Source organism: Podarcis liolepis (assembly GCF_965112155.1).
Source record: "Podarcis liolepis genome assembly, chromosome: 5".
Lineage (NCBI taxonomy): Eukaryota > Metazoa > Chordata > Lepidosauria > Squamata > Lacertidae > Podarcis > Podarcis liolepis.
The window spans coordinates 14,147,505-14,291,683 of NC_139556.1; the positions used below are offsets into that span (position 1 = coordinate 14,147,505).

The 144,179-nt window shown below is 45.9% G+C and overlaps 1 protein-coding gene and 1 long non-coding RNA gene across 4 annotated transcripts; one reads left to right on the forward strand and one right to left on the reverse strand.

Moving 5' to 3' along the window:
* Positions 1–1,379: 1,379 nt before the first annotated feature.
* Positions 1,380–61,371, reverse strand: FGFR3 (fibroblast growth factor receptor 3). Of its 3 annotated transcripts, none has more exons than XM_083502181.1 (18): positions 61,252–61,371; positions 60,628–60,892; positions 36,552–36,815; positions 30,361–30,423; positions 27,851–28,020; positions 26,369–26,492; positions 23,816–24,006; positions 18,768–18,912; positions 15,801–15,988; positions 14,171–14,319; positions 13,934–14,055; positions 12,158–12,268; positions 10,962–11,152; positions 9,195–9,317; positions 7,456–7,526; positions 6,915–7,052; positions 5,112–5,217; positions 1,380–4,168 (listed from the first exon to the last, which is right to left on the reverse strand). In XM_083502181.1, the coding sequence occupies exons 2-18, from the start codon at positions 60,815–60,817 to the stop codon at positions 4,007–4,009; spliced, it is 2,508 nt and encodes an 835-aa protein (XP_083358307.1). In that variant the 5' UTR covers positions 60,818–60,892; positions 61,252–61,371; the 3' UTR covers positions 1,380–4,006. The 3 variants fall into 3 exon arrangements, with proteins under 3 accessions (XP_083358307.1, XP_083358306.1, XP_083358305.1); XM_083502180.1 differs by lacking the exon at positions 18,768–18,912 and adding an exon at positions 19,972–20,122 and having other exon boundaries at positions 14,171–14,316; XM_083502179.1 differs by lacking the exon at positions 18,768–18,912 and adding an exon at positions 19,972–20,122.
* Positions 61,372–141,530: 80,159 nt separating this feature from the next.
* Positions 141,531–142,573, forward strand: LOC310707765. Its single transcript, XR_014526727.1, has 3 exons — positions 141,531–141,687; positions 141,828–142,117; positions 142,359–142,573. It is a non-coding gene; the product is annotated as an uncharacterized lncRNA (long non-coding RNA).
* Positions 142,574–144,179: the final 1,606 nt, after the last annotated feature.

The following is a 144,179-nucleotide window of genomic DNA, read 5'->3' on the forward strand; positions in this document are numbered from 1 at the left end:
CAAAGTAATACTGATCTTGAAAGAAAATGACAACCAAGCTTTCTTAGTTCAATTTTATTCCAGCGTACGCACAAGGCCTGCCCCCCACCCAGATTTTGACCGCCAAGGGGCCTCCACAGGGTTTAATCCACCACTGCCCCTTGAACGGCCCAGTATACCTGAAGGAGCATCTCCACCCCCATCGTTCTGCCAGGACACTGAGATCCAGCTCCAAGGGCCTTCTGGCAGTTCCCTCACAGAGAGATGTGAGGTTACAGGGAACCAGGCAGAGGGCCTTCTCGGTGGTGGCACCCATCAGGTGTCAAGGAAATAAACAACTATCTGACTTTTATAAGACACCTGAAGGCAGAGGCGTAGGAAGGGGGGTGCGGGCTGCCCTGGGTGTCATCACTGAGGGGGTGACAAAATGGCAAAAATATGTGTTTTTAAAATAAATATATAAAAAATTTCCAAGGTAAGGGACACTGCGCCGCGCCACTCCTGCCTGGGCAGCTGCCTCAGAGCGACTGAAGGAGACGCTGGCAGCGGTGCTGCTGCTATTGCAGGAGGAGGAGGGAAAAGAAGAGGAGGAGGGGGCGAAAGGAGGCGGGGCTGTGGCGCACTGCATGCCTGCCTTTCCTCGCGCTCCTGCTCTGGGCTTGGCTGGCGTGAGGGGAGAGCCCATAAAGGGGGCTGCCGGCGGGGAGTGCCGCCTATGCAAAGAGCGCCAGTGACACGCAGGGGGCGGGGAGGCCAAGCCGCTGAGAGGCTCTGGGTGGTGTAGCGGGTGCAAGGGGGGGGCGTGTGGGGAAGCTGGAAGGAAGCACCCCCAGCTGGAAGCACCCATAGACATTTCAGTTGCCGCACCACTGGGGTGGGGATAGGGCAAGATGAAATAATATTGTGCCTTTCAGAAGTTTGTACATAGCACCAGCAAAGGTGCAAGATCTTGCTGGTGCATAAAGATGTATTGGAACAGGGGTCAGCAAACTTTCAGCAGGGGGCCGGTCCATTATCCCTCAGACCTTGTGGGGGGCCGGACTCTATTTTGAAAAAATATATATGAATGAATTCCTATGCCCCACAAATAACCCAGAGATGCATTTTAAATAAAAGGGCACATTCTACTCATGTAAAAACACACTGATTCCTGGACCGTCCGCGGGCCGGATTTAGAAGGCGATTGGGTCGGATCCAAAACCAGAAAATAACACTTGCAATTGTAAGTATCTTATTTTTCCTTCTTTTAACAATTTCAATGTGGGCGGTGACAAGAAATTTTCCGCACCGGGTACCACCTGACCTTTCTACGCCACTGGATACATGAAATACTATGCGAAAGCGAAGGTTTGCTCTTGAAAAGACTCCTTAGAGACTGAGAAATGAATTGAGAGGCGAAATTACATTCAACTTTCCTTTTTTATTTTGAGGCCAGGCAAACAAAGGCAAAGCGGTGTCGGTTTGTTTCACATCTTTTAACAGCCGCAGCTGCCAAGCAAACATAATAATACAGAAACTAGGAGATAAAGAAGCTTTTCCTCAAAATATCAAATCATGTAAACGTATAGCTTGTGAAATCAGCAGGAATAATAGCAATCATAAAAAAAGATTTAAAGAAAAGTTTAAGCTTTTAAAATCCTGGCTATAAAATTGCATAAGAGCTGAATGTTAAAAGACTGGGCAAGTTTACAACAATACATCTTTGTAAAAACTCAATAAATTATATATATTTATATATAACGCTTATATATTTATAATATCTAAATGAACTCAGGCACACATTTGTACATTGTTCTGGATTGAACAGCAATTTTTCAGATTCTTGGAATGTACAAAACTAGCATACACTGTAGGAAAATACAATAATTCTTTATTGCAAAAAGTAGTTATCTATATATATATATATATTTTAAAAAACTCTTTGAAACTTCACTATAAATTAACTATTTTGATAAAATCCTTATTATAGAATGAGTACCAAACTGGAATGGGGACTATCTTGTTACTTCAGTGAAATTTACTGGAGATGGAAGAGAGAAACATCTCAGGATCACTACAGACATCTTTCTCTGTGGTGGGAAGAGTTAAAAGGTCCTAGCATTTACAATTCTATTGGTCTTATTCTATTTTGTATGTCTCCTGGTTATCGAAAGTGCTTTGACAGAATTGTCTAGCACACACAGTTTTTCAATGTACAAAACTGGGCACTATTGCCATCCCCCCCCTTCCAAACGAAATGTTAGGCTCAAAGACTACAATCAAACTTTCCCTACTCATAATTTAAATATTATTTTATCCCCATTTCTCCAGCAGGAAAATATAAATGGGACTGGCTGGTAAGTGGGGGGGGGGGGAACCCTCAAACACACACATCATTTGCAGTCAACTTTCAGCTTCGCTGTCATCAAGTCCACCACAAAGAACACCTTCATTCAAAAAATATAAAAAATGCACTCATTCCTACTCCCTCCCTTAATGCACAGTGGTAAAAGCGATGAAAGATTTCTTGGTTCTTACACAGAAGTAAAAAAAATCTCTGCTGCCATCTGTTTGGATTTAACACTAATGTATTACAGAATGCATATATACTTACTGCAACCTAGGGAAAACTTGTTTGTTTTATTTGAAAAGAAAAATCTAGTATTAACAGTGATTTGTTATACGACTGTACAACTATACATTCTTTTAATATTTCCCACAAACTCAGAAGAAAAATATTGATTAATTTATCTTCCCATACTTTCAATAAGTTAAAACCTCGGATTTTGTGAAAAAATTAATGTATACATTAACACTAAACAATTTAAACCGAGGAACAGAATATGTTAATATCTATAAATAATTTTACAAATATACATGATGTTAAAATATATTTTTTTTTAAACACAAGAAAGCAGGCGAGATAAAAAAACAACAACCACCCTCTTAAATCAGTATGTTCTAGATAGAAAGGTTTGAGACTTGGAGAAGTTCTTTTTCCGTCTGGCTAGCGGCTGCATTAATGGTTTCCACACACAAACATAAAAACAACGCGAGCGAATAGGAACTTTTTGTGATACGTTAAAAGGAGCTTTGTTTACAGGTACCCGTAATTACATTCTCCAAGTATCTGCTGGTAGAGGAAAAGAACCTTTGGGGGAAAAGGTTGTGGGAATTCATTGCGAGAAATTTTACGCCCCATTGTAGAATTTCTAAACACACTGGAAAGTCGGAAAATAAATAGAGCACGTAGCAAGATTTGGGTCCAACGCTGCTTACAATATATAAGCAACCCGCTGGAAAAATATAGAACAAGTTCACCACAATGCAATCATACACAAAAAGTGACACCCCCCGTGTGTTTTTTAAATTACACCTTGCAACACCTCCAGTCAAGTTCTTTCCTGTCTCCATATATTATTTTAATCTGTTCCTGAATCTAGTGCAAGAGACAGCTAATTCTTCACTGTGGCCAATCCAAGGCAACTTTTTAAGTGGACTAATACTTTTTAAGAGTGACAAACTCTTCAGAATGGCTTTCAAATTCCTCCAAAGCGGATGGTGAATATATATCTATATATTCCAAAAGATATTTACATAAATGTATGAATCCCTGCAGGCAATGGGGCTTTCGAGCTCCATCCAAAAGATTAATGTGATGATTGCATTCTGAAAAGGAATTCCTACATTCTTTACATGCTTTTCTCTTTAAAAGATGAAAAAAAAAAAACCCACTTCCCACCCTGGTACTGCAGGCACAGAAAAATCACAGTGGAAATCTGATTGGAGGCTGTGGGTTCGGCACCCTCTAGATAAGGCATTGTCTACCTGGATGCTGCTAACCTGCACAAAATTCGTTCCTTCAGACCAAACAGTGCTGGCGCTGGTTCCTTTTTTCAAATAACAAAACGGGGGGAATTTGTACGGCTTCGCGGCAAGACAAATCTTCTGTGCCACGGAGCAGAGTAATGAAATCCTCCCTCAGGTTTTTCTCCCGGACTTCCCCAAGACGTACATTCACGAGTCTCTTCCTTGCGGGTGTCTGCCATCATGTCCTGACGGTGCCGTTTCCTTGCTGTTTGGGAAGACAGGGTTCATCGGAGAGAAGATCGTGTGCAAATACAGAGTCGTCTCCTGAAGAGCAGGCACTCTGGGTATCCTGGTCCGCAGGCGAATATTGCTCAAAAGGCACTGACAGGTCAATGTACTCCTGCAAGAAGAACAATGGCACGGATAATAAGAGAGGGAGAAATCGGTGACTCTTTCGTAGCGATACCTCATGCCTTAGGTTAGAACTGGGAGTTCCACGTCTTGGTTGCAAAATACCCTGGTCTCTGCCCATGAAGATCTGTGGTGAGGGCTGCTATGATTCCAGGCACCGGTAGTGGTTGCATTGCTGACCTCATTTCCCACAATGCCACATGCCAGCAAGACTAAGCCGCTTCTGGCGAACCAGAGCAGCGCACGGAAACGCCGTTTACCTTCCCGCCGGAGCGGTACCTGTTTATCTACTTGCACTTTGACGTGCTTTTGAACTGCTAGGTTGGCAGGAGCAGGGACCGAGCAACGGGAGCTCACCCCGTCACAGGGATTCAAACCGCCGACCTTCTGAGTAGCAAGTCCTAGGCTCTGTGTTTTAACCCACAGCACCACCCGCGTCCCTTCTATGTTTGTATTGACTTATGGGAACCATTGGAAATGAATATGAGAAGCATTAGACGTATGAGATGATCAGGTCCCCTCCGACCTCAGAGCATGGTGAAGTCTCCCTGAAAAATTTATAATTTGGCATAATATTTGGATTGTTTAATTACTGAATAATTTGTATAATTCGGAATGTATGATGTGTTTTGATTGGAATGTTAAAATGGAAAAATTGATAAATATTATTAAAACACACACAACTGTATTTAATTTGTGACGTTTCAATGTTGTGTAATGGCAATGCAAACATATCCTCTCCGAGTTATAATGAAACTTAAAAGTGAAAGAAAGAAAAATGTATTATCTCGTGGGGCTGACTGCTAACATATTTACTCCCTTCACACGGTCTAGAGCACTGTAAGACTCACGCATGTTTGAATAAAGCATCTAAACTTTGAGAGGCAGGTGCAAATTAGCCCCAGCGTGCCAGAAAGTAAGGCAGTACTCACATCAGTTGAGGTCACTATCAGGACTCTATCCAGGTCTTCAACTAGTTGCTTAAAGGTTGGCCTCTGGGAAGGTACCGCATGCCAGCACTCCCTCATAATCATGTACCTGGGGAAAGGGAGAATATAGGGCAAATGTTTAGGAAGGACATGGGCATTCGCCAGTGGCTGGGGTTGCGCTTGCTGCAGATGGGAGTCCAAAATCTTACACTCAAAAAGAAATGGAAGGCCGTGAAACCGAAGCTTGAGCCAAACGCTATCCTACGAAACAGCAGCGAGAGATATAAAACGGACAAAAGGACTGGAACGGTTCCTTGTTTTTATGCATGCATGTGCACACACACGGCCAGACTTTCTAATGATTCACCAAAGAGCGGTCGGCTTAAAATGAAAGGAAATAAAAGAGTTTCAATCCCTCATTGCTACTCATCACTGTGAAGCTGAAGGGAGGCACACCGTGGCCAGAGTCCAAGAGCCCTTGAGAGGTTGCCTGCCTTTGCCCCGGGAATATCGTCCTGTCAAGGAAGAGACCAGCCTGGTCCCTTCCACTGATTGGAGAAGGAGTAGCTGCACCAATGTTTTCTTTCCTCCTCCCTCCCCACTTTTTTCATTTCTATTGTGTGCTTTGGTTTGTTCTCACGGCTCACAATCATTCCATGTGCAAAGCAGCATTCAAAATCCAACCAAGCCTGGTGAAAAATAGGTTTGTGTTGCTCACTATGCCATGACTGAGAGTTGGGCTGGACTCAAAGTGGAGTCAAGACAATCAGCCAACTATAGAAACGGCAGTTGCGAGTAAGTCTGCCTTATAGTATTTTATTGAAGGCATCAGCTGCAGTTTCTATGGTTGGTTGGTTGGTTGACTTCACCCTACTTTTGAGTGTAGCCCAACTCTCAATCATGGCATAGCAATAGCTTTACGTGGCTATCAAAACATCAAGAAACCTTTACTGTGTAAAGGTTTACACATGAAAGCAGGAGGAAGGCCCTTCACTGCAGGGATTGATGAATAATAATAATAATAATATCTTTATTGTCATTGCCCCCTTCGGGGACAACGAAATTACTTGACTGCTCCATAAAAACACTAATTAAACAATACAGTATAATACAGCAAGGGAGATTAGATGACTTTCAAAGTCCGGGCTTCCCATTCAGGGCCGAGATCGCTCTGTTCTTAAGACGGCTCGTTCTTGTCTTCATCGTCCTGTATCTCTGTCCCGACGGCAAGAGCTCGAAGAGACAGTGACCAGGATGCGATGGATCTTTTACTATGTCCAGTGCCTTCCTATGGCACCTTGTGGCATAAATCTGCTCTAAGGTGGAGAGTGGGCAGCCAACAATGCTCTCTGCTGCCTTAACAACCCTGCACAACCCCATCCTGTCCTGGGTAGTACAGCTTCCGTACCACACACATAAGCCATAAGTGAGCACGCTCTCAATGGCACAGTGATAGAAGGCAAGCAGCAGTTTCTGCGGAAGATGGTTTTTCCTTAGTATTCTCAAAAAGTACAGTCTCTGCTGCGCCTTCTTCCCAAGCCCCCTTGTTTTGACACTCCAGGACAGATCCTCTTGTAATTCAATGCCCAGAAATCTGAACGTTGTTACCCTCTCCACACAGACCCCATCAATCAAAAGTGGCTGGACGTTGCTCTTCTGTCTCCGTTTGGTAGAGGTGGCACCAAGAAATACACACACAAAGAGAGAATGTGGGACTGAAGCAGTTGAATTAAAGACACCCCCTTCTCCTCAGACTCAGAAACATGTCTTACAAAAATGGAAGTTGTTTCCAGACTGACAACTTACAAATCATGGGTGCAGTTTGCTGGCTTATCCATGCGATGGCCTTCCTTTAGGAGTTTGAAGAGTTCCTCAACTGGAATTCCTGGGTAGGGGGACCCTCCCAAAGTGAAGATCTCCCATAGCAGCACTCCGAAGGACCATCTGGGAACCAAAGGTTTTAGAATTCAATGAGACTTTTGGGAAAGGAGATGGAGGTGGGGGCTTCTGTTTTGTTTCTGGGCAGCCATGCACAGCTAACAAGTCATCAATAGAATGACTAATTGCCTGAGCCATTTTATTTTTTTACTAGGCACTTGCAGATCTCTGCTGAGGCAGCTCAATAGAAATCCCAGACACCTAGTCTGAAATTAAGATGAGCATTTAATCAGGTAGCTGACAGCCTGTCTATTACTCTTTGTTAAGTTTTCCACTACATCGGTGAATTCAAAATTATTCATGCACATATTGACAAGATCCCGTCTCAGCTTGGCATTACAATTGTTCCCATGACTTTTGTGTTTCGCTTTTTTTGCTTTCGCTGTTTAAAACCGCGGGCAGTGCTTACACATCACTCTGGTGCGTATACACACGGTCAAACAATGCTTCTGGAGCCATCCATTTCACAGGCAGTCGACCCTGTAATTTAGGGAGATGAAAAGGAAAGACCCATCAGCAATTTCACCCAGCCATTCTGGCACCAACTGAACATTCAACTATAATCCAGCCTGAAACATTTTCCTTAGTGACCAGGCCAAACAAATAATGAACATGGGTAAACTGATCAAGCTATTTGACCCCCACAGCCCACAATTACTTTCTCTTCATACTAATTGCATCCTTCAGTGCAAGGTGTTTAGTGCTCTGAAGTCATACGACATCCCTCACCTCAAGGGGTCATGGGAGAAGGCTTTGCCCACTATGCTGTCTCTGCTGTCCTTCTCTCCTAACCCTCTGACCACACTCTTTCCCACCTCCCTGACACAGGCAGTGTAGAGGAAAAGGCTTCACAGCCACAAACACAACACAGTATGAGATGGTACAGAGGTACCTTGGTTTTCAAACAGAATGCGTTCCGGGAATCCGTTTGACTCCCAGAATCCTTTGAAAACCAAAACGCGGCTTCTGATTGGCTGCAGGAACGTCCTGCAGCCAATCGGAAGCTGCACTGGACATTCAGCTTCCGAAAATCATTCAAAAACTGGAACACTCTTCCGGGTTTCGATCGTTTGGGAGCCGATTTGTTCAGGAACCAAGGCGTTCGGCTTCTAAGATACAACTGTATTTGAGTACAGTGCAGTGTTAGGAACGCAGATATATAAGCTAGATGCTAAATGGGTCCTTAGACCAAGGTTACAGTCTCCAGAACAGAATGCCTAGTTGCCATTTTGGGGTAAGTCTTATTTTTCAAATGATGGTCTGACTGTGATTAATTCTCAGTTAAACGTCCGGCTATTTCAGATGACTATCTTGAGCTAGGTTAAGAACTTCGAGAACTTGAAGAAAAGTCACTTGGTCCAGGGACAGTCCACATATATATTGGCCTGTTCCTACCTCTTTTTCTTAATGGTGACACGGACCATTCATAGTGTAGGAATATTCTTCACAACTGTGAGCAGGGTGGGGTAAGTGAAGACAAGCTACAACAATTAACTATAATCTCATTCACTGAAAAAAGCATTTTGGTTCCTGAAATTCATTCCAATTGTGCCACACTTTTAACATTTGAAAAAAAGGTACCAGTCTGCGCAACCTTGAGTACGCCCAGAAAAAAAAGCACTGAGTATTTGCCGGGTACAGCTATACCTATTGCCAGATGCAGCCGAGACTGCGACTACTTCTCTGTTAAAATGAATAAATCACATGGCTGAAGAAGTTTGACTTTTGAATAATTCCTTTGTTAGATCCCTTTTCTGCTTGTAGTATATATATATTAATTCTCAGCTTTTGTCAAAAATGTTTTTCTGAAAGTTGGGATAGTTTTTAATGTTAGTTTAAGAATAAATGTGTTATTTCTAGCCTATCCTGTTGAAAATACTGAACAAAATTAGATTGGGTTTTGTTTGTGGACTTGAAATTGAAAGGTGTCCAGAATGTGTGTAACAAGTTGTATTAATCTCTCTCTCAGAAGCCAACTGAGTTACTGACTTACAAAACAGAAAACAGTGAACATTCAAGTAAAACCCAGGGCCTCACTTTCACTTGAATTGCTAAAAAAGAATGCAAGGCAAAGCTATTTAATGCCCAGAAGATGTCCAGCTCTTTAAGTAGCCAGAATAGCTTCATGTTTGAGAGCTTTTCACTCACATTGGTTGTCTTCTTGTAATAATCAATGTTGTGAACATCTCTGGCAAGGCCAAAGTCAGCTATCTTCATCACATTGTCTTCTGTCACCAAAACATTTCTAGCTGCCAAGTCCCTATGGATACACTGAAAAAGAATGGGGGGGGGACCCAAGAAACGTGCATTAATTAAGATGTTTACAAAATGAAATAACAAGCATATATTGTTTATGAGCCGCTGCAACATCTAAATTCTAAGTTCAAGGCAGCGGGGTGCCATTTAATCCTTTGTGCAGAATGAACTGCTTTGTAGCAACCTATTTGTTGACGGAAGGTTGGTAGCTGAGGTTGGTGATCTTTTCTTTTGCACCTTCAACCTTGAGAGTGTGAAGGAGACGTTGAGGGGAATTGCAAAAGGTGGCAAGTATCAGCGAGGGGTGGGCTTTGCAAAGTCTTCCTGCCCTCCCCCTTTCAACCTCTGATGCTGGGATTTTGACAGGTGGGCAGGGCAACCCACCAATCGTGTGAGGTCACAATAACACCACATTATTGACATGTGGATTTCCCCACCCATCTGTTAATGTTGACCTATGAAGAGAGAGCCAAAAAGGTTCCTGGGGCGTGTTCAGAAAGTGGTGTTGGGGGATGAGTGTTCAGACCCCTGGGCTCTCACTTGTGGGGTGCCTCAGGGTTCTGCCCTCTCCCCCATGCTTTTCAACATCTACATGCTGGGAGAGATCATCAGGGGGTTTGGGCTGAGTGTCCATCGGTATGCGCATGATACCCAGCTCTACCTCTCTTTCAAATCAGAACCAGTGAAGGTGGTGAAGGTCCTGTGTGAGTGTCTGGAGGCGGTTGGAGGATGGATGGTGGCTAACAGATTAAGGTTGAATCCTGACAAGACAGAAGTACTGTTTTGGGGGGACAGGAGGTGGGCAGGTGTAGAGGACGCTGTGGTCCTGAATGGGGTAACTGTACCCCTCCCAGCTGTCCATGGAGGCGCAGGTCAATACTGTGTTCAGGGCAGCTGTTTACCAGCTCCATCTGGTACACAGGCTGAGACCCTACTTGCCCGCAGACTGTCTTGCCAGCGTGGTGCATGCTCTAGTTATCTCTTGATTGGACTACTGCAATGCGCTCTATGTGGGGCTACCTTTGAAGGTGACCCGGAAACTACAACTAATCCAGAATGGGGCAGCTAGACTGGTGACTGGGAGCGGCCGCAGAGACCACACAACACCGGTCTTGAAAGACCTACATTGGCTCCCAGTACGTTTCCAAGCACAATTACAAGTGTTGGTGCTGACCTTTAAAGCTCTAAACGGCCTTGGCCCAGTATACCTGAAGGAGGATCTCCACCCCCATCGTTCTGCCCGGACACTGAGGTCCAGTGCCAAGGGCCTTCTGGCGGTTCCGTCACTGCGAAAAGCAGGTTACAGGGAACCAGGCAGAAGGCCTTCTCGGTAGTGGCACCCGCCCTGTGGAATGCCCTCCCAGCAGATGTCAAAGAGAAAAACAACTACCAGACTTCTAGAAGATATCTGAAGGCAGCCCTGCTTAGGGAAGCTTTTAACGTTTGACGGGCTATTGTATTTTAGTATTTTGTTGGAAGCCGCCCAGAGTGGCTGGGGAATAAATAATAAATTATTATTATTATTATTCCTTGCACCTGGTCTAAGGGATTTGTGTTGGGGGTTTTTCCTCCCGCAAGGTCTAGGGAGATGGAGGGCTGGGTGAAGTTGGCAAACAGGGGGACAACCCCTAGTTTTTTATAAAGCTGCATGCTACTTACTTTCTGAGATGCCAGGTACTCCATCCCTCGTGCCACCTGGTAGGCGCAGGAGACTAAGTCTTTAAATGTTAACTGTTCCTCAGGCAGCTTGCAGGTGTCGAAAGAGTAGTCCATGCCAGGTGGCCGACGGGCTCTAAGGTATTCTCGCAAGTTCCCCTTTGATGCATATTCCACCAGGACATAGAGAGGACCTGGAGTAAAAACAATATATTTTTGTCCAAAATGAACTCTTTCCTACTGACAAGCTACCATTCTGATGAGTGGCAAGAAGATATTTCTGCATGTCTCCTGGCTTGTTCCTCCCCCTCTGAGTCCAGAAGGTAGGCACTTCTTCAGAAGAAGAGTGCTCCTCCACCATCAGATGAAAGAAACACACACAAAACCCAGCAACAACTGTGCCAAAGTAGAGGGTGACAGTGTCGAGGTGGTTGGAAACTCTGGGGGCCTTTCAAATATACCAGGAGCTCTGTATAGTTTGATAGGTCCTGCCCACCTACCAAATTTAGTCCACCAAGGGATGGGGAGGTAACAATCTGGCCTGCCAGCCAGAAAAAGCCCCCTGCTCCTGGTCTATAGCAGAGGACTCAAAGCATCCATGAAACTCATTTAAGCCACTAAACAGAAGCCCATTTAGACTGTGGTAATTTGGTACGTCTCTTCCAGAACGGAATACTTTTGGCTTCTCACAGAGATTGCAGCAAAGAGGCCTGAGGGAGAGCTATAAGGTAAAGGTAAAGGGACCCCTGACCATTAGGTCCAGTTGTGGCTGACTCTGGGGTTGCGGTGCTCATCTCGCTTTATTGGCCAAGGGAGCCAGCGTACAGCTTCCGGGTCATGTGGCCAGCATGACTAAGCCACTTCTGGTGAATCAGAGCAGTGCATGGAAATGCCGTTTACCTTCCCGCTGGAGCAGTACCTATTTATCTACTTGCACTTTGACGTGCTTTCGAACTGCTAGGTTGGCAGGAGCAGGGACCGAGCAACGGGAGCTCCCTCCGTCGCGGGGATTCGAACCACCAACCTTCTGATCGGCAAGTCCTAGGCTCTGTGGTTTAACCCACAGCACCACCCGCGTCCCATAGGAGAGCTATAGATGCATGCAAATTGTAAACACTGAAAACGGACCAGGCAGTAGTATCAATAATATTCAATTATATGACCACCTTCATCAACCGCCACAGTGCTCTGGAACATACCATCCTGTGTGCAGGCCCCCAAGAGATTAATGATGTTCTTGTGCTTCCCAATCATCTTCATCATTTCCATTTCTGAGACTAAGTCAGAAAGATCTTTGTCCGTGGCGTCATCTATACAGGAAAGGGAAAAGAAGCAATCAGGAAAAGCAGAGTTTTATTATGTGCCATGGATGGAATTCACTCAGTGCCATACAGCCCATGTCTACTCATACTTTGGCGCATATACTTCAAGAACACCCCAAGTCCTTCGTTTGCTGATTTGCAATGGAACTGGCTGCACATATGATCAGTAACCTCTGTCCCCATGAGGTGCCTCTCATCCAAGCCAGGTACACCAACTTGGTGCAATAAAGGATGCTTCCAGATGTGGTCCTGCCAGCTAGGGATGATGGGGATTGTAGTTCAAAAACAGATGGAGTCCCAAGTTTGGGGAACTCTGGATTACACCATACAGTGGGCTCAGGTGCCCGGTAAGGCCTTCCAATAATTACCGTATTTTTTGCTCTATAAGACTCACTTTTTCCCTCCTAAAAAGTAAGGGGAAATGTGTGTGCGTCTTATGGAGCGAATGCAGGCTGCGCAGCTATCCCAGAAGCCAGAACAGCAAGAGGGATTGCTGCTTTCACTTCACTCTTGCTGTTCTGGCTTCTGAGATTCAGAATATTTTTTTTCTTGTTTTCCTCCTCCAAAAACTAGGTGCGTCTTGTGGTCTGGTGCGCCTTATAGAGCGAAAAATACGGTAAATAAAATTATTATTATTATGCCAAATTTAACCTGACTTTTCAGTGACATGCTTAAGCAGGAGAAGGAGCTGGATGAACACAGTCAAGTAGAGCTGCTCTTCTGCTTAAACACTGACAATGATTCAAAACTGTCACAACAGAAATAATATAAGACTTCCGGTTGAAGGATGAGGAGAGCCACCAATTTGAATTAAATTATTCCTGCACCGCATACACCGCTTACTATTTCCTCTCTATCTTATTTCCTCCCTTTCAGCAGCTTGAAAATAAATGCAGACATAAACAAACGGGGCAAGAAGCAGCCATTGGGGCTTCTTTTCTTTTAAGACCATTTGTGAGGTGAAACTAGAGGAAGCGTCGCCGAAGAACTAGAGGGTGTAGCCTGACATAAGGTTATAAAGAGCTAGGACAGCTTGGCGAGGGGGTGGACAAGCTAAGCAGGGCCCCGGAAGTCTGAGAGGTGGCACAGAAGGCGGGAAACATAGCTGATTTTCCAAGCACAGGTATGCTCAACTTCTGAGCCCCTCCAAGCCAAAGGCAGAAAGCCCAGCCAGCAGCCAAACAAAGCCTCAAGCTGTGGTTCCCACAGCGCAGCAACCCGGCAAAGGGGATGCAGCAAGGAAAACCACCGTCACCTCTCCGCTGGGAAGCGCTGGCAATGCGGCAGATTTGAGCGGCACAAGGCATGCAAGCTCCATCCCCCAGTCATTCTTAGACTCCTTATTGGGTGAGCAACGCAGCCAAGCAACACAGTTGGAGCCTCCCTCCTCCCTGGCTGGCAGGGAGGGAGGGAGAGGAGCTGCTTCCTTTGAAACCCGGGAAATTTAAGGGACATCATCAATAAGGGACAGCAGCGGGACACGGCGCTGGGATAAGGGAGTTTCCCGCCAAAGAAGGGACGGTTGACAGCTATGGGCAGGAAACCTGGGAGCAACCAATGCAGAGGAACCCAGGGGAGGGCTGAAAATCAGGAAAAATATGGAGAGCAGAGGCACGTGGGAGACTAGTTCTTGCCATTCTCTGTTCTCAGTACCTTTCAGCATCTTGACAGCGACAGTGATAGGCTTGTTCGGTTTCTCTTTATCGATCCCCATTGCTTCTGCCATTACCACTTGACCAAAGCAGCCTTCACCCAATGGCTTTCCTAGAGTCAGGCTGAAGCAAAACACACAAGCAAAGACGTCAGCATGTAACTCGGGATGCTGTATGAAAGGTGGTATATTAAAGACCTAAAAAAGAGTCAACCAGCTCAAAACTACATTTTCCTCACCGAGATCTTGCCAGTTCCCACTTAGGGTCAGCAGGCAGCTCTAGCTCTGAGACGTTTGCCAGCATTGGTCCATCACTGGAGGAAAGGCGGGTGATCCTGACTAGAGGAGTATTAGAATTCATGGAGGAGTTGGACTCCAAAGATACCTGCTTGAATACAGCAAACGAGGTGTTATTGCCAACAGCTTCTATTAGCAAGCATATAAGGTCATAGAAAGAGAATAGCAAAAGGGGATTAGCTGAAGAGTCTTTGCTTCATTCAATAATCTGCAATATGGACACACGGTTCTTCCTTTCTTAATATGCAAATGTCAAGCTCATAAAAAGGTAAAGGTAAAGGGACCCCTGACCATTAGGTCCAGTCGTGACCGATTCTGGGGTTGCGGCACTCATCTCGCTTTACTGGCCGAGGGAGCCAGCGTACAGCTTCCGGGTCATGTGGCCAGCATGACTAAGCCGCTTCTGGCGAACCAGAGCAGCACACGGAAATGCCGTTTACCTTCCCGCCGGAACGGTACCTATTTATCTACTTGCACTTTGACGTGCTTTCGAACTGCTAGGTGGGCAGGAGCTGGGACCGAGCAACGGGAGCTCACTCCGTTGCGGGGATTCGAACCGCCGACCTTCTGATCGGCAAGTCCTAGGCTCTGTGGTTTAACCCACAGCGCCACCCGCGTCCTCATACTTTGTTTTAAATCAGCACAGCTCCCAAATTCCGCAACAGTGTTTAGCTGACAGGGGAAATAGCTGCAACATGCAGACATGCAATATAATCTGTCTCATCTAACTGGAGTGAATCTGCTAACTCTTGGACATTATCAGCCTGCCAGAACCTAGGTCTGCTCCTCAAGCCATCTACCTCTGCTAGATGCTTCCCATCAAAGATCTCCCCACCTGAGAAAACATTTCCAGTGTATAGGAAAAACACAGCCCAAGAGTGAGACTCCACACTTCCGCTTTCCCAAGACTTCATTGTTAGAGAAGTCACCACTTTTGACTCAGCTAATGCAGCAATGATTGAAGCTCAAACAAAGGAGAAACAAACGTCTAGAAAATGGAAAATTGCCCCCTTCAAGATCTCCCACACGAGGTGAACCCTGCACTACTGGTACTTGACCTTCCCTGTGCCTCCAGTTCTGCTACTACACAATGTGGAGGTCAAGACTTCATATGCACAACAGCACCCACCAGAAAGAGGCCTAATACTGTATTCAAATTACATCATTGGGGCAGAATCATGTTCAGCTGTGTCTTCTCTTGCTAGCACAGAACTATGCCAACATGAAAGGTCTACGCCTTTTTCTCAGCCAGCAGGTCTGTTTAACACACTATATAAATGTCAGACCTTAGCAGAACCAGATAAAGAAAACCAGGATCTATAAACCAGAACATTTTAAATCACCACCAGATTTTCAGGCCATATTTTACACATTTGTTTTGTTTTTAAATAATGAAAACAAAGATAAAATAGGTGGATGAAACCATTTCCTGCTAACAGCGTTCAAAGATCTCACTTAGAGCTTCCAGAGACATAAATCACCAGGGCAAGTTTCTGATCTGGACAGAAGATTGTGAAGGGGAAGGAAAGATAATAAGGAAGGAATAGGAACCTTGTATCTACTTTCTGTTACCTGTCTCTTGAGTGGGAACTTGGAGACTTTCTGAACAGTAGTGGTGTTAATCGGTTTTTTGGAGGGCCTTTTAATTCTATAGATAACCACCACCACGGCCACCAAGATGAAAAGAACAAAGCCAGTCCCATAGCTGAGGATGCCTGCATAAAGGGAACTGGAATCGTCCACGGCAACTCGCTTTTCCGCTGCAGAGTAATAGAGATATGTTAGGAATCTGAATGGGAGACAGGTAATTCAATTCAGACAATACCTAGCAAAGCTAGACTACACACCCCAAACGCCCAGCAAAGTGTATGTTCTCCAGCACAATGCCTTGTGTGGTACAGTCGGTATCTTAGAGGCCACCTGCAAACACCTAATATTCTACAGAATATCTGTGACATCCCAAAAGATAAAGAGTTGTCCTTCAAAGCCTATACAGCCTAGGACCCTCCTACCTACGAGACCACCTCTCCTGGTATGTCCCACAGAGGAACTTACGGTCTTCAAACAAAAACATCTTGAAGGTCCCAGGCCACAGAGAGGTTAGGCTGGCCTCAACCAGAGCCAGGGCTTTTTCGGCTGTAGCTCCGATCTGGTGGAACGCTCTGTCACAAGAGACTAGGGCCCTGCAGGACTTGACATCTTTCTGCAGAGCCTGCAAGACAGAGATGTTCCACCAGGCCTTTGGCCAAGGCACAGTCTGAGCCCCTCCTTTGGTAATCCTCACAGAACTGTAGCCCAATGATTGCCATTAATTTGATTGGAATTAATTTTATAATGAAATGATTTTAGAATGTTTTATCATTTTACTGTTGTTAGCCGCTCTGAGCCCGGCTTCAGCTGGGGAGGGTGGGATATAAATAAAATTTATTACTATTATTATTGTTATTGTTGTTGTTGTTGTTGTTGTTATTATTATTATTATTATTATTATTATTATTATTATTATTATTATTCCAATCAGTTGCCACAAAACAATTGAGCGGAACTAGGTAAGTGTGGCCAAATAAAATATGTTTTTGCGCTTAAAGTAATGTTCTGAATCTAAGTGCCACAAAGGTTTGTCATTTTGTTAACAGGGGTGAACAGATCAACCAATTTAATTTCTGTGTCAGTTTTGCAGCCATTTGTTCTGTCCCCCCCCCCCAAGATTAAAAATAATAATAATCATGGGGGGAAATGTGTTTTACATGCATTATTTCCCTAAAATATGTAATTTTAGTTAGTCATATTGTATGCCTGAAGAATCTTGAATAGATAGTTTGGGTTTCCTAAAGGAACTGCAAGTCGTGCATTAGTATTTGGTTCAGTTGCAATAATACATAAGTAAAACCGAAGGGCTTAAAGTTGGCTGGTTGGCTGTTTTTTCAAACAAACTCCGGTTTCTTCAGTCTTGCTTGGAAATCTATAGAGTTTCTAGGACTTAAACACCAAGCATAGGCTGATCATATAAGACAATTTTCATTTAGCCTTGTTGTTTGTTTAACATCGTTTGTTAATGAAAGTATACCCCATGGAATACCTGGTTTTTGTACGTGGCCCGTAAGATATGTAACTCAGCCTGTTATATGCAGAGTGCACACTGAAACGCATCTACCTTCTCCACAACTCCCACTCTATTAACACACAAACAAAACTTCTATTACTGATACACTTAAAACTCTCATATGCTCCGGATCATTGGACTATCCAAGTCTGTTTAAGCAAAAATAAAGGATTGTGGGACATTGAAAAGCACCCTACTGCTCTGCCACATGTGGGACTGAGTCAATGTGTGGCTGTGCTGCCAGGGGCTGATGGAAACTGTAGTCCCAAACACCTGGAGGAAAGCAGGTTGGGGGAATGCTGTCGTGGATCCGGTTTCATTACTCAGTAATAAAATGGGTAGAATACTGAGCCCGATTCTGAGGTAATCATCACCACTATCTACAGAATTTAATAAAATTGTCTATAAAAAGTTTCTGATAGGTTTTTATAGAAAATGCTTTTCAAGGTAAGAGACATGAAGCATTATTTAATAATAAAAGTATTCATACAACGCCAATTCATACAATACAATACGGCGGTGTACAGCAATATGACTTAAAACACCATTAAAATAGTAAAAAAAAAATTTTTTTGAAATGACTGGTTGATTAAAAATAATAAATTAGAGTTACACAGGCCTATCTACATAGAAAGGTCTTCAAAAGATCTGTTTGTGCCTGCCGAATCTCTACTGGAGAAATCATATACAGCTCCTGGGGTGAAATGGTACCCAATAAACTCTATGGGGAGCTAGCACAGATAAAGGTATTTAATGAAAATGAATTTGCAGAGCACATGTTCTCAATTGTTGTCATGATGTGGCATTCATTCGTAACAGAGCTTCAACATTCCCACCCAACAGAAGCCTACAGGTATTAGAAAGACTGGTGATTGTGGAGTGGAAGCATGAGAGATTTTGTTCAGCAACAGTTAGCCTCCACCAAGAACATTATGGGAAATTAGCTGTCAGTGCTATAGTCCGTACTGTGTAGGATTTATGACATAGAAGGCCTTGGTGTTCTCCAAAACTAAATACGGACCCAATATAGCCAAAGAAGCACTTTTAATCAGATTCAACGATATTAAAAGCCACCCAATTCATAAAGTCAAGATACAGAAATGTCAAATGCTTGAGCGGCACATAGTCTGAAACAAACTGGTGGTACTATGGAGGTAAAATTGTGCATCACATCTCAACAGATGATGGCCATTTTGAGACGGAGCCATGAGCATTGCACCTGCCCACTGAGATGCAACTTCATTCTGGAGTGAGAATTTGAAGCATTTACTGCCAACTTGGTTAACAAGTTACATATCGCCGAAAAGGTGAAGTGTGCTTCAACGCAAGCTGGCTATAAGAGTAACACTCATCTACTGCTCAAGAATTTGGCATTTCGGAAGTGGGCGCCGAGGCCCTTAGGGAAGGAAAGGAAAAAAGTGACAGAGCCGAAGTACCTGGTAATACCGTCAGCCAAGCAGTATGGTGTGTAAACCCAATAGAATTCCCAGCAAGACAAGTATATGCCCCAGCGTCCTCAAAAGTAACATTGCGTAAGTACAGAATTTCTAGCTCCTTATCTGTTTTGTTAACACCTGCTGTCTACGGAGGGAAAAAAAAATACACAAGATAAAGAAGGAAGGGGGGAGGGGGAAACCCACAGGATTCCAAAGCCAAATCCCAGAGAAGGCAATACAGATGCTCAGGCAAATTTGAAAAGCAGATTTACAATATTTGAGAGGCCAGTAGCTTGTCCTCATGCCCTACCACAACCAGTTGTTTAAAAAGCAAGGGGTTCCCTTCACCAGGCTCTTACTCTGTCCCACTAATAATGCATGCAAGCAAAAGCGTAAGAATGAAAAAATTTCCTCCACATATATATGACTGTCTTTTGGTTAGTACGGCTGGGGAGGGAGACAGGGAAAGAGAGAGAGAGAAAGAGAAAGAGAGAGAAGAAAGAAAAGAGAGTAAGATGGTAAGTAAGGGCAATGAGCAAGGATTAAAATGCAGTTAATGTGAGTAATGAGTTAAACATGGGGAAAAGAGAGCTTAACTTTTAAAAATGTAAAATTGATCAGGATTTCCCCCCAACCCACCCAAACATCAAATCTGAAACCAGCGACTTGTTAACTCGTTCCCCACTTCTGGTGATTTTCATCACACTTACATGCCAAATTACTGAAAGATTCCTGATGCAAGCTGGAGAAGGAACGCTCTGTCTCTTTCTCAGTTTCCGTCAGAGATCTTTCAGTGACTGGCCTGTACATTGTTTTAACTGCAGGTAAGTTTTCTCTTCCTCCCCAATACCTGAATTTGATGTGCAGGAGATTTTTAGAGTTCAACAAACAATGAAATCAGTAAAGCCTATCTATAAATTATAATAAGGTTATGAGAGTTCAGGTTGTTAACATGCAACTCGAAGCGATAAGGATGTAGTGAGCAAAGTCAGACAGTCATCAATGTGGGAATTTTTCCTTTGCAACTGATTCGTTTTTTAAAAAGCATTTTATTACCTTAATATATAAGTAGTGACATCATGACATACAGTATCAGTCAACAGGAAAGACTACAAAATATTAATTTTTAAAACGACTAGCACCTTCAAGCGTTACAGCTCATTCTTGCAGTTGTTAAGCCTTTGGGACAGAGTCGAGGGTTTACCTGGTTTTGATTTGTCAATGTGGAGCCAAAATGATTTTTCGGCTCTGCCTACGAAATTGTTGGCTCTACATAGATATTCGCCTTCATCTTGTTCTGTCACTTTAGACAAATTTAGGTAAGCATCGGCTTCAGCGTTTGCACTGATCAGAGACTGCAGAATAGACAGAAACCTCAACTTCAGTAAACCAAACAATATCTCTGCATCACACATTAGACAGACAGGACTGAATTTCTGCTTCTTGTTTCTTAAAAATGTACACATTACTTGACCAAAAGGGACTCTCTGATTTTGCTAGGGAGCCAAATTCTGCGTCCTGTCCCCCCCCCCAAACCGGAGTTCCTTTCTTTCATTTTTTAAGCAGCCTGTGGAGCTGCTCATTTGAAAATTTTCTTTGGCTGAAGGTTCACGTTTTTAAAAATGAGCTCCCTTCAATTTGCCGCAGTTCTCAGAGTTTATTTGCACCTGACAAGCCAGTAAGTGTTGCAGCTACTAATGGAGATTTCCTTTCACGTTCACCTGGGGGACCAGGGTTATAGTGGTTAAAACAGGGATAGCCAATACAGTGGTACCTCGGGTTAAGTACTTAATTCCTTCCGGAGGTCTGTTCTTAACCTGAAACTGTTCTTAACCTGAAGCACCACTTTAGCTAATGGGGCCTCCTGCTGCTGCTGCGCCGCCTGAGCACGATTTCTGTTCTCATCCTGAAGCAAAGTTCTTAACCTGAAGCACTATTTCTGGGTTAGCGGAGTCTGTAACCTGAAGCGTATGTAACCTGAAGCGTATGTAACCTGAGGTACCACTGTACTGATGAGTCTCCAGCTCCCATTACTGCATGTCAGCAAGAGCAATGTTGGCTACCCCTCCCTGAAGGATCATCTTCATGCTGATTGGCTCGTTATTTGCAAATATTCTTGGCTGGCCAAATCTAGCCAAGACACAGTTTGTGTCACACAGACTAAAGCGAAGAATGAAAAGGAATCATCTTTGGCCAGACGTCACGAACCTGGAGGCCCTCAAGATGGACTCCCAACAGACTTAATTCAGCTCTGTGGTGGCTGGGGCTTATGGGAGTTGTAGTTCAAAATATTTAGAGAGGTTGCCAGGTTGGTTAAGGCTGTGCTAGAAGACTGTGGCCATGATCGTGGTTTAGGCAGGGGTGAAAACTCAGCAAGTGCCTGGGATTCACTGTGGGCCTGGGGAATAGTTCGATTTGCCTGCTTCACTTGCACCCTGACCGCTGAGTGATCTGCCAAGGTCCTGATGTTCGGCTTGCGTAAAGATCATGAGATCTTCATGATCTTCCAAGAGAACAGTACTTGCTTGGATGCCTCAAAGGTATGTCAGAAATGTAGTTTTGCTGGAGCTGGACACGAAGAGCTGAGAAAGCCAAATGCAAGCTCACAGACACAAGCAGATGGAGCTATGGCCAGCTATAAAAGCTGCATCCGGTCCTCATGCATAGTTTGGGGAGCACAGTTTCCCCATCATTTTTAAAGAGGGATCTCAGGATCAGTTGGAAGACTGCTGCCCCACCCCGTGGATCCTTCCCTATGGGATGTTTTAAGGATCCATAGTATCTTGCCTTTTATCATTTATCTGCTGAAGTATTACCGTATTTTTCGCTCCATAAGACGCACCTGACCATAAGACGCACCTAGTTTTTGGAGGAGGAAAACAAGAAAAAAAATATTCTGAATCTCAATAGCCAGAACAGCAAGAGGGATAGCTGTGCAGTGAAAGCAGCAATCCCTCTTGCTGTTCTGGCTTCTAGGATAGCTGCGCAGCCTGCATTCGCTCCATAAGACGCACACACATTTCCCCTTACTTTTTAGGAGGGAAAAAGTGCGTCTTACAGAGCGAAAAATACGGTAATAGTTTGCACTTTCATAGAACTATATCAAGGCCATATATAAGATCATGGTTAAGTCTGCCTCAATAAAAACATCAGTAAATGCTGGTTGGTTAAGGAAGGAGGGGGAATCGTGTTGTAAAGGCCTGCGTAAACAGCACAGTTTTCGGAAGATTATTTGAAAGATGGCAGTAATGATTCCTCCCGAGCCTCTGCTAGCAGAGCAGGCCCTGCCTCACTGAAGGCTAGTAACGGCCAACGGTTGTGGGGAGCCACCAAAAGTGCCCCATCAGTGATTCTTGTTAGATGAAGAAGTTTAGTTTAGAGCACTTTCCTAGCTCCCAGTTACATAGGGACTGGTGTTCCTCTCTGTAGGTCCACAAGTCTATGCTCAGTCCACATAATTCTGGAATCCTGGACTGGATAAAGGAATGGATCTGCCATAGATATCAAAGCTGGGGATTCCAATCCGGAACCAGGTTTTGGATGGATTTGCACTCCCCCTTAAAAAGTAAATTTCCAACTTGGGGGGTTCCACTTGACATTAGAAGGGAGGTGGTTGTTCTGGCTGGTACGGCAGCTGCACTCTGTCCTACAGACCTGGCTTCCATCATCCATGCCCTAGTCACAGCTAGATTGGATTACCACGATGTGCACTGCGAGGGGCTGTTTCTGAAGAACAGCTTGCAAACTTCAACTGGACCAAAGTATATACAATTTTAACAGCCGGTTATGAATTCTGTTATTTCTCCCTATCTTTTATGTTGAAATAGAGTGGTGCTTTTACATTCCATCACTCTCCATACAAACATAAAGGTAAAGGTACAGGGACCCCTGACCATTAGGTCCAGTCGTGACTGACTCTGGGGTTGCGGCGCTCATCTCGCTTTACTGGCCGAGGGAGCCGGCGTACAGCTTCCGGGTCATGTGGCCAGCATGACTAAGCCGCTTCTGGCGAACCAGAGCAGCGCACGGAAACGCCGTTTACCTTCCCGCCAGAGTGGTACCTATTTATCTACTTGCACTTCGAACTGCTAGGTTGGCAGGAGCAGGGACCGAGCAACGCGGGGATTCGAACCGCTGACCTTCTGATCGGCAAGTCCTAGGCTCTGTGGTTTAACCCACAGCGCCACCCGCGTCCCTCCATACAAACATACCACGTCCCTAAAATGACAAGCACCGTAATGCACTTTTCCTGTATATTATTTGGCAAAGGAGTTAATCATGTAGGAGAGGAAATAGGGTGTGCCTCTTGTTTGCTGGATCAGATGCTAAATGTGAAATCCTGTTACCTAATAATGGTCCTTTAAAGTAAGAATAATTATCCCTCTTTTTCATTTGGACCGTGTTTTCAAGTGATTCCTACCATTGTAGGGGTTTGGACTAGATGACTGCTGGTGTCCCTCACAAACATACAATTCTATGGGTCTATGATTCAAGCTTTCAACGTGTGCTATCCAGCTGCAATACTTACAATGACCCTGTAAGGCAAGTTAGTATAAACTTCTCTGTTGCACGACAGTCAATGCTGGGAGTTGAGGCTAAGAAGGAATGGCTTGCCTAAAAGACCACCTAACGAGATCATGGCAGGAGCGAGACTCAACTAGAAATTTCCTGACTGATGCAATCCTAACCATATCTCCTCAGAAAGTTCTATTAAATTCATTGCAGCCTACTTCTAGGTAAATGGGATTAGGATTGCAGCTGCAGTCTCTTAACCATTATGCTATACCAGCTTGTCACAAGTCTGGTAGTAGCCCTACCATATTTTGGATTTTGCAGAAGATTTCACCCCGAATGTACCTGCAAACTTGGGTGGAAATGAGAGTGATACATGGCTTTCTGCCTGCTTTTAAGGTATGTGCCTTTAGCGTCAATGATGCCCAAATTAAGGGGTTCCAGAAGTATTCACTGCTGTGAGGCGGTGCCTCAAGAGTATAGGTCAAACTCTAGCATGCAATGGTCATAGAGGGGATGTGTAGCTGTGTACCAACCTTTAGGACAGTGACATACGGAGTCCCATCTGGTCCATATTTGCTTCCATTGACCTCCACGTGTTTCAGCCACTGGATGTGAGGCTGGGCATCGCTGTACACTTTGCACAGGAATTTAACATCACTCCCAATCACCACAGTCTGGTTAGCAGGCAATCCTGCCTGGAGAATAGGACGGTGGGGTGATCTTTCTGCAGAAGAAAAGAAAGGAGGAATGAGCTGGCTCTTTTCCAGTCGTTCAACCGGGAACCTGATATATAGAGAGCGCTCTTTTGGAAAACGTTTCTTTTTTGGAAAGCCTTTGAATGCTGCTGTGTGAATTCAGTCAGAGGAATGATTCGCTGTAAACAACTGCAGGGCAACCGATTTATGGCAAAATGATGTTGGTGCTTTGACTTGTTATTCTATACAGTGCAGAATCTCAGATTAAGCATCAGCGGTGGTGCTGTGGGTTAAACCACAGAGCCTAGGGCTTGCCGATCAGAAGGTCGGTGGTTCGAATCCCCGCGATGATGAGCTCCCGTTGCTCAGTCCCTGCTCCTGCCAACTTAGCAGTTCAAAAGGACGTCAAAGTGCAAGTAGATAAATAGGTACCGCTCCGGCGGGAAGGTAAACGGCGTTTCTGTGCACTGCTCTGGTTCGCTAGAAGCGGCTTAGTCATGCTGGCCACATGACCTGGAAGCTGTACGCCGGCTCCCTCGGCCAATAAAGCGAGATGAGCGCCGCAATCCCAGAGTCAGTCATGTGGGGTCCCTTTACCTTTACATAAATTGCTAAATATTTATTAATAAATATAAATAAATATAAATAAATAAATAAATAAATAATATTATTGTTTATTAATAAATAAATAGCTAAATATTTATTAATAGATAAATAGATACCGCTCTGGTGGGAGGGTAAATGGCATTTCTGTGCGCTGCTCTGGTTTTGCCAGAAGTGGCTTAGTCATGCTGGTCACATGACCTGAAAAAAATGTCTGCGGACAAACACTGGCTTACTCATCCTGTAAAGCGAGATGAACGCCGCAACCCCAGAGTCATTCATGACTGGACTTAACTGTCAGGGGTCCTTTACCTTTACCTTTTTACATCAGCATGGCAGCAATACAGCCTCGGTCTAAGCTCAGACCATAAGAAAGACAGGTATATGCTCAGCGGAATCACACAAGGAAGGTAAATTAAAATAATACTGGGCAGTTGGAGGCTTTTCTCAAGGCAAAATAATTATCTTCAGAGCCAGCATCCTTGGGAGCCAGAGACTGGTGATGGCACTGAGCCCAACATTTGGCAGAGAAGCACTGAGAGAAGGGACTGGAGTCACTTCGTTTTACACTTCTCTGATGAATTCTGGGCTAAAAGAAAAAAGTTAAGAAGGGGGTGGTGGCTTAACCCCCAATGCTTCCTCTGAGCACCATGGGCCCTGACATTTGCTGCATGTTGACTCCAGGCCCAGTTCTCCTGGCCACATATAGCTATAACCTAACAGCCAGAAAGAGAGAAGCAACAAAAGACAGGTCTCTGCGGGGGCAGCATCAACAAAGTCAGTCCCAAGGGAATCCAAATTCTGCAGTCAGAGTACGTTGCATAAGCCGTATGCAAGCACCAGTCCATTTGGACGTCTGTAATGCACTGTGTGGAATTGAAGAACCTCTTAAGGAATTAAAGAACTTGTTAATGAGGGTGAAAGAGGAGAGCGCAAAATATGTTCTGAAGCTCAACATCAAAAAAACGAAGATCATGGCCACTGGGCCCATTACCTCCTGGCAAATAGAAGGGGAAGAAATGGAGACAGTGAGAGATTTTACTTTCTTGGGCTCCATGATCACTGCAGATGGTGACAGCAGTCACGAAATTAAAAGATGCCTGCAAGGACAAACCTAGACAGCATCTTAAAAAGCAGAGACATCACCTTGCTGAACAAAGGTCCGTACAGTCAAAGCTATGGTTTTCCCAGTTGTGATGTCTGGAAGTGAGAGCTGGACCATAAAGAAGGCTGATTGCTGAAGAATTGATGCTTTTGAATTATGGTGCTGGAGGAGACTCTTGAGAGTCCCATGGACTGCAAGAAGATCAAACCTCTCCATTCTGAAGGAAATCAGCCCTGAGTGCTCACTGGAAGGACAGATCCTGAAGTTGAGGCTCCAATACTTTGGCCACCTCATGAGAAGAGAAGACTCCCTGGAAAAGACCCTGATGTTGGGAAAGATGGAGGGCACAAGGAGAAGGGGACGACAGAGGACGAGATGGTTGGACAGTGTTCTTGAAGCTACCAGCATGAGTTTGACCAAACTGTGGGAGGCAGTGGAGGACAGGAGTGCCTGGCGTGCTCTGGTCCATGGGGTCAAGAAGAGTCGGACACGACTAAACAACAACAATTCACTGTATGTGAGGCTGCCCTTGAATTCTGGAGGCTGCAGTTGTGCAGACTCGTGACTACTAGGCCAGTAAGTGGAAAGCCCAGCAGGAAGGAACTAAATAACGTCCACCCCCAGCCCCAAGCCACCGGAGTAACACTGTCCACCTGGTTCAAACAGGCAGAAAGAACACTTACCAAGAACATCAAGCTGGTAGGTATGCCAAATGATGCCATATTTATTCCTCACCACACAGGTGTAGTTGCCTCGATCTGATGGAACCACACTTTCCATGACAAGGCTCCACTGCTGATGTCGCAACTGCAGAGGGGGAAATGAAGAATAACCACAAATCAGCCTCCTTTGCAGGATCTCAGAAGAGAGTGAAGTGAAATATGGCAAAAGGAAATCAGATTTAGAACCTGGTTGTTAAAAGTACTAAAGCAACAAGGAAGCCAAGTCAATCTCAGCTCTGATCCCATTTTAAAGACTTTCTATCAAAAGTTTAATATCCCGACGGAAACCTATTCCTATGTTGTTAAATATGTAGTCTGAGCCGGTTAATGTGAGAATTAATCTCAAACAAAACTTCAGCAATTTCCTATATCAGAATGGTCAGGAAGAAGTATTTGATCATAGCCAAAACAACTCTTGAACCCCCCCCCCCAAAAAAAAACCCCACTCTCCTTTTATAGGGCCCGATAAATGAGATTGGGGATTATTCACATGAACCAAAAAAACTTTTGAGGAATGAGTATTCATTTAATTCCTCAGGATGTTAATCACGGCAAATGTGCTAGTTTAAAGCTAACAGTATTACTTTGTATTACTTTGTTTTATTGAAGGGGCAGACATGCTTCCTGGTATTTTTTGTACATACACTAGATTCAGCAACATAGGAAAATTCTCACGAAATTTGTAAACGGGCTGCAGCTAGGGGTTGGGGAACATAATAATAATAATAATAATAATAATAATAATAATAATAATAATTTTTATTTATACCCCACCCATCTGACTGGGTTTTCCCAACCACTCTGGGCGGCTCCAACAGAATATTAAAAGCACAATAAAACATCAAACATTAAAAACTCCCCTAAACAGGGCTGCCTTCAGATGTCTTCTAAAAGTCAGATAGTTGTTTATTTCCTTGACATCTGATGGGAGGGCGTTCCACAGGGTGGGTGCTGCTACCGAGAAGGCCCTCTGTCTGGTTCCCTGTAACCTCACTTCTCGCAGTGAGGGAACCGCCAGAAGGCCCTCGGAGCTGGACCTCAGTGTCCGGGCTGAATGATTCAAGAACAACCTGAATCTAGTAATTCATCCAAATACATTGGTGTGTGTGTGTGTGTGTGTGTGTGTGTGTGTGTGGAATACCTACAACGTTGTTCATATGCTTCAACTGTCTCACCAACATATTCAGTTTATGACAGTATCCACGTCACATTTTGCATTCTAAAGATTATACCCAAGGAGAGAATCTGCAAAGCAGTTTGGCTATAAAGAAGTACAGACTGGAAAGGAAATTATCTATGATGTGAAAGTGGTGGATCCCATATCCAACTGCCCTTTCAAAACTGTTCAGTGAGCAAAACTTCAGGTGCGACAATTCCAAGAGCTTTTCAAAGCTGGAGGTTAAGGAATGGACCAAACTGATATTTAGACCGCTGACGTCTTACTTTGATGCCCCCAATACGGTGCTCTCCTTTGAATTCTTTGCCATTTTTCAGCCAGTGTATAGAAGGAGAGGGATTCCCAGCAGCCGGGCAGCGAAAGCGAACAGTGTTTGCAGCAGGAACAGCCAGAAGCTTCCGATCCATTATCTCGAGACGGGTCCAGTAAGGAGCAACTGTAGACACAGAGCAGACAACTGAAGAAACACACCATGTCCGTTGGCGAGCCTGTGATGCGATCTATTATGTGGAACAGCAGCCAGATGGCTACAGCTAGATTTAGTTTCAGCAAAATCATTGTTGTTTTCTCATATATATATATATATATATATATATATATATATATATATATATGTTTTAAAATATAAAATTATAAAACATACCACACAATTCATCACAAATACCCTCTTATTAGACTTCCATCAGCACCTTTGACAATCATCCGTCTTAATCACTTCTTACGCACTTCCTAACTTAATATTGCCTTTACATTTTTAACACAACTCATCTCCTTCTTCATTTTTGCAATATTTCTAATATTAGTCCTCACAGAGCCTCTTGCAAACCTACAAACGTCGTCTGGTCATCGCAAATACTTTTCAAATAATCCGTAAATTTAAAACCATTGTTGTTTTCATAGGTTTGGAAAGAGCAAGGTAGTTGTTATTTGAGCCTTGGAGAAGCTTGCTGATGAGACCCAATTCTTGAAAGAACTGAAGCAGCTCCAGAGTAACCTCAGTGAAATGAAACACAAACGCAATGCCAAGTTAGCATCGGATTAAGGTCCGCAGGCTATATGAATGAGAAAGCTCTCTCCTCAGTAAAATGCTGAGCTCAGCAAGTCAAAAAAGGTGGGCAAATCCACTCCACTTCCCAGTGGGGAGGAGTTGCGGTGGACCACGTGGCCAATCACTCCCCTCCAGGGGCATTCCCAGCCACGTCATTTCTAGCCAGCCAATCCGCTGGCTGGGGGCGTGGCCGGGCCCCATTTAAATGGAGGCGTGAGCTGGAGAGCTTCCTCTTGGCTCGCCTCCTCGATCTCCCACCTGACCTCCCTATTTTCAGGTTTCAACATTGGCCTTGCTTTGGACCTCGGTTGGTCACCGTTGAGGGGCCTGGTAGGAATTTTTCCACTTGGCAACCTGGCACGGGCCATTTGGTTTTCGCCTACAATCATCACAACTTTGTAAGGTTTGGCGGTTAGGCATTGGTTGACCTTATGATGGGGGAGGGAAGGTGTGGCCATCACCTGCCTCTCCAAGCTGAAGTGTATTCCGTTAAAGGAATCCGGGGGTGTGGATCTTGTCCGAAGCCAGGGGCGGGGCTAGGGCCATGCCACGACCCCGTCAGGAACCCAGGGGGAGTTTGAGTTGGTTTGCATCGACAGGGCTCCCCCTACTAGAAAGAAGATTCCACCTAAACATTAGGAAGAACTTCCTGACAGTAAGAGCTGTTCGACAGTGGAATTTGCTGCCAAGGAGTGTGGTGGAGTCTCCTTCTTTGGATGTCTTTAAGCAGAGGCTTGACAACCATATGTCAGGAGTGCTCTGATGGTGTTTCCTGCTTGGCAGGGGGTTGGACTTGATGGCCCTTGTGGTCTCTTCCAACTCTATGATTCTATGATTCTATGATTCTACCGGTGGTTGACCCTTACTGGACTCCCTGCGTGACGGGCAGGAGTCAGCTATGGTCCGAGCAACAGGAGCTCACCCCGTGGTTTAACCCACAGCGCCACCCGCATCCCTAGCAGTCAGCACAGAGGTCAGCAACGTTAATAATCAGTGCACCAATTCAGTGCATAGATATGTGTGACACTTGCAAAGCACTTTATCCAACTGTCCCAAATAACCCTAGTCCATACATAGGAAAAAACAAAGAGACTTTTAAAAATCATTAGGGATTTCAATTTTAAAGGGTTCTGCTACCTTTGAAGGCAGTAGTTTTGAAATACCACTGTCCTTCCCAGGTATTTCCCATGATTTTCTTTAAGTAGGCAGCACTCTTCCTTGCCACTGTTACAAATATCGCATATTGACTCCAAATTAAGGCAGTGGTAGAAGCGAATACAATATGTTGCATGGAAATCCCCCCTCCCCGCAATTCAGTAGCTATTTAAGGACAGCAGTGGGGGAGCCACAGAAACAGAAGAAGAGTTTACACACCCATTCTTTTAAGAAAGGGCTTCCTGATTAATTCTGAAACTCTCTTTACAAAATTTCTCTAGTGAAGAATGGATTGCTGCCCTTAGAAAACAACTGAGAAATTGAGGTCTTTGGTGCAGTAGCATAACCACTCAAAAAATAACAGTAAAAACATTGAAACACTGAAAAGTTTTGACTCAGTGCTAGATATTGTAAAACAAAGGTTGAAATCACTGGAGCCTACGTGCCAATCTCCCCCCCCCCCATCTGCACAAATGATTCCAACAGTTCCAAGCCCCATTGATGCCAATAGTTTAGCTAGTATAAGCATTCTTGAGAATTACTTTGCATGTGTCCCAAACCCCAGATATTTACCTCCGTCTTCAGAGTCATCTTCATCTTCATCTTCCTCTTCATCATCACCTGACGATGGAGAATCTTGAAAGAGAAGCAAGGGGTGGGGGTGGAAATTACATTTTGTGGAGGCAAAATTCTCAATTCATTCCTGCAATGGTTTTCCATTATCAAAACGTATTAATTGGCACATCCCAACGTTATCCCAATAAAGCTGTGATCATCTGAACTCAACTTTTACTTCTGAACTTACTAACACAAAAATCCACACATCCACAAACACAGGGATACAGCCCGGCTAAGCCCAGAATATCAATAATGATCTTCAGAACAAAGGGGATTAAAAACCACAGGTGGTTCAGTTTTAGCAATGTCCTTCTTAAACTAAGGCGTTCTGAACTAGAGGCAGTACAGTGGTACCTTGGTTTAAGAACAGCCCTGTTTACAAACTATTCGGTTTACGAACTCCGCAAAACCAGAAGTAGGTGTCCTGGTTTGCAAACTTTACCTCAGTCTAAGAACGGAATCCAAATGGTGGAAGGGCACTGGTGGCGGGAGGCCTCATAAGGGAAAGCGCTCCTTGGTTTAAGAACAGCTTTGGTTTAAGAACGGACTTCCAGAATGGATTAAGTTAATAAACCGAAGTACCACTGTACTCAAAATACAGCAAGACCAGTAAAAGACAGTGGAATTATTATTTCTTGCTATGTGGACACACCTTCTGTTTATGCAGCCTAAGACTGCAATTGCTTTTTTAGGAGTCAAATCAACTGTTGCTCACATTTAGTCTGTGATCAGCTAAAAGAGGCCTCTTCACCCCCCCAGTAAGAAATAGTGACGCAATTGCTGGGAAGTTGGGGTGGTTGTTCCACTCTACTTAGCCACTTCTGTTAAAAGGCGCTAATGAAAACCAACCAAAATCTCAATTCCACCATAAAAAAAACCAATGTCCCCATTTGTTTGCACTTTTCTACAAAATGAGGATGGTCAGAAAACCTTTATATATAAACAGTTCGAGCAAAGATGTACCCAAAGAAATTGTCCCTGAAGAAATCTGGTGAAATTGTCGGCCAGAAAGTGTTAAAGAAGGACAGAACTTTTTTATGTATGCGACTACAGCAGCAAGAATACTCATCGCAAAGCACTGGAAGACACAAGATTTGCCCACACTGGAAGAATGGCAGACGCAATTGATGGACTATATGGAACTGGCCGAAATGACTGGCAGAATCCGAGATTTGGGAGAAGAAACAATGGAAGAGGATTGGAAAAAGTTTAAGGACTATTTACAAAAACACTACAAGCTGTATGAATGTTAAGAAATTGCACGATTTAGAAAACTAAGGTTCCAGTAACTTGATTGAAAGATATAGAAAATTAAGTGATATATAAGAAAAGATCGAAACTTAAAGTAATAGTATGTTTAAATTTAAGTTACAACTATTTGATAAAAATTACTTGAAGTTTAGAAATATAACATTTGAAAGGTATAAATTAAGTAATGAAACAAGGTAATAATTTGCTGGCATTTTTAGTACAAAGAACGCACGGCAGGGAGATGTGAGGAAGTCCAATTAGTTACACAGAAAAAAGGGTTATGAACAGTTGTGTTTTTTCTATTTTTTTCTTTTTGCTTTGTTATATTATTTGTTGGTGTATTATTTTTTGTTTGTTATCTCTTTGGTGAAGGGTTTTTATGTAATTGTTAAATGATCCTCTACTTTATGTCTGAAAACCGAATAAAAATATATATATATATTTTTTTAAAAAAGAAATCTGGTGAAATGACAAGCTCCCACATGAGGAGAAAAATGGAACAACTGAAAGGATGGCATTTTACGCAGATCGCCTGGGCGGCTGCTACACATAACATAACTACAAGGGAACCTATTGACTGAGGTTTTTGTAGTCTGCTTTTAAAAACTCAAATAAAAAGAATGAAAACTTATCGTCTTTGATATTTATAAAAAAATCTCTTTCACGTCAACTCTCATCCAAAATAAACAGGGGCAACGCACAGGTACCCTTTCATAAGAACTCTCTCGTTTAGTGTGGCAGCACCTACAACTTTGGAACTGCCTGCCTATTGAGATCATCATGTGCCTTCACTGTACTCTTTTCAGTACCTGTTTAAGACATACTTGTATAGACAAGCCTACCCAGCTGCTTAGAAAGTTGAGGTAATTGTAATCTGTTTTAGTATTTTAACTTTGAACTTTTGTATGCCTTAAAGTGGGGTTGGGAATTTTTCTTGATTTTACCATCTATATTTTGTAAACCAATTTGAGGTTTTGTAAACCAATTGGCACATTCTAATCGTTTCCGTTTTCACAGTTTTGAAAGGCTCACAAGCTCGTTTTAAGTCGGCGGTTCGTCGATGCCCAATATAAAAGTGGTTTTGCTGAGGAAATCAGCTTGGCAAAATCATGTTCGTATTAGAATTCCCCACTGAAAAGGCCAGGCACTGCTAATGGGAAAAAAAACAAGCAAGATCATGTTTATTGCCCCTGTGCAGCTACGCGGACTCTATATTTACAGTCTGTTGTCGTAATATGAAAATATCTCTAGGTCCTTTTTGCTCTTCCACGTTGCTGTGAATGTTCTCTTCTGTTCTTTGGAAGCTCTTGAAACTCAAAATTTCTTTGGAAACCACAGCCTGAATGCAACATTCCAGGTGAGGGTGTGGCAATAAAGATATATAACATGCAGCAATATATTGTTTTTTTTCAGTACTCTTTCATTTACACTGCATAATGTAAAACTGCCCCTGTACCAAGAGAATATGCTTCCACTGTTGTTGTTTAGTCGTTTAGTCCTGTCTGACTCTTCATGACCCCATGGACCAGAGAACCCCAGGCACTTCAGTCTTCCACAGCCTCCTGCAGTTTAGTCAAACTCATGTTTGTAGCTTCGAGAACACTGTCCAACCATCTCGTCCTCTGTTGTCCCCTTCTCCTTGTGCCCTCCATCTTTCCCAACATCAGGGTCTTTTCCAAGGAGTCTTCTCTTCTCATGAGGTGGCCAAAGTATTGGAGTCTCAGCTTCAGGATCTGTCGTTCCAGTGAGCACTCAGGGCTGATTTCCTTAAGAATGGATAGGTTTGATCTTCTTGCAGTCCATGGGACTCTCAAGAGTCTCCTCCAGCACCATAATTCAAAAACATTAATTCTTTGGCGATCAGCCTTCTTTATGGTCCAGCTCTCACTTCCAGACATCACTACTGGGAAAACCATGGCTTTAACTATACGGACCTTTGTTGGCAAGGTGATGTCTCTGCTTTTTAAGATGCTGTCTAGGTTTGTCATTGCTTTTCTCCCAAGAAGCAGGCGTCTTTTAATTTCGTGGCTGCTGTCACCATCTGCAGTGATCATGGAGTCCAAGAAAGTAAAATCTCTCACTGCCTCCATTTCTTCCCCTTCTATTTGCCAGGAGTGTAAAACTGCCCCTGTACCAAGAGAATATGCTTCCACTGAGCTGGTTTTAATTAAGCGTTAACAGGTTATCACAGGAAACCAGGGCCCTGCGGGACTTGACATCCTTCTGCAGGGCGTGCAAGACGGAGTTGTTCCGCCTGGCCTTCAGTCCGGGCCCAGTTTGACCCCCCCCCTCTATAGGACCCTGTAAGTTAACTCTTTGGCCCTTTTATCGGCTCATGTGGGACCAACATGGATGAATACTTGAGGTTCCCGACCCCTATAGTTGTAATTCATGGGCAATCACTTAATTTTATCCTGATTCTAATTTTTAAGCTGTATTTTAATCAATTGTTTGATTGTGTTTAATGTATTTTATATTTGATGTTAGCCGCCCTGAGGCCACTCTTGGCCGGGGAGGGTGGGGTATAAATAAAAATTTACCTACTTACCATTTCAATCTGAAACATACCCATTTGGAAGTCAAAGGAACTTCCCTTTCAAAAACTGTGCTTACCGAGTCACAGTCAAAGCCCCCAGTTTTTGCACTGGTGCAACTAAAGCAACACCCTACATTCGAGCCATGCATGGCATGCCCATCCTTTGCTGCTGTTTATCAAAGGCAACTATCATTTTTTCGGTTGGACCAGTTTCATGCTGTATTTTTCACTTTCATCCTTGGGTCATTCATTATCTGAGAAGCACTCACTCTGCTGCGATCATGTTTTAGGGTGATGGGGATGTGCTGCCACGAGAAGCCACAAGACCTGTCGGATGGCATGTTGACTCCCACCCTTTGGCTGGCCCTGCCTAGGCGCTTTCGCACAAGAATACAACACCACATCTGATGCGGAGGGCTGAGACCCTACCTGCCCGCGGACTATCTCGCCAGAGTGGTGCATGCTCTAGTTATCTCCTGCTTGGACTACTGCAATGGGCTCTACGTGGGGCTACCTTTGAAGGTGACCCGGAAACTGCAATTAATCCAGAATGCGGCAGCTAGACTGGTGACTGGGAGTGGCCGCCGGGACCACATAACACCGGTCCTGAGAGGTCTGCATTGGCTCCCAGTACGTTTCCGAGCACAATCCAAAGTGTTGGTGCTGACCTTTAAAGCCCTAAATGGCCTCGGTCCTGTATACCTGAAGGAGCATCTCCACCCCCATCGTTTAGCACTGAGATCCAGCGCTGAGGGCTTTCTGGTGGTTCCCTCATTGCGTGAAGTAAGGAGACAGAGGGCCTTCTCAGTAGTGGTGCCCACCCTGTGGAACACCCTCCCTTCAGATGTGAAGGAAATAAGCAGCTATCCTACCTTTAAAAGACATCTGAAGGCAGCCCTGTTCAGGGAAGTTTTTAATATTTAATGCTGTATTGTTTTTAACACTTGATTGGGAGCCGCCCAGAGTGGCTGGGGAAACTCAGCCAGATGGGCGGGGTATAAATAATAATAATAAATAATAATAATAATAATCCACAGCTAGCTCAGAAGCAGAGGCGATTGCACAGGGCAACATCCCAATTTAACTAGCGATGTTGCAAGTCGTGTCAACTGAACGGCCTTTCCATTCGCCCCCTTGAAGACTGACGCTGATGGTTGGGCAGTGTTCTCTTCAGAAAGTATAGATTTGATAGCTTTAAATGCAAACTGAATCAAATTTCTTCCCATTCCCGGTCGTTATACATTGGGCCTGTGAACTTGAATGTGTATCATCAAAAGATCAAAACGAAAACGGAAGTTGGTAAAGAGATGCACCCTCCATAATGCAAGAATACTCAGCAGCGACGTTCCCTTCTCACATCTCCTCTGGGGGTTGCCCACCACCGTGAAAACCTCTGGATTCTTGAGCGAGTGCCATGGGTTCCACCCCATCATTTCTCTCCCCTCTCCCCAGTTTGCCCACAACCAAGAGAGAGACAGTCAAGAGACAATGGAGTGCGTCTCCAGGGATGAAGTCAAGCTGCTGTGTTTGGAGCACCCAAGGGACCTCCTGGGAGCTCAAATTTTTATGGAGGTCCTGGGCTGCTCTGACAACAAGACACCCCTCTTGGCCTTTCTGTTGCCGGAAGGAGGCGTACAAGGCACCATCCAACAGTCTTAGGGACCCCACTCCTTACTGGTGTAGGGTTCACTCCTTAGCCTTCTTCTCCTCCCAAAGATATCCCACAAGGCAGTGGAAGTTTGGACCAGAGCTTTCCTTCTCCTAGATGGGCTACCTTCTCTGGTTGACAAGCCCCGTCTGCCCCTCTACAGCAGGTGTAGAAACTGGCCTCGCCTGCTCAATCCGCCAGAACCTGTCTTCACATGCAGAGGAAGTCTCTGGGGTTTGAGGCCCACGGCTACCCTTGCCCAGTTTAGCTGGCCATTCAAAGCCGTTCCCAAGAAGCAGCTGCTGTTGCATGCACAGCTTCTAGGGGCCACAGGTGAGACCAAAGGTAGACAAACTACAAGAGTGGAAAATTCATTCGCATCCATGTCCAAGCACCTGGGGTCCTCCTATTATTCCACAGAGAGCATTCCAGAACCCGAGTTAGTCTTTAGCTTCTTTGTTAACCTAACACTTTTCAAGTCAGGAAGCTTCAACCTAGGCAGACTGAACAGTATCACAAACTTCATTGGATAATGCGAAGGAAACAACGTTGGTCAAACAACATTGGTCAAAGCAATTTGATTTTCAGATCAGATTAGAACCAGATGCAAAACTCTTTAAAATGCACTTTTGATTTGGGGATGTAAGCATGGATCCAGGTGATCTGCAGAAAAGAAGGGAGAAAACGGGGTGGGGACGTCACTGAACTCACCTGTTACTCGTACTGTGAAGTTCCTGAGCATTTCAGTGGAGTGCCTTGGCTTACAGCTGTACAGGCCAGAGTCATCGTAAGATACATTGCTAATCCTTAACAACTTCTGGACAAGATGAGTTCGGTTAGTAGGTGAAATCCCAATGCCATCTTTATACCAGAAGACAGACATAGAAGAGACCGGAGAGTTACACAGGAGTTCGATGTTCTCGCCGCTGCCAACCACCAGTTCCTCAAGGAATGTTGTATCGGTCCTTAAATAATCTGCAAGGAAAGAAAATGGAAAAGATGCCATACAATTCTAGTTTACTCAGAATATCTAAACATGATCATAACCATATTCTAGGTAAAAAGGTAAAGGTAAAGGACACCTGGACGGTTAAGTTCAGTCAAAGGCAACTATGGGTTTGTGGCGCTCATCTTGCTTTCAGGCCACAGATCACTTTCTGGGTCATGTGGCCAGCAGGATTAAATCGCTTCTGGCGCAACGGAACACCGTGATGGAAACCAGAGAGCATGGAAATGCCATTTACCTTCCCGCTGCAGTGGTACCTATTTATCTACTTGCACTGGCGTGCTTTCGAACTGCTAGGTTGGCAGGAGCTGGGACAGAGCAACAGGAGCTCACCCAGTCGTGGGGATTCGAACCACCGACCTTCTGATCAGCAAGCCCAAGAGGTTCAGTGGTTTAGACCTATAGGAGAGTCTCTCTCTCGTTTATTTGCCCTTGCTTTTCATGAGTCACAAGCTTCCTCTCCCCTGGTCCTGGGTCACCCATCTCTCCTCTCCTTCCCATGCCTCCATCTACTAACTCATCTGCCTTCTGGCTCCTGCTGCCACCACCAGCCACTTCCCCTTTATCTCCTGCTTCTCCACCCTTTCACAGGCACCAGTGTTTCTCCTATGTGCTTCCTTCCGCCAAGAAGATTTCCTATTTCATTTGCATCTCGCACCCTCTCATTTTCCTGCATATATTTCTTGCCTTCTCTGTCAAGGCAGCAGATTTGTGGAATACATCAATTAAACATGTTGATGCCTTTAGGAATGCAGAGACTGCTTTTCCTCTCATTTTTAGGACACTGTAGAACTGAAGAGCACTTTGTGATAGGTTGCCTAGCTCCCAAGCAAGCTTGAGACCCAGTACCACTCTGTTTATGCACACAACAGTCACTGAACCAAAGGCAATGAAAGACTGTTCCCTTGCTGCGTGGCTGTGAAATGAGGTTTCTTCTGGGCTGCAATACGTCCGGATTATCCAGGACAGAGCTGGAAAACATGCTTTCAAATGGCATCCGGACAGATTTTCTCTGAATCGGTGAAAACCGGTTGTATGGCAAGTGGGGTATTTTTTTTAATTTAAAAATTCTTTTACAATTGTTGTAGATCAATAACTTTGACAAGAAAGAAAGAAAGAAAGAAAGAAAGAAAGAAAGAAAGAAAGAAAGAAAGAAATGCTCAACAACTTTGTCCTGATTTTCACCTTTGGGAATATGGCAACTCTACTTTCTTCATGGGAAGAGAAGACTCCCTGAAAAAGACCCTGATGCTACACTGTATGGAATTAAAGAACCTCTTAAGGAATTAAAGAACTTGTTAATGAGAGTGAAAGAGGAGGGAGCAAATTTTGGTCTGAAGCTCAACATCAAAAAAATGAAGATCATAGCCACTGGGCCCACCACCTCCTGGAAAATAGAAGGGGAAGAAATGGAGGCAGTGAGAGATTTTACTTTCATTGGTTCCATGATCACTGCAGATGGTGGCAGCAGTCATGAAATTAAAAGACGCCTGCTTCTTGGGAGAAAAGCAATGACAAACCTAGACAGCATCTTAAAAAGCAGAGACATCACCTTGCCGACAAAGGTCCGTATAGTCAAAGCTATGGTTTCCCCAGTAGTGATGTATGGCAGTGAGAGCTGGACCATAAAGAAGGCTGATCGCCAAAGAATTGATGCTTTTGAATTATGGTGCTGGATGAGACTCTTGAGAGTCCCATGGACTGCAAGAAGATCAAACCTCTCCATTCTGAAGGTAATCAGCCCTGAGTGCTTACTGGAAGGACAGATCCTGAAGCTGAGGCTCCAATACTTTGGCCGCCTCATGAGAAGAGAAGACTCCCTGGAAAAGACCCTGATGTTGGGAAAGATGGAGGACACAAGGAGAAGGGGACGACAGAGGACGAGATGGTTGGACAGTGTTATCGAAGCATGAGTCTGACCTAACTGCGGAAGGCAGTGGAGGACAGGAGGGCCTGGTGTGCTCTGGTCCAGGGGGTCACGAAGAGTCGGACACGACTAAACAACAACAAACAACAACAACTTTCTTCAAAACTTGCTTCTGATGAGACCTGCTCCAACTCCCTCCTGTTGGGAATTTAGGGAAGGAAGCAGCTAGAGAAAAAAAAGTTTCCTGGAAAGTTCAACTCCCACTCAACACACACACAACAATTGTGTAAATTATAACTGTTAGCTTTGAGACTCCTTTGGGTAGCGATAAAGCAGGATATCAATCCAAACTCTTCTTCCTCTCCTCCCTGCTTACTTTTCACAAGTTTTGCTCTGCTGATGCAGCGGCAGTGCTAGGAGTCAACCCACCTCCATCTTTCCTCTCTGCTTCCTTCGGTGGGACGACTCCCTTCCTCAGAGCAAGGCAATCTGAGGGAGGTGGCCTGGGAGAACGCTTGTGTTGCCTCTGGCAGCTATAAATTCTTCTGAAAATTTGCTTAAATGTTACTTTAAGTCTTAAGAATCTCTAGCTGGTCCTACCTTCAGGGGCGGCAGAGAATTACTGTATTTTTTGCTCTATAAGACGCACCAGACCATAAGACGCACCTAGTTTTTGGAGGAGGAAAACAAGAAAAAAAATATTCTGAATCCCAGAAGCCAGAACAGCAAGAGGGATCGCTGCGCAGTGAAAGGGATAGCTGTGCAGCCTGCATTCGCTCCATAAGACGCACACACATTTCCCCTTACTTTTTAGGAGGCAAAAAGTGAGTCTTATCGAGCAAAAAATACAGTACTCTTTGCCTGCTTCTGCGTGACAGGTTCTTGAAAAGCACGATGTCTACCTTGTTCCTAATTCTTACATTTGTTGTCTACAGCCTTTAATGTCCTGCCTTTAAAGCCCTTAGCAAGGGCACAATTCTAAATTAGTCTGATTAAGACACTTAAGACTTCCCTAGTGCCTTTGTGGGGGGGAAACTTTGTGCTCCTTCTGGGGCGGTTTGCCCACCTAGTTTTTCAAGAATGAAGTTTTGCAGATTCTGCAGGTCTACGTTCTCTCTTCCTCCGGACTTCCCTGCCCCTTTTTAGATTAAATTTCTCTTAGATCAAATCTTCAGTTAAGGCAGACAGCTGGCACCCAATAATACCTCAAAAGCAAAATGCTGGACCCTGGATTGCCAAATCCCAGGCTGCTCTATAACGGGGGGGGGGGGGGGGGAGAGAACAGCTTCACGATAATTAACTGAAGGGACACAATGAACTAAATTTTGCCCAGCTGGCTAATTAAAAATGGAAGCCACCACACTCAACAGCCAATATAGGGCCAAATCACGAAAGAGGAGGGAAGGACCGGTAGAAAGAGCCAGAGTTCTTGTTCTATTCAGATACCGGCTTCCAGCAGGGATTCTGCCCACACGGCATTAATTGTCATTCCAGCTACAACCGTCCTACTTTCAGAGTAAAATTCGCTTTCCAACACGGCTAGTTAAAACCATCAGTTCCAATGCATGTATTGGCTGATTTTCCCCAACCACTAAAACTTCTTTTTTAATGTCAAAAACCTTGAAATCCATGACCAATTTCTTCCTTACTTAGAAAGGTGCAGAGCTTCATGCTAACTTGTGTCCATGAGATTATCAAAGGGCGCGTTCTGCTAAAGAGAATTACAGGCCTGTTTTGCATGCAGTCATTTCGTTCCAAGGGAAAGTGCACTTTCTCCCTTTCCATCGCTGGCATAGTTGCAAGGCGGAGATCAGAAGCTCCACCTGTTTTAAATTAACTAGAGATTAGTATGACATCTGAACCCTAAACTGTGGCTAATTTTAACTATGGTTAGTGAAAGCGACCCAATTCCATACATTATGGTTTGAGGTTGGCTGGTTTCCCCAAACCATAGTTAAAACTAATCAGGACTAGATGACATGACAAGCTGCAGCCGGTCTAAATATGGACGAGAATGTTTCTGAACTCCTCCCTGCAGCCATGCCAAATGAGGAAAGGGCAATGTATGAGCCCAAAGCTTTCTGTGATTCACCCTTGCAGCATGGAGAGGTAGAGGCTCTTACCTGACCCTCTCTCATTGGAAGAAGAAGAGAGAAGAGTTTGGATTTTGATATCCCGCTTTATCACTACCTGAAGGAGTCTCAAAGCGGCTAACATTCTCCTTTCCCTTCCTCCCCCACAACAAACACTCTGTGAGGTGAGTGGGGCCGAGAGACTTCAGAGAAGTGTGACTGGCCCAAGGCCACCCAGCAGCTACATGTGGAGGAGCGGGGAAGTGAACCCGGTTCACCAGATTACGAGTCTACCGCTCTTAAACACTACACCACACTGGCTCACAGGTAACTGCTGCACCTTACAGAGGTGGGGAGGGGGAATGTGATGGGGAAGTCAGCGTAGTGCAAATATACCAGCAGCACAAATCCAGCTCACCCTGCTGGTGTGTTTGAACTGTACCAAAATCCCAGTCATATCACCCAGTGAGTTGCAGAAACACCAGTGGCGGGAGGTCAGATAACCACCGCTGCCTCTGCGCCAGCTGCTATTGTGCATAACATTAACTAAGCCATAATTTAGGGCAGGGGTCAGCAAACCATTTCAGCAGGGGGCAAGTTCACTGTCCCTCAGACCTTGTGGGGAGCCGGACTATATTTTGAAATAAAGTAAAATAATGAACGAATTCCTATGCCCCACAAATAACCCAGAGATTCATTCTAAATAAAAGGACACATTCTACTCATGTAAAAACATGCTGATTCCCGGACCGTCCGTGGGCCAGATTTAGAAGGTGACTGGGCCACATCCAGCTCCTGGGCCTTAGTTTGCCTACCCATGATTTAAAGTGATGTGCAAACACAATTATATGCAAAGTGGTGGATAAAAGGAGGAATTTATGTATGAAGGAAAAAAGGTTTCTTGGATATATTTGGAATGTCAAAATTTGTACAGTGGTACCTCGGGTTACATATGCTTCAGGTTACAGACTCCGCTAACCCAGAAATAGTACCTTGGGTTAAGAACTTTGCTTCAGGATGAGAACAGAAACCGTGCTCCGGCGCTGCAGCGGCAGCAGGAGGCCCCATTAGCTAAAGTGGTGCTTCAGGTTAAGAACAGTTTCAGGTTAAGAACGGACCTCCGGAACAAATTAAGTACTTAACCCGAGGTACCACTGTACTTCAGAACATGGCAGACTACATTAGCAAATTATAAAAATGTTTCATGGAAAATATAGCACAAACAGAAATTATAGCACAAACAATTTCCTCAATGAATCAGAGTAATAACGGTCATCAACTTGGAAACTCAAAATGCAGGTAAGCGTTATATCTTCAGAATTCGTTATTCAGACGTATGTTGAAAATAGAGGTTCTATTCAGCTAACCATGCAACAGAACTGATTTTATTGATTTAATTACAGAGATTGGTTATAATGTATACGTTGCTACTTCTGCAGCAGCCTTCCACTTACAACTTTCCAGGCTTACCACAATCACTCCCAAATAGCTTTCAACGTGGTAAACAATGCAATTTTTTGGGTATTCCTTCAAACAAACTAAAAGGAAAACATTTCGCACGCTTTAAGAACAGCAAAAATGCGACACCTCCTAATAAGATGAAGGCTGAAGGCTCACAATGCCTTGTAAAGCCACCACTATTTCCCCAAAACCATGCAAACAATACTAGGCCCACGGAGTTCTTAACTAATGGAGAGCAACAGGTGGTGCAACCTTGTGCAGAGAATGGCAACCCTGGCCCTTATTTGAAAAGTAAATATTTAGAATTCGATATAAGGCTTGGCTTGGTTGTGTGAGTTATCTGGAGTGAAGAACCTGAGACGCTCTGTTTGCATGCTTCGCTCCGCACTTGTTAGAGGACTAACTGATGCGTATTCCTTTAGTAAAGGTAAAGGGACCCCTGACCATTAGGTCCAGTCGTGGCCGACTCTGAGGTTGCGGCGCTCATCTCGCTTTATTGGCCGAGGGAGCTGGCATACAGCTTCCGGGTCATGTGGCCAGCATGACTAAGCCGCTTCTGGCGAACCAGAGCAGGGCACAGAAACGCCGTTTACCTTCCCGCCGGAGCGGCACCTATTTATCTACTTGCACTTTGACGTGCTTTCGAACTGCTAGGTTGGCAGGAGCAAGGACTGAGCAACGGGAGCTCACTCCGTCGTGGGGATTCGAACCGCCGACCTTCTGATCAGCAAGTCCTAGGCTCTGTGGTTTAACCCACAGCGCCACCCATGTCCCTCTATTCCTTTGCTGAAGCCAACCTTTTCCAAACCTGGAACAGTGGCTAGGATGTGGATTAGTATACAGTGGTACCTCGGTTTATGAACTTAATCCATTCCAGAAGTCCGTTCTTAAACTGAAACCGTTCTTAAACCGAGGTGCGCTTTCTCTAATGAGGCCTCCCGCCATTGGTGCCCTTCCACCGTTCGGATTCCGTTCTTAGACCAAGGTAAAGTTCTCAAACCGAGACAATATTTCTGGTTTTGCGGCGTTTGTAAACCAAATCATTCTTAAAGCAGACTGTTCTTAAACCAAGTTACCATAATAATAATAATAATAATAATAATAATAATAATAATAATAATAATAATTTATTATTTATACCCTGCCCATCTGGCTGGGTTTCCCCAGCCACTCTGGGCGGCTTCCAACAAAAGATTAAAAATACATTAAAACATCAGTCATTCAAAACTTCTCTAAACAGGGCTGCCTTCAGATGTCTTCTGCACGTCAGATAATTGTTTATTTCTTTGACATCTGATGGGAGGGCGTTCCACAGGGCGGGCGCCACTACCGTGGCCCTCTGACTGGTTCCCTGTAACCTCACTTCTTGCAGTGAGGGAACTGCCAGAAGGACCTTGGAGCTGGACCTCAGCATCCGGGCTGAATGATGGGAGTGGAGATACTCCTTCAGGTATACTTGGTCTGACGTTCAGGACTTTAAAGGTCAGCACCAACAGCTTGAATTGTGCTTGGAAACGTACTGGGAACCAATGTAGGTCTTTGAAGAGTGGTGTTATGTGGTCTCAGCGCCCGCTCCCAGTCACTAGTCTAGCTGCCGCATTCTGGATTTGTTGTAGTATACCCATCTCCCCACCACCACATCTCTCTTTTCTACCCAACCACTGGCTTTTCACCCGAGAAACTGCACAGTGAGATGCCCATATGACAAATGCCCTGCAAGAGTTCATATGCAGTCTCAGTGCCAACAATTTGGTTAGCTTCGCAGTTGCCATACATCACTGTATCATCACAAAAGGACTTAGGACATCTAGAGCATGCACCAAACTCAGCCCTCCAGATGTTTTGGGACTACAACTCCCACCATTCCTAGCTAACAGGACCAGTGGTCAGGGGTGATGGGAGTTGCAGTCCCAAAACATCTGGAGGGCCGAGTTTGGGGATGCCTGATCTAGAGGATAGTTGTGCTGTTGGCCAACATTTGTAATACTGAGTGAAGACATTTGCTTTCCAATGTCAAGCGAGGCACTGGTTATTTTTGTATAAACAAAGAGAGAAAACTTTATTCTTAACAGAGCAATCAGAGTTCCACGTTCTAATCTTTTGTTGAAGACGAGCATGCGTTATAAGAGTGTGCTGGAAGTTATTGGAACACAAAGACCCAGAACATAACCCTTGAATTATCAACGTAAAGTCTATTCACATGCTAAAAGAGAGAGTGGTGCAGAAGAAATCCATCTGAATATGACAATTTTTGTTTTGTAAACAGATAGCATCAAGTTGACTTCTTTTTTTAAAAGTTTTTATTGTTAAAATAGTTTAGCATTAATACACACATATTGCAAATATACAAGCATACAAACATACATTTCATACAATCCTTAAAAATGTTCAAACATACCTACGTTCAGTCCCACAGATAATTCCTTTTCCCATCACCATCCACCACCCCTCACCCCATCTTTGTGTTAGACTTCCAATCTACTCAATTGCAATTTCTTTCCACTTCTATTACTTTCTTCCACACACCTTTAACCTAATTTCATGCTTCTTTTTCTATTACATATTGTTATCCATCTTATTTAGTATTTCAGTATTTAAAACAGAACTTGTTTATTCTAATAGGAGTTCTGATTTTTCAATATGGTTTTGCAAGTATCCTTTAAACACCTTCCAGTCCCTGTCTATCTTCTCTTTTGAGATCCTTCCAATTTCTCCCATTGTTTTGGATATATTGTAGTACTCCAATAATTTGGCAAGCCACTCTATTTTTGTCGGTATAATACCACTTTTCCAATTTTTCGCAATCAATAGCCTTGCGGCTACTGTTGCGTATAAATATAATGTCTTTTCTTCTTCCTTTAGACTTCCTGGTACTATTTCCATCAAGTTGACTTCAGTTCATGTCTGGGTCACAGTTGCCTTTCTGCTGCCTAATCTCAGAAAAACTTGCAATGTGGTAGATTTTAGGACTGGGAAATGCTGTAGCTATTCATGGTTTATTATGTTGGGATTTTTAAAAATATAATAATAATAATAATAATAATAATAATAATAATAATAATAATAATACAATTCTGTTTTCAACCGATTTATTACTGTTCAATACTGAGCAGTTTCCCATGATGGCTGAAATTCACCAGCAAATATTATAATATGTTAATATAATGTTCACCTTTCTTGCCTGTTTTTAACCCTGTTCGGTTACTGAGTGCCTTCCTCACTGAATTCACTGTGAAACCAGAATAACCGAACTGAGCAAATGTGTGTGGCCGAGCAGGGCTGGCTCAAAACATCTTGGCCCCTGAGGCAAACCACAAAATGGTGCCACCTTCTCTGCCAGGGAAGGAAGGGTGAGTGAAGATCTACATCAGGAAGAAGTAGGAAACAAAGATCCGAATCAGGATTTGCTCCTTCTGTGGATCCTCATCGCTTGCCTCATCTTGCCTCTTGGGTGGGCCAGCCCTGAATGAAGATCTCCATTGGTATCTGCTGATTCCGTGGATTCTGCCACCTGAGGCAGTCACCTCCCATCGCCCCATGGGTGGGCAGGCCCCATAGCCAAGAGACGGCAGAATCCAACTCTTGTTAACTACCAATCATTACTAATTCAGGGTAATAGCCTGCTACCCCTAATCCAACACACCTTTAATCACGACTTTTTTCACACATCACTTCCTCTCATCCTCAAAAACCCTGTCCTTTTGGACTGGCAGACAATACTTCACAAATCGTATTATTCAATAAAGTTTGACCATTTCCCATGCCATTGAAATATAGTTCACTTGTGAAATAACATCTCTGTAACAAGATGAAAGGTTTAACAGCAAAACAAGCTAAAACCTAAAAAAAAAATTGTTCAATGGAAGAGTCCAACACTATGGTCCCTGTTTCTGCCAATGCTCTCCATAAAGACAGGTACATATTTAACTTTAGCAACATTGCTTTTTCTAACAATGCTAAGATACTGCCTTGGCTGCTCCCTCCGCAAATGCAACCAATATGGTGGCTGTAGCCACCATATGCCGACCCACCTTTATCTCAACCCACACTCTGCTGTATCACCAGAAAGGGACTAATATCAAAAGCCTTTTTATTGAGATTTTCCCACTTGGGCATTCGTAGGGCATCTCTGTGCAAAATGACTATTTCTACCGGGCTGGCTCAGGACAATTTAGCAAAGACAACTCTACAGCCTCCTCCCCACCATTCAAACGATTCAATTTAATTGTGCTATCTGTTCAGTGTACTGGAAGGGACACGATTCTCCAGTCCTCCTTTCCCTTTTCCTCACTGCTTTCCCTTTCAATGCAACTAAACCCCATCAGGAAATCGGCCCTGAGTGCTCACTGGAAGGACAGATCATGAAGCTGAGGCTCCATTACTTTGGCCACCTCATGAGAAGAGAAGACTCCCTGGAAAAGATGTTGGGAAAGATGGAGGGCACAAGGAGAAGGGGACGACAGAGGACGAGATGGTTGGACAGTGTTGTTGAAGCTACCAGCATGAGTTTGACCAACTGCGGGAGGCAGTGGAAGACAGGAGTGCCTGGCATGCTCTGGTCCAGGGGGTCAACAAGAGTCGGACACGACTAAACAACTAAACAATAACAACAAACCCCATCCACCCGGCACACCAAGATGCACGAGGCTGTGATCTAGGAGCGCACTAACTATTACAGGGTCTGTGGGAGAACAGCAAAGCTCCATTCTAATTCTCTTGAAATTCAAGTACACAAACTAGCTACAGGGTCTTCCCAATTTTTTGTTTCCCTCTCAACTCCCTTGCACTTTGCAAGATTAAAGTGCAAATCTGCCAACGGCAACAATGCCACGCTAGTAATCATTTGCCAGAAATATTGAAAACATTTAAATCAGTGTTTTTTCAAGACATATGAGGCTCAGAAATAAAACGCACAGTTGGACAGTCTGCTTAAAAACAAACTTTGCTTGAGGCAAAGACGAAAGGCGGGGGGAGAGAAGAGGACTCACAGCAACTTTTACCTCCATCCTAATAGCTTTGCTTGTTTCCCGCAGAAGTTTTCTTGTCTGAAAGTACAGCGTGTACCAAGACTTCTGCTTTGTATGTTAGCTGAGGCACAGAGTGCTAACTACATTCATCAGATTGTCACAACCTTTTATTACTATGCAAATTGAGACAGTATTTTCAAACTCCAAGTTATGGCAGTACTGTCTTATTTCCTTCAAGAATGGAGATTGCCAATGAAGAGACTCAGCCTCGACCTCCTGAAGGGGAATGGCAACACTATCACCATTGTATTGTTCCGTCTGCAAGCTGCAGTACTAAATACTAATCCTGTGTAACACTGGCAGAACAAAATGCCTAACGTGAAGGAATGGCTAATAAGACAGTGGACAACACACTGTAGAATCCCTTTCTCCCCAGAAGAAAAACGAGGCTCAATAAACCATGTAAATCACAACAATTTCCCATCACCTTTGCTCTAGTAGTCCAAAAGCAGAAAAATAGATGGTTGGTGTAGCGCTGTCATATTTCAAAAAGGTGATAATGCGGACAGAAAATTTGTGGAGTTGGTTTTTTGTTTTTTAGGGGGGCAAAGCTGTTGAGCTTTTTTTTTATTTTGGCCCAAAGTTTTTGAGTTGGTTTTTTTTTGGTACAAAATTGTAAAGAAATTTGACATTTTAAAGCGATTTCTGAGGGAAATCGGCAAAAACAACACAGCCGGCGATTTCCCCAGACATTTTGCCAGTCTCCACCCGGACACTGCTTGCGGCTGCAGTATTCCGGATATATCTGGGAAATTCCAGACGTACGGCAACTCTATCATGTGTCATCTACATTTAAGTTAAGAGTGAGATAAGAGCAAACTACCAAACTTCTCTCCCCCCCTCCAATATTTTGTGAGGAAATATACTATGAAAATTTAAAATGCAAGGACAAAGTTTGTCTTAGTTGTTTAACACACTTGGGGTTGTGGATTTTTCCAAAGGGTTACCAGTTACAGTACTTGCTACTGCCAGCTGTTGCTGCCTCAAATGAAACCCATGGTTTCTGATGCCAACTGGAAACTGCGTTCTGAACGCAGCAGGACTAGGCGCTAGCTAGCTTTGAAAAGGAGGCAAATGGTATGTTTGAGACGTTTCACATTTTCAACACTACTTGGTATTCAAAAGAGATCGAACAGAAATCTGTTTATGGAGAGCCAGCCCGTGGCACGCTTCCTAGGAACTTGTTGATCTTAGGAAGGGTACCCAGGGGCATTGTACTCATTTCTCCAGGTTTCCTCCAGTGGTCTAAACGGTTCAGAGAACATGGCTCAAAGCGGAACTGCAGGCACTCTGTCGGGGACTTATACTAACATTTGTCAGTTGCCCCCTGTTGCCCCCTTCCTTACTTCAGAAAATAACTTAACCACCAAGCTTAGAATGTCTTGCCCTGGAAGTTAAACCGAGACCACCTGGATTGCATGAATATAAGCCCAAATATCTGGATGAGGGGGAGGGGGCAGACCTCTCCTTCCATGGAAAAAAACAACCCTGTTTTCTCTGCTTTGTAATTCTCTCCCCCAGCGCTTTCTGCAAGCTAAAACAGTCCCACACTACCACCCACTACCTGAATCTCCAGGAAAGAAGTATAAGCTCAGATCACTATTTGTACTTTCTATAAATTCGCTGATCTTGTGCTGCAACAGCCCCAGCCCCCCAACTTTTCAGAACATTTATTTCAGGCATTCACTGAAGCTGGGGGCAGAATACAATTGCTTTCAATATAACAAGACTGGAAGCTTTTCATCAGTGTCAAAATGGGATTATTATTTTTAATTGGCTATCTTTTTTCTAGTTTTGTTCCCCTGTTTTGCAGAAGGTTTAGCTGTGCAGTGATATGGCTAAGGAAGTGTGCCGGTGTGCATCATTTATACAGTTGCCCATTTCTAGTAAAAAGCCCTAAAGTCATGTTGTTGTTGTTTCAATTAATATACTGCCCTTTATCAAAAGAAATCAGGGCGATGTACATTAGAAACACATTCCAAAACATCAATGATAAAAACATAGTAAAAAGCATAGAGACAGGCAGCCTGATAGTAAAATAATCATAATAATAACAGTCTTCTCCAGCCAGCAAACATCTCCAACCAGATGCTGTCCAGATGTTTCAGACCACAACTCCCATCAGCCCCAGTCCCAACTTAATCCAGTATCCAAATTCTGTGAGTTCTCTGGTTTCCCTTCACCCAGAGGGGATGGGGAATGGACATTAAACCCTTATCACGCACTGCCTCTGATGTTCTCAGGTACTGTGTGGAGCAAATCTGGTGGTGTTCTTCATGAAGACCTTGGGGCCCAGCTAAATGCCCAACTTTGTCACCCACTGGAAACAACCACCAGTTCATCTTTTAAAGGCAGGGGGGAAGCCAGTCCCCCCCCCCTCTCTCTAGGAAAGCATCTTATTGAAGATCCAATAATGTGGGAGTTCATACAATGGGGATCTTTCTTTACTTAGAAGATTATCAAATATCCTCCTGGAATGTTCTGCTGCTTCTGCTCTCCAGAGATATGTTCGCAAAGAGGAGAATATTCACTGCTCCCACTCATGTACTGCACAGTGGTACCTCGGGTTAAGTACTTAATTCGTTCCGGAGGTCCGTACTTAACCTGAAACTGTTCTTAACCTGAAGCACCACTTTAGCTAATGGGGCCTCCCGCTGCTGCCACGCCACCGCCGGAACACAATTTCAGTTCTCATCCTGAAGCAAAGTTCTTAACCTGAAGAACTATTTCTGGGTTAGCGGAGTCTGTAATCTGAAGCGTATGTAACCTGAGGTACCACTGTACTGTGAACATAAAACTGGTGGAACTGAAGGGGCGGGGAGCGAAAGACTAGAGAAACTGAGAAGAACTTTGCAGAGGAAGCCAGAAGTGTGACGAGAAGAACAGGGGTAGAGTTCTCAAGCACCCACTTTTTTGCAGGCCACCAAACGGCATCACAGAGATGGATTGGAGATATTCCTACCCGTGGACCTACTCATGAGCAATCTTAATATGAGAGCCCTCCTCAGCTAGCCAATCTGCAGCTCCAGATCAGCCAGCTCCTGAGCGCTGACCCAGCAGATCCACTGTTCCTGAGATGCCAGCTCAAACAGTGTGGAAACATTCCTCCCTTCCCCACCCCAAACCCAGAAGTGGACCACTAGCAGCTTCATTTGGAATTGGATGAGAATGGCACCAGACTTCCTAATGGCACCAGTAAAATATGCACGCCCTCATTTTTCATATCGATGCAAATGATGTTCTTCCAAGCACCAGCACAGTTTCAAGACAAGAAGGCAGAACGAAACAGGCTTTTACACAACACAGTAAGACGTGGTGTGTTAACTACACGCCCCCAAAGAAGAACGACAGGGTAAGTTTAATCGGATTACTTTTCACATTTAACTACCAAGTTTACCTAGGGCTTTGCTCTTCTCGTATCTCAGGCTCCTTGTTTGCTTTTGATATCGCAAAGCCTTCCTGCTAACTAAAGACAAAGGTTATGAGGGTAATGAATATCAAATTCGCTGTATAAAGGTTCCCTTGTCTCACCCACCCGACAGTCTCCATAGCATCACAAACAGGAGGGTGTGTCATACACAAAGCGGGGAAATAAAGCACAACTCAAACAACATTATATTTTTAAAAGCGCTAGGTGTATACATTCACAGATGGGTACAATAGCGGTACGGCTGTTAAAAGTGACGCAACACGTCAAAGGTCTTGGCCTACTACTCTTCCTCAAGGAGAAATCTCACAAGCAGATGACGCTGGTATTCTTTAAAGGTAAAGGTAAAGGGACCCCTGACTATTAGGTCCAGTCGTGGCCGACTCTGGGCTTCGTTTGGCTGCTGGCTGGGCTTTCTGCCTTTGGCTCTGAAGTTGAACCTACCTGTGCCTGGAAAAATCCCTTATTTTGATGAATGTTAAAGGAATGTTGGATTGAAAATAAGCGGTATTGGTAAAAATATTAACAAGAATATGTGAATACGGATTGATAATGGTTTAAAATATATAGTTATAATAGGTTAAGATATTGAGTAAAGATAAATGATAGAGGGTAAGGATTTGCTGAATTAACTATGTGAACTGGAATACAAAAAAGGGGTGTGTGAGGAGGTCAGGAAACAAGTAGATGAAATATAAGACATGAAAATATTGATATATTTTTTTAAAAATCTTACTTTTTATGTGTTTTGTCTTTCTATTTTTGTATCTTTTTTCTTTTATTATTGTTATTCTTTATTTTTTATTTTTAATCTTGTAACTTTTTATTGTCTGTAAAATTTCAATAAATATCTTTAAAAAAAAAGAAAAAAGAAAAATCCCTTATTTTGGCTGCTGATTCCTTATTTTCGAGGCTGCTGGTCCCTTACTTTCAAATCTGTAAGTTGACAGCTATGAATTGACACACAGAGGGTCCATTTAATTATTGTGTCTAATTCCTTTCCATAGGCCTGTCTTCTGTGAACTGAAGGCAAGAGAGGAGAAGCAAAAGGAGATGGGCCACACATTCGCTCCATAAGATGCACAGACATTTCCCCTCACTTTTTAGGAAGAAAAAAGTGCATCTTATGGAGCGAAAAATACGGTAATTGCTACAAGGTCTCTGTTGTCCAATAATGAAGTCTTTGCTTCAGTTAGTTTTTGTTTCATTCATCTAATGAAGCATTCGGTTTTCAGCAGTGGTCAGCTCCTACCTAGGGCAGGAACAATTGCCTCTACATGTTCTTTGTCTCCAGTAGCTAGTCCACAGGTATCCCACTTCTGTACATGTATCTATTCTGCAAATATTTGATAGAGCTTTCCTCCATAAATGTCCCTAACTAATCCCTTTTTTAAAAGCTGTCTAGGTTCCTGAGAAGAGAAGACTCCCTGGAAAAGACCCTGATGTTGGGAAAGATGGAGGGCACAAGGAGAAGGGGACGAAGGAGGACGAGATGGTTGGACAGTGTTCTCGAAGCTACAAACATGAGTTTGAGCAAACTGCGGGAGGCAGTGGAAGACAGAAGGGCCTGGCGTGCTCTGGTCCAGGGGGTCACGAAGAGTCGGACACAACTAAACGACTAAACAACAACAAGGTTCCTGGGCATCACCAATCTTGTGCTAGTGAATTCCATGTATTGTTTGAAATCATTCCTTTTGCCTGTCCTCAACCTACACTCACTAGCCCTACTGAAGGAATCCAGGGACTTGATGGTTTGGTCGACCCCAGAGAAGGGATTGTGCCCATGCCTGAGTCCAGGGGAGCATCTGGGGGAATGAACAGAGTCTGTTCCCGGGCTTTTCACCTACCTCAGGTGTTCACCCTTGTCTGACCTATGATAGAGCTCTGGGTCAGCGCTACCTGCAACGGTGTAGGGAGCTAGTCGAACCAAAGCAAACACTCACTTTTTCTGTAATCAATAAAGTTGTGTCCTAAATTCTGCCAAAAACCAAAACTAAAATTTGAGTCCAGTGTGTATTTATTTAGGGGGGAGGTCTCTGGGTCTGAACACACAAAAGGTTCCAAGAGCAGTTTTCCCAAGATCAATAAAAACAAGGTGGTATCTGCCTATGGGTGGGTTAGAATCTTAAAAGACACAACACAGAAAAGAAAAAGGGGATGAGGAAAAAAGAGGAAAAGAAGAAAACTCAGGCACCAATTCTAAAAGTTAGAATCACTTGTAGTCATAATGCCTTCAGTGTAATGTATCTTACAAGTTTCCCCTTGTTTTGATGGCGGAGGCAACCGGGGGGTGGGGGAGTCCACCAAAATAAGGATGAGGCCAATGCATTCACACAGAAGAAGCTAAAAATTAAAGTAATAATTAAGGCTCTGCCCATCCCCTATCTTAAGAAAAACAACACAATTTTATCAACACCGAGTTAAGTTTCAATCCGATAATACAGGAAGCTTACCATCAAAGAGCTGGTTTGTTCAAATGTGTATGTGAAATCCAGTGCCTAGCATAATCTTAACCACAGATGTGCTGATGAAATAATAATGCCAGAGTCAGTCTTCTGTGCAACCCTCTCAGGGTCTAGACTTGGCAACCCTGCACAGCCTTTATGTGCCCTGGCCCTCAGTCCCCAAGTCTTCTCAGTCTCAAGATCCTGATGCTTCCATCTGCACTTGGGTTACACACCTTGATCTCACTCTGCTACTTGCTGTGACCCTTTCCACCTAGCCTCTGGGCTCTCTGATACCTGCTGCGTTCTCTTTCTCCCCACCTTTCCAGTCCCTCACCTGCCCTGGCCAGATCTTCTGTCTACAGGCCTGTATCATTTAATAGAACCATAGAATCGTAGAACTGTAGAGTTGGAAGGGACCTATTTCATTAAACTACATTTCCCAAGGCATGTGCTTCCCAGGTGGGCACCCATCCAGGCCAAGACCTGCTTAGGTTCAGCAGGGCTGTTGCCTTGTATGCCTTTGACAGTTAAGTCCAGTCGCAAACAACTCTGGGGTTGCGACGCTCATCTCGCTTTATTGGCCAAGGGAGCCGGTGTACAGCTTCCAGGTCATGTGGTCAGCATGACTAAGCCGCTTCTGGCAAACCAGAGCAGCACATGGAAACGCCGTTTACCTTCCCGCCAAAGCGGTACCTATTTATCTACTTGCACTTTGATGTGCTTTCGAACTGCTAGGTGGGCAGGAGCAGGGACCGAGCAACGGAAGCTCACCCCGTCGAAGGGATTCGAACTGCCAACCTTCTGATCGGCAAGCCCTAGGCTCAGTGGTTTAGACTACAGCGCCACCTGCATCCCCTGTATGCCTTTACACCACACCATATAAGGGATGCCAATCCCCCAAAGGCTGAGGCCTATCCTTTCTAACAGAAGCCAGGCTGTGAAACCTTTGTTGCTAAAACCTTGTTCCTCAAGCAGGAATGTTCCATGCCATCACAGCAGCTCAGCCAATCAGTGTCAAGAAACTACGCTGCTACAAGCAGAATACAATATAGACCAGTCTTCCTCAAACTCGGCCCTGCAGATGTTTTGGGACTACAATTCCCATTATCCCTGACCACAGGTGCTGCTAGCTATGGATGATGGGAATTGTAGGCCAAAGACATCTGGAGGGCTGAGTTTGAGGAAGCCTGATATAGACTGTCAGCAGATAAAAATATAATTAGATATGATTGTTGTTGTTTTTTTAAGAAAACAAAAACTGCTCCAATAATAATAATAATAATTAAACGCGGCAAGATTACAAATCTTGTTCACGCCATACAACAGCTTGTTACGAAAGTGTCAGGTTCCAATTACGATGTCAACGACGTGATTTTGCTTGGAAGAAGAAAGTGATTTATAGCAACTTAAAGCAAGCCCTTCGTACGAGCACTTGCGAAAACCCAACTCCGCTACAGAAATCCATGTTTCAACCCCTTTCTGTACAGAAAATCCACATCAAAACAGCAACAGATAATGTAAACGTGGCCACGAAACACAGTAAGACCAAACAGGAGATCAGGATCCAGCCCCTGCTCAAGCTTTGCTGCATGATGGCCACGCATCCCAGGTTGGCCGGCCCATCCCACTTGCACAATATCCATTTGAAAGGCATAAAAGATACCCAGCAGCCCTTTTTGGATGACTGCATCTGCACTTGGCAGCCTGATATGCTTCTGTTTCCAGCTGTACAACTTAATCAAAGTATATTTCCTACAGGCACAGAGCGAAAGAAAAAAGGCAATTCTCCCAAGAAAGAAACATCTTAGTTGCTTTAGTTGGTGCACTTTTCTTTCCCAGCAGAAAAGGTATAGGAGTCTTTCTTTCTGGGAAGAATCAGTGGGCGAGTTCAGGCATCACAATAAACCATGGTTTACCACAATGGGAACAAGGTTCAGCTAACCTCGGGCTTTGGAGCCTCTCCCTCCTGTTGTAGCCACAAGCTTTAGTTTCCATTAGCGTTCTGTCTGAACCCATAACTGTGGTTCATTGTAACTGCGGTTTGTTGAAACAGGACAATTTCACAATCCATGGTTTCACACCGGCTTGTTTTAATTAAGCAAGCTACTGCTCATAATAACCGCACTGTGTTGGGTTCAGACAAAACAGCGAGCTGTGTTGAATCTAAAGTGAAAATGAATGCTTCTCCTGGCTTATTGTCCAAACTAGCTCAGTGACTATGTTGGGAATACTGTACCGTCCCAACTTGTTGACGAAGAGGCATCAATTTCTCCTTGACCAATTCAGCCATTCCTGTAAGGAAAATGAGCAATCTCTCTGCACTGAGCAGGAATTCTGATGTGCTCAAAGGTGACCCAAGGGGTTCCTAGGTCTTCCTACCCACAAATTACGCTTCTTCACTTTGCATGTATCAAGACCAAACACAAGATACCTGCACTCTACTAAATGGCCTCGGTCCAGTATACCTGAAGGAGCGTCTCCACCTCCATCGTTCTGCCCGGACACTGAGGTCCAGCGCCGAGGGCCTTCTGGCGGTTCCCTCACTAAGAGAAGCAAAGCTACAGGGAACCAGGCAGAGGGCCTTCTCGGTAGTGGCACCCGCCCTGTGGAACGCCCTCTCACCAGATGTCAAAGAGAAAAATAACCACCAAACTTTTAGAAGACATCTAAAGGCAGTCCTGTTCAGAGAAGCTTTTAATGTTTAATACCGTATTTTTCGCTCTATAACACGCACCCGACCATAACACGCACGTAGTTTTTAGAGGAGGAAAATCCGTAGGCATGCCACCCATAGGCATTCCCTCCATAACACGCACAGACATTTCCCCTTACTTTCTAGGAGGAAAAAAGTGAGTGTTATGGTGCAAAAAATACGGTAGGTTATTGTATTTTAGTGTTTTATTGGAAGCCGCCCAGAGTGGCTGGGGAAACCCAGCCAGATGGGCGGGGTATGTATAAATAAATAAATAAAAAAATAAAAATAATTATCTCCCCCCACTTGTTTTAATGTCAAAATCTGCTCCAGTTTACTCCTAACAGAGGGGTTATTTTGCTTTTAAGTTTGCACTTTTAATGCTGGTATGACCCTGGTGTTTTGTTTTGTTTTAAAAAGAAGCTTTTCTGGGGTGCTCTTCTGGTTTTTTAAATAAAGAAGTTGTAATTGTCAATGGGTTGCTTTTTCAAACTACTGTAAGCTGCTCAGAGAACCCCTGGGCTGAAAACCAGCATATAGCTATTTCAATAAAATAACTGTATGGTTCAAATAGTTTTCTCCCCAAAAGTATGGGATTGTTGTTCTGTTTGTTACTTTGTTATGTATTCTATACTGTAAACCTCCCTCTGATTCTCAGATGAAGGGTGGTATAAATGTTTAATAACAATAAAATAAAACATATTTGTTGCTCTTGGAATATTACAGATACTTTTATCTGCCAGCTAATAAACATTCTGTCTCAAGAATATCATTAGATCCAGAACACTTAATGGGTAAGATAAGGGGAGGGCGAGTTTCGTTCGTAATGGGGCAATGGGATTTTTTTTTTCTGTGGAAAAGAATTAAAATGGGTGTTGTGGAAACCACAGGACAATTGGGAAAGAGCACCTCACAAACTCCTTAAAATATGCCGCTGCTATTTTTATCTGTCTGCTGTCTAACAACACAGTAAGCACTACTTGACATTCACTGATCGTACCAAGTAATATCTTTATCTGAATAAGAATGCAAATTGTGGGAGCTTTTTTTTTTTTACTATTCCAACGCCTATTCTGTGGTGGCTGAATAGAGTGACCACATGTTCAAGGCTGCAAACAAGTTCGCTGACCTCCCTAATCATCTCTGCCATTGCGAGTGAATGACATACACGGTCAGTTCTGCCTTGCCTCTCCACTTTCATTCATAAAAAATAAAATGACATTGTTCTTGCAGCAGTCCTGAGAAAAGGGAGGCGAGAAAAATGCAGCCCAAATGAGGCCCCCAGTATTTTTCTATTCAGCAGCAACCCCACCATCTGCCTTCTTCCTGCTAACAGCAGAACACCTCCCTGTAGAGATGTCAGAATTTGCACCACCTCCACTAATAGCTAGTATTCATATTAGCAAACATACACATACCTCCAGAATGCCTCCTTTCAATGTGTGTTTTATGTAGCTGAGCAGAAGCACACAAGGCAGTAGCTGTTACAACTTTCACAGCCCCGTGTGGAGAATTAGATCACTGGGGAAAAATGCTTCCAAGCCCCTTTATGGAAAATAAGGTCTTGAGCTGTGTTAAAGGCAAAAAGTGGCTGAACAACAAGCCTCAGTAATGAATCAGTACCCCCACGGCCCATTTGACCAGGAGAAAGTGTTTGCTTGTGACTGTGCAATTTACAGATTCAAAAGTAAACATCTGTGTTTTGCTTGGCTCTGAATTTCTGTCTTCTATATACAAGTGATTCAACAGAACCTTTTCTTATGGACCATTTTATATTGATAGTTTGTTCAAAAACAGGGAATGATCAATCAAACATCACTATATCATCTATCTATCTATCTATCTATCTATCTATCTATCTATCATCTATCTATCTATCTATCTATCTATCTATCTATCTATCTATCTATGTAAGCTAACCATCCTTCTTGCCCAAACAGACACACTACAAAGCTTAGTGCAACTTTGCTCGTGCTGCTAAGCATTGGGAACCATTGGGACCAACGTGCATTTTACTTAACAATCTGAAACCACTTGTTGCCGTTTATTCCACTGGGATTATACCAACTTCTGCGCTCAGCAAACTGCACTCTTAGATCCCTAGTCCGAGATACAGTTCTTGGAAATAAAAGATAGTCGCACTCAGGTAGGGCCATTCTTGGTAGCGTATATCTGACAACAAGCCCAAGCCGATCCTGCTATATTTGTACAATAACATGTTCGTTGCATTTATATTTTTAAGTGCATGCTTTTAGAATGAAAATCACACACACACACATACAACGTAATGTATGAAAAGGCCCTTAAGACTGCCTAAAGACTAAGACTAGCCATCGGAGTCTATACAGCTGGACAGTTCTACCTCTTTGAAAACGTAAAGGAGTGAAAATACTATTGCCAGAAAGCAATTTTGTAGACCCAATCTAGAGATTTCATCATTCTAAGACATCTCTGCCGGGCAGTGGCGTAGCGTGGGGGGTGCAGGGGGGCCGGCCGCACCGGGCGCAACATCTGGGGGTTAGGGTTAGGGTGCGCAAATCCACGGGTTAGGGGGCGCAAATTACTTGCCTTGCCCCGGGTGCTGACAACCCACGCTACGCCACTGCTGCCGGGCCCTTCCATCTTAACATTCTAAAAATATGTACACCATTCAAGTACTTATTCCTTCAGAATGGTAGTGTAGCTACATTATCAGCAGTCATAATAGCAGTACAGCACAATACTGTACAGTGAAGGAACTCAGTCCTAAACTTGCTTGTTCAGAGATCCCATTCTGAACCTTACAAAACGTGGTTACATATTCCAAAGGAATCCACTAGGAAAGAAGGAGCAAACACTGGATCAACAAACTGACTATATACCTAGTGAGTTTCTGGACTGTTCTACAAGGCATGGAGCTTGTTTCATATACAGTACAAAACTTATCCACTTGGATCGAATTGGCTGCTCCATTATTCAACCAATTTAGTTGTGGGGAAATGAGCCAGGCAATCTTCATGGAGAACCCAGCATTTTAGTCAAACTTTTTTGAAAATAAAACAATGACCCTGGTTCAGGTCTCTCTCCCCCTGCCCCCATAGACGGAACTCAATTTCGGCGCCTCTCAGGTGGGCACCATTGGCATTCTAAGAGAAAGAGGGAGGTGTTCGTGGTGAGTTCCGGCACCTCTCTTCTTTGAAAAATAGCACTGCCCTGGGTGATCTATAGCTGTACCAGGAAAACAGAAGGGAAATAATGTCCTGGTGTGAATAGCTGCCATGAAGCACATTTATTCCACCCTCATTTGTTTGCTAAGCATATTTCATCTCTTTCCCAAACAATGGAAACCTGACACAACTTTTTGTGCATGGTGTATACAGATGTATACCCTGACTTTTACTGTCTGCCAACAAAGGGGGAAACGATTAACTCTCTCTCCAAATGTTTAGTTTAAGCGATATTGTACAAGGAGTTTCCCGCTTAAAATAAACTGAGTCAGTTAGATATTTAAAATTGAGTCATTTGGATATTTAAAATGTTCAGCACAAATGTTAATGTCTCTCTTGTTTCAATTTCTAGTTTCCCAAAGACCCCCAAACAACCCTGTTTCTCCATTCACTTAAATGCAGAATTTGGCTGGAAGATATAACACCACAAGGCACAGAACATTTCATTGCACGTGAGACTGGGAAAAATGATTTGAAAGAAGGACTTGTTTCTTTCCAGTCCAGATTTTCAAATTTCAAAAGTACAAAGATATTTTGTGTGGGCTGAACACCCACTATTTCCAGCATGGAAATCAAGTTACGCTTTTCTGTGAAGCCACAGGCATCTAAGTGCATACACCCTAGCATTTGTCATTTGGTTAATGCTACAATAACCATTTGAGGTGCTTCTGTTTATTATTGGAGACTTTGCCCTTGACCTGTAACAGTTTGGTGTTGGAATACTTCTGGTGGATCCAGCAGCAGTTTGCAGGTATGCAGGGAAAGTATCGCAAACGTGCAGAGCAGACCGTTCTGGAGGCAACAGAGGCAATTCTATCCTTGCGTACTTCTCAAGAGAGCAAACTTAAGAGGCATAGCTGTGTTTCTCTTTCGCAACAAAAACTACAAAGTCCTATGGCACTGTAAAACTGCGCACAGGGGGATGGCATTGGAAAGGAAAAGTTGCCAAACTGAAGCCAAGTCTTCTGGGATCAGACACTGAGACCCTTTCAGGCAGGTAGACATCCAAAGCGTGTTCCCATTTTAAAAAGGCTTATAACCTTTTTAGCCTATATACCATGGAATACAAAAAAAAAACCCAATAAAAAACCCCCAAACTTGTCAACTATATTCATGCCGTCCTGTGCTTCCCAAAAAGACGATTAAGCTGTTTATGTATGTAATGACAGCAGCTAGGATTCCTTATGCGCAAAAAGGAGAGGAAGGAGGAATTCCCACCGAAGAGGAATGGATAAGTAAAATGATGGACTCTGAGGAATCAGCAAAGCTAACAGCTAAAACGAGAGAACCTAATGATTATTGTTTTGTTGAAGAATGGAAGCCTTTTTCGGGACTATTATAGCATGATGGATTCGTGATCAGGATTTGAACTATGAGCAACAGAGGGAATGAGAGATCATTGTAATTAGGGTTATGTTATAAGAGAGAGGAGATAGGGGTGCAGAAATAAGAAACTACAGAAAACGGGATGGGAAGTGGATGAAAGAAAAGAAAAAAATTCTTACGTTTTGGAATGCACCCGTGAAATGCTTAAAAATGCAATGCAGCATAACTGGGAAAAGAAGCCCTCCTGCTTCCTTACCTAATGGTGCTCTTGTCGGCGTTTCTTCGGGGTCTGGAATAGGAATCCTGGCTGCAGGGAGGCTGTGCACAGTGGCGACCAGGAAAAAGCAAGACCAGGCTCCCCACGCAGCAATCATTCCTCTCCTCTCGCTTCGGGGCAGCCCGCCGTGGGTGGTGGTGGCAGCGCTTCCTCGGCCCGCCTCAGCCATCCTCCAGATGCATGCTGCTCCGTGGGCTGGCCGGGGGTCTCCTGTTCTGGGTCCCCGAAGTGGCGGCCCCGTGCCCTGCAAGGAGTCGGGAGGAGAGGGACGCTCGCGGAGGCTCCTCAGCGGAGAGGGCAGCTCCTCTCCCCCTCGGGAAAAGCCAGCCTGGGAAAGCCAGCCCTGCCCCAGTACCGCCCGCCACCTCGGAAGGCGCGTCGAGCGCGCCTCGGAAGAACCATTTTTGCGCACCATTTCCCCCTTCCCGGCCGGGTTTGCCCCGACAGCAGCCCGGAGCAGCCGCTCCGCCTCCCCTGAGGCTTCCCTTCCCGCAACCCGACGCCGCTTCTAGGGTCCCGCGAGGGGCGCCGCCCTCCGGTTAAGCTGGCGGTACCCGCCGGGGATGGCGCGGAGCAGCCGGCTGCCCTGCCCGCTGCGCTTACCTGCTCCTTGGCGCCGCTGGAGCGCTTCTGGGCAGAGGCGCGGGCGGCTCTGCTCCGCTCCGCTCGCTCCCTCGCTCGCTCGCCAGCCTTGCCAGACAGCCAGTTCGCCTGCCTGCCTGCCTGCCCCGCCTCACTGAGAGGGCTGGGCTGGGCGGCTGGGCTGGGCTGGCCGGCGGCCCCCAGCGGCAGAGAGGGGGCGGCGCGTATTTGCGCCCAGGGCGCACGAAGCCCTCGAGGGGCGGCCCTTCGGCTGGACGGCGAGGAGGAGCGCGCGGCAGCCTACCTGAAGAACAGGGCGGGAAAGGCAGCCAGCGGGAAGCCGCCCCCCCTCGGGCTTTCCCCTCTTTGGTGGCCGTGGGTGTGGGCGCCCGTCTGCCTCAAGAGACGGCGTGTGCGGGTTTTTGGCGCTGCTGGGCGACGAACCAGGGCAGCTGCCCCCTGAGCTTTACCACTGAGACTAAACGCTTTCCCTTCCGTAGTGGCCACAGGTAAAGGTAAAGGGACCCCTGACTATTAGGTCCAGTCGTGGCAGACTCTGGGGTTGCGGTGCTCATCTCACTTTATTGGCCGAGGGAACCGGGGTACATCTTCCGGGTCATGTGGCCAGCATGACTAAGCCGCTTCTGGCGAACCAGAGCAGCACACGGAAATGCCGTTTACCTTCCCGCTGGAGTGGTACCTATTTATCTACTTGGACTTTGACATGCTTTCGAACTGCTTTTGGGACAGAGACGGCTCTGGTTGCCCTAACAGATGATCTCCGTAGACAACTGGATCGAGGCGGGTCAGGACTGCTGATCCTTTTAGATTTGTCATAAGCCTTTGACATGGTCGATCATGATCTTCTGGACCACCGCTTCGCAGACGTGGGGATACAGGGCATAGCCCGTAACTGGTTGTGCTCTTTTATCTCTGGTCGGGGACAGAGGGTGGCACTAGGGAGGGAAATGTCGCGCCACACCTTGGTGTGTGGAGTGCCGCAGGGCGCAATTCTCTCCCTGATGCTTTTTAACATCTTTATGCGCCCCCTTGCCCAGATTATCCGGAGCTTTGGGCTGGGCTGTCACCAATATGCTGATGACACTCAGCTCTATCTGCTAATGGATGGCCACATCGACTCGGCCCCTTACACACTCACCAGATGCTTGGAAGCTGTGGCTGGATGGTTTCGTGGGAGCCGATTGAAACTAAATCCTTCGAAGGCAGAGGTCCTATGGCTAGGTCGGGATGGCATGGGGATGAGGGACCAACTCCCTTCTCTTGCGGGGGCCCAATTAGTGCCATTGCCTTCCGTTAAGAGTTTGGGTGTAATCCTTGACGCCTCCCTTTCCATGGAGGCGCAAGTTACAGCAACAGCCAAGGCGACATTTTTCCACCTTCGCCGCATCAAGCAGTTGGTCCCTTACCTTTCCCGCCCCAACCTGGCCACAGTGATCCATACGACGGTCATCTCCAGGCTTGACTACTGTAATTCGCTCTACGCGGGGCTGCCCTTGAAGCTGTCCCAGAAACTCCAGCGGGTACAGAATGCTGCAGCGAGGCTCCTCACGGGGTCTCTGCCATGGGAGCATATTCACCCAGTGCTTTTCAAGCTGCACTGGCTCCTGGTGGAGTACGGGACCGCCTCTCCTGGTATGCCCCACGGAGAGCTTCAAGGTCCATAAATAACAACAGCCTAGTGGTCCCAGGCCCTAAGGAAGTTAGATTGGCTTCAACCAGAGACAGGGCCCTAGTCTCTTGTGACAGAGCGTTCCACCAGATTGGAGCCGCGGCCGAGAAAGCCTTGGCTCTGGTTGAGGCCAGCCTAACCTCTCTGTGGCCTGGGATCTTCAGGATGTTTTTATTTGCAGACCGTAAGTTCTTCTGTGGGACATACCAGGAGAGGCGGTCCCGTAGGTACGAGGGTCCTAGGCCGTATAGGGCTTTAAAGGTTAAAACCAGCACCTTAAACCTGATCCTGTACTCCACCGGGAGCCAGTGCAGCTGGTATAGCACTGGGTGAATGCGAACTCGCAGCAAGCACCCTGTAAGGAGTCTCACCGCGGCATTCTGCACCCGCTGGAGTTTCTGGGTCAGTCTCAAGGGCAGCCCCACGTAGAGCGAGTTACAATAATCCAGTCTGGAGGTGACCGCCGCGTGGATCACAGTGGCTAGGTCAGGGCGAGAGACATAAGGAGCCAACTGCTTAGCTTGGCGGAGATGAAAAAATGCCGCCTTTGTTATAGCTGCAATCTGCGCCTCCATAGAGAGGGAGGTATCAAAGGTTACACCCAAACTCTGTAGTCAAGCCTGGAGGTGACCGTCGCATGGATCACTGTGGCCAGGTTGTAAGCATATCTGGCGCTGTGGTGCAAAGATCCCTCCGGCGCCCCCCCTCCCAGAGTTGTTGGCCTTTTTTTAGGGCTGGAGGAGGCGGGCAGTGGTTGGAGGACGGCTCCTCCGCCGGGAAAGAAGCGGAGGCTGGATGTGACGCCTCCCGGCTCAGCTGGGCGGTTCGTGCCACGGTGGCCACGGCAGGCAGCGAGAGTGCATGCGCCGAGAGAGCAGAATTCGGCGCCTGCAGACTAAAAGGGGGGAATTCAGCAGGAGTGGCGCACACACCTTTGCTCACTCAGCGCACTCGTTCGGTGTTCCCCGGACTCTTGCCTGGCGCCCTCCAGAACTTGGGGCCCTGGCACCCTGCGCCACTAGCCTCTATGGGTAAGACGGGCCTGACTAGGACCTTGCCTGGCTAATTCAGCAATGGAATCCGCCGTTCGATTTTTAACCCTTGCTGGACCCCCAGAATTAGAATGGATTCGGGCATGATACAGACTGACACAAGCACCACAACTCACAACACTTTTTAAATTTAGAATAAGGAAAACATCAGAACCACACTTTTCAGGCTTCAGCAGGAGGTCTGCTAAAAATAAATGTCTGCTCTTTGGAAACAGGGGTGTGTTGTCAGAGAATCCCACTTCAGTGACAAGCTAGCTATGCAAAAGCCAATTTCTCTCAGGAATGATTATATAACTGGGGCAACCTTTATTTTATTTGGGAATGAAATTAATTAGGGGAAAAAAATGAGTCGTAGATGACTCAGATTATCCCACAGGGGCAAAAAGCCTCAAAAAGTGAATGATTCAGAACGGCACCTTGAATGCAGAATTGCACAAGTTAACAGTGTTTTTGTGCAGAGACTCGAGTCTGTCTGTAAATGCTGTGAATTGCTGAATTTGCTGCATGAAATCAGTGGGTTATACTCTACCACTTTGTAGAAACTTTGCTACTGAATGATGATAACTTTTTCAGCAAATGCTTTCTTTCAACTTCATTATACAGTGGTACCTTGGGTTACATACACTTCAGGTTACATATGCTTCTGGTTACACACTCCGCTAACTCAGAAATAGTGCTTCAGGTTAAGAACTTTGCTTCAGGATAGGAATAGAAATCGGGCTCTGGCAGCGCGGCAGCAGCGGGAGGCCCCATTAGCTAAAGTGGTGCTTCAGGTTAAGAACAGTTTCAGGTGAAGAACGGACCTCCGGAACGAATTAAGTACTTAACCCGAGGTACCACTGTATGTGATCTGAAATGTTACGAAGAAGCTGAGATGGAGAAGCTGTCATTGTGGCATGCTTACCTTCATGCTATATTAGACTTACGCATCATTTAAAAAGCAAATACAATTATTATTCACAACAAAATTATATTCTGCCCAGGGTTGGATTTAGGTTTGATGGAGCCCTAAGCTACTGAAGGTGATGGGGCCCTTTATATGTCCAGCTGTCCATTGTCAACAAAAAATTGTCGCTGTTTTTTGTGTTTAATATATGCTATATGCTACCCTATATATAGAAATGAGCAAACCAGTGATATTTTAGGGAGCAGGCTAGCAGGCAGGGCCCATTAGTTACATCATAGGAGCCTACACAACACAAAACACTGTTGCTGTATGTAGATTTTATTTTATTTGTTTTTTATCTTATATTTTGGAAATGTACATCCAGTTTTTTTCTTTAAAATTTTTTTGGGGGCCCCAAGAGAGTGGGGCCCTAAGCTATAGATTGTTTAGCTTATACGTAAATCTGGCACTGATTCTGCCCCAATGATGAGTGACTCACAATTCAAGGACAGTGTAACCCTGTGCGTCTTCCCTCAAAAGTAAATCCCATTATTTAAGGTTCCATTGTCCAGACTAAATCAATGAAGGATGACAACTAGAAGAATGAGCCTCACCGAGATTGGGAAATTGTTCCAAATTCCTAGGTTACAGTGTCAACACCTCATGGGCAATGCATTCCTTTTGGCAGCCCAGCCCCACTGCAGCCCAGCTGCTACCTCACACCTTTCTGATGGTGTTAAAGGTAAAGGTAAAGGGACCCCTGACCATTAGGTCCAGTCGTGGCCGACTCTGGGGTTGTGGCGCTCGTCTTGCTTTATTGGCCGAGGGAGCCGGCGTACAGCTTCCGGGTCATGTGGCCAGCATGACTAAGCCGCTTCTGGCGAAGCAGAGCAGCACACGGAAACGCCGTTTACCTTCCTGCCAGGGTGGTACCTATTTATCTACTTGCACTTTGACGTGCTTTCGAACTGCTAGGTTGGCAGGAGCAGAGACTGAGCAACGGGAGCTCACCCCTTTGCGGGAATTCGAACCACCGACCTTCTGATCGGCAAGTCCTAGGCTCTGTGGTATAACCCACAGCGCCACCGTTGTCCCTTCTCTGATGGTGTTACCTGTACTCAATTCTTTCCCCAAATCATCACTGTCAACTTCCTTGTGGCAAGTGTGCAAGTTGTCTCTCCCCCTTCCCCAGATTTAGAAAAATTTGGAGCATCAGAAAAATACTTTCTGCTTGGTTTCCCAGAACCAAGCAAGCGAAAATCACTAGGTAAGATCAGGATTTTTTTAAAAAAAGGTAAAGGACCCCTGACAGTTAAGTCCAGTTGTGAACGACTCTGGGGTTGTGGTGCTCATCTCGCTTTACTGGCTGAGGGAGCTGGCGTTTGTCCGCAGACAGTTTTTCCGGGTCATGCGTTGTATGTAGTGATGCCACACATGCGCCCTACGCAGCGACGCCCGCCCCGGGGGTTACGATGTGTTCCTTCGCCCCTGCTCTCAGCAGCCAGAAACATCGTAAGGAAGAAGAAGAAGAGTTTGGATTTGGATTTGGATTTGATATCCCGCCTTTCACTCCCTTTAAGGAGTCTCAAAGCGGCTAACATTCTCCTTTCCCTTCCTCCCCCACAACAAACCCTCTGTGAGGTGAGTGGGCCTGAGAGACTTCAAGAAGTGTGACTAGCCCAAGGTCACCCAGCAGCTGCATGTGGACGAGCGGGGAATCGAACCCGGTTCACCAGATTACGAGTCCACCGCTCTTAACCACTACACCACACTGGCTCTTATCCCGCTTTATCACTACCTGAAGGAGTCTCAAAGCGGCTAACATTCTCCTTTCAAAGGAGACTTTGGGAAGACTGGTCAGGAGTGAATATAGAGCACTTGGTACCGGACTGTATGGGAAACAGCCCCATTAGAAAAGTTAACCAACAACTTAAACTAGCAAAGGAGGACGCCTTTACCCAGGTGTGGTTCTCCTTTATCACATACACAGCACAAGAAGAAAATGACGTATTGCTCCATCAACACACAGCATACAAATTAATCTGACTAATCTGACTCAGCAAGCTCCGCTCCACACACACACACACACACACACACACACACGTACAAACAAACAAACAAACAAACCACACTACAACCAAGCAAGCTCTAGACCCTCCAAGCTCTTGCAATGCCAACAAAAAGGAATTAATTACCTCCCCACATGTGATGCTGAGACAAAAACCCTGCACAAACACTACGCAGTAGAAAGATCTTTCCTTTCCCCCCAACCTCATAATGCAAATGGCAACAGGGACTCATAAACACTGTAAACAAATTGTGGAAAAGACTCTATGAGCGGAAAGTGGAGACGCTATATGTACTTTCCTTTGTTTGCTTGCTTGCTTGTTACACAAGAAAATATTGAATAAAAATAGGAAGACGCTTGCAATACGATGAATAATGTACAAAATTGGAAATTATTGTGAATTGAAGTTATTATGGACATGAATGAACAAATGTAAAACAAAAGAACCAAGAAGGAGAGTGGAGGGAAGTTAAGGGATTTTTGGAAATGCCATGTGTGGGAGCTGTTATGTGATATTTATTTATTTATTTTGTTATGGTAAAAATTTATAAAATAGTATTAAAAATATTAAATAAATACAAAATGTAACAACAACAACAACAACAACAACAATAAAAACAACCTTCTGTGCAGGAACTAGTGTGCAGCCAGGAGGTAGCTGATTGCAAAGGCTTGTGTTTTGCCAGCGTCCATTCAGCATACACTGCTCAACTCTTTAAAATATGTGAGCTTTTTGCAAGTTTATTAATCAATTTCTATTTTTACTCCCCTCACAAATTTACTACCCCCCCCCCCAGGTTTCTTCAGGGAACATTCTGGTAGTTCATCCTGTCTGAAACCTACTTAAGCTTGTGTGCAGAATATGCCTGCCATGTATAGATGTTGTTCTCAAAGCCATTTGTGGGTTAAAAAGTACATCCCAAGAGGATAAATCATTATCTAAAGAGAGATAATATAAAGTTAATTGGCACATGCTGTAAAACTGCGTGACTCACTTAAATTCCTACCTAGCTCCATAACCACAAAAAAACTCTTTGTTCTCAAATTATCTGATGATAGCTATCTTTAATGACTCCAGAAATAACAAGTTCTAGGTTGGAAATGGGGTGGGTGGGTGAATAGGTCTCAGTTAAGGAAATCTAAATAGTGCCTCTGAATAGGAGCATGGAAACTCAAAGGTTCCTTTGTCAAATGAAAGAAGCATTTTAGTAATAAATGCTTTGAGACCTTCTCTAATTATTTATAGGATATTGGGGGGGGGGGGAGAGGTTAAATACAAACCGAGTCTGAATTCTTTATTTACAGAGGTAACATCCTACACTGATGCAAGACAAATATTTTTTTTAAAGTGCTAGGCAGTAGTGAATTGGGCCTTGTAGGTGTTTTCAGAAGATAAAGCATGCCAGTCCAAAGTGATTGTGGATTAAAACAGTCTCTGCAGAAGTTTTCAAAGGTGCAGCTCTGAAGTTTCCCTGAGGTAATTGCAAACTGTTTGACTGTGACTGAATGTTTCTGTGCCATGCCAGCCAACATTCCATTGATTCTTCAAAGTAATTTCGGTGCTTACTGAGAATCCAAGGGGTTAACTTACGTCCTAATTATTCTTACAGTGTGCCAGAGTGAAATGTACACAGTATTAAGAATACATTTTACTGCATCATCCTTCCCTTATCTTTTAACAACTTTGCAGTGTGTGTGCGGGCGTGGAAGAGAAAGAGGCAAGGAGTCAACTGTACTTTAAATATTTGGTCTGGTTCAGATGTTATTATCTCAGTCCTATAAAACATAGTTTATGGCCTCTCTCCTTTAGCTCCAATCCCGGATTGGAGGGAAACCTTAATCCATAGTTTCCCAGTTAGGCTGTCACTTGAAACTGTAGCATGTAAGAAACCAACATGGCCTCAGTGACACTAGACACCACAAGGAGACGGAAGGGGACTTGTAGATTTCATTAAGGTCTCTCCTACATTTCCCCCAAAATTTGAGCACTGTGCTGCTTCCTGCTAGAGGCTCTGGAGTTGCCTTGCGAGTTTCATCAGCAGAAACCTTGCCGTTTCCCCCCTCACCTCAGATGTAACACAGAACCATGATGGGAACCTCACTAGTTGCGGGAGCTGGATGAAACCGTACAAAATCACATTGCACGGAAGAGATTAGCGGCCAAAAGTTTCAGGGTTCCATTTGGGGACACATGACTATATAGCTTTTCATGCAGTCGTAGCATCCCCCCTTTGTTCCTACCTCTGCACCTTGATTCTTAAAAGGTAAAGGGACCCCTGACCATTAGGTCCAGTCATGACCGACTCTGGGGTTGTGGCGCTCATCTGCTTTATTGGCCAAGGGAGCCGGCGTACAGCTTCTGGGTCATGTGGCCAGCATGACTAAGCCGCTTCTGGCGAACCAGAGCAGTGCATGGAAACGCCGTTTACCTTCCCGCCGGAGCGGTATCTATTGATCTACTTGCAGTTTGACGTGCTTTCGAACTGCTAGGTTGGCAGGAGCTGGGACCGAGCAACGGGAGTGCTGCTGCACAATTTTTTAGAAAATTTATTTCGACTGCATCAGACCAACACGGCTACCTACCTGAATCTGCCGTCAGCTGGTGTAGAATTGGGTGATGGTATTAAATGCAACAAACCTTTCACGTACAGAGCGTAGATCTATAAACAGGTGATCTCTTTTCGTCTTCTTCAGTGGGAACAATTCACCCAGTCGTAACTACTCTTTCAAAGCACAGGTCAAAAGTTGAAGGCTTGAACAAATGAAGGAGGGTGGTGGGGAATCGTACTTATCCTTTTGGAGACATGCATGTGTTCCAGACAACATTTTCGAATGAAAGGGGGCGTTTAATAATACGTTATATTGGGAACAAAAGTTGAAAAAGCAAATAATAACTCACTGGAGCGAGTTTATGCAAGCAAGCAAGCAAACTTTCAACATTGAGTTGCATTATGAGGCTATTAGGGAAGAGTAAAGTTGTAAACAACTCGCCCCAGCATTACTTCCATCGAAGCCAGTAAACAAGTTTTCCTTTGGCATACAAGCCATGCCGTTGTGAGTTTATTGGCTCATTTGCCTACAGGAGACCCACAACTCAGAGTACAACTGGAGTTAAGTGACCCTCTAGAGCTGCCGCCACAGTTTTTACTGGCAGCTGCTTTTGTGTATTTAGTATTGTTTCTAGTACAGTGGTACCCCGGGTTACAAACGCTTCGGGTTACAAACTCTTCAAGTTACAGACTCCACTAATCCGGAAGTAGTACCTCAGGTTAAGAACTTTACCTCAGGATGAGAACAGAAATCGTGTGGCGGCAGCAGGAGGCCCCATGAGCTAAGGTGGTACCTCAGGTTAAGAACGGTTTCAGGTTAAGAACGGACCTCTGGAACAAATTAAGTCCTTAACCAGAGGTACCACTGTATGTAGCAAAATGACAGGTCACCATATTTAGATAAAACCCTTGCTGGCACTTTTAGCTATGGGCAAAACACAGATCTCACTTCCTAAGGCATTCTGCCACTTCTCTTGGCGGCGACCAAGCAAACGATAGGACATAACTGGGAATCAAATGAGGGAGGATCAATACAAGAATGGGCATTTACAGTTGAGCATGTTGCCTTATTAGAAAAACTGACGATGCAAATTGAAGCCATAAGACAAGAAAACACTACAGGTGACTTATATGGTCATTGGTATGGATTCGCTCAATGGACAAAAGATAACCGTAGCAAACTGGGAAGACTTGGACTGGATCTTGTTGTTGTTTAGTCATTTAGTCGTGTCCGACTCTTCATGACCCCCTGGACCAGAGCACGCCAGGCACTCCTGTCTTCCACTGCTTCCCGCAGTTTGGTCAAACTCATGCTGGTAGCTTCAAGAACACCATCCAACCATCTCATCTTCTGTCATCCCCCTTTCCTTGTGCCCTCCATCTTTCCCAATATCAGGGTCTTTTCCAGGGAGTCTTCTCTTCTCATGAGGTGGCCAAAGTAATGGAGCCTCAGCTTCAGGATCTGTCCTTCCAGTGAGCACTCAGGGCTGATTTCCTTCAGAATGGAGAGGTTTGATCTTCTTGCAGCCCATGGGACTCTCAAGACTCTCCAGCACCATAATTCAAAAGCATCAAAAAAGTGTTTCAGGAAAACGCCTTGTAAACCTCAAAGTGGGAAATCATGTTGGCAAAAGGCAGACCTCCATAGCGCCATCTGGTGTCACAGATAAGCAAAACATCTGTACATCGCAGCTCCTTGTTGTTATTCCATGTTTTCTTATGGAACAAAATTTAAAATAAACATGTGTATGAAAAAGGGAGTGGTTTCATTTTTTGAGCTCAGATGCACACTTGTTCCTTTGCCTTGCACTCAGTTTGTGGGTTGGGATAGATCTCTTTCTTTGCATGTGGTCCAGCACTCTGCTTTCAATAATGACCAGCCAAATTTCTCCCGGAGCCTAACAGGAGGACAGCACCCCTCTGTTTCATCATTTGGTATAGAGAGGTATGGAGATGTTTCAGCCTGCAGTTCTAGCCAGCAAATACATAACAAAACAAGTGGTACCTTAAGGCAGGGACCCTTTGTATAATCCACAGCTTAAACTGGGGAGGGAAGATTGCAGCCTTCAAGAGCATAGCTGTAACAACAGAAGAAGAAACAAGCTTTCCATGAGATAATTTTATTTTAACAAAATGTGTTCTTCTAAGGGCGAGAATTCTCTCTGAATGAAGACATTGTGAGAGCCAAAACAGACCCAAAGGATATTTTCAAACCCGGCACCTCCTGCATAAACAGAAATAAATACAGCTCCTCGATTGCAAATGAGTAATTTCGAGTGTATTAAAGAGCAAGGCGCTTTGGCAAACAGCTCAAATCACATCTTAATTAAGGCTGGGGGTTGGGGGTGGGTGGGAAGGCATGGTCAAGACTCATTTTGGAGCATCTGAAATTACAACTCAAACAGCAGAGGCTACAACATGTGCTTTGATGAGCATCCAGGGGCCTGAATTCAATTGTGCTGGGGTGATCCCACTTTACAGAGGTGACAGCAGAGCCAATCACGGTTCTCATTAGCATGCGCGGCAAATGGGAGTTCTCTTTTCTCAGGATTGCAACAGATGGTCTCAACCACTCCAGCAACTCCTCACTCCTAATCCCCCGCCTCCTGTTTGCTCCAGTGAGTGCAGATATTTGCATTTACTCAACAATAACCTATTGAAGCCAACCAGTTTGTTTCCATCCCAGGAAAGGCGGCCGGCTGCTGCCCAGTGTGAATCTCAGCATGAAGGAGCTAGCACTTATTCATAGGAAAATAACGAAACACACACACAGGTGCCCCAATATTTTTAAGTAAGTGGGTAATTAATTGCGTATGCTGGCTTACAAAGCGCTGAAAGTATTATCTTCTTATTAGCGCCAGCGGTTAAAAAGATGGGAGTTCTACCTTTCTTTTAAACAGGCTTTCGTACCAGAAAAAAATTGCAATTTGATTTTGAGAGCCAGAATATTGTATGCTCCATTCCAAACAACTGGAAAGTGTGTACAATGAAAGTGTGTTCATACCCAGAGCTATTCCGCCTGGCCTTCAATTTGAATTAGCCTGATCCTCTAGTCCCTTTCCCCCTTTCCTCTTCTATGAAGTAACCCTTTCTGGGATCCCACATTTAAATTCTTCCCTGGTCTCCTTGCTGGCCCTAGTGGGACTAACTTGGCCAGTTAGCCATGGTGATCATTCGATGTCTACTGACTGGGTCCCCCCCCCCCCCCGAAAATGACCTCTGAATTTTAGAATTTTATTGATATTGATGCTGCATTTTATGTTGTATTCTATGCTGTTTTATGCTGTTTTTAAGTTGCATTTTAATTAATGATTTATATTTGCTGTTAGCCGCCCTGAGCCCGGTTTTTAAACCGGGAAGGGCGGGTATAAATAAAAATTATTATTATTATTAAAAATAATCAAAAGTTGGGCACTTCATAAAGACCATTCATCCCAGAGGTTTGTATATGAGGAATGTTCCGTTAGGCTGGATATATTATATCAACTTAGGGCTTGTCCAGTCTACTGCTTGACCCGCCAAGAAAACCCATTGTTTACCACTGAATCAGAACAAATGCCAGTCGGTTTTTCTGTGGATTGATAGATGCTTGTTCTGATTCAGTTGGGACAGGTGGGAAACCTCTCAGACCTGTGCTTTCTAGGCATGGGACAAGTGTGGGCAAGCCCTTAGAAATATAATCTTGTGTTCATACCCGTGATGGCCTGTTTAATAGCCCTGGCACCTGTGAATCAGTATTCCGCCCCAGCTCAGAAATGTTTTGTGTCATCATGAGCACCAGGTACCAGCTGTTCCTCAGCAGAGGGGGCCAGAAGTGAGGTTACAGGGCCTTTTTGGTAGTGGTGCCTGCCCTGTAGAACGCCCTCTCATCAGATGTGAAGGAAATAAGCAGCTATCTTATCTTTAAAAGACATCTGAAGGCAGCCCTGTTTAGGAAAGTTTTTGATATTTAATGCTGTATTGTTTTTAACACTCGATTGGGAGCCACCCAGAGTGGCTGGGGAAACTCAGCTAGATAAGCAGGGTATTAATAATAATAATAATAATAATAATAATAATAATAATAATAATAATGAAAGATGGGGAACATGGCAGCAGTCAGTGACAGCTTTATAACCCACAGTACAATGGCTGGAGGGAGACGATCCTATCGTAGGCTGCTCCAACACCCGCCTGCCCTCGCCCGTCCCTCCAGCGCAGCAGCTTTGCAGAATGAGCCGGCAGATCTGTCACAAAGGTCCTAGCCGAGAGGCCCAGATGGACATGCACCATTGTGCTGTGCGCTACTTAGCAAAACAAAAAAGCATTTTATAATCAACTTATTGTACCTCACCAGGGACCGAAGGCGGGTACTGTTGCCTAATGGGAAGGCGACCCCTGTGTCCTCTGGGGTTTCTATGGGGTGTAATAGAGATATTTTGCGCTTCATGTCCTAGCATGACAAGACGCACCAAGCCTTTTCTCAAGGGCAGTCTGACATCTTCATTGTCTTCGCTGGAGGTTGATGCACTCCCGAAAGCAAATTATTTCTTCTAGGATTAAAAACGAAACGAAACCTTCCAAATGCCCATTTTACTATGAACAAACACAGGTCTGTTTTGAAAGAGTGAAAGTTGGAGAAAAGAAATTCACATGGTTGTCTATTTAAGTGGTCTTGGTGCATTTTCAAAATGCATAGATGTCATCAAAGGGGATTTGTACAAAAGAACTTTAAGTTGTTTTAGAAAACGTGCCTCTCTACCCTAGCTCTAAAGTGCTCAGTGTTTGCATAGCACTGATATATCACAGACTTTAGATCCTACGGTAGACTTCAGCTGATAAACCAAACCCAGCTTTTGATGCCAGAATCCATTTGAACATTCCTTGTTAACTATTTCTGCACCACAGTCTATAGAAAGAGGGTTTTTCCTTTTGTTGTGTTTTTGAGACAGTGTGTCTGCTCCTTCTGCCTTGTAAAGAGCGAGTGGATGGGAAAGAAAAAACTTTTTGATGAAAAACAAAATAATTATCAAAATGACCCTTTAAAGTTATTGATATTGGGTTGGATCCAGTTGGGCAGAGTAATCCTTAGCCCAGCCAGGGAGCAATGGGGTGAAGCAAAGCAGTGGATTGTCTGTTGCATCCCAGAAACGTAGTATAAAAAGCAACAATTGGGAAACACTGGCCTGTGAGAGCTCCAGTTGGAGAACAGCCTTTACCAAAGGTGTCATGGGCTTTGAAGACACTCGAACTCAGGATGCAAGGGAGAAATGTGCTAAGAGGAAGGCACACTTGCAAATCCACACCGTGATCAACTCCTGCCCAGAAACCAATGTCCCCACTGTGGAAGGATGTGTGGATCCAGAATTGGCTTCCAGAGTCACTGGAAGACAATCTTACTTGGCTAAGAGTGATCGAAGAAGAAGAAGAAGAAGAAGAAGAAGAAGAAGAAGAAGAAGACATTTCCCCGACTTAGGATCCAGAACATTCTGCTCTTGAAAGATATCATACACACCGTATCCCAAGTCAGCTGTAGGAAACGATATTATGCTTTCTATTTATGATAGCATATCAAAAGAAAAGACATCACCTTGCCAACAAAGGTCCGTATAGTTAAAGCTATGGTTTCCCCAGTGGTGATGTATGGAAGTGAGAGCTGGACCATAAAGAAGGCTGATCGCCGAAGAATTGATGCTTTTGAATTCTGGTGCTGGAGGAGACTCTGGAGAGTCCCATGGACTGCAAGAAGATGAAACCTCTCCATTCTGAAGGAAATCAGCCCTGAGTGCTCACTGGAAGGACAGATCCTGAAGCTGAGGCTCCAATACTTTGGCCACCTCATGAGAAGAGAAGACCCCCTGGAAAAGACCCTGATGTTCGGAAAGATTGAAGGCACAAGGAGAAGGGGATGACAGAGGATGAGATGGTTGGACAGTGTTCTCAAAGCTACCAGCATGAGTTTGGCCAAACTGCGGGAGGCAGTAGAAGACAGGAGTGCCTGGCGTGCTCTGGTCCATGGGGTCACGAAGAGTCGGACACGACTAAACGACTCAACAACAACAACAAACATCAAAAGAAAAAGAGATGCCAGACTGAAATTCAGAAATATAAGTTCACCTTAACCAAGTGTTAAAAACACCCAGCATTATATCCTTTGGAGTCAGATGGGTGGAATGGAAAAACCATGTCATCAACTCACCCCTTGTTAGCTAACTCAGTGGTTTTCGACCAGTGTGCAATGGTACACAGGGGTGACTTGAATGGAGGTCAGGGGTGCCGCGGGCAACACAGGCCTCTGTCCCTCTTTCCTTCTCTCCCTCATCTGATGTTATCTTGCGTCTCTGCCTCCCAAAGGCTTGCACGGCTGTTTGTTGCAGCAGCCCTGGCTACAAGTTCCCCAGGCGAATGGGGCCTCTGGGGCTGGCCAGGGGTGCTGGTTGTCAGGAGCTGAGGCGGCCTTGGAGCAAGCAAGCAGGCGAGGGAGGCCAGCCAGCCAGTCAGCCAGCCCTTGCTGTTGGGAATGGACAGACAGATGGGAGACCAGGCAGGTGGGCACCATGCTGGCCTTCCTTGTGTGGGAGCTGAGTGCCCGGCGCTGCCATGCAGGCCCGGTGGTGCCCGCTGCTGCCTCCCAAGGAGAGAAAGATGGTGGCCTCACATTTGGGCCGGTCTCTGTTGGGCCACTAAGGCTGGGGGCATCCTCTTCCCCGGCCCCTGTGGGGCAGTGTGAGAGACCAGGGATGGCGGTGGCAGCTGCCCAGAGGACCCCCAAGGAGAGAGGAAGGGAGAGGAGAGGAGGCTGAGGAAACACTCCCCAAGGGAGGGTATTTGAAAAGGGGTGAGAGACTGCCAGCTCTGCAGGCAAGGGGTGACATAACTGGGCTCCTGAGCCCCACAGGGGTGCCACAGAAAGAAGGTAGTTGGTCAAGGGAGCCGTGGACTCAAAAATGTTGAAAACCTCTGAGTTAACAAAATTAATTGTGTCTTGGCCTGCTATTACATTTGGGGATCCCCGCCTTTTTACTGCTTTTTCTTTCTTTCTTCTGCTCTTGCCTGAGGTTTAACCACCTGAGCTTTGTGGGGAGAATCTGAGTAGACAGAGCAGGTCAGCTCTGTAGAAAGACTCAAGTTTCCCAAGAGAGAAAACAACCAGAGCAAGCTAGCAGGAGAGTTTCTCTGCCTCTTCTCTTCCACCTTTGCACGACTGCTGAGGAGCAGGTCCTCTCCTGCTATTCCTCCCAGCCTCTCCCTCTTGAGCTCTTCTACTCTGATTCTCCACCGCCTTGTGTCTTGACCCCTTTCTCTTCATTTCCTTTGCTCCATTCCTGTGTCAATAGGCTCCCTGGCTCCATCTTCCTTCCTCCTCTCAGTCTCACTTTCCTCCTCCCTCTGTCTCCAAAATCCTTTACTTGGGTGAGGATAGAAAGCAGAGACATCACCTTGCCAACAAAGGTCCGTACAGTTAAAGCTATGGTTTTCCCAGTAGTGATGTATGGAAGTGAGAGCTGGACCATCAAGAAGGCTGATCGCTGAAGAATTGATGCTTTTGAATTCTGGTGCTGGAGGAGACTCTTGAGAGTCCCATGGACTGCAAGAAGATCAAACCGATCCATTCTGAAGGAAATCAGCCCTGAGTGCTCTCTGGAAGGACAGATCCTGAAGCTGAGGCTCCAATACTTTGGCCACCTCCTGAGAAGAGAAGACTCCCTGGAAAAGACCCTGATGTTGGGAAAGATGGAGGGCACAAGGAGAAGGGGACAACAGAGGACGAGATGGCTGGACAGTGTTCTCGAAGCTACCAGCATGAGTTTGACCAAACTGTGGGAGGCAGTGGAAGACAGGAGTGCCTGGCGTGCTCTGGTCCATGGGGTCACGAAGAGTCGGACACAACTAAATGACTAAACAACAACAGAGACAGCAGGGAGAGTCCTGCAAGCATCACAGCATGGGCCCGCACTGGGGAATGGTGACTTACAGCTGTACCAAGCATGATGTTAGCCAAAGTTAAGGTCTCAAAATGAATTTGAATTTGCCACCCGGAGCCCATATAATAGGTCAGGATGTAAATATAACAATCGAGTTTGTTTCTCTTGTATTGGTTGATTAGGAGATATTCTCATGCAATCCTGGATGTCACTTCAGTGATGCAACACAGATGAAAAATAGGTCTTTGACAGGGATTCTAGAATAGGCGTGTTGTGGTAAAAGCGAAACATTTCTGTGATGTTATATGGTCAACCTTTATTTGATCTTGGAGTATTGCTTTTAGTCCAGTGAAACTTTTCATGAGTCTGTTAAACCCTCTGGCGTGTTCAAGAATTAAGCGGGGGGAAATGGGTGTTCTGTCTCTCTTTTAAATTAAAATGGGTATACGTACTGAAGAATCTGATGCTCATTTAACTTAATCTCACAGCTGCACAAATCCTGCATGTGTGTAGAACTTGAATCCCACAACAGGAAATGTGTGGAGCAAAGCTGATGAAAGTGAAAGGAGATTGAAATTATACACGTTCAGCACCATTTTTACTGAGTCATCATAGGCGGTGTTACGTTACAGCACTTCCCTCGAGATAATGTTTTTATCTTGGTATTCTGGTTTTTCAGGTATACCTCCAACTATGTTTATAGTCAAGAACATTGCAGTTGCTCTGTATGTTTAATACTGAGGAGCAGAACAGCTACTAGTTAAACAATGGAGGAGCCTTTAAGTGCCACTCCCTGTCAAATATTGCAAGCCCTGTGCCGCTAATTCACATCACTAAATTCTTCCAAACAGTTGTGGTGTGGAAAGATGATCATATACAAAAAGCTTAGAATGAGTCCTTGCTCCCTGTAGCCATGGACCTAGAGATACACAGTTGTAGGAGAACAGAGTTGGCTTGCAGGAAGCACCTAGACTGGTTGCACAAAGCTGTAAATTTTCACTTAGAATGCCTTCTAGAACATCCTTGCTATATATTTGTGGTCTGAACCACTGAGCTTCTTGGGCTTGCCGATAGGGAGGTCGGCGGTTCGAATCCTCGCGATGAGGTGATCTCCCATTGCTCTGTCCCAGCTCCTGCCAACCTAGCAGTTCGAAAGCACACTAGTGCAAGTAGATAGATAGGTACCATTGTGGTGGGAAGGTAAATGGCGTTTCCGTGTGCTCTGGTTTCTGTCATGGTTGTGCCAGAAGCGATTTAGTCACGCTGGCCACATGACCTGGAAAGCTGTCTGTGTACAAACGCCGGCTCCCTTGGCTTGAAAGTGAGATGTGCACCATAACCCCATAGTCACCTTTGACTGGACTTTACTGGTTTTTTACCTTTTACCTTTACCTATATATCTGTAGCCAGATAATCTGACTTGCTGTACTCAAGAGTTTAATCCACATGGACACATGGTTTATATACATTGTCAGGGAACTGACATCGGAGCTAGAGGCGGAGGGAAGGCTCTCAAATGATGCTGGAGAAGGGCCCAGCAGGGAGAGAGGCAGCTCCGCAGATGGGGAAGCAAATCAGCGCAACGCCAGGGATATAGAGGGGCTGATGGGGGAATCGGCGAGAGGGCTCCAGGACTCTTCACCGGACACCAGCGGGGAGAGCACGGGTCCTCCGCTACCCACGCCCACCCTGCGCAGAAGACTTCTGCGCAGAGAGAGTAGGAGGAGACTGGGTGTCAAACAACTTTTATGTTGGAAAAAATTTAAGAAACGCCCACTGACGGATTCTGCTAGTGACTGAGGCAGCCACGAAGTGAAGGGCTGCCCAGACTGAAAGATTTAGCAAGGCAACAAAGCCTGGAGAGGCGGCAACTTACGCACGAGCAACCCACACACATTACATACATGATATAAAAAAGGTCAAAAGACCCATGAGCATATTGGCCAAAAGATGGTTTGGATGCAACCTAATTTAAAAAGTACTGTATGTATTTAAAGAATGGATTATAACTTGGTACATGTTTGGCTCTCCAGGTCTCTCTTCTCTCCCCCCCCCCTTGCATACAAATGAAACAGTTAATATTACCAGCTGAGGGGTGTGTGTGTGTCCAGTTATAAACATGAATTTAGCTAGGCTCTGTTGGCAAACCCTACGATAAAGAAAAATGAATTTAGCTGGTTTCAAACTATGTAATATAGTGGTACCTTGGATTAAGAACTTAATTCGTTCTGGAGGTCTGTTCTTAACCTGAAACTGTTCTTAACCTGAGGTACCACTTTAGGTAATGGGGCCTCTTGCTGCTGCCGCACCACCACCATGCGATTTCTGTTCTCATCCTGAAGCAAAGTTCTTACCCCGAGGTACTATTTCTGAGTTAGCGGAGTCTGTAACCTGAAGCGTCTGTAATCCAAGGTACCCCCCCCCTCTCTCTCTCTCTCTCTCTCTCTCTCTCTGTGTGTGTGTGTGTGTGTATTCACACATAATTTGCTGTTTTAAAATCAAAGCTTAAGTCTTTGAATTTTATCCAGTTTTATCTGACTTCTAGAGCAGATTGCTTCAACTGTGAAAGTGCGGTTCAAATACTTCCAAGATGCCTAATCATCTTTTTATACAGTGGTGCCCCGCAAGACGAATGCCTCGCAAGACGGAAAACTTGCTAGACGAAAGGGTTTTGCGTTTTTTGAGCTGCTTCGCAAGACGAATTTCCCTATGGGCTTGCTTGCAAGACGAAAACGTCTTGCAAGTTTGTTTCCTTTTTCTTAACACCGTTAATACAGTTGCGACTTGACTTCGAGGAGCAACTCATAGAACGCGGTGTGGTAGCCTTTTTTGAGGTTTTTGAAGACTTTGGTGATTTTTTAAGCTTTTCCAAAACTTTCCCGACACCGTGCTTCGCAAGACGAAAAATTCGCAAGACGAAAAAACTTGCGGAACGAATTAATTTCGTCTTGCGAGGCACCACTGTATTCCAAATAAACAGAAAGTAGAATTGTTCCAACAATATTTTTTCCTCTGCACTATTTCTTCTGCATTCTGTCAAGGATTATAGGGGCAGAATCAAAGTACTCCCAGAACATCCCAGTGATGTATTCAGTATCCCTGTGCCTCTAAATTTCATGGCAGCGAAATATTATTCAGACGTGAATATCAGTTTGGGGCCAGAGTCCGATGGCATCAGATGATTTAACAGCCACGGCCAACCTCTCCTCAGATCGTTACCATTCATTTAACTACAAAAGGCAAACCTGATGAGAAAATGAAATGCGAAAGGCATTTTTGTGTTTGCTATAAATGACCCTTTCTTTCAACCATAAATTTTGTGCGAGTAATCCCCCCCCCCAATTTCTCTTTCCCCCACTGCTAGCTTGAGGACAAAGGATTGCTCCGTGAAGGATGCCTTTCTGGGGGATTAAACAGCTTTTGTTGACAAAATACAAATTACAACTCCTTTACTGGGTGTCCCGCCTTCTCAGCTGGGGCCTGGCCTCTCAGGGACAAGTGCTATTATCTCTGCCTGGGTGAAGAGTCCAGGATGGGCAGATGTAATTATTAAAACCATTCCATGGGGGGGGGGGATATCCTTCTGAGCTATCAATTAAGCACCTCACTATTTTCTTTGCGCTAAGTGCTTCCTCCTGATGCCATTTAATTTTGACAATGCACTTTTTATTTGAAGGACAGGGGACATGGCGGCCCGTTCCTAGGAACTGGCCAGCGATCAAATAAGTTTTTCCTCGTTGTAGGATTGGGGAACCTTTCATAATGGATCTGACTCAACGTCGGCTACAAGCCAGTCATATAGAAGTCAGAGGCTTCTATGCACGTCTCTCCATCTAGGCAGGCAAAAGGCATATCATAGCTCAAGGATATAGTCCAGTCATGGATGGTGCAATGCAAGCAATAAAATAGTGCTGTGAGATTGTGGGCCTGGGCTGGACTGGAGCCACACGGGCTTCTTGAAGCATTTTTAACAGTCAGTGGCAGAGCAAACCAGGCACATTTTCCCTTAGGAACACCCACTGTAAGTTTCTTAGGACCCTTCTTCCTCACAAGATTTGGCCCAAAGTGGTTCCCGACAGATCACGTAAAAAGGTAAAGGAACCCCTGACCATTAGGTCCAGTCGTGGCCGACTCTGGGGTTGTGGCGCTCATCTCGCTTTATTGGCCGAGGGAGCCGGCGTACAGCTTCCGGGTCATGTGGCCAGCACGACTAAGCCGCTTCTGGCGAACCAGAGCAGTGCACGGAAACGCCGTTTACCTTCCCGCCGGAGTGGTACCTATTTATCTACTTGCCCTTTGACGTGCTTTCGAACTGCTAGGTTGGCAGGAGCTGGGACAGAGCAACGGGAGCTCACCCCATCACGGGGATTCGAACTGCCGACCTTCCGATCGGCAAGCCCAAGAGGTCTGTGGTCAAAACCACTGAGCCAGCCATGTCCCCTAGGAAGGGACCATGAGGATAATCTACTCCAACCGCCTTCAAGGTAAGAATCTTTCATCCAAACTGGGGCTCACAACCCTGAAATTGAGAGACTCACGCTCTTACCAAATGAGCTATTCCAAATAAATCAATCAAAACCCAACAATTTAAAATTAAGTAGGCGAGGGCCCTAACATGCTGATGTCTCATTGAAAAACAGACAGACAGACAGACAGACAGACAGACAGACAGACAAACAGACAGACAGGCAATTCCAGAGTCAACACCTAGTGTGGAAACACCCCTTGATTTTCAGCAGTGGTTGTGGAGGAGCAGAGAAACAGCAGTGATAGCATGCCCTTTTATTCTGCTCCTAACTCAATCCTGGAAGGGAGGTGGGTGGTGCTGTGGGTTAAACCACAGAGCCTAGGACTTGCCGATCAGAAGGTTGGCGGTTTGAATCCCCGTGACGGGGTGAGCTCCCGTTGCTCAGTCCCTGCTCCTGCCAACCTAGCAGTTTGAAAGCATGTCAAAGTGCAAGTAGATAAATAGGTACCTTCTCTGGCGGGAAGGTAAACGGCGTTTCCGTGCGCTGCTCTGGTTCGCCAGAAGCAGCTTAGTCATGCTGGCCACATGACCCAGAAGCTGTAAGCCGGCTTCCTTGGCCAATAAATCGAGATGAGCGCCGCAACCCCAGAGTCAGCCACGACTGGACCTAATGGTCAGGGGTCCCTCTACCTTTACCTTAACTCAATCCTGGCTTTCTGAGATGTAATGAAGGGAAGAGTTAAAACTTGACCATTTCCTTTTCCTTGCAATTTGTTCTCTCGTTGCCTTCTTCTTGTGACTCCTGTCCCTTTAAAATTCGCCCAGCGTGAAAGATTCAAAGTGATCTTGTTTTACTTGAATAACCCGTTATGACATACACTAGTTAAACTTTAAACAATGTTTCCCCCCCTCTGTGGTATGTCCTCCTGATGTTATCATTTCATATTTTATTCTGACTAAAATATTCGTATGTTCAGGGTTGCCCAGTTGGGCTATGCACAGGTTGAACATTGTTGCAGAGTTTCATTTCTGATGTGTGCTCAGAGCATTTACATAATATTTCAGACTACGGCCCTGACGTTATGTGTTGTGGTGTCTCAGTCTCATCACTATTTAGCACAGAGCTGCTTGCTGGGTGGCCAAAGTAAGGCAATGTCACAGAAACCTCTTTCTGTCATTGTGTTTAGTTCTTATTTCAACAAACCAACCTGAATTCTGTGGCAGGAAGAATAACACTCTAAACATGAGAGGCCTGTGTTACAGATCTGTCTGAACCATGAGCTACAATATTTGCATACTACTTCCATGTTGAAATCAGCGGCAGACACAAACTTCACATAGATAACCTTTTCCTATATAGGCTGCTTATTTTTCTGATATAATTAGGGATGTGCAAATTGCACTGGACGGCTGTTATCATGAAACAGTGGCTATCTCCACCTCCATCGTTCTACCCGGACACTGAGGTCCAGCACCGAGGGCCTTCTGGTGGTTCCCTCACTGCGAGAAGCAAAGTTACAGGGAACCAGGCAGAGGGCCTTCTTGGTAGTGGCGCCCTCCCTGTGGAACTCCCTCCCACCAGATGTCAAAGAGAACAACAACTACCAGACTTTTAGAAGACAAGGGGGGGGGGGGACAAGGATGATATGCTTTTGGATAATATGTCTTGTTATAATTTTGAATTTTAAAAAATTTTAAAAAAGAAATGACCACAACTTTATTGATTACAGATACAGGTGGGTTTTTGGCTCAGGCATTGTTTGTATATTTTTTCCAACAGCAACAAAATTATTAAATTTTCAAAAGGAAGGAAACTCAGTTCCCCTGAGTTCCTGCTCAACCCCCCCCCCCGTGCCTTTTCTTCAAAACAAAACAAAAGCACACAGAAGACGCATAAAGTGTATATCGTGGATATTTGCAAAAACAGCAGAAAGGCCAACTATGAAAGCAAGGTTAAGATTTCATAAACAGGGTACTGAGTTTCACACAACCTAACCAGAAAATGTTCCTTTGTAAACTGTAGTTCAATGTGGGGCAAGGTTCAGTTCAGAAGAGGGCGTGAAACCCAGCTCATAAAGTCCCCCCCTTCTTTTGCCTCCTAGGCTCGGTGTAACAGCTCAAAGATTGGTGCCTCCAAGAGTTAAGGTCAGAAGAATTAAAAAAATTATTTTTGAACATTCCAAGCGATGACAAATTGATTTAAGAAAGAGCATGTCTTGACAGTGGCTCTCGGCACAAGCTGTACGTGGCTGCCTGTCTCGAAAGTCCATTTAATCTCCCAACTTGACTGCAAATTGAAACATCACTTGGGGGTGGGGAGTGGGTGGGGACGGCCCTTTTCTTATTAAAGGAATGTGCGCTCTTTGGATTGCAGAGGTGAAATGCCCAACGTCTGTCAACAGTAGGAGGGACAGCTCCCAAGGCAGTTTTGCCCATGAAGAATGCTGAATGGCAGTCTCTTAGCATTGGAAAACACAGCTAGAGATCTTCAAGCAGAACAGGGCGCACATTTTGCCAGGTGATAACTCTCTGGCCCAACATGCTCAGAGGCATAACTGAATACCTCTCATTCAGGTTTAAAAAACCCAAACAGAAATGTATAATAGTTGGCACTGTTAACGGAGGAATTCGAGGGCTCCCTTGGGCAAAAAACAAAGACACCAACCAGGACAATTTGGATGTAACAGCAGCCTGTAGGCTTGGCCTTTATTGGAAACTGTCGTGACAGGACTCCCACACACAAGAAGCAAAATGGAAGCCCTGCATAGGCGCCGACTCCATGGGGCCTGAGGGGGCCCGAGCCTTCTCAAAAATTCGATTGGGGGGGCAGAGCCCCCCCCAATAATTTAAGAAAATTATTAGTGTGCGAACCTTCGTGTAAAGTCTGGCGGGCCAGCGCTGCGGCCGCGGCGACAGGACTGGAGAGTCCAGAGGAGATGGCACGGCGGGGGAGAGAGAGAGGGAGAGAGAGAGAGGCAGGAGGTGCACTCGCTCGCCGCGCGCACGCACACGCAAATACAAACACACCGAGGGAGAGGGAAAAGTGTTTTGCAGGAGGAGCTGCTGCCGCCGCTGCCGCCGCTGCTGCCAGGACGCGCCAGAGGAGCCGCCGGGTGGGAGGGGGAATCCGAACGGAACAACAACAAGAGAGAGAGAGAGAGAGAGAGAGAGAGAGAGAGAGAGAGAGAGAGAGAAGCAGCAGCGTCTCTGAATGGGCTGGATATTCCTCCTCAGGCGGCGCTGGCTCTGTGGCTCCTGGGGCCTGGGCGGCAGCAAGCAAAGCAAAGGAGCCGCCGACCGAACAGCAGCAGCAGCCGCCTGCCTGCCTGCCTGCGGCCGCCTGGCGCTTCTATATGAAGGTACCCGGTCTACCTGGAAGCAGGCAGGCAGGCAGGCAGGCAGGCAGGGGTACCCGGTCTACCTGGAAGCAGGCAGGCAGGCAGGCAGGCAGGCAGGCAGGCAGGGGACGGCCATGCTGCCTGCCTGCCTGCCTGCCGCCCGCCTGTCGCTTCTATACAAAGGGCCAGGTTCCTACCCGGTCTACCTGGAGGGAGGCGGGCAGGCACGGGGGTCCTGCTCAAGCAAGGAACTGACGCCTACCCGGCCAACCCGCTGCCTTGAGGCAGGAGCAGCAGCTGCGCGGGGTCTCGCGTTCTCTCACAGGCTCGCGCTGCTTCTCGCGTTCTCCCTCCCCCAGGACCCCGGTATGGGCCCCCCCAATATTTTTTATAAGTCGGCGCCCCTGAAGCCCTGAACAAAAGAAGACCCCAACTTTTATTAGCTACTAATCCCCCAAGCTACACCCCTAGAACTACATCACAACTACATCATGACTACAACACTGACACATCACAAAAGGGAGGGGTTGTGGAAGTAACCTGAGTATCTTGTCACCTGGCTGGTTCCTCCTTTCCCCTTCCCCATGAGTCATTTCCAGAGGACAAAGGGGAGTTGGCAGTTTCCTGCCCCCAGAGGGAAGATCTGATCATTGTCCTTTGTTCCAGTCCATGTTGAATCCACTCCCATATGCAAGTCCGTTGTGTCCTTGATGGTCTTCTGTCTGGGAACATCAAGGTTGCCATGCCAACTGGGCAGGGCTCCTGAGTACGTGTTGGTACTGTTAAGGGATTGTGGCCGTCCTGTATCAAAATGTCCCCCTTTGATAGTCCTTCCTTCATGGAGCAAAATAAAAGTGGACCGGTGTAAATCCGATGTACTTTTGATTTACTATGAATTTATAACAGAAACGTCACGTATGCCGTGTGTGTGTGTGGTGTTTGTACAAACTGAATGATTTGGGGGGGGGGGTCCTGTAACAGCTCACAGCATACTGGACACTCACAGTGCCTCTGAAATGTCTGGTCGATTTTCAAATACACAAAGAGAGCACAGCGATAAGGGAGAAGATCAGATGCAAAAAACAGATTAAGGTGGTCGGGGGGCCCTGGGGCAATTCCCCAATTAGGGTTGCCCTCCTGCTCAAAAGGAAGGCATGAAATTAGATGCCACAAAAAAAAAAAAAGACCAACACGTTTATAGTGGCAAAAAGTTTTGTGGACCAGCAGCGCACTCTACCCCTGAGCACAAAGCTTCAAAACTCTTGGCAAGCTGCAAATTCCTTTTTTTGTTTGTTTGTTGCTAATCTTGATTTAAAAAAAGGAAAATATTCTGAGCACATGCACTTACAATTCCTTTTGCTCACTTCCTGCCTTGGCCAGCCACCCACTCTCAGTCTCACTTCGCATATTTGTTGTTGTTTAGTCATTTAGTCGTGTCCGACTCTTCGTGAACCCCTGGACCAGAGCACGCCAGGCACTCCTGTCTTCCACTGCCTCCCGCAGTTTGGTCAAACTCATGCTGGTAGCTTCGAGAACACGGTCCAACCATCTTGTCCTCTGTTGTCCCCTTCTCCTTGGGCCCTCCATCTTTCCCAACATCAGGGTCTTTTCCAGGGAGTCTTCTCTTCTCATGAGGTGGCCAAAGTATTGGAGCCTCAGCTTCAGGATCTGTCCTTCCAGTCAGCACTCAGGGCTGATTTCCTTCAGAATGGATCGGTTTGATCTTCTTGCAGTCAATGGGACTCTCAAGAGTCTCCTCCAGCACCATAATTCAAAAGCATCAATTCTTCGGCAATCAGCCTTCTTGATGGTCCAGCTCTCACTTCCATATATCACTACTGGGAAAACCATGGCTTTAACTATACGGACCTTTGTTGGCAAGGTGATGTCTCTGCTTTTTAAGATGCTGTCTAGGTTTGTCATTGCTTTCCTCCCAAGAAGCAGGCGTCTTTTAATTTCACTTCGCATATAGGAGGTATAAAATGCTTGGGCGGGGGGCAGGGGTAGATCTAATTTTGTGTCTAACCAAAGGAGTGCAACTGCTCTATAAAGGGACATGCTTGCTTTCTGTCTGCCCTACCAGCAACGTACACGTCCGAGGCTTCAACCAATCTTAATATGCTGAGCAGATTGGTAAACACAAGGGACTTCTTGCCATGAACCCTTCCCATTAAATGCAGAGAGACTTCTTACTAGACATGTATACCATTTGCATTTCCCCTTTTCTTTTTAACTGGTTGGGGGAGGATTATTTAACACCCACTCAGGAAACACTGCATAGTAGAATCTGCAGGAAATAATTTATAAGGTATACCTGATCTCATACAGAGATTGCAAGGAAACAGAAGCCAGAAGGTTAAGTGGGGTGTGTGTGTGTGTGAGAGAGTGAGAGAGAAGCTTTTTAGGACCCCAGGCATTCCTGGTGTCCTAATTCTCGCTTGCCAATCTGACTTTCCTCATTGGCTAAAAGCACTGAAAGACAGGAGCAGCCAATCTGGTTTATCCCACGAAATCTCTTAAAACATTAAGCCTTGCCTGCATGTTTTGCTTAGTGTATAACTAAGATGTTGACTTATTTTTTTTTTTAATGAAACTTAAGGATCTTTGGTCCCTGCTGGTTTGGTGCCTGGCACATGTACACCCCCTGGACCCCCCGGAAGTGCCTCTTGCCACAGAAATAAAATCTCCATCCTCAGGAGAGAGAATTTAGTGCTGTAGCTCTTGCATCATGGAACATGCTTCCTAGTGGAGATGAAGCAGACACTTAAACTGTATAGATTTTGGGGTTTAATGAAGACATTATTTTAGCAATATTTTAGGAATGATAATTTTGACCTGGCTGCTCTTTGTTGTACGCTGTGATCTGTGTGATTGTAGATTATTCACAGATTCTCATAACTATTTCAAATAAACAAATGTTTGTTTTAGTTCAGGAGAAAAAGTAATGTGCAGTCTTTGATCACTGGGGGAAAAAATCCTGAAGCCAGAATGCCATTACAGTGGTACCTCGGGTTACATACGCTTCAGGTTACATATGCTTCAGGTTACAGACTCCACTAACCCAGAAATATTACCTCGGGTTAAGAACTTTGCTTCAGGATGAGAACAGAAATTGTGTGGCGGCAACAGGAGGCCCCATTAGCTAAAGTGGTACCTCAGGTTAAGAACAGTTTCAGGTTAGGAACGGACCTCCAGAAGTTCTTAACCTGAGGTACCATTGTATCTTACATTCTTAATGCTGTAACTATACTTAGAACAAAATATATCCAATCATCTGCTAGAAAATGTGTGTTTTTTTAATCTGCCAAAAGAGCTGGGGAGGAGAAAGCTCCTTTTGTGGTACATGTAAGTGGCTCTCAACATCTCCATTCTAAGTGCTCTCTTTTATTCATTCCTTCCCCTTGCCCCCCCCAAAGCCTTACTTGCTATAAAACTAGCAATCCTTTCCCCACGGAACGAAGAATGCTTGAATCATGGAATAATCTTAGGCAGCTGATCTAAGGTTCAACAGACAATCTATATCTTATCAGATCAACAGAGTCTCTCATGGGCATTAACTATGCAAAATAAGTAGCTTGCCCATCCATCGCCAGTTACCAGAAGACTCCGCCACACATTTCCCCCAGTAGATCTGCTCCAGAATTGTGCTTTGTGTGCATTTTAATTAAAAGTCACTTTGGAGCCAATGTTGATTTGAGAAACTGAGTAGGCCGGCAATCATTTTATTTGTTTAGCTATAAGCAAAAACAAAACAGGAAGCAAAAGAAGCAAAAAGCAAAACAACATTCAGAGTTGACCCACACACATTTCGTTCTTCATTTCCTGGCTGCCGGCGCAAATAAACACATTCGCACAAAACGGTTTTTATTATCAGACAGCAAAAAGCATGCAACTCCATTAGGTGTGACAAATTTCTTCCTGCAGCTAAATGGCAACAAATATTTTCCATGGGGATCTTTATATAAAGTGGATACTGAGCAATACAGCAGACAATGTTCTCTGTAAGAGTTTCGCAAGGAACACAAAGGTGCTGTTCTAAGGGTAATTTCTTATAATGTCCACCCAGAAAAGCAGAGGGCATGACATTAAATCTTAGTTCTGTAAAAGCATTCTGATAAGTCCGCTCCCTTTCCCTGGGGGGGGTGGCATTGCGGGAGGGCATCTGGGCAGAGGGTTGTCGCTTGCATCATTGGGACTCCCCGCTGCGTCACATACCCCAGCTGACCAATCAGGATGGCTGGGGGGGCGTGACCACCTGCCGTTTAAACCAGGGGTAGGCAACCTAAGGCCCGGGGGTCGGATGTGGCCCAATTGCCTTCTCACGGACGGTCCAGGAATCAGCATGTTTTTACATGAGTAGAATGTGTGCTTTTATTTAAAACGCATCTCTGGGTTATTTGTGGGGCATAGGAATTCGTTCAGATTCTTTTTCAAAATATAGTCTGGCCACCCACAAGGTCTGAGGGACAGTGGACCGGCCCATGGCTGAAAAAGGTTACTGACCCCTGGTTTAAATGGTGGCATGGCGGAAAGGGGAGGGCGACCTCCTTTCACCTCCTTGCAGGCAGCAGCCATTTGGTTTGCGCCTACCTTGTATCAATCGTCACAACTTTGTAAGGTTAGGCATTGGGTAAGCCAACCTAGCAGTTCGAAAGCACGTCAGAGTGCAAGTAGATAAATAGGTACCGCTCTGGCGGGAAGGTAAACGGCGTTTCCGTGCGCTGCTCTGGTTTCGCCAGAAGCGGCTTAGTCATGCTGGCCACATGACCTGGAAAAACTGTCTGCGGATAATCGCCGGCTCCCTCGGCCAGTAAAGCGAGATGAGCGCCGCAACCCCAGAGTCGTTCGCGACTGGACTTAACTGTCAGGGGTCCTTTACCTTTACCTTTAAGCCTTGTTTATGGGAAGGGAAATGGTTTCCTCCACCTGCCGCTCCTCATTAAGGGTATCCCGTTAAAGGGATGGGGGGCGTGGTTCCTGTCCAAAGCCTGGCGTGGGCAAGGGCCATGGCACGACCCCATCAGGGACTCTGGGAGTGCCCCGATTTGAAGTATATCACAGGACTCCCCCTATCTGTGGTTTACCCTTATGAGACTCCCTCAGACGGGCAGGAGTCAGGATATAGTTCGGTTTCACCCAATGCCTAAGCCAAACCGCTCACATTTGTAACCAATAAAGTTGTGACCTATTTCATCCCATTAACCTAAACATTTGTGTCAGTGTGTTTATTATCTAAGGGAACCGTGGGGCCCGGGGCCTCACCACGCAATGGAACTTAATACAAAGACACAGTCTAGACAGAATCTGGAGGAAGCCCAGACAGATGGGTGGGATATAAATAATAAATTTATTATTATTATTATTATTATTATTATTATTATTATTATTATTATTATTATTATTTATATTATTATTATTATTCCCATATGCAAGAAAAGCCAACCATGGTTTCAACACAGACTGGATCTCGGTCCATTTGCTATCAAAATCTCTGGAAAGTGTCTATAGAGTGGCTATTCACTTTTGGAATTTTATGGGAGAGCCATAAATTGTAAAAACTGTACATGTGCCGAATGCAGAGTCAACTTTCTGTTGTGGAAATTTAATAGCCAAACTTGTATTCTAGCCTGAAGTGCTTAAATACAAAGGAACAAATGTGTATAATTGCCGTAGTCTCTAGCATAGTTTGTAACCTCTAGCATAGTGAGTATAAATATCCTAATTTGGAATTTTGTGATCAAAGAGAGCCAAGGCGCCTTTGTCGAATTACATAACTTCTCCATACATGTAACCCCGAAAATTGTCTAGCAGCCAGTAGCAGCCGCTTGCAGTCCCACTGCCTTTGCTCCCAGTGTCCGCATTCCTGCCAGTTCTTGGGGTTGGGTAGGAGGGGGTTCAGTAGATAGGGCAGGTAGAATGTGGAATGGGATACATAAGTAGCAGTCAAGTACAGCATTCCTCATTTTCCTAGAGTGGACATGCAAGGAGATGTTTGGTCCAGCCAGTCGAAACTTTCTTGTTCCTCCTGGGCTGGGGCATACTTCCTTTGCATGTGTGATGGCCTGGGATTCCGATTCGGAGGATGAAACAGAGGAATCCCAGCCTGCACAAGAGTCCCCGCCTCCAGGGCCGGCTGAACTGGGGCAAGGCCTAGATGCTGAAGAACCTGCACCTGTGGCAGTGCATCAGGAGCTGGCCCCAGGTGAAACCCTTCTGGCCCCAGAGAGGCTTGACGACTCAGTGGCCACAGGTGAGCCTCCTCCAGGGCCCAGTAACCCTTCGGCCTCTCCTGATCTGCAGAGGCTTAGGGCAGAGAGGCGAAGGGAACTGGTTGCCCCCAGGAGGAGTGCTCGCCTTAAGGCCAGAGGAGGCGGGGCTCCTGGGGGCCGGGACCGCCCCTGGCCTTAGAAGAGGATAAAAGCCCAGTCAGCCCGGCCCCAGGTTGCGGGAGCAACGTTGTTGTTGGCTTCGGACCTTCCTGTGTTCCTGATCCCTGCTCGGCCTCCTGTTCCTGACTATCCGGTACTCCTGTTCCCTGCTCGGCTTCCTGTTCCTGACTATCCGGTACTCCTGTTCCCTGCTCGGCCTCCTGTTCCCGACCATCCGGTGTTCCTGTTCCCTGCACAGCCTCCTGTTCCAGCGTACCTGTTCCCCGCCCGGCTCTCTGCCTCGGACCTTGCCCCTCTTCGTGTGGACTCTGCTACACCCAAGGTACCTTACCCCCGGGACCAGCACAGTTTGCTCCCGCCACACCCGCACTCCCCCTTCGTAGGGGTGCGTTCGGGAAGAGCCAGAGGCCATGGCTGAACAGGCGGCTGCACTGGTGGCTTTGGCCCAGGAGAACCAGGCCTTGACTCACACCGTGCAGCAACTCAGCGACGCGGTTGTGGCACTTCAGCAACGCTTGGAAGCCCTACCGGCTCCTGGGGCCGACGCCCCGGCTCCGGGCAAGTACCCAGTGGCTTTGCCTGAGAAATTTGATGGAGCCCCGGCCAGCTTTCCCATGTTCCTGGCCCAGGCCAAGCTGTATATTCAGGGGCGAGCCCGGAACTTTCCTGACGACCGCACCAAGGTGCACTTTTTGATTAGTTTGTTAAAGGACCAGGCGGCCAAGTGGGCGTTGCCGCTACTCAGGCAAGACTCCCCCTTGCTGGCAGACTATACGGGGTTTTGCAATCGTTTGGAGGCCGCGTTCGGCAACCCCCAGAAAGAGAGTCAAGCCAACCGGGCGATTCGGCGTTTGAAACAGGGCAAGTCCACGGTGGCCACATATACCACGGAGTTTCGGCTGTTGGCACAGGACTTGACCTGGAATGACTCGGCACTGCGGGACCAGTATCTCGAAGGGCTTTCGGACGAGGTACTGGACCAGTTGGCCACAATGGAACGCCCCACCACGCTGGACACCCTCATTCAACGGAGCCTACAAATAGACGACCGGTTGGAGGATCGTCGTCAGGCCCGGGGTCGCCGACACTCCCAGTTCACGGCACCAGCTTTTTCCGGCAGCCCCACGGTCACAACTGATTTAACGGAGGAGCCTATGCAGCTCGGGGCAGTGCGGCCACGCCTTTCCCCCGCAGAGAAGGCGCGGCGTCGGGAGGGAAATCTCTGTCTTTACTGTGGCGGAAGTGGACACTTCGCTCGGTCCTGCCCTGAGAAACGCCAGCCGCAGGGAAACCGCCAACCCCAGTAGCTGATGGCCCTAGCTACCGGGGGTCCCAAACCGTACAGAATGGGCCCGCACCAATGGACTTGCAACATCTTATGGTTTCGGTACGTTTATACCCTCCAGGGGGGCCCTGGATCCTCACCCATGCTTTGGTAGATTCAGGGGCAACCCGCTCCTATATGGACGCTGCTTTTGCCACCCATCATCAGGTGCCACTTCGGAACAAGCCAGTACCAATCCAGGTGGAAGCGATTGACGGACGACTTCTGCGTTCAGGTGCTGTTACTCAGGAGACCCAGCCCCTGGTCCTGTGTCTCCAGCAGCACCGGGAGTTGCGAACTTTGGACATTGCTTCTATGCCCCGCTTCCCCCTGGTGCTCGGGATGGACTGGCTGGAAGCCCACAACGTTCAGATTGACTGGGTCAAACGGACCGTGCACTTCCCAGACCCATGTTCCCATGCTCAATCCGGAACGCTGGCGGCCGCGCCCTCAGAGGAGGCAGCACCCACGCTCCCAGCCGTGTACCAGGACTACCAGGACGTGTTCGAGGAACGGGGGGCAGACCAGCTGCCGCCGCATCGGCCTTTTGACTGCGGCATAGACCTCCAACCCGGAGCGCCTTTACCAGTGAGTCGCTTATATTCCCTAACAGAGCCAGAGCGCGAGGCTTTGCAGGACTTCTTGCGCAAGAACCTGGAGCGTGGGTTCATTAGGCCTTCCACCTCGCGTACCGCGGCACCAGTGCTTTTCGTTAAGAAGAAATGTGGGGAACTCCGCCCTTGCCATGATTACCGAGCCCTGAACAAAATTACCGTCCCAGACCGGTACCCCTTACCCCTTATCTCGGAGCTGCTGGAGCGGGTGCAAGGGGCACAGGTGTTCACCAAGCTGGACCTCCGAGGGGCCTACAACTTGATTCGGATCCGAGCCGGGGATGAGTGGAAGACAGCGTTTGGGACCCGGTACGGGCAGTTCGAATATTTGGTTATGCCTTTCGGTTTGTGCAACGCGCCTGCTGTGTTCCAACGCTACATCAACCACGTGTTTCAGGACTTGTTAGACAAGTACGTGGTGGTGTATTTGGACGACATACTGATTTACTCCCGTGACCCGGCTCACCATGAGGGACATGTCCGGACCGTGCTGCAGCGCTTGCGTGAGCACCGTTTGTATGCAAAGCTCAGCAAGTGCGAGTTCCATCAGCGGACTGTGGACTTCCTTGGTCACCGGCTCTCTCCAGATGGGGTGCAAATGGACCCGGGGAAGGTGACAGCGGTTCGAGAATGGGCGGCACCCCGGAACCGCAAGGACCTACAGCGTTTCCTGGGGTTCGCCAATTACTACCGGACCTTCATCGCTGATTATGCTCATCGCACCACCCCGTTGACCCGGCTACTGCGCCCAAAGACGCCGTTTTCCTGGGACAAGGAGGCAGAGGAGGCGTTTCAGGGGTTGAAGGTCTGTTTCCAGAGGGCACCAATCTTACAACATCCTGACCCCTCTCGACCTTTTGTGGTGGAGACCGACGCCTCCAGTACGGCTCTCGGTGCCGTCTTGTCTCAACAGATTGGGCCTGAAGCGCCACTCTTACCCTGTGCTTCTATTCCCGCCAGCTCCTACCAGCGGAGCGTAACTATACTGTGTGGGAGCGGGAACTACTGGCCATCAAGGTAGCCTTTGAGGTCTGGCGCCACCATCTTGAGGGGGCACGACATCCGGTGGAGGTGAGAACCGACCACCGGAACCTGGAGTACCTCCAGACCACCCGCAAGCTGAACCAAAGACAGATCCGGTGGGCGTTGTTCTTTTCCCGGTTCCAGTTCCGGATCCGCTACATCCCTAGCTCTCAGAATCAGAAGGCGGATGCCCTGTCCCGGAAACCTGAAGACAACGCAGACACAGTACAGCAAGCAGAACCCACCACGATCCTACCTCCGGCTGCATTCCTGGCCACCCAGGAGGCGCAGCCACTGCAGGTTCGGGTGCGGGAACAGCAGCGGGTCGACGCTTGGGCCCAGGATCGGCTCCGGGAGCTGGCTGAAGGGTCCAGCCCACAGTATCCGGGACTGGTCCTGCATCAGGGCCTTCTGCTGCATCACGGTCGTCTGTACATCCCGCCAGGGCCACTACGGCTGGAGGTTCTCCAGATGGCCCATGATGCCCCAGCAGCGGGGCACTTTGGACGGTATCGGACCACCCATCTGGTCAGTCGAGAGTTTTGGTGGCCCCGCCTGAAGGCTGACGTGGCTCGCTACGTCGCTGGTTGTGATGTCTGCCGGCGCGCCAAGGGACCTACCGGGCGACCCCCCGGCCTACTTCAGCCATTGCCAGTTCCACCGCGTCCTTGGCACACGGTTTCATTGGACTTTATAGTGGACTTACCCTCGTCTCGTGGCTGTACCTGCCTTCTGGTTTTCTCCGACCATTTCACCAAGATGGTGCACTGCGCTCCCTGTCCATCTGTACCCACAGCCAAGGAAACTGCTCAGCTGTACCTTCAGCATGTCTTCCGCTTGCATGGCCTACCTGAGCGTGTGGTGTCCGACCGGGGCGTTCAGTTCACATCCCGGTTCTGGCGAGCATTACACCAGACCCTCGGGACAGAGGTCTGCCTCTCGTCAGCCTACCACCCACAGACCGATGGCCAGACGGAACGGGCGAACGCGGTGCTGGAGCAGTACCTCCGGTGTTACTGCAGCTACCAGCAGGATGACTGGGTCGACCACCTGGCATTGGCAGAGTTCGCCTATAACAACGCGGTGAATGCGTCCACCCAGCAGACCCCGTTCCAGGCCAGTTATGGTTATCATCCACGGCTGTTTCCAGAGGTGCTGCCGGCGTCTGCGGTCCCGGCGGTGACGGAGTGGCTTCAAGAGCTCCAGTCCCAGCAACAGCTTTTGGTGGAGCAACTGCACCAGGCCAAGGAAGCGTACAAAGCCCAGGCCGACCGCCACCGCCAGGTGGGGCCGGAACTTCGCGTTGGTGACCTGGTTTGGCTCTCCACTCGCCACCTCCACCCCTCTCGACCTTCGCGGAAGTTGGACGCCCGCTTCACCGGCCCGTTCCCTATCGTAGACCAAGTCTCTCCTGTGGCATTTCGTCTCCGGTTACCCGCAACCCTGAAGGTTCACCCGGTCTTCCACAGGTCCCTTTTGAGTCCGGTGGCCCCACCCGACGAGTTCCACCCGAACCGTCCCCGACCGCAGCCAGTGTTGGTTCAGGGAGAGCCTGAGTACGAGGTGGAACACATCCTGGACTCCCGATACCGCAGGGGAAAGCTGCAGTATCTCATTGACTGGAAGGGGTACGGACCGGAGGACCGTTCCTGGGAACCAGCAGCCAACGTCCACGCACCTGCCTGCCTCCGAGAGTTCCATGCGATGTACCCCGGCAAGCCGGGTCCGGACCCTCGGTTGAGGGGGGGGCCTGGGAGGGGGGATGGTGTGATGGCCTGGGATTCCGATTCGGAGGATGAAACAGAGGAATCCCAGCCTGCACAAGAGTCCCCGCCTCCAGGGCCGGCTGAACTGGGGCAAGGCCTAGATGCTGAAGAACCTGCACCTGTGGCAGTGCATCAGGAGCTGGCCCCAGGTGAAACCCTTCTGGCCCCAGAGAGGCTTGACGACTCAGTGGCCACAGGTGAGCCTCCTCCAGGGCCCAGTAACCCTTCGGCCTCTCCTGATCTGCAGAGGCTTAGGGCAGAGAGGCGAAGGGAACTGGTTGCCCCCAGGAGGAGTGCTCGCCTTAAGGCCAGAGGAGGCGGGGCTCCTGGGGGCCGGGACCGCCCCTGGCCTTAGAAGAGGATAAAAGCCCAGTCAGCCCGGCCCCAGGTTGCGGGAGCAACGTCGTTGTTGGCTTCGGACCTTCCTGTGTTCCTGATCCCTGCTCGGCCTCCTGTTCCTGACTATCCGGTACTCCTGTTCCCTGCTCGGCTTCCTGTTCCTGACTATCCGGTACTCCTGTTCCCTGCTCGGCCTCCTGTTCCCGACCATCCGGTGTTCCTGTTCCCTGCACAGCCTCCTGTTCCAGCGTACCTGTTCCCCGCCCGGCTCTCTGCCTCGGACCTTGCCCCTCTTCGTGTGGACTCTGCTACACCCAAGGTACCTTACCCCCGGGACCAGCACAGCATGTGACAACAACAACAACAACAACAACAACAATGTGTATCTGAAGAAGTGTGCATGCACACGAAAGCTCATACCAAGAACTAACTTAGTTGGTCTTTAAGGTGCTACTGGAAGGAATTTTTTAATTTAATAATAATAATAATAATAATAATAATAATTTATTAATACCCCGCCAATCTGGCTGGGCTTCCCCAGCCACTCTGGGCGTCTTCCAGAAAAATATTAAAATACTGTAATACATCAAAAATTAAAAGCTTCCCTAAACAGGGCTGCCTTCAGATGTCTTCTAAAAGTCTGGTAGTTGTTCTCTTTGACATCTGATGGGAGGGCATTCCACAGGGAGGGCGCCACAACCGAGAAGGCCTCTGCCTGGTTCCCTGTAACTTGGCTTCTCGCAGTGAGGGAATCACCAGAAGGCCCTCGGTGCTGGACCTCAGTGATGGGGATGGAGCTGGGTGATGGGAATGGAGACGCTCCTTCAGATATACTGGACTGAGGCCTGGACTAGAGGTGGGCGTGACCTTACCTATCCAGGTAACAAAAGGACGGGGCATGCTGCCACACTCTTTCTTTTTGACTTCCACCGTCGTTGGAGCAGCTTTTAGCTAGAAATACTTTCAGCCAACAGAGGACACTGGGATTATCTCCATATGGGATAGCTCCACACGTACAGGGTGAGTCCTTTAAAAGAGGCCCTGTGGATATAGAGCACACATGTTCCACGAGGCCTCTTTTAAAAGACTCACCCTGTATATACTTTGTAACTAAGTCTGCCTTCAGGGATCCAACTGTGAACTGATGATGTGAGTAAACTTCTTTTATTGACTTTGAAGAAGATTGTGGCATGTTTATTCTTTTAAGAGGGATATAAGGGAACTTACCAGGAACCTAATAGTGAGAGGCTTCTATAAGCCTGCAACCAGCTATCTGCTGTGTGTTTAAAAGGGGAATGTAAAACTCTGCTAAATAAAGGAACGTACCGTATTTTTCGCCCTATAGGACGCACCGGACCATAGAACGCACTGGACTATAGGACGCATCGGACCATAGGAGGGGGAGAACAAGAAAAAAAATATCTCCCCCTCTCTGCTCAGCGCCCCTTCAGAGAAGCGGCAGGTGAAACGGAGCCCCTTCCATTTCTCCTCCCGCTTCACTGAAGGGGCGCTGTGCAGAGAGGGAAAACTGTGCAGCGCCTCTCCAGCGAAGCAAAGCATGGAGAGCAAGCGGGATTGGTGTGCACTGACCCCTCTTGCTCTCCAGGCTTCAGGCGGCTATCCGCAAGCCTTTGGAGTGCAGTGGGAACTCTTCCTGCGCTCGGAAGGCTTGCAGATAGCTGCCTGAAGCCCCTGGAGCACAGCCTCTGAAGCCTCCGCAGAGCAGTGGGGTGAAGGCACCCCGCTGCCCTGTGGAGGCTTTACGCAGCCATCCCCAAGCTAGAACAGCGAGACGGAGCGCTGCGCAGGCTCCGTCTCCCTGTTCTGCCTTTGGGCTTAGCCGCGCAGCCTGCATTCGTTCTATAGGACGCACACACATTTCCCATTAATTTTTGGAGGGGAAAAAGTGCGTCCTATAGAGCGAAAAATACGGTACTAGCACACGTTAGGAATGATATTAATAAACAATATATCTTCTCCTGCCTCCCTGAACATTCCCACATAGGATCCTAGCTCACCTCCCTCTCTCTGTTAACAGAGAAATGAACCAGGACGTCCCTTCTTCAGGCAATGTGCATGTTCCTCTTTGTTTATCATTTGCAGGGTATGCATTTGCCAATCCTGGTTTCCCCCCTGCTCATTGGCCAAGAACTCCAAGCAGGTGGTATCACAGGTTTGTTTCTCCAGTGCACGCTGGACTCCCTCCTCCCCCTTCCCAAGGTGTCTCTTCTTCTGTCAGGTGAGCAGCAGTGATAGGTGTACCCATCTACCTGTCTGCCTCCTTCCCTTTTCTCGTCTGGTGGCTGCACTCTGCCCACTGCCCTTTCTCAGAGGCTTCTCTCGCAACCACTCCCAATCCCTGCCCTGGTGCTCCTTCTGCGAATCTGAAAAAAAAAGGAAGCTCCAGGGGCCACGGAGAAGCAGATGATGGATAGGAGGCAAGCAAGATTGGCTGCCAATAATTGGGGGGGGGGGGAGGGAGAGAAATCCCATTTTCTTGACGTTTTCATCCCCAACAAAGTTTTTGATTGAGTTTCCACTGAAATGAGGCTACATTTTCATGTTTTAATGTTGTATTTTAATCTTGTTTTTTAAGCTGTATTTCAATCAATTGTTTTTATATTTGGTGTTACCCGCCCTGAGCCCGATCTTGGCTGGGGAGGGCGGGGTAAAAATAAAATAAAATATTATTATTATTATTATTATTATTATTAATAATAATTATTTGAAATTATCAAATGCTTTCTGAGCATCAATAAACATGATAGCATATGCCTGTTTTGAACTGTAAATTAAATGAATTGTGTTGATTACTTCCATATAATTGCTGTGTGTTTACAGGTGTTTCTTTTTTAATAATTCCTGTCTGGCCACCGTTAATCTATTTACCAATATCACCTTTATTGCCAATACAGACATCCAGATCTTGAGATCCGGGTTTAATAAAGCAATTGGCTGTAAGATTTTTCCTTAGTGCAGTCTTTATAATTTCTTTTTGTATTACTACCAGTTTGGCTTGTTCCTGTGGGAGTTTAGTAGCCAAACCCAACAGTTGCATAGTCTTGCTAGATAGAATGACAAGGGGTTAAGTCCACAGAGCTGTGTGACTGAAAGGCAGATTTGTAGACCATAGAAATACAATTGGTAGAGAGGGCTCTGTGTGATGTCATTTCCCTTCCTCTCCTAGCAATGGTGCCCACCTGAGAGGTGCTGGAACTGAGTTCCGGCAGGTTCCAGCTGAAAAAAGCCCTGATGATAGCTATATTCCAGAGTAAGCGGTAGCTAGCACTGAGTGTAAAATTTTGGGCTGTTTTCCATTGAGTTGCAATTGCTATTCCTGCTGCCAGTATTATATATAAGACCAATTCTTTTACATTGGTATCATTTAAAAAATTCAGTAACATTAATTTGGGACACCAAACCATATTTTCTTTAGTAATATTTATCACTTCTGTCGAAATTAAATCCCAAAAATCTTTCACCAACTGACTTTTGCACTATAAAATGAGAATATGCACCTAGTTTATTGCAACCCCTCCTACAATTCGGTGCTATAGAAGAAAACATTTTTGACATTTGCAAAGGAGTGTGGACAGAAAATGCCTTCCGCCTGTTTTCTCATTGAAACGCCATCTCCTCTAGAAGCAATGACTAGCATCTTTCATATGTAATTGCTTCCAAAATGCAGAGCATTGGTTCTGTAATTGAGGAGCCAACTACAGCAGCACCTTTATACCTGGGTTCCATGAGGCTTTGTTGTGTCACCAGGAGAGCTGAACAACCTCTCCCTGTTGAGGAAAGTGATTAATACCCCCTTTCCAGCTTTCAATTAATCCTTTCAATGCTAGTGGAAAATGCGTGTGTCACAATCACCATTTTAATTTCATTCACCTAACCACCTCTGCATATCTTCTTTCATAAAGACTCCCATCTAAAAACTGAGCTATGTTATGTGGCTCAATAGTAAGCAGCAGAAAATAAGAATAAAAGCACTGTGGGCATAAAAGTGCATTACTTGTAGTTATTAATGGCAGCAAAGGTCCGTATAGTAAAGGCTATGGTTTTCCCAGTAGTGATGTATGGAAGTGAGAGCTGGACTATAAAGAAGGCTGATCGCTGAAGAATTGATGCTTTTGAATTCTGGTGCTGGAGGAGACTCTTGAGAGTCCCATGGACTGCAAGAAGATCAAACCTCTCCATTCTGAAGGAAATCAGCCCTGAGTGCTCACTGGAAGGACAGATCGTGAAGCTGAGGCTCCAATACTTTGGCCACCTCATGAGAAGAGAAGACTCCCTGGAAAAGACCCTGATGCTGGGAAAAATGGAGGGCACAAGGAGAAGGGGACGACAGAAGACGAGATGGTTGGATAGTGTTCTCGAAGCTACCAGCATGAGTTTGACCCAACTGTGGGAGGCAGTGGAAGACAGAAGTGCCTGGCGTGCTCTGGTCCATGGGGTCACGAAGAGTCAGACACGACTAAACAACAACAACAACATTAATGGCAAAGGCATTTTCACGTGCATATTTATTTGCAGGCCGTGGGGCTTTGTTGTACGCATGATGCTCCCGACCACAAATGCATGTTTCAAACATGTTCCCCTCATTGTTATGGAGGCAGCATGCCATTTTCTGGAAATAATCTGAATCGTGAGCTTTTGGAGAAGTATGCCTATATTAAGGCTGAGCCAAAACGCCTCTTGCGTTGGAAATGGTGTTCCTAATCATGCACTCAGAGTGTTCTGAGACACAGCCGAGAAATGCACAAAGCTTCTTTTGAGTTCCTTGCCACTGCTTCTTACATGCCCTTCAACACACCTTCAACAGACCCTTTTATTTCACTTACCACACCTAATGCTCAGAAGGCAGTTTTCTGGCACCAGCAGAAGCGAGCGTACAATTCCGCCATTTATTAAAACTTATGTGCCTCCAGCCACCACCTAAACATTTGTAGGATGCTATTATGATAGAGGAAAATGTGAATGACTTGTTGTCTTGTTCAGGACTCTCTAACTCCCCCCACCCAAAGAACACAATGACAACTCTTTCTTGTTGGAGTTCTCAGTCTCTGAGGGTTTCTCAGCCTCTGACATGATAGCAGCGAGAGACATTTAATGAATACGCTTTGCTTGATAACGGTACGGCGAGGCTTCCATGTGTAGGAGTGGTACCAAACACACAGGCGTGTAGAACTCTCTAACAGCAACAATGCAACAAGCGCTAAGGTAAAGGTAAAGGGACCCCTGACCATTAGGTCCAGTCGTGGCCGACTCTGGGGTTGGGCGCTCATCTCGCTTTATTGGAAGAGGGAGCCGGCATACAGATTCCGGGTCATGTGGCCAGCATGACTAAGCTGCTTCTGGCGAACCAGAGCAGCTCACGGAAACACTGTTTACCTTCCCGCCGGAGCGGTACCTATTTATCTACTTGCACTTTGACGTGCTTTCAAACTGCTAGGTTGGCAGGAGGCAACAAGCACTAGGTAAGAAGCTATTACAGAGCAGTAGACCCTCTTCAGTAATATGTCTATATCTGTAACTGTAAAAGGTAAAGTTAAAGGGACCCCTGACCATTAGGTCCAGTCGTGGCCGACTCTGGGGTTGCGGCGCTCATCTCGCTTTATTGGCCAAGGGAGCCGGTGTACAGCTTCCGGGTCATGTGGCCAGCATGACTAAGCCGCTTCTGGCGAACCAGAGCAGCGCACGGAAACGCCGTTTACCTTCCCGCCAGATTGGTACCTATTTATCTACTTGCACTTTGACGTGCTTTCGAACTGCTAGGTTGGCAGGAGCAGGGACCGAGCAACGGGAGCTCACCCCGCCTGATCGGCAAGCCCTAGGCTCTGTGGTTTAGACCACCCACGTCCCTATCTGTAACTGTAGCTTTAAGTATTAAATGGCAGGTATAACAAAGGTTCTACTAGGGAACAAGATGCTGATCATGACAGTGGGAGGGGACTGTGGCTCAGTAATGGAGCTGGTGCTTTGCTTGATGAGATCCTGGCATCTTCATTGAAGGATCTATGATAGCAAGTGATGGGGGAAGACCTCCCTCCGAGACTTGGGAGGACTGGGCTGGATGGATCAGTAGCAGTAACTTTGCATTTCTACTCTTCTACTTATATTCCTATACAGTGGTACCTCAGGTTAAGTACTTAATTCATTCCGGAGGTCTGTACTTAACCTGAAACTGTTCTTAACCTGAAGCACCACTTTAGCTAATGGGGCCTTCCGCTGCTGCCACGCCGCCGGAGCACAATTTCTGTTCTCATCCTGAAGCAAAGTTCTTAACCTGAAGCACTATTTCTGGGTTAGCGGAGTCTGTAACCTGAAGCGTATGTAACCTGAAGCGTATGTAACCCGAGGTACCACTGTACAGGCCCGTCTTAACCATAGATGCTAGTGACGCGGGGCACCAGGGTGTCAAGTTCTGGAGGGTGCCAGGCGGGAGTCCGGGAACACTGAATGAGTGCACTGAGTGAGCGAGGGTGTGTGCGCCACTCCCGCTGAGCATCGGCTTGGTTTTTTCCCTTTTAGCCTGCAGACGCCAAATTCTATGGGGTGGCAAAGAAGAAGAAATTCCAGCGGATGCAGAATGCTGCAGTGAGGCTCTCACAGGGTCTCTGCCATGGCAGCATATTCACCCAGTGCTTTTCCAGCTGCATTGGCTCCCGGTGGAGTACAGGGTCAGATTTAAGGTGCCTTCACGGCCTAGGACCCTCGTACCTACGGGACCGCCTCTCCTGGTATGCCCCACGGAGGACCTTAAGGTCCATAAATAGCAATACCCTAGAGGTCCCGGGCCCTAAGGAAGTTAGATTAGCCTCAACCAGAGCCAGGGACTTCTCAACACTGGCTCCGGCCTGGTGGAACGCTCTGTCTCATGAGACCAGGGCCCTGCGGGATCTGATCTCTTTCTGCAAGGCCTGTAAGACACAGTTGTTCTACCTGGCCTTTGGCTTAGAATTAGTTTGATTCCCTCCCCCTCTTTCTTTTTCCTTTCTCCTCCTATGAAGAGATCGCACCCTAATGTTTTAATGTTGCATCTTAATCTTTTAAATTATTGGTTGTTAGCCGGCCTGAGCCTGGTCTTGGCTGGGGAGGGTGGGGTATAAATGAAAATTTATTATTATTATTAAAAGGTAAAAAACCGAACTGACACTCAGCGGGAGCGGCGCACGAGCTCTTGCTCGCTTGGCGTAGGCCCGCTCACTTGGTGTGCTGCCTGTCGTGGCCACTGCGGCACGAAGCAGCTAGCTGAGCAGGATCCAGCCTCCACCTCTTCCCCACCGGAGGAGCCACCCTCCAGCCGCTGCCCACCTCCTCCAGCCCTAAAAAAAGCTCGACAACTCTTTGGAGGGAGGGTGCCAGAGGGATCTTTGCACCACGGTGCCGGTTATGCTTAAGATGGCCCTGTCCCTATATCTCCATCTTAACAAAAGGGATCTTCCCATCTCCACAAACAGATGCCCTCCTCCCAGCCCATTTAGTAAGTAAACTGAAATATACTCGGAGTCGAGAGTGGATTTCATGCTCTTTATTCAGCTCATAGTGGTGAGGAGGAATGGAAGTTCCCCCACAATATCTGCTTTATATACCTTATTTACACAATGGGCTGCGTGTGATTGGCTAATTCCGAGATTCTCCTGTAGGCCAATCAGGTTGCGGATTCACTTCCACCTGGAGCTGGATTGGGTGGCTCCTGCAGACCAATCATACTGCTGCATTGTTCTAGGACCAATCAGACTGCTGCATTTTGGATCCTATTGTTCTAGGACCTGCATTTTGGATCCTATTCAACTCAGTACATAACATAAACACTCAAATGAAAGTGTCACGATCTTCTTAACGTATTGTTCTAAGACTGGGGTTTTGACAGGAGAAAGGTTTCGGGGTCAGAATAACTGCAAATGTTTTGCGATAGTCCCGGCAAAATTGCCAATAAGCACCATTGTCATTGATACTGCAGACCTCAGCTTCCAGGTGGAAAAATCAAAATTAGAAACAGAACTGATAGAACCCAATACTAAGAACTTGTCAAGAACGTATAACTTGCTGTTGAAATGGAATACACAAGATGAAACAGTGAAATCAGCTATGATAAAGTGGGCACAAGATATTGGTCATAACATTATGTTTGCTGACTGGGAACAGTTGTGGACCACCGGTATGAAATTTACGGCATGTAATGCCTTAAAGGAAAATATTATGAAAATGATTTATAGGTGGTACATGACCCCAGTCAAGCTTGCAAAAATTTACCACTTGCCTGATAATAAATGTTGGAAATGTAAAGAAACTGAAGGTACTTTTTTTCATCTTTGGTGGACGTGCCCAAAGATTAAGGCTTTCTGGGAAATGATATATAATGAAATGAAAAAGGTATTTAAATATACCTTCCTTAAGAAACCAGAGGCCTTTCTCCTGGGCATTGTCGGCCAATTGGTGCCAAAGAAAGACAGAACATTCTTTATGTATGCTACAACAGCAGCAAGAATACTTATTGCAAAGTATTGGAAGACACAAGATCTACCTACGCTGGAAGAATGGCAGATGAAGGTGATAGACTACATGGGACTAGCAGAAATGACTGGCAGAATCCGAGACCAGGGAAAGGAAACGGCGGAAGAAGATTGGAAGAAATTTAAGAACTATCTTAAGAAACATTGTAAAATTAATGAGTGCTAGAATGATGTGGTGTGAGAAATTAGATGGAGTACAGCTGTAAAGATTAAGTTAAAAGAAAAGAAAGGTTGACAATTAGATAAAATTAAGGGTGAGGATTTGCTGAACTAAATATTTGAAATGGGAATGCAGATAGGGGAGGTATGAGGAGGTCGGTGAAGTAAGTTTTAAGAAAATAAGGTTTTGAAATTATACTTGTTCTTTTTTGTTTGTGTTTGTGTGTATTGTTTTGTCTGATATAATTTGTAAAATCTTAATAAATATTCTATAAAAAAAAAGATACTGCAGACCTCGGCGTGACTTTGTATCTCCAGTTCCACAATGCTCTTACAGGGGGTGCACGAAAATGCCCACAGGCACCCTAGGAGAATGTGAGAAACTGTTAAACTTTAATCCCTGCACAATCTTAGATGGCAAGAGGTTGTGACCATTTCAAAAAAAACCACACCAATGAGGTCCTCAAAGGCTCTGGCACTCAGCTTTTCAGGCGCTACCAAACTTTTAATCAGCCCATATGACTTTTCTTCACAAACACCCAGGAAAATGGCGCACTTCTTGGGAGTGTTTCTCTGTATGTTGGGCCCAGTCTTCCTGATCACCATCAAACACCTTCATAATCGCATAAGCAGCCATTTCCCAGTCATTCACTGTTGCTTACTGGGTGTGAAGAAACCAGGGACATGGGTGTATCCAGTTTGCCTCCTCTGTGCGCCAGTAAAATAAAAGAATAATCGATCTGATTTCTTGGTTTATTTATTTTTTAAGCGTTTTTATTGATTTTCCCAAAAAAAACATCCAATCAATATATCCAATCATAATACTTCAATTAAAATAAAAGCTGCTGCGCCATCAAAGATAACAGATTTGGACAACATCCCGAATTGGAATGGAATAAGAGGAAGCTGAGGTGATAAAAAAGACAGTTGGAAAAAATATATATTAACAAAGCTGTATTCAATGGATGAAAATACATGATATTTGACATGAATGAGAATCGTAGACCCAGGGATAAAGAATTAGGAAGCGTTGAAATCGAAATGTGGAAAATATGGAAACAACGAGGAGAAGCAGGAGTAAGATGTGGAGATACACTTCAGAGATTCAGACGAGGGGAGCTCTGAAAAATTAATAAATACAATTTGGACTATAATTTGATCTTTTTTATTTTAGTTTTTTATTTTGATTTCTTGGTTTATTTTTAAACAGTTCTCAGTCTGTCATCATACAACCACTCTGGAACAGCACCAGACTGGTAACACCAACTTATAAAATCTATATTTAGTTTAGAAAGTACAACGAAGGGTGACTTAGATGGCATTTGAAGTGTAAAGGCACACATTTAGTACAACAAACTATTATTATTATTAGCCAAGCTAATATGTGGAACCAGGCAGAGGGCCTTTTCGGTAGTGGCGCCCTTCCCTGTGGAACGCCCTCCCACCAGATGTCAAAGAGAACAACAACTGCCAGACTTTTAGAAAACATTTGAAGGCAGCCCTGTTTAGGGAAGCTTTTAATGTTTGATGTATTACAGTATTTTAATATTTTGTTGGAAGCCGCCCAGAGTGGCTGGGGAAGCCCAGCCAGATGGGCGGGGTATAAATGATAAATTATTATTATTATTACAACAGCTCAGCCAAAGGGGCAAAAGAAGAACGCAATTCTCTCGGCAAACCTTTCTGAAATGTGTTTGAGACCGTATACAGCGCCACAACCCCAGAGTCGCCCGTGACTGGACTTAATGGTTAGGGGTCCCTTTACCTTTACCAGTTGGTCTGCACCCAGTGTGCTCCCAGCGCTGGTTTGCAAAGCTGTCTACACAATACAATCCGCAATCCATATTTATCCAGTATCAATTCTGTCATTTCTTAGGAAAGACTGTGTTTTGATGTGCTTCCCCCAGAACCAGCTTCAATATGAAGTCAGAAAAGGAACGACCTAACTGCGTTTTAAGCTGGTCATGTGTACACAGCCTTTGACACAAATGTTTCCAGAATCTAATATTTCAAGCAGCATGTTGTTAACTGGAGAAGCCTTGTTTGAGCAGAGATTTTACCTTCCTACCTTACTGGAGGCTTGCCTTACCCTCTTTGCTGAGGCTGTCTGCTGTCAGACACACTGACTCCACTTAATAAACTCACTTAAAGCAGAGCTTTCTTAAGTAACAGAGTAAGTACATCAATTAGTTGCTTCAGCATAAAGACAAACATACATCTCCTCCATCACTTTCTCTGGCTCACCTAGTCAACAACAAGGAAGCCAAGTCAGTAATTAGTTGGGAGACAAAGAGTCCATTGCTGACCTTGTCTTAAGGCCAGAAACATGGAGGCTCACGGAGCTGTAGCTCCAAATGACTGCATTGAGCGCAAGTATGCTCTTCACAAGTAATAACAGTCATAAACAGCTACTTATGAACAATTTGGAGCATTATTTGAGGAGACTTCCTTTTCGCATTTGCACCCAGGCCTGAGAGGACCCGTGCTCACTTCACTCGTCGTTCTTAAGCAGGGGTCAGCAACCTAAGGCCCATGGGCCACAAGCAGCCCACGGGGGCGTTTAATTGGCCCATGAGTCGCCCCCGAACTGAGTCGCCCACTAGCGCGCTGCGCTAAACCAGCACAGCACAGCGCGGGGACTCGCTTTCACGGTGCTGGAAATTGTGCCTGCACAGACGCAGATGCCGGAAATCGTGTCTGCGCAAACGCTGGAAATCGCGGGTGCTTGCGCGCGCAATCCAGCCCACAGAGCATAGCTGTCAACCGTCCCTTATTTGGCAGGAAAGTCCCTTATCCCAGCGCCGTGTCTCACTGCTGTCCCTTATTGATGATGTCCCTTAAATTTCCCGGGTTTCAAAGGAAGCAGCTCCTCTCCCTCCCTCACTGCCGGCCAGGGAGGAGGGAGGCTCCAATTGTGTTGCTTGGCTGCGTTGCTCACCCAATAAGGAGTCTAAGAACGGCTGGGGGGGTGGAGCTTGCATGCCTTGTGCCGTTCAAATCTGCCGCATTGCCTGGGGACTCGCCTTTGCTCAGCGCTTCCCAGCGGAGAGGTGACGGTGGTTTTCCTTGCTGCATCCCCTTTGCCGGGTTGCTGCGCTGTGGGAACCACTGCTTGAGGCTTCCTTTGGCTGCTGGCTGGGCTTTCTGCCTTTAGCTCAGAGGGGCTCAGAAGTTGAACCTACCTGTGCTTGGAAAATCCCTTATTTTGGCTGCTGATCCCTTATTTTCGAGGCTGCTGGCCCCTTATTTTCAAATCTGTAAGTTGACAGCTATGCTACAGAGGGATCTCTGCTGGAGTGAATTGGCCCAGGTGAGGTAAACCTTGCCAACCCCTGTTCTTGAGAATGCAGAAAGACACGTCATGCACACCTCTTCAAGTGTGAATGAAGTGGAATTAGACAAATGGCTTTTTCAAAAACTGAGAAGCATGTAGACATGTGCTTCATAGGCAGGCAAAAGAACTACAAGTGTAAAATGCCTGGATTTTGGTCAGTATCATCCACGATGTCAGTGGCAGCAGAACAAAGTTCCCCTTTTATTAAACTGAATGTGCTTGTTGTCATTTAGTCGTGTCCAACTCTTTGTGACCCCACGGACCAGAGCACGCCAGGCACTCCTGTCTTCCACTGCCTCCCGCAGTTTGGTCAAACTCATGCTAGTAGCTTCAAGAACACTGTCCAACCATCTCGTCCTCTGTCGTCTCCTTCTCCTTGTGCCCTCCATCTTTCCCAACATCAGGGTCTTTTCCAGGGAGTCTTCTCTTCTCATGAGGTGGCCAAAGTCTTGGAGCCTCAGCTTCAGGATCTGTCCTTCCAGTGAGCACTCAGGGCTGATTTTCTTCAGAATGGATAGGTTTGATCTTCTTGCAGTCCATGGGATATGATAGCCATCTCCAAATATCTGAAGGCTGTCAAATGGAAGATGTGGCAAGCTCGCTTCTGCTGCTCCAAAGGGATGGACCTGAATCCATGGGTTCAAATTATAAGCAAGGAGATTCCTATTAAACCTTAGGAAGAACTTTGTGCTGGACCCGGGGGGGGGGGGTTACCGAGAGGCATGGTCAGAGTCCGGTCCTGGGTCAAGGGTCTGGAGACTGTCCACCAAGGGTGAAGTGGGGTCCAAAGGAAGAAGCCGGGCATGGTCAGGAACTCCGGAAGAACAGGTCTGGGTGCTGGCAGAAACAGGTTTCCAACGACGTTGCTCCCGCAACCTGGGACTGGGCTGACTGACCTTTATCTTCTTTGAGGCCAGGGGTGGTCCCGGCCCACAGGTGGCCCGCCTCTCCTGGTCTTAAGGCGAGCACTCCTCCTGAGAAAACCCTGTTACCTCCGCCTCTCTGCCCTGAGCCTCTGCAGCTCAGGAGAGGCTGGAGGTTTACTGGACCCAGGGGGAGGCTCACCTTCCCCTGACAGGGCTGGGAGAGGCGCACCTGCAGGCAATGAGTCCTCAACCACCTCCGGAGCCAGAGTGGATACATCTGGTGTCTGCTCCTGAGGATCCGGCACAGGTGCAGGCCCTTCAGATCCAAGCCCCTGCCCCGGCTCAGCTGGCCCTGGAGGCGGGGACTCCTGTGTAGGCTGGGATTCCTCCGGTTCAGCCTCTGAATCAGATTCCCAGGCCATCACAAGCTTTCTGACAGAAACAGTTCAACGGTGGAATGGAGTCTTTCAGAAGATGGTGGACCTTGTCAGGGATTCTTTAGCTGTGATTCCTTCATTGCAGGAGGTTGGCTTGGACGACCTTTCCAACTTCACGATTCTATGATTTCAGGCAGTCCAAACCATGCAAGTCAGGTATGGACCAGTGAGGGGTCCCAGTCTTCGTTTTAAAACTGAGGACTAGACTAATGCCTTCACCCCATTTTGCACACACGGCTTTTATTATCTCTGGAATTGCAAATATGGTTTTTCTTTTATTAGTGGAGGTGGATATCTCCCTCCCTGAACCCTGCTGGTAAAGTGAATCACCCTAATCCATGGCCTTGGCAAACAGATTAGTTGCATGTAGCTTCTTTTCAGAGTGGAAGAGTTGCTCTGTGTACCTGCTTGGGCTTGTATTTTAGTTTCAGATGTTGTGAAATCTCCTTAAACCCTGAGAGGGCCTGACTAGGCACCCTCCCAAACCGGCATGATAAATAAGTGAGGGGCGAATCCTTTTGCATGACATGCCTCTCTTCCTGCATGCTTTTCCAAAGAAGAGGACCTACTCACCCACTTGAAGAACGCCTAGTGCCCCAGAAAAGAGCTTCAACAAGAGCAGTTTCATAGTTCAAGCATCATTCTCAATGACAAATACCAGGGGGCGGGGGGAACAGGAGGTTCAAGTCCTGGGTCCTTCTTACCCTTCCTTTCCCCTTTAAAAACTTATTTTTTCTTCTTTTTTACGGGTCGGCTGGATGCACTGCAAAGTGAGGTTCTGCAGACCCTGTAAGTGTCCTTATTTTCCAGGAACAGGTCCAGATTTACAGAAGCCATCCCAGTTTCTGATTTGATCCTGGAAGGTCTCACTTTCCCTTAAGAAGTCCCTATTTTCATTGAAGAAATGTTGGCAGGTACAACAACAACAACAACAACAACAACAACAACAACAACAACAACTTATTTATACCCCGCCCTCCCCAGCCAAGACCAGGCTCAGGGCGGCTAACACCAGGTATAAAAACAATTGATTAAAATACAACTTAAAAGCAAGATTACAACTTACAAAAGCAAGAATACAACTTAAAAGCAGCCTCATTTCAGTAGAAACTCAAATCAAAAACTTTTTGGGAACGAAATCGTCAAATCTTCACCAAGGCCAACTATCCAGACTGGTCCTACGTGGGCCAGAAAAAAGCCAGGGAAGTCCCCAAATAGGAGTTCCATCACAGAAGGAGAAAGGAAAAAGGAAAGAGAGGGAGGGGATCAAGTTGATTCCAAGCCAAAGGCCAGGCGGAACAACTCTGTCTTACAGGCCCTGTAATATAGAGTTATGCATATGTGGTGGACCTGTCCCAAGGTGAAAGACTTCTGGGAAAAGATTTATAATGAATTGAAAAAAATGTTGAAATATACATATATAAAGAAACCAGAGGCCTTTCTTCTTGGAATAACAGGTTTGGAATTGCCCAAGAAAGATGTTAAATTATTTTTGTATGCCACAACTGCTGCTCGTATTTTGTTAGCTAAAAAGTGGAAAACCCAAGAATTACCATGTCCGTGACCAGAAGGAGGAGGAGTATCAGGAAGAGCGGATTAAATTTAATGATTATCTAGTTAAATCTGTTAAGTTAAATTAACTCAAAACAGCTTGCAGATACTTAATTGGCTTAGGATTTTATTTATGTTAAGTGATGAATTAATATGTTTAATTTCATAATGTGAAGATTTAAGCATGTTAATGTCTAAGTTGAATTTTATAAGAAATGTGATTTGGAAAGCCGTTAAAAGGACATGCAATGAAATTCAACCAAGGGGAAGCGAGGAAGTCACTTAACAAAGTTAATAACTGTAATTTTCAACAAGGCTATGATTTATGTTTGTCTTATGTGTTTGTTTGTTTATAATACTGTGAAAACCAATAATAATAATTTTTTAAAAAAGTAATATAGAGTTATGCAACCCCTAAGTCAAGGAGATAAGTAACTATTCAACTTTTAGAAGACATCTGAAGGCAGCCCTGTGTAGGGAAGGTTTTTTATGCTTCATATTTTATTATGTTTTTGTATATGTTGGAAGCCGCCCAGAGTGTCTGGGGCATCCCAGTCAGATGGGCAGGGTGCAAATAATAAAATTATTGTTATTATTGTTATTGTTACTACTACTACTATCAATATTATGGAACAAAACGTCCCAATTTTCATTAGAGAAATGTTGGAGGGTATGGGTTCTGGTGAGACTCCAACCACCCACCATCTTAATTTGCCATATAAATTAGTATGTGCACATTTTATGCAAATTTGTGTCGTGAGCCTGTACCCTGAATCTGCAGCATTGATGCAAACCAATTGTATTTTTTAATATACAATATTACTGCCTGTCCTGGTCTGCCCCGCAGAGGACCTTAAGGTCCATAAATAATCATAGTTTAGAGTGTCGGGCCCTAAGGAAGTCAGATTATCCTCCACCAGAGCCAGGGCCTTCTCAGTGGTGGCTCCGACCTGGTAGAACGCTCTGTCTCTTGAGACCAGGGCCCTGCAGGATTTAACTTCCTTCCGCAGGGCCTGAAAGACAGAGCTATTCCGCCTGGCTTTCAGTTTGAACTTAGCCTGATCTTTTATTCCCCTTCCTTCCCTCCCCCTCCCCTTTTTATGAAGATTACCCGCCCTGGGATCCCACAGCTAATTCTCCCCTGATCTCCTCGCTGGCCCAAATAGGACTAATTTAGCCAACTAGCCCTGGTGATCATCTAATGTTTATTGGATGGATTTCCCCCCTAAATTGATTTTTGATTTTTCAATTTATTGTTATTCACATTTTATACTGTATTTCATGCTGTTTTTGTTGCATCAATTAAGTGTTTTAAATTTAAAATTTTAAAACCGCCCTGACCCCGGTTTTCTGAACCTGGAAGGGCAGGGTATAAATAAAAATTTATTATTATTATTGTTGTTGTTGTTGTTGTTGTTGTTGTTGTTATTTCAGCATCTGGATTACCCTGTTAGAGATTTTACCACCCAAAAAATGTGTTAGTTCTTAAGGTGCAACAAGGCTCCTCTGAAGCTTGTTAAAACAGTTTTTGTAACCTTAGGGAAGGCGACAATGGTCAGTTGGGATTGGGAAAACCTTGGGGCTTCTCTTCTCTGCCTGCAATTTTCTTTTCCTTTTTCTTTGGCTAATTTTGAGCTTCATATGATCACTGCAGATGGTGACAGCAGCCACGAAATTAAAAGACGCCTGCTTCTTGGGAGAAAAGCAATGACAAACCTAGAGAGCAGCTTAAAAAGCAGAGACATCACCTTGCCAACAAAGGTCCATACAGTTAAAGCTATGGTTTTCCCAGTAGTGATATATGGAAGTGAGAGCTGGACCATAAAGAAGGCTGATCGCCGAAGAATTTACGCTTTTGAATTATGGTGCTGGAGGAGACTCTTGAGAGTCCCCTGGACTGCAAGAAGATAACCTATCCATTCTGAAGGAAATCAGCCCTGAGTGCTCACTGGAAGGACGGATCCTGAAGCTGAGGCTCCAATACTTTGGCCACCTCATGAGAAGAGAAGACTTCCTGGAAAAGACCCTGATGTTGGGAAAGATGGAGGGCACAAGGAGAAGGGGACGACAGAGGATGAGATGGTTGGATAGTGTTCTCGAAGTTATTAGCATGAGTTTGACCAAACTGCGGGAGGCAGTGGAAGACAGGAGGGCCTGGTGTGCTCTGGTCCATGGGGTCACGAAGAGTCGGACACGACTAAACGACTAAACAACAACAACAACAACAACAACAACAACAACAACAACAACAACATGTTGGGACAAACTAAACAAGGCTTACTTTCTCCATTCAGTTCTTTGGATTGAACTGGGCTGAAAGCATGGATGAACAAGTTGGACCCCCCCCCGTCGCCGCCGTCGTCCCCCCCCCCCGCCGGCACTCCATGCCGCAAACAGTTGAATGTTCATTTACAGGGGATGCTCTGTCTGTCTTAATTTGCTTTTAAGGAACTTCTTCAAATAGCACGGTCATTATTCTCTTAGGTGCTTTACAAAAACACGATCAATTAGCTGGGCTCCCCTGTGGATTTTCTCAGGGTTTTTTTTTTAAAAAAAACTAAAAAAACAACAACGAAAAAACACTCAGCCTTTTAGGGAGGCTTTGACATCTGCAAGAGCTGGAAGCTTTGGAGAGAGGAAAAAACCCCATGGAACAAAATATGGAACACTGGAAATCAAATCATTTTCTGGTTAGGACAGCCAGGCCCATTGTCGGTATGGGTGGGCTCTTAGCACCTGCAGGCAAAACTGGCAGCCCTGCCCAGATGAGGGACCATTCAGAAGACTGACGTTATGTTCCTCTCGGACAAAACTAGGTTTGTTTGAAAATCTGCCCTCAGACACAGAGTTTGTCTCCTTGCTTATACTTTTCAAATGGGATGCAGTCATTGGTTCATTGTTTGCACCAAATTTGCTTGGCGCTCCCTAAAGAAGCTATAGATTTGCCAGGCTGCTCTTTTCTTCCCAAATGGCCCGTGGCCAGTATTACTCCCGAGGTTTCATAAACAGAAGAGGGAAAGGCAGGCACAGATCCTCACGCGTGTGTTTCAGGGGTTGAGCAATAGCCACAACAGTCGACAATGTTCAACAGGAGCTAAAGAGCGATGGTTTTAACGGTTTGGAAAAAGTAGGGAACTCTCGTCTCTACAATCTGCCCAGCACTGCAATGGAAGAAGTCTCCCCGATTCTAAAACAGGGGTCAGCACACTTTTTCATCAGGGGGCCGGTCCACTGTCCTTCAGACCTTGTGGGGGGCCAGACTATATTTTGGGGAAAAAGAAAAGAACGAATTCCTATGCCCCACAAATAACCCAGAGATGCATTTTAAATAAAAGCACACATTATACTCATGTAAAAACACCAGGCAGGCCCCACAAATAACCCAGAGATGCATTTTAAATAAAAGGACACATAAGGTAAAGGTAAAGGGACCCCTGACCATTAGGTCCAATCGTGACCAACTTTGGGGTTGTGGCGCTCATCTTGCTTTATTGGCCGAGGGAGCTGGCGTACAGCTTGCGGGTCATGTGGCCAGCATGACTAAGCCGCTTCTGGCAAACCAGAGCAGCGCACGGAAACGCCGTTTACCTTCCCGCCGGAGTGGTACCTATTTATCTACTTGCACTTTGACGTGCTTTCGAACTGCTAGGTTGGCAGGAGCAGGGACCGAGCAACTGGAGCTCACCCCGTTTCGGGGATTCGAAACCACCGACCTTCTAATCGACAAGTCCGAGGCTCTGTGGTTTAACCCACAGTGCCACCCACGTCCTTTAAAAGGACACATACTACTCATGTAAAAACATGCTGATTCCCGGACCGTCCGCAGGCTGGATTGAGAAGGCGACTGGGCCAGAGCTGGCCCCCCAACCTTAGTTTGCCTACCCATGCTCTAAAACCTCACTGTCTCAGAGCAAAGTTATTGTCATTCACTACCGGTTTGTTTCCAGGTGCAATTCAAAGTGCTGGTTATGACTGATAAAGCCCCATGCAGCTAAAGTCCAAGCTATCTGAAAGGCCACCTTCTTTCATATGAACCTTCCTGGGTGGTGAGATCTCTGGTTGAGGCCCTTCTCTTGGTCATACCACCTTGGTGAGGACGTTAGAGAGGGCTTTCTCGGTGGTGTCTGCTTCCAGACAACTTCAGAACTGCCTCCCTGGAGAATTTAAACTAGTTCCCTCCTTTGAGTATCTGTCAGGGGAAAAGGCAGGGTATAAATTAACAGTAACAAAAATAGTGCCAGCATATTGTGCCCACCTAAACACACTGGGCATAGTGTTGCAGGTAGTGTTTCTTCTAGGAACTGAAATGGTATGCTTGTTTTAATTTTGGGATGAGATACGCTAAGTACTTAACCCAAGGTACCACTGTACATTATTTCCTAAGCATTATCTTTCAAAGTGTGGGCAACCTTGCCTAACCCTCTCACTATTATATATATATTAATTGTGTGTGTTTAATGTTTTGATTTGTTTTTTCTGGCAGAAGCTTCTTTTGCACGAACGATCAGCTTGTATTTTGAAGCCGCCTAGTCTGTTCGCCACCGTCTCCTTTGCATCAAAGCCAACGCAAATAAAAGACAAATGGTTCAGGGAACAAAACGGTTAGCTAGAATATTCCGTTTCCACTCCTGGAGATTTCTCAGTCCCACGGCAGAATTGCTGCACCTCGACAGGAGCTAAACAGAATGAAGCAATGTCAAAAGGTAGACGGCTGTTTGATAAACCAGTTTGGCTGCGCCTCTCTGGTCAATGTCTCCACCTTGCCTGCCTGCTCTTGTTCTGTTGAGATTAGAAGAGGTGAGTTTGTGGGGAGTAGCCAGCAAACGAAGCTCTGCTGTTGACTTCTCCCCGCCCAGGACTCCTGTTACTGGCTGCAAAGAGGGAGTATTCCAGAGTTGCATTTCATAGCTGTGAGGTCAGTCGGTTTTCTTGGTAGAGCAAAGACTGAACCTTGAAACAAAAACAGAAGCCGCGAAACTGCTACATAAGCAAACAGTGAGGAATGAGCGTGTCAGCATTCCATCGCAGGGGGATAACCTGAAGCCATTGAGCAAACAAATAAAACAACAGAGAGCAGAAAAGCAGCGTGCTGACCTTGGTTTATATCTTTGCAGTCACTCTCTCCGTTCGTTGAACCGCGGATGGAGCTGGAGATGCCTATCATATCTCCTCTTTTCCAGGCTAAACATATCCAGCTCCTTCAACCATTCCTCATACGGCTTGCTTTCCAGACCCTTGATCATCTTGGTTGCTCTCCTCTGCAAGAGACTGGTGTCATTGGGATGTTTGGATACAATGGCTTTTCAGGATTGTTGGCTGAAATCTGTTGGGGTGCTCAGAATGGAACACAGTATTCCAGGCATGGTCAGACCAAGGCAGAATAGAGCAGTACTATGACTTCCCTTAAGGGACACTGGTGGCGCTGTGGTCTAAACCACAGAGCCTAGGGCTTGCCGATCGGAAGGTTGGTGGTTCGAATCCCCGCGACGGGGTGAGCTCCCGTTGCTCGGTCCCTGCTCCTGCCAACCTAGCAGTTCAAAAGCACGCTCAAAAGTGCAAGTAGATAAATAGGTACCGCTCCAGTGGGAAGAAGAAGAAGAAGAGTTTGGATTTGATATCCCGCCTTTCACTCCCCTTCAGGAGTCTCAAAGCGGCTAACATTCTCCTTTCCCTTCCTCCCCCACAACAAACACTCTGTGAGGTGAGTGGGGCTGAGAGACTTCACAGAAGTGTGACTGGCCCAAGGTCACCCAGCAGCTGCATGTGGAGGAGCGGAGACGCGAACCCGGTTTCCCAGATTACGTGACTACCGCTCTTTAACCACTACACCACACTGGCTCTCAGGTAAACGGCATTTCTGTGTGCTGCTCTGGTTTGCCAGAAGGGGCTTAGTCTTGCTGGCCACATGACCCGGAAGCTGTACACCGGCTCCCTCGGCCAGTAAAGTGAGATGAGCGCCGCAACCCCAGAGTCGTCTGCAACTGGACCTAATGGTCAGGGGTCCCTTTACCTTTACCTTTATGACTTCTCTTGATCGGGACACTAGACTTCTGTTGATGCAGCCTAGAATAGCTTGTGGTCTACTAAGATCCCTAGGACTTTTTCACATGTACTACTGGTAAGCTAGGTGTCCCCCCATCTGATATTTCTGCCGCTGGTTCTTCCTGCCTAAGTGCAGAACTTTACATTTGTCCCTATTGAATTTTTGCTAGTTTGGGCCCAGTTCTCCTATTTGCTAAGATCATCTTGAATCCTGATTCTGTCTTCTGTGGCATTTGCTACCATTCCCAGTTTGGTGTCGCCTGCCAGTTGGATCCCCTCAATTCCTTCATCCATTTCGTTTATAAATTTGTTGAACAACAAAGCGTGTTCTCCTTCATGGAGAGCATGTGTTGCGGTGGGGGCTAGCAAGACACTCACTGTTGCTGGACAGGTAAAGAATTGGCCACCATTTCACTGAATTTGCTGTTGCTGGGGAGATTTAAATGTCGCAATTTCGTGATTGACAGCCATAGCCTTTAAATACCCTGCGTGCAGCGTTGAGCTTCCTCTTTTTGCTGTGCGCATCGGATCACCATCCCTCCCTATTTTCTGGTTGCTCGCTTGACTTTGCTATGCCTGTCATGGGGTCGTCTGCTTTGGGGCAGGGGCCTGGTAGGAATTTTGTCCATTTGGCTGATTGCCTGGTGCCATTTGGTTTTTGCCTACTGCGTAGCAAATCGTCACAACTTGTAAGGTTGCGGTTAGGCATTGGTTTAGGAGTTGGTTGGTGGAGGGGTATGGATTGGCTGTGCCTGCCCCTCCAAAAGTGCTGCTGCTGCAAGGGTTTTCCGTTAAAGGAACCCAGGGGCTCGCCATGCTTTTGTCCGAACCTTGTCAAGGGGCTAGGGCCACACAAGAGCCCCTGGGAGCATTTGGGGAGAGGTGAGGCATGGTTCCCAGTCCTGTCCGGGCGAATGTCAGTCTGTCCCCATGCGGGGTCAGATAGTCACAACCAGTGCCTAAGCAACCACTCACATCACTTGTAATTTCAATAAAGTTGTGGCCAAAATTATGCCCAAAACCTTAAAGCTAAAATCTTGTGTCAACTGTGTTTTATTGGGGGTGTCTTGGGGACCTCGACACGCAACAGGTCTAGGACAGAACCTCACTTGTCACTTTTTTCCAGGATGACAGGGAACCGTTAGGAATGGGAGTCATACATGGCCTAGAGGAATGACTGCAGAAAATGGCGAATAGTCAAGAAACATAATCTTAGGTTTATTATGATTAATGAGTTATTGATGGACTCTGTAAATCCCCACCCCCAGAAAACAAACTAATGCAGCATAGAATGGGTAGCAGAATAGTACTTTTAAATTAAGGAGGAACGGGGGTGTTATGTACTGAAGTTCTCACCCTGGGCCAGCAGGGGGATAGAATCATAGAATCATAGAGTTGGAAGAGACCACAAGGGCCATCGAGTCCAACCCCCTGCCAAGCAGGAAACACCATCAGAGCACTCCTGACATATGGTTGTCAAGCCTCTGCTTAAAGACCTCCAAAGTAGGAGACTCCACCACACTCCTTGGCAGCAAATTCCACTGTTGAACAGCTCTTACTGTCAGGAAGTTCTTCCTAATGTTTAGGTGGAATCTTCTTTCTTGTAGTTTGGATCCATTGCTCCGTGTCCGCTTCTTTGGAGCAGCAGAAAACAACCTTTCTCCCTCCTCTATGCGACATCCTTTTATATATTTGAACATGGCTATCATATCACCCCTTAACCTCCTCTTCTCCAGGCTAAACATGCCCAGCTCCCTTAGCCGTTCCACATAAGGCATTGTTTCCAGGCCTTTGACCATTTTGGTTGCCCTCCTCTGGACACGTTCCAGTTTGTCAGTGTCCTTCTTGAATTGTGGTGCCCAGAACTGGACACAGTACTCCAGGTGAGGTCTGACCAGAGCAGAATAAAGGTAAAGGTACCCCTGCCCGTACGGGCCAGTCTTGACAGACTCTAGGGTTGTGCGCCCATCTCACTCAAGAGGCCGTGGGCCAGCGCTGTCCGAAGACACTTCCGGGTCACGTGGCCAGCGTGACATCGCTGCTCTGGCGTCAGAGCAGAATACAGTGGCACTATTACTTCCCTTGATCTAGATGCTATACTCCTATTGATGCAGCCCAGAATTGCATTGGCTTTTTTAGCTGCTGTAGATAGCTATGCAAATGAAGGATCGAAAGTGACATTCAGTGATTGGATAGTTTTAGAAAATGGCAACAGTTACATTGTTCTGGAGCTCTATATAAGCAGGCTGACTGAGCTCCTCAGTTAGTTCTGTTCCAGCTTACAAATAAAGAGCTGCTTTGGAAGAATCACTGTGTCGTCTGATATGTTCGCCCACAACTTAACAGGGGGGGGGAGGGGAGGGTTTGAGGAACTTTCCAGTGTATTTTCAAATCCTGCCAGTACAAAGAAGGATCTGTGATTCTAGTTCAGCTAAGGAGACTGAAACACATTATGTCTCTACACAAATTACAGCATTTTAGCTGTGGTTGGTAAGATTTGACTTCGGATTCTGTACAAAAGCCATGACCTAAAACCCACCCCGTAAACACAGTGGTCAGCAGAAGACTGTGTCAAGCTTTGCTTGCGTGACCACAGATGCAATTTATGGAAACCCTATGGAAGGAGCTATATTTAGTGTTTTGAAGGTGGCTCAGTTTTTGCACTCTACCCAACACACAGTGTTCTTGATGACAGTATTGGTGCTCCCCTGGCTAAATTATTAGAGGCGATTCACCGCAGCCCAAAGCAGGTCAACATGATTTATCCCACCTGTCCCCAGGGATAATTCACACTCGCCTTTTGCCTCACTTTTTCTTTCTTCTTTTTAATAAATTGTATTAAGAAAAATACAACGCGGGTGGCGCTGTGGGTTAAACCACAGAGCCTAGGACTTGCCAGTCAGAAGGTTGGCAGTTCGAATCCCCGCGACAGGGTGAGCTCCTCTTGCTTAGTCCCTGCTCCTGCCAACCTAGCAGTTCGAAAGCACGTCAAAGTGCAAGTAGATAAATAGGTACCACCCTGGCGGGAAGGTAAATGGTGTTTCCGTGCGCTGCTCTGGTTCGCCAGAAGCGGCTTAGTTATGCTGGCCACATGACCCGGAAGCTGTACGCCGGCTCCCTCGGCCAATAAAGTGAGATGAGCGCCGCAACCCCAGAGTCGGTCATGACTGGACCTAATGGTCAGGGGTCCCTTTACCTTTATTAAGAAAAATACAAAAGTTATGGAAAACACAAGAATTACCAACGGCAGAAGAATGGCAGATGAAGATGATGGAGTTTATGGAGCTGGCTGATCTCACTGGGAGAATCCGTGATCAGAAAGAAGAGGAACACCAAGAAGACTGGAAGAAATTGAAAGACTATTTGAATAAATATTGTAATATTAAAGATATGTAACCACTTGAAAGAATCAATTAGGCCCAGGATTAAATTGGGATTAAATAAATAAATAAGAAAATGCACGATAAGAAAAGTTAGGAATTATGATTATGACTGTGATAGGGCTTTATGAAATAATGATATTGGAAACTGCTATATATAATTACTAAGAAATTCAGATGGAAGAGACTAGAGGAAGTCAAGTAATATGTTTATGAAGATGGATTTTAATTAATTAAGTTTTAATTTTTATGTGGTGATTTGATGTATTTTATGTTTTATACTAGGGACGCGGGTGGCGCTGTGGGTAAAACCTCAGTGCCTAGGACTTGCTGATCGTAAGGTCGGCGGTTCGAATCCCCGTGGCTGGGTGAGCTCCCGTCGTTCGGTCCCAGCTCCTGCCCACCTAGCAGTTTGAAAGCACCCCTAAGTGCAAGTAGATAAATAGGGACCGCTTTATAGCGGGAAGGTAAACGGCGTTTCAGTGTGCAGCGCTGGTGCTGGCTCGCCAGCTGCAGCTTCGTCACGCTGGCTACGTGACCCGGAAGTGTCTTCGGACGGTGTCGGCTCCCGGCCTCTTGAGCGAGATGAGCGCGCAACCCTAGAGTCGGACACGACTGGCCCGTACGGGCAGGGGTACCTTTACCTTTATGTTTTATACTCTTTTTTTCTTTTTCTTTCACTATTGTGAATTCTTTTTGTTTGTTTGTTATGTTTATGTATGAAAAAATAATAAATATTATTGTGGGGGGGGGGAAAGAAAAATACAAAAGTTGTTCAATAATTTTGCAAGATCCTCTGTCTCCTTGGTGGCGATACTAGAAAGCACGAGTTGGATATTGAAGGACATTTCTGCAAAATTCAGGCAAGCACGAATGTTTGCAAAAGTAAGGCTTGCCATCGTCAAACGTTTTGAGGCGCCTTTCTGTTTGAACTTTCTTGCTTGCTTCAGAGAACACTCCTGCCAGCATCCCTCCTCCTCTTCCTCCTCTTCCTCCTCTGCAGAGAGTACATATACCTGGGTCTTTAACCTCCTTGTCATCAGCCAGACTAAGATCAACAGAAGTGTAAGACTCTGATGAGACTATTTGCTCATGTAGTTCAAACAAACAGGGATGATGTAAAAGCAAGAGAAAACCAGGCACCCCGCAGATCTTTTTCTGGAAATTGAAAACAAACTACCAGACACATGATGCAGCCAAGAGAGGGTGAAGTTTTAGTACTACCAAAAAGAAAACGCAGAAAAACACCAGCAGAGACCAAGCAATTTGCATTGATGAATGTGAAAATGTTGCAGTTGGCGGATCACCTATGTCATTTTCTTTCTTTACACTTCTACTCCACTTAAAATAGAAAAGCATCTCCAAGCAGCATACAGAAGACTAAAGCAAATCCGCTTCACTTCCCAGTGGTGGTCACCCACTCCCCACCAGGGGCGGGGGACTCTGTCCCCCGTTGCCTGGGGGATCCCAGCCACGTCAGAGCCCGGCCAGCCAACCCACTGACCGGGGGGGGGCATGGCCGGGGCCGTTTAAACTGAGGAGCAAGCCGGAGGACTTCCTCTTTGGCTTGCTTCCTCAATCACTGCCCTCCCTCCCTATTTTGCAGGTTAGGCAATGGCCTTGCTATGGACTTCGGTTGGTCGCCTTGGTTGTCCGAGGGGCCTGGTAGGAATTTTTCCACTTGGCAAATTGGCACTGGCCACTTGGTTTTCGCCTACCTCGTAGCAATCGTCACAACTTTGTTAGGGTTGCGGTTAGGCATTGTTTGACCTTGTGTGGGGGAGGGGAGGTGTGGCCATCACCTGCCCCTCCAAGCTTAAGGGTACAGTATTCCGTTAAAGGAATCCGGGGGTGTTGATCTAGTCTGAAGCCCATCTGGGGGGCTAGGGCCTTGACACGACCCCGATGGGAACACCAGGGGGAGCTTGAGTTGGTTCACATCGACAGGGCTCCCCCTACCAGTGGCGTATCCTTACTGGACTTCCTGCACAATGGGCAGGAGTCAGATATAGTCAGGTCCAATCAATGCCTAAGCCAATGCTGCTCACATTCTGTAATTTCGATAAAGTTGTGGCCAAAATTTGCCCAGTAACATAAACCTAATATCTGGGTTCTTGTGTGAGTTATTTCCAATGAGGGGGTGGCTGCGGGGTCTCGACTGCGGGCAACTCAAACGACAATTATTACAAAAATACAAACCAAATTGTCACATGCGTACAACGTTACTAATAAATATGAACCAGTATCAATTCATTTTCCTTCTGACACAGGTTGTGCCTTATCCCTTATATTTCCAGTAAATCACTGTGGTATGTGGGAGAGCGTCTCCTGCAAGCTGCAAAGATCGCAGAAGCCCTCTCTGTAGAAACTTGGAGCAAAGGTTTCAGTGTGGCTCCCCAGTTTGGCAGAATAGCATTCCAGTTGAGATGCAGCAGTTGAGATGCCCACTAGCTGCCAGATTAATCCTGCCCGTTACATGTCAGCTCAGCAAACGTTTTACAGTGACCTAAATACTATTTGGAAGTAGACACCGACAAGCCTCATGTCTATTGCTACAAGAAAATCTATTTCAAATATATGAGTTGCTTTCAGCTAACTTTTACGCAGCGTACACCCACTGAAATTAATTATGACGTCTAAGTTGGCAGGGGATATTAAAACAACATTTCAAGATGTTCGACAACAAAAACAGAACAATAATAAATTCATTACGAAAGCAGTAAGAGTAGACAAGTGGAAAGTCCTTGTAAATAAGAAGTCATAATTCTCTGGTGGGAAGTTTTCGTGACTAATGGTTTTCCCAAGCAGACTATTCCATTGCAGAAAGCCACAAGACAAAAGACCCTTCAGCTGACTGCCTTTAATTCAAAAAAAGGACACAGAGATGTCCTAACATCTACCTGTAAACAATATAATTTCAGCGTTGGTGGGGGAATGCGGGCGAGGCCAATTACAGCAGTGAAACTCAGTTCTTTTTGCATAAACCCACCTCTCATGCTCAAACTAACACTTGTCTGAGAAGGGTGGGTCTGTAACATTCGAGGCCTTTCTCTCACGGTCTCCCTTCTTTCTCAATAAAGATCTGGAAAACCATTCCATTTTATATATAAGCAGTCAGGCTCTGAAAAAAGACAAATCAGCCCCGTCCGTGTGAATTCCAATAGCTTTCTGATGGTTCAAATCCAAATTTCACAGCTATTCAAGAGTTCTTTTGTGTAGCCAGTCCTTGTCTCGGTGTTTAGCACAACTCAATCCATTTTCCCTGGCTCCCTCCCTCCATCGTCTTCATTTACATTTCTAGGGAGATGAGAAAGAGGAAAAAAAGCTTGCTGCTTCTCTTCCTGGGGGGCCTTGAACTGGTTGTGCTCTAGCCAAGGCTCCTATTGTCCTTGTTGCTCTAACTGCAGGCTCCCTCTACTATAGGACTACTCAATTGGAATTTAAATACTCCAGGACTGTTGTCTCAGAGAATAGGGAAGCGCTGCATTAAAGAGAAAATTACAGCAGAGAAGTAACCGGCTTACACAAAATGGACAGGCAGACAAGCACATTCTAAGATTTCCAAAGATTCTTCCAGGTTTGGAACGGTACCACAACAAAAAATAACCCTAACTACGTAGATTCTGTTCAGCACCCACAGTTTTGATCTTGGCTAATAAAGAACAGAAAAGGAAACTTGTTGGGAGAAGAAGGTCAAACAAGAGAGAACAGTTTGAGATATCGATTTCTTTTTGTGTAGCACCCCCTCAGCTAGCAAAACAAAGTTGTCGCAAGTTCTTCAGAATGTCCCATTGATAGTACTTCCTTCTACTGATATTTCCCAATAATGTGCTCTTTTTGAGACTGAAGCAACTTCTGTATCAGTGCGTACATGTGGTTTTCGATCTGTATTTGTGGGAGCAGCCTTATTTAAAATGGCTCTGCAGGCCTGGGTGAATACAAGGCTCTTAAACATCAGTCCTTACTTTGAATTCCATCACTTGGCCTGGCTTGTCTCACAACCTTTTAACATGCATTGAAAGTAGCTTATTGTCGAGAAAGAAAAGAGCTTCGCTCTTCAGAAACTGCCTTCAGAAACTGACACACACAGTCAATTCCTGGAAGGGAAATTTTTCAAATACATTTAAAAACAGTCAAGGAAATCCCGGCTATACTTCTGCCTCTTTATAAGAATAAAATGTGCCAGTTTTGATTTCCTGCAGCTCAGTTTGCCCACAATGAAGAAGAATGGCTCCAGCACTGGCACCACACGCTATTATTCTGAAACTTGTGGAATGGAGGGCTTTCTTACCAAATCCCGCCGCCTTGATTTGATTAACACACAAGTATCTCTACCATCAAAATTATTCTTCATTATTAGAAGAAATAAATAATTGCACTCATTAGGTTTTATTCCTGCTGGAAAATGCAGATAACCTGTGGGCGTCCCAGACAGATTTGTTTTGGCTTGTATTTTTTATATCTTGTTTTCCACAAAACAAGGCTTGTGTATTCTGAATGCTGCAAGCCTCAACAGTACCTTGTGGCGGTGTTCTACATACTTCTTCCTAAAACAGTCGTTTGATTCACTTGCCATTATTTAGGAACTTTTTTTAAAAAAAAATACTGTACTCTTAAATATATTTGGAAGGGAAAAGGCTGCCACTCAAGCCATTTGCCCTACTCTTGGCCCCAAGAACATTGGCAGCTGAAATCTTTTATATATATATATATATATATATATATATATATATATATATATTTCTTGATTTTAACATATAAATTATAAAATGTACCACAAAACTTATCACTCCTACAGTCTTTTTAGACTTCCGTCACCACCTCTGATGATCCACCATTTTAACCATTTCTTAGGCATTTCTTAACTTTGTATTGCCTTTAAATCTTTTAACAAATCATCCTTCCCCTTATCCATTTTTGCAATAATTCCAATAATACTCCTCACAAAACTTCTTGCAAGCCTACAAAAGTCATCTGATCTTCACAATTACTTTTCAAATAGTCCGTAAATTTACTCCAGTCTTCCGTGAATTTCTGGTCCCGCCGGTTCCGAATCCTTCCTGTTAGTTTATCTAGTTCTGCATAGTCCATTAACTTCATCCTCCATTCTTCAATTGTCGGTAATTCTTCTTGCTTCCATTTCTGGGCCAGTAATATTCTTGCTGCTGTTGCTGCATATAAAAAGAGCTTACATTCCTTTCTATTTATACCACTCCCAACAATGCCCAGTAAAAATGCTTCTGAAATCTTCTGGGGGGGGTGTGGAGTGACACTGGCCTTTGGCCTTCAGTTTTGGGGGACAGCAGGGGTCTATTCAATGCATCAGAATCAAAACAGCAGCTACCGTGCATCGCCTCTCTGCCACAGTGCACATTCGTTCGTTTTCTGCAACCCCAGTGGGAAGAGAATCCTAGACAATAGGAAAACTAAGGGCCAAAATAAACATGATGGCAGCAGGTACATCACAGCGAAAGAGGAGAGTACGGGTGTCAGATCTTACTAGTAAGAGGCGGGCAAGGAGCACTCCCAATACCGTATTTTTTGCTCTATAAGACTCACTTTTTCCCTCCTGAAAAGTAAGGGGAAATGTGTGTACGTCTTATGGAGCGAATGCAGGCTACGCAGCTATCCCAGAAGCCAGAACAGCAAGAGGGATTGCTACTTTCACTGTGCAGAGATCCCTCTTGCTGTTCTGGCTTCTGAGATTCAGAATTTTTTCCCCCTTGCTTTCCTCCTCCAAAAACTAGGTGCGTCTTGTGGTCTGGTGCGTCTTATAGAGTGAAAAATACAGTGCAGTGGTGCCTCGCAAGACGAAAAAAGAATCGTCTTGCGAAGCAAGCCCATTGACGGATTAGCGGATTAGCGCTATTAGCGGCTTTTAGCGGCTTATCTGCTGATCGGATCAGCTGATAAGCGGCTTAGCGGCTTAGAAAAAGGGGGGGGGAGGAAAAAAAACCCAGCAGGAACTCGCAAGACATTGTCGTCTTGCGAAGCAAGCCCATAGGAAATTCGTTTTGCAAAGCACCTCCAAAACGGAAAACTCTTTCGTCTAGCGAGTTTTCCGTCTTGCGAGGCATTCGTCTTGCGGGGCACCACTGTACTTACTGGCGGAGGAAGCGGGGGGCGGGGAGAGCGCACCGTCCCTAGGACCACAATCCTGGTGGGGAGGCATCACGGCTGCCCCCCCTGCGCTGGGCACCACGCCCCCACAGGTGGCGCAACACGTCCCCGGCACACACACCAGCCACGCCACACCTGCTCTTACTACTACTGCTACTAATTAATTCCTTGATTAATTAAACCCTGCCCATCTGGCTGGGTTTCCCTTGCCACTCTCGGCGGCTCCCAACAGAATATTAAAAACACGATAAAATATCAAACATTAGAAAATTCCCTAGACAGGGCTGCCTTCAGATGTCTTCTAAAAGTCAGATAGTTGTTTATTTCCTTGACATCTGGTGGGAGGGCGTTCCACAGGGCGGGCGCCACCACCGAGAAGACCCTCTCTGCCTGGTTCCCTGTAACTTGGCTACTCGCAGTGAGGGAACCGCCAGAAGGCCCTCAGAGCTGAACAATGGGGGTGGAGATGCTCTTTCAGGTATACTGGGCTGAGGCCGTTTAGGGCTTCAAAGGTCCTAAACACACACACACACACACACACGCAGACAGAAGTCTTCAAATGATTGTTTTGACACTTCGCCACCTTTTCTGCTTGTCTTCTTATAATTTTCAGACTTGCAGACGTTCATGGAGAAATCTAGAAGAATGTGATCCATTCCCTAAACTTAAGTCAGGACAGACAAAGAGCTTGGGAGTGATTAGAGAAAGCATGTTCTTAGCCATTTCATATGGGCAAGACAATTAGCTCATTCTCTGCCACTTACTTAGAGAGAAGTACTGATTATCAAGATGATTTTTCTTTTCTTGCTAGAATGCCAAAGTCTATTTTCCTAGAGCAAAAGCATTATTAACCACAAAAAGAATTTTGTGTTGCATAATGAGCACAGGGAAGCAATTTTACCTAAGATAATGAACACCTGAGATAAGGAAGCAATTCTCTGACAGGTGGCAGTTGACATAAGTCTATATTTCAGTCAACTTTATGTTAGGCTTTAGATGTGCCTGGAATTTAAATGTAATGTTTTGGTAAACATTTCATAGAAACATAGAATTGTATAGCTGGAAGCAGTGCTAAATATCTAGAAAAAGAAGTGTCGGAACTCACCATGAACGTCTCCCTTGTTCTCTTGTAATGGCAATGGTGCCCAACTGAGAGGGGCCAGAACTGAGTTCCAGCAAGTTCCAGCTGAAAAAAGGCCTTTTTGGAAGGTGCCCCTGAGGGCATCTGGTCCAACCATCTGTGATGCAGGAATCTCAACAACCAATTTATGCCACCTCCACAGGCACATACCTCCACATGTGGTGGGAGTGCCCCAAAATCCAACTATTCCAAGACAACAATGCCCATTTACACCACAAAGAACTCATAACCCACCTACTTTCAGCAGCCAGAAACACCATAACAAGACACTGGAGAGACCTGTCAGGAGTAAGCATGGACCAATGGTACCAAATAGTATGGGAAACAGCCCTACTAGAAAAATTAACCAATAAACTGAAACTGACACGGGGACAAACAGAAGAAGACGCCTTTACCCTGGTATGGCTCCCCTTTATCACATACACAGCCCAACAAGACAATGACAATAACCCACCAACAGCATACAAATCAATATGGTTAACCTGATCCAAAACACCCACCCACCCCACTCACACACAAAAACAAAGATCACCACAGCCAATCACAAACAAACAACCACACCCTAGGCCAACCCCAACCTCTCTCACCACCAAAGGAACACAAGTGAACAGCACAAGCAACGCTGACACCAAACCCTACATACATTAAGCAAAATAGAAACATCGCCACCCGACCCCACCCCCACCCATCTTCCCTCCCTCCACCCCTTCTCTTTTTTTCTTCCCCTAATATCTCAACAAATGAAACGGATTTGTAAAAATGTTACATGGAAAAAATACGAGAGACATTACACTTACTTCTGTAAAACAAGAAAATCTTTAATAAAAATTAAAAAACAACAACCAATTTATGCCTTTGTAGCAACATTCTCCCTGATTCAGCAAGGGAGGTTTGCATGTAGAAACTACTTCCATAAACAGATTATTTATTTGGACCAGGAGCCCCACTTGTAGTTCAGATCTGATGGTCAGGCCATTCATGGAGGTACACACTGGTCCCCAAGCGAGCAGGGGGCAATGGACTCTCAGCTTTTATTTTAAAAAGGCAGGTCAACTGGACATTTATGAAGAAAGTTAGAAAACAAAATGTGTAGGCAGTGTGTTTTAGGGCAGAAACGAGAAGCTGCTGTTCCTAAGGATACTTAATCACTTAATCAGTTTTGCTAAGCAATCAGAGCCTTCTTTATGGTCTGATCGCCGAAGAATTGATGCTTTTGAATTCTGGTGCTGGAGGAGACTCTTGAGAGTCACATGGACTTCAAGAAGATCAAACATGTCCATTCTGAAGGAAATCAGCCCTGAGTGCTCACTGGAAGGACAGATCCTGAAGCTGAGACTCCAATACTTTGGCCACCTTAGGAGAAGAGAAGACTCCCGGGAAAAGACCCTGATGTTGGGAAAGATGGAGGGCACAAGGAGAAGAGGACAACAGAGGACGAGATGGTTGGATAGTGTTCTCGAAGCTACCAGCATGAGTTTGACCAAACTGCGGGAGGCAGTGGAAGACAGGAGTGCCTGGCGTGCTCTGGTCCATGGGGTCACGAAGAGTCGGACACGACTAAATGACTAAACAACAACAAAGCAATCAGAGAAAGGAATGCTGATCACCCCCACCTAGAACTCAGGAGTGGCAGCAGGAAAAAACAAGCAGGAGTAGCTCATTGTTTGTGTTATTCCCAGACACTGTCATCTGACCCGTGCTAACTATACTCCATACATTGTCATTATTACCCTACTTTGATAGAGGCAGATTCAATTTCATAAGCATGGAGATATTTTTGATATTTTTGGAGAAGTATTTATCCTTGCTGTCCAAGTATGGAAGTCTGAAAGCCATCTGAGCCCTGGTGACTTTCCCATTGATACCATAATCACGTTGAGGTTTAGAATATCTGTGGTAAATGTTTTTGGCTGTACTACTGGTGCTGTAATAAGATCCTAGCTTTGGAATAGGGCAGCCTTTAGCAAAGCAGCTTTTGCAGAAATATCCCGAGGAATTTCAGTGGCTGAAAACTGGTAGAAAACATGGCTAAGGTGAACCAATAATATCCAGGAAAAACAACCATAAATTATGACAGGGGATGGGATGGGTTGGATTTCCTTCCTCCATTTGAAATAACTGCAACGAGAGAGAAAATATTCTGCTGTTTCAGAGAACAAATAAGATTATACTGGCTGTTCGCGTTGGTACAATTCTTCCATCAGATTAAGTATTTCTGCTTGTCCGATAGCATGATCTCTGCTCATCCCCATGCAGTGTTCTAGGGCTTCTATGCTCAAGCAGATTTGTGTGGCACCCAGGGAAGGAGTGGAGTACCGTATTTTTCACTCTATAGGACACACCTTTTCCCTCCTAAAAAGCAAGGGAATTCCCCCGCCTCCTAGAAAAGCCAGCAGAAGCCACGCAGCCCCTTTAAAGAGTGCGCTGCTCTTGGGGACTTTTCCCCGAGGAGGGACAAGGGACTGACTGGCCGCGTCAGTCCTTTCTCCCTCCTTGTAGAAAAGCCTGCAGGAGCCGTGTGCTCCTTAAAGGGTGCGTGGCTCCTGTGGGCTTTTTTGGGAAATGGGGGAATTCCCCCACCTCCCGCAAAAGCAGGGAGAAGGTCTGGGAGAAGTGCACAGTCTACCTGCAGCCTGTCTGCTGCTCCCAGAGCTGGGGTGGGGATCATATTTTTTCCCTTGATTCCCCCCTCTGAAAACTAGGTGTGCCCTATGGTCAGGTGCGCCCTATGAAGCGAAAAATACGGTATATGCTACTGGGACTCATTGCACTGGCTTCTGCTAGCACAACTGTTTCATTGAATCCAGCCCTACCTCACAAGCATTACCTGCCTCACAGAGTATCAGGCCGCACACAGGCATTCTAATGTGCTAAGGAAAGGGAAATAGACAAAACACCAACATTCTTTCGAGAAACACAAAGAGAGGTTTAAACCCAAATCCAATTGCCAGAAATTAGGGACATGGATATGTTGACATATTGATGTTGTTACACTCTCACTTTTTAGGACTGGAAGAGATTTTCTGCCTGAAACCCTGGGGAGTTACTGTTGATCAGGGCAGACAGGGCTGAGCTGGATAATGTTACTAGGCACAGGGCACCTTTCTGTGTTATGATGGCTATTTTCTGTGCTTTGTACACAGGGGTACACATACAGTGGTACCTCGCAAGACGAATGCCTCGCAAGACGAAAAACGCGCAAGACGAAAGAGTTTTCCATTTTTTGAGTCGTTCCGCAAGACGAATTTCCCTATGGGCTTGCTTCGCAAGACGAAACGCCTTGCGAGTTCTTGCGAGTTTGTTTCCTTTTTCTTAAAGCCGCTAAGCCGTTAATAGCCATGCTTCGCAAGACGAAAAAACCGCAAGACGAAGAGACTCGCAGAACGGATTAATTTCGTCTTGCAAGGCAACACTGTACCCCTAAACATTTTGGGAATCTTTGTACTTTTGTCCATTTAGTGTATTTATTTTCCCCGATTTGAACTACAAAATGGTGATTTTCTTGAGTCAAAATGAGAGTACAGTGGTACCTTGGGTTACATATGCTTCAGGTTACATACGCTTCAGGTTACACACTCTGCTAACCCAGAAATAGTATCTCGGGTTAAGAACTTTGCTTCAAGATAAGAACAGAATTTGTGCTCCGGCGGCGCGGCAGCAGCAGGAGGCCCCATTAGCTAAAGTGGGGCTTCAGGTTAAGAACAGTTTCAGGTTAAGAACAGACCTCCAGAATGAATTAAGTACTTAACCTGAGGTAACACTGTACCCCAAACATTCCCCCCCGAAAAAAAAGCACTGGCTATTTGTGTCTGGAGACATGAGGCAGAATACAGTGGTACCTCGGGTTAAGAACTTAATTCGTTCTGGAGGTCCGTTCTTAACCTGAAACTGTTCTTAATGTGAGGTACCACTTTAGCTAATGGGGCCTGCCGCCGCCGCTGTGCGATTTCTGTTCTCATCCTGAAGCAAAGTTCTTAACTCAAGGTACAATTTCTGGGTTAGCGGAGTCTGTAACCTGAAGCATCTGTAACCTGAAGCATCTGTAACCCGAGGTGCCACTGTACTTAGAAGGCAGCCTTACCCAACCTGCTTTGGATTACAAGTCCCATCAGACCCAGGCAGTATGGCCAATGGTACGAAATTATGAGACCTGTAGTCCGACAACATCATTACGGCACCAGGTTAGGAAGGCTGCTATAAGGTTTCTGAAAAGCAAGCGATGGTAATCCTCTCTTCCAATATTGGTTCTGAAGCCAGTCTGTTTGTGCCACCTGTTTTGTTGTTGTTGTTTTACTACAATTACCACCACCACATTTGTTCTTTGTGTACTCAGCATTCTCTAGACCTGAAGGCCGGTGTGATGCTATCTCAGATATGTGTTCTTTGTCTGGAGTTTAACAATATATTTGGCAGTGCTGGCAGAGAATAATTTTTTATTGGTGAACGTCAATATTTGATTAACTTCATGAGTAAGAAATGTTGGAGTAGAAGTTTTTGATTCGGTTTTCTGATAACCAACCAGCCACAAGATACACACACACACCCCACACACCCCAACACCCTCTAATTCATAGACAACACACCATCTTCTAATTGCAATGATCTCCACAAAACTATAGATGGGATCAACAGTAATTCTCAGGAAGTTTCACTGCCGGATGGCTTGCATCCCAGTGGAAAATACGAGGCCGCAGATTTGCAGGGTTAATCCCTATTCCGGTTTCAATTGGAGTTCAAATAGCTGAACAGAAGAAGCTAAAAGTCAGAGAATAATCGTGATGACAGGCACATCCATTCTTTCATGACAGGAAAAGTCAAGAGAGCTTAGGACTTCATATATTCTCTCGAGCTATTGTAGTCTTGTCATATCCTGCCGGAGCACTTTAATAATGGTGGTCAGCAGTTTCATTGCTATCCGTTGCCAAGGCTCAAAAAATTCTACAATCAACAAAGGCCAGCATCAGCTTTGCAGGGGCCCGACATAGGCCCCTTCAATGTACCTGAGTCTACTCCCTGTTCCCATTGTGTGGGATTGCTGGGCACAGCAACACCAGAGAGGTGCTTCTGCCTGGTTTACGGTGGGTGACTTCCTTTTCCGCCACTCCAGTGCCCAGTGGGAAAGGGGGAGAGGGATGACTGAATAAGTGAGAGTATCACAGGCCGCAGTTCTTCTCTCTGTTACTCGCTGCCGCTGCTTCTGCTACTGCCACCCACCTGGAATAGCACAGGTGGCGCCTCAAAGGAGGCTGAAGTTCCTTTGTTTCAGACTGGAGAGTTGGCATGTCTTCCTGCTTATTTAACTTATATGCAGAATTCATCATGCGAAAGGCTGGGCTGGATGAATCCCTAGCCGGAATTAAGCTTGCCAGAAGAAATATCAACAACCTCAGATGTGCAGATGAAACAGCCTTGATGGCAGAAAGTGACGAGGAATTAAAGAACCTTTTATTGAGGGTGAAAGAAGAGAGTGCAAAATATGGTCTGAAGCTCAACATAAAAAAAACGAAGATCATGGCCACTGGGCCCATCACCTCCTGGCAAATAGAAGGGGAAGAAATGGAGGCAGTGAGAGATTTTACTTTCTTGGGCTCCATGATCACTGCAGATGGTGACAGCAGCCACAAAATTAAATGACGCCTGCTTTTTGGGAGAAAAGTGATGACAAACCTAGACAGCATCTTAAAAAGCAGAGACATCACCTTGCCAACAAAGGTCCGTATAGTTAAAGCTATGGTTTTCCCAGTAGTGATGTATGGAAGTGAGAGCTGGACCATAAAGAAGGCTGATCGCCGAAGAACTGATGCTTTTGAATTCTGGTGTTGGAGGAGACTCTTGAGAGTCCCATGGACTGCAAGAAGATCAAACCTCTCCATTCTTAAGGAAATCAGCCCTGAGTGCTCACTGGAAGGACAGATCGTGAAGCTGAGGCTCCAATACTTTGGCCACCTCATGAGAAGAGGAGACTCCCTGGAAAAGACCCTGATGTTGGGAAAGATGGAGGGCACAAGGAGAAGGGGACGACAGAGGATGAGATGGTTGGATAATGTTCTCGAAGCTACCAGTATGAGTCTGACCAAACTGCGGGAGGCAGTGGAAGACAGAAGTGCCTGGCGTGCTCTGGTCCATGGGGTCCCAAAGAGTCGGATGACAGAGGACGAGATGGCTGGACAGTGTTCTTGAAGCTACCAGCATGAGTTTGACCAAACTGCAGGAGGCAGTAGAAGACAGGAGTGCCTGGCGTGCTCTGGTCCAGGGGGTCACGAAGAGTCGGGCACGACTAAACGACTAAACAACAACAACATCATGATCACTGCTCTCTGTTTCATACTTTTGAGTTTTGTACAGCATGTTCCCCAAAACTGTCAAACTAAAATGCAAGGCCTATACTGGTCCATTTTGGCAAATTCTTTGTAAGTAAAATGGTGCCTTGGTTTATAACCATAATCCATTCCGGAGGTCCGTTTGTAAACCAAAACAGGTTGTTACCCAAGGCGTGCTTTCGCCAATGGGGCCTCCAAGAAAAGATCTGTTCGTAATCCCCCAAAAATGTGTTGTGATCCAAAATAAGGTTGCAAACCGGGGAACACACTTCTGGGTTTGATGTGTTTGTAATCCAAAATGTATGCAAACCAAGGTACCACTGTACTACTCGCCTCCCTCCACAAAAAAGAGGTCTGGGGATATTTCTTACCCCTCAAAAGAAAGTCCCAAAATTTCCAGCTCCAGTCTTCGTTGGAAAGAAAGATTCATCTGAGAAACGTGAGAAAACTGGAAGTTTCAGGGAAGCGGGCTGGGAATTATCTCATGTATACAGGAAATGATTGGTTATTATATAAGAAGGATTCTTCCACAAGGTATTTTGGGTTATCTAGAGGAGATGTGTGACCAGACACTGTAATTTAGTTGGGATCTTGTTTATGTGCAACCAAACCGTTGATAGCAGCCCCATAATTCCAGCTGAACAACGGTTCAGTCAGATATGGTACATTGCTGTAAAGTCAGAACTTACTGAAATTGTACAATTAAGACAAGGAAAACAAAGCAAAGAAACATTTGAGAGACTCTGGTGGCCTTCTGTAAATTGTATGAAACAGGAGTACGGTTTAGAACTACTTAATGCTTTCCCCCCATAGCTCTAATTTATTAATACAATCCATAAGTTTATAAATTAAAAACGAACAAACAATTAAGGTACATTGCAGGTCAGGAGGAAATTTTCCCCAGTCCTATTTCCACCTCTCCCTCTTTGTGTCAATGAAACACAGGATTCAGATGAAGGTCACATCCACAGCATAAATTTAAAACACATAACTTCCTGCAAAGAATTCTGGGAACAGTAGATTGTGAAGCATGTTGAGAATTATCGCTTTGTAATAATAGTAGTAGTTGTTGTTGTTGTTGTTGTTGTTATTATTATTATTATTATTTGTACCCTGCCCATCTGGCTGGGTTGAGCAGCTTCAAACAAAAATCAAAAATATGTTAAAATTTCACACATTAAAAACTTCCCTGAACAGGGCTGCCTTCAGATGTCTTCTAAATGTCAGGCAGTTGTTTATCTCTTTGACATCTGATGGGAGGGCGTTCCACAGGGCGGGCGCCACTACCGAGAAGACCCTCTGCCTGGTTCCCTGTAGCTTTGCTTCTCTCGGTGAGGGAACCGCCAGAAGGCCCTCGGCCCTGGACCTCAGCGTTCAGGCAGAACGATGGGGGTGGAGACGCTCCTTCAGGTATACTGGACCGAGGCCGTTTAGGGCTTTAAAGGTCAGCACCAACACTTTGAATTGTGCTTGGAAATGTACTGGGAGCCAATGTAGGTCTTTCAGGGGTGATTACAATTACAAATCACTAGCAATATATAAACAGGAAGCCAGCATAACGTAGGTGCATCCCAAACTCTGTTCAGACTCAGCCCTGCTTCTGATCTGGAATCATGTTTAATTGCTGCACATGGAATTCTTCCCAAGGGTTTTAACATTTATACTCAGAGAGCGCTCAGAAGTATCACATGGGAAGAGAGTCACGAATGGGAGCGACAGAGTGTGGCAGCACAGCTTCTGGGACGACAGTCATTGGGCGCACCCGCAGCACCCCAGATGATGCCTCTGCTGGCATGGGTGTCATCAGCTCCCCAGCCAATAGAGAACTTTGTATCCCCAGGGTGCCTTCAAGAGAAACACAACAGGGAGGGGAGGAACACATTGAGCCAGACAAGTGCCAACTGGGCACAACCACACTACCTATCTGAATTAAAGGAAATGTATAAAAGCACTTTTGTTAAAAAACCAGAAGCCTTTTTACTGGCTAGATACCCCCCAAAAGATACTGGAGATACCCCCCAAAAGATAAAAGACTGTTCATGTATGCAGCAACAGCCCCCAAATGGAAACAACAAGAAGAATCAACGAAAGAAGAGCGGCGGATGAAAATGATGGACTTTGCAGAACTGGCGAAGCTGAGGGAGGAAACCCGAAACCAGTACGATCGAGTATTCCAAAAAGATTGGAGTAAATTTATACAATACTTGAAAGAGCATTGTAAGCAATTAGCAACATCAGTAGGGTTATCTGAAGACGTGTAATGAGATTTTTTTTTTTTTACCTTTCTATATTTATTTAAACTGTGAGGTATTTTGTAATGAGTTCTATTAGAGCTGGAAAACATATATAAAATGCTGTGGTAGAAAGTTTAGTTTTGAAAGCCAAGAGGCGGGAGGGAAGGAAGTTGACAGGCTCTAAGGAGCCAAAGAAGTAAAATGGATAATAATGATGTGATTATACAGGGTAAAAAAGAGGCCTCGTGAAACATAGGTACTCTGTATCCACAGGCCTCTTTTAAAGGACTTACCCTGTATATAATAATAATAATAATAATAATAATAATAATAATAATAATAATAACAACAACAACAACAATAGTAAATTTTATTTATACCCTGCCCTCTCCGGCCAGAGCCGGGCTCAGGACAGCTATCACCAGTAAAATTACAGTAAACACATAATAGGAAAAGGGGAAAAAAAACAATTTAAAATACAGGTTAAAATGCCATTTAAAATGCAGCCTCATTTTAAAAGTAGCCCATAGATCAAAACCGTAAGGGGAGGGAAATGTAAGGGTCAGACTGAGTCCAAACCAAAGGCCAGGCGGAACAGCTCTGTCTTGCAGGCCCTGCAGAAAGATGTCAAGTCCCGCAGGGCCCTAGTCTCTTGTGACAGAGCGTTCCATCAAGTCGGGGCCAGTACTGAAAAGGCCCTGGCCCTAGCTGAGACCAATCTAACCACCTTGTGACTTGGGACCTCCAAAGTGTTGTCATTTGTGGACCTTAAGGTCCTCTGCGGGACATACCAGGAGAGGCGGTAAATGGAAAATTAATAAAAATTATTTAAAAACAACCACCACCACACTACTTACCAGTTAGCTCTAGGGAGGAGCCCGGGCAGACAGCACTCACTTCTTGGGCTCCATGACAACTCCAGTGGTGCAATCGCAGAGTGGGTGAGCCCCCCCCCCCCACAGCTGGCACAGGGTAGCTGTGGCTTCACACCACCTCCACAGACAATTCCGTTATAAAGCTGCACAGCTTCCGCCTTGGGTTGGAGAGGCTGGGTTAGCAGATGAGAGGAAAACAGGGGATCCCCTCAGGTGGCCAGGGCAAGGATTTGGGGGCATGGGGTGGGTGGGGGTGGAAGGACATCACAGGCAATCCTGGATGCAGTTGCCTAGGCGCTGGACAGCTCCCCAGGCCCAATGCCTAGGCAGGGAGCTGTCCAGTTGAGGAAAAAAAAATCTGAACCATGCCTGACCCTGGCAGCAACAACTCACTTGCCTCTCCATCTGCAACACCTCATGCCACCTGGACTTGGCACCACTTGGCTCAGCAGTATGACGTAAGCTCATTCATCCTCCTGGTCTACCTGCTCGACGAACAGGAGTGTTGATGGCCAAGCTGTGCCTCTGTGTCCTCACCCTGACCAACTCGGAGTGCTGCCAGTTCTTCTGTCTGGACTGACGTGCTCTGCCTGATGCTTGTGACCCAACTGGAAGGTCCCCCCTCCATGCCCAGAGGAACATCTCTGTGGTCCAGAAGGTGCTTCTGGGCTTGAACTACCTGGCCACAGGGGACTTCCCCTGGCATGTGGGCTCACTCAGACCCCCAGCTCTCTGCCTGAAGGTGCCTATCTGACTATCTGGAAGCCATAGGGCATGGGTAGGCAAACTAAGGCCCGGGGGCCAGATCCGGCCCAATCGCCTTCTAAATCTGGCCTGCGGACAGTTCGGGAATCAGAGTGTTTTTACATGAGTAGATTGTGTTCTTTTATTTAAAATGCATCTCTGGGTTATTTGTGGGGCATAGGAATTGGTTCATTTTTCTTCTTCAAAATATAGTCCGGCCCCCCCACAAGGTCTGAGGGACAGTGGACTGGCCCCCTGCTGAAAAAGTTCACTGACCCCTGCCATAGGGACTCACATGCAGGAGTGTAGATTTTTTCAGTTGGTTGTCTTGAATAGGGTTGTTTTGTAAGCACAATTCAAAGTGTTGGTGCTGACCTTTAAAGCCCTAAACAGCCTCAGTCCAGTATACCTGAAAGAGCGTCTCCACCTCCATGGTTCTGCCCGGACACTGAGGTCCATCACCGAGGGCCTTCTGGCGGTTCCCTCGCTGGAAGAAGCCAAGTTACAGGGAACCAGGTGGAGGGCCTTCTCAGTAGTGGCACCCACCCTGTGGAACGTCCTCCCACCGGATGTCAAAGAGAACAACAACTACCAGACTTTTAGAAGACATCTGAAGGCAGCCCTGTTTAGGGAAGCTTTTAATGTTCTATGTATTACAGTATTTTAATATTTTTTTGGAAGCCCAGCCAGATGGGCGGGGTATAAATAATAATTTTATTATTATTATTATTATTATTATTATTATTATTATTATTATTATTATTATTTGGAGTGCAGACATTATGGGAGTGTAACTGGGAATATAGTGTTATATTAACAGCTGGCAATGGTGGGACAGAAAGGGGTATCTATCTGCTAAGCAAAAGCCCTCGAGGCCTCAACTCGTTCCTTCCAATTTGCACTGTAGCCCAAGCCTTCCCAGTTGCCTGTTCTCCTTCAAAGTGTGTTTGTTTAATATCGGACATGTTTATATATGTTAATAGTTTGCTATAGAGATCTGTCAGCCCAAACTGACAAAACCACAAACGAGAAGACTTTGCTGGTTGAAATTAAATGGCCACTTTGCTTTCGCATACAAAGGCGGAGAGCCCTCCAGAGCTGCTTAAATTATGGCTGAAATGTCTTTTATAAACATGCTTGGCACCTTTCAGGAGATTAATAGAGATAGCCATTTGCCAAGCGGCAGCTTGCTGCGATTGAGCTTATAACCCGTGGAACTGTATTCAGGGGACACCTTTTCGTATTCTGAAACTTCCTGAGAGGCAAGGCATTGGGGATGAGAATACAGCTACCCTCCCCTAGCTCCCTTTCGGTCAAACTCCAACACATGAGGTCCTCACGGAAGTTCCCTCCCTGTGGACTTTGGAATCCTGGAAAAACCAAAGTTATAAAACGAGCTTTCGGCAGCTTCACCACATTGCCCCCTGCAAGTTTGAGGGTGGTGGAAATGACAACAAGGGAAGAAAGACGCAGCACATTTGCCCCCACTGATTTGTTTGCAAAATACTAAAAGGTAATGCCTGGAGATGGCTTTGGTTTTCATATAAATATATATTTATAGGTTGCCTTTTTGAATCAAACTCTCTCGAGGCTTATTAAATAAAAGCTGTTTAAAAGTACACCTTCAACAATAAAACATAAGGGAGAATAAAGAGTCATTAAAGCAGCTGCAAGAAGATCAAACCTCTCCATTCTTAAGGAAATCAGCCCTGAGTGCTCACTGGAAGGACAGATCGTGAAGCTGAGGCTCCAGTACTTTGGCCACCTCATGAGAAGAGAAGACTCCCCGGAAAAGACCCTGATGTTGGGAAAGATGGAGGGCACAAGGAGAAGGGGACGACAGAAGACGAGATGGTTGGATGGTGTTCTCGAAGCTACCAGCATGAGTTTGACCAAACTGCGGGAGGCAGTGGAAGACAGCGTGCCCCACCCTCATGGGCGGCTTGCTTCAACCCCAGCTGCAGGACACGCACGCTGCACCCGGCACCTGAGCGGCTAACTACACCGCTGAAAAGAGCCCTGCTGAATCCCATCTAGAACAGAATCCTGTTCTCACAGTGGCCAGCTAGACGCCTATAGGAAACCCCCAAAACAACAATAAACCTCTGGTTACGTGAAGCATATTCAATAAACAGACAAGACGTAACAGGCTGTACGTTTGAAAAAATAATATATACTATTCATTACATTGAATTGTAGATTTCAACAGAAGTAGCTCATAAAGTTCAATGGAAAAAAGTAGAAGACCCAGTGGATCAGTTCATTCTCTAATCAGTTTATGCATAAGGTCCATATATGTGAAAGTGTCTATTCCACCTGTCTGTTCATAGAGTCCAACAAGCCACACAAAAGGTTGTTGCAGTTCCACAAAATCCTTTCACAGAGTCTAAGACAAAGATTTCCGGAATATTAGCCTTGTTTCGCCGTCTTGGGCTTCATCAGTAGTACAAACTCTAGGTAATGCAAATAAATACAATATTGTAATCTCACACATTTTTACAGCAAAAATAATATAAAAACCGTAAACAACTGTAAATACCATATATGATGGAGGCCATTGTGGGTTAGTAGTGAGGTGAGTTGAGTAGTAGAGAGAGGCAGTGGTGGTGGTTGGAGATGATAAGGAGAGGTGTTCATTTGATTGTTATTTTGATTGTTATTTGATTTATTACTTTTATTTGATTTGATTTATTTTTATTTTATTATTTTACTTTTTTATTTTAACACTTATTTTACTTTTTTATTTTACTTTCTGGTTCTCTATATTCATATTTTTTATTTTACATTTTTATTTTGTGCACATGTATATATTTTGTATATTTTTATTTTGTGCATAGAGGAGTAGTTAGGGGTAAGTATAGGGTTAAGGCGGGGGGTAGGCTTAGGCTTAGGGTGGGGTTGGGGTCAGAGTTAGGCTTGGGTGGGCATTTTAGATAGTTAGCTAGTTTAGAGAGGAGGGTGGGAATTTTCTGTGAACAAAATGTGCAGCTCGGCTCAGGGGGCTCCGAACCCTGAAGTGCTCCAAGCAGGAGACGGCCAAAGCTATTATGGTGAGTGATGGGTGAGTGAGGGACCCCCATGGGGAGGGAGGGGCAGAGAGGGGCTTTGGGCATTTGCCGGAGAGGAGGACCCTTCTGGCTTAGGGGTTGCCAATCCCCTGGAAAGACAGGTCTGGCGTTTGGGGTCAGAGCCGTCCTCTGGAGACCCCCAGAAGGAGCTGGCTTTCCTCCTCTGCTCTCTTCCAGCGAATCTTTGGCCACTTGGAGCGCTTCAGGGATTGCCCCCTGTGCCTGGCCTTGGCCTTGGAGGCCCTCCTCCAGCTGAGGTGAGTGGCGTCTTTGGGGTGGGCGGGGTTGCGGGGTGGGCGGGGTTGGGGGCAGAACTCCAGAGGGAGCTCCGGGTTGGGCAAGAGCAGGCAGGAGGGAGAAGGGGGCAAGGGAGGAGGCAGCGTCTAACCCCTTCCAGCTTCATGAGACCCCATTTCAGCTGTGATATGGTCAGCGCTATCCTGCATAGGACACTGGAAGCTGTTTTTGGGGGTGCAGAAAAGGAGGAGGACAAAGAGCTATGTCCTCTGCTTTGACATCCCTTTGCACATCTCTTTCTTCTTCTTACACCCTTGCAAGATTTAACCCAGCACTCAACTTCTCTTCTCTATTTTCCTGGAGGAACTGAAGAGGCACTTCCAGAGCCCGCTGGGGGGGGGTCTCCTCCTGGAAGCCCCCAATGCTGGCACCCTCCTCCAGCTGCTCACTGTAAGGGTCCTGATGGCATCAGGAGTGGGTTTAGGGTTGCCCCCCCCCCATTCCTTACCCAACAGACTGTCCCATTTCTGAGGCACCAAGTCCCCTGTCCCGTTTGGCCCCCAATTTGGCCCAAGACCAAAACTGGCAACCCTCATGGTTCAGGAGTGCCAGGGACTCCATGATGGAGGCTGTGGAGGGCCGCTTTGGCCCAGACTGGCCCCTGACTCTGAGACGCTGTCTCTTCCCGCAGGACCTCCGATATTACGCCCTTTGGGGAAGTGAGGCAGAAAGGAAACTGATGGCTGTTTCACAAAGATTCTCCCACCTCAGAGTAAGTATCGTGCCTTCCTGTATTCATTTCTTTGGTTGTTTCCATCCCCCCAAGAGCACATCTCCCAGCGACTTTTAATGCAGAAGATGTGGTGTGTGTCCCTGGATGCCAGGATGAGGCCAGAGGCTTTTTCTGCCCCCTTTCCTGGTGCTGTCCTTCCACCTCTGCCCAGGGAAGTCCTCTGAGGCAAAGGATTGTGCCCAAGCCATAGGGAGATCTGTCCTGCCTGGAGTGGGGCTGCTTCTGTGCTCTCTCTCTCTTTTTTTAATAAGATATTTATTGAGATTTTTTAACATATTACAATAAAAATGGAAAAAGAAAAAGAAAAATACAAAATAAAAACAGTTAAAAACACATTAATTTTCCGCTTCTTATTTTCCTTAAGCTTATTTCCCCGGACCTCCTCATACCTCCCTTTTTTGTATTCCACTTAGATTTATTAGTTCAGCAAATCCTTACCATTAAGCTTTTACCCATTTATAAGCTTTTTTTCATATTCTCTTAAAGCATTACAGCTAGAAACCACTTAATTTCTATCCAACATCATTCTAACATTCATTAATTTTACAATATTTCTGTAAATAATCTTTAAATTTCTTCCAATCTTCTTCCACCGACTCTTCTTCCTGGTCCCGGATTCTGCCAGTCATTTCTGCCAATTCCATATAGTCTGCTTCTGTGCTCTCTTGCACCCATCCAGGGTGGGGTTTGTAGTGTCATCTGATCCAGACATTTATTTCCTCTGCAGAACACAGTAATTCGTCCGGAGCGGGCCTGTTTCCGGCAAAATCTGAAAGAAGGTAAGCCCCACACCTTGGGGACAGCAAATTCCCTTGTCCCTTGTTTGCCCAAGACACATCTCCCAGGTCTTCCTGCTGGGAGTCCTGCAGGACCTGCTCCATGCCTGGCAGGCCTTTCCCATGAAGGCAGGTCCACACCATACACGTAAAACATGGCGCGTACATCCACCCACCCTAAGTCCTGGAAATTGTAGTTTGTTAAGGACGCAGGTGGCACTGTGGGTTAAACCACAGAGCCTACTCAGTACATAACACTAGGGCTTGCTGATCAGAAGGTCGGCAGTTCGAATCCCCATGATGGGGTGAGCTCCCGTTGCTCAGTCCCTGCTCCTGTCAACCTAGCAGCTCGAAAGCATATCAAAGTGGAAGTAGATAAATAGGCACCGCTCCAGCGGGAAGGTAAGCGTCGTTTCCGTGCACTGCTCTGGTTCGCCAGAAGCGGCTTAGTCATGCTGGCCACATGACCCGGAAGCTGTACGCCGGCTCCCTCGGCCAATAAAGCGAGATGAGTGCCGTAATCCCAGAGTCAGCCACGACTGGACCTAATGGTCAGGGGTCCCTTTACCTTTACCTTAAGGATGCTGGCAATTGTGGCTCTGTGAGGGGAAAACAGTTCTCAGGATCCTTTGGGGGAAGTAATGTACTTTGGATGTGTTTTAAATATATGGTGTGGATCTGACATAAAAATTTTAGGACAGCACAATATGAGACTGTAGCAGCAGTGGAGGAAGCCTCATGGGCACCTGGGGCAGCGTGCCCAGGGGCAGGGCAAACCACCCATAGGGGTGGAGCAGGGCACACGTCGCCCATAGGGATGGAATGGGGGCACTCAGCCTCCCATGCCGTCCCTATGGGTGCCACAGCACGCCCCATCCCTATGGGCACCGTGGTGCGTTCCGTCCCTATGGATGCTGCGCACCCCATGCCCTGTCATCCCATG

What these genes read in the sequence shown, in the direction of transcription:
- FGFR3 (XM_083502179.1), bottom strand. Translation starts at nt 60,817, where the DNA reads ATGGCTGAGGCGGGCCGAGGAAGCGCTGCCACCACCACCCACGGCGGG. An exon ending in CTACCAGCTTGATGTTCTTG is followed by an intron (nt 24,007 to 26,368) that starts GTAAGTGTTCTT and finishes TTTCTTCTGCAG; the next exon opens with AAAGATCACCCCACCGTCCT. An exon ending in CGCTGTCAAGATGCTGAAAG is followed by an intron (nt 12,269 to 13,933) that starts GTACTGAGAACA and finishes TTTCCTGTATAG; the next exon opens with ATGACGCCACGGACAAAGAT.